The sequence below is a fragment of the Catharus ustulatus genome, chromosome Z (genome assembly GCF_009819885.2).
Source record: "Catharus ustulatus isolate bCatUst1 chromosome Z, bCatUst1.pri.v2, whole genome shotgun sequence".
Taxonomy (NCBI): Eukaryota; Metazoa; Chordata; class Aves; order Passeriformes; family Turdidae; genus Catharus; species Catharus ustulatus.
This window is the reverse complement of record NC_046262.2, coordinates 17,762,937-17,907,115: the sequence shown is the minus strand read 5'-3', so window position 1 is coordinate 17,907,115 and position 144,179 is coordinate 17,762,937. Positions and strand designations below refer to the sequence as shown.

The 144,179-nt window shown below is 42.0% G+C and overlaps 3 long non-coding RNA genes across 6 annotated transcripts; 2 read left to right on the top strand and 1 right to left on the bottom strand.

Annotated features, from left to right (window-relative positions):
- Positions 1 to 3,831: 3,831 nt before the first annotated feature.
- On the top strand, positions 3,832 to 29,376 carry LOC117010996. Of its 3 annotated transcripts, XR_004420822.1 has the most exons (4): positions 3,832 to 3,974; positions 16,923 to 17,065; positions 28,063 to 28,259; positions 28,395 to 29,376. It is a non-coding gene; the product is annotated as an uncharacterized LOC117010996 (long non-coding RNA). The 3 variants fall into 3 exon arrangements; XR_004420821.2 differs by having other exon boundaries at positions 28,063 to 29,375; XR_004420823.1 differs by lacking the exons at positions 28,063 to 28,259; positions 28,395 to 29,376 and adding an exon at positions 20,848 to 25,413.
- Positions 29,377 to 63,390: 34,014 nt separating this feature from the next.
- LOC117010998 lies at positions 63,391 to 113,347 on the bottom strand. The gene is made up of 3 exons (XR_004420826.1): positions 113,211 to 113,347; positions 80,657 to 80,761; positions 63,391 to 64,978 (listed from the first exon to the last, which is right to left on the bottom strand). It is a non-coding gene; the product is annotated as an uncharacterized LOC117010998 (long non-coding RNA).
- Positions 108,781 to 112,285, top strand: LOC117010997. 2 transcript variants are annotated; one of them, XR_004420825.1, is made up of 3 exons: positions 108,781 to 108,886; positions 111,589 to 111,689; positions 112,019 to 112,285. It is a non-coding gene; the product is annotated as an uncharacterized LOC117010997 (long non-coding RNA). The 2 variants fall into 2 exon arrangements; XR_004420824.1 differs by having other exon boundaries at positions 111,978 to 112,285.
- Positions 113,348 to 144,179: the final 30,832 nt, after the last annotated feature.

Genomic DNA, 144,179 nt, shown 5'->3' with positions numbered 1-144,179 from the left:
GCTGTGTGTGAGACACCTTGAACCCAAACTACTTAGGCACTTATTTCTGGAGTGCTGAATCAATATAGCCACAACATGAGGTAGGCTGGCATGGGAGCAGAGAGGATGCACTTTTATACTGACTTATATGACCAGGATGGAGCACAAAAATGGAGCAAAAGGAAAAAACAAGGATGAGATCTCTTTTGATTTCCCATTGAATCTATATGTGTTCTAAAATTATTTAGAGAATCTGCATTTGCTATATGACAATTCAGGGCACTAATCATTTGATTCTGGAAGAGGTTTTATTTGAATATCTGTAGAAATAGGCCTTTTTCTCATTTGTGGAGGTGAAACTATAACAAACAAGGTTAGACAAATTGCTGTTCAAGAGATGCTTGCTACAGTGTAAGGAGTCTCAAGAAAATTATAAGCTAGAAAAATCAAAGCATAACTGAATATGTGACATCAAAACCTCTCACTTCCTTCTCTCCATCTTTAATTATTTATTTTTCTAAACAATCTGGGCAGCTGGGGAGAAGATATCTGTTGTGAAGAACGAAGTAATGAAGTAAATCTGGTGAAATGGAATATCTCTAGAAGATAAAGAGTTGGAGATAGTTCTATGTAAACTGAAAGCCTGATGTAGAATACCAAAAGATTTTGTTTAAATATTGTGCAATTTAAAAGAACTTAGCTTCTTTTTGGCCTGTAAATCAGTTTTCTTCATGAAATGTGGAAAAAAAAGATCCCATTCAAATATTAAGGGGTACATATGAGCATAGAAAAAGTTTGCTCAGTAAATGCAGTATCCTGCTTGCTAAGATAATCTTGATCTAATTCTCTTGTCAGCAAAGCCAGTTTATGGCCAAACTACAACTCAGAATTTATTTACTTGAATATTTTTTCTTCCTAACAATTCCAAAATTTTGATATTTTTTGTGATTTTTTCCAGTCTCAAAGCACTAAGAAATTTGGTTTAGAGCAATGCAACCAAACAAATCATCACGTTGCTTATCTTTCTCTGTGAAGCCCTAAGCAGCTGCTGGATTTTAGTGAGGAGGGAAAACAAAGATCTGTTAGTATTCTTGCGCACATTTTTTTATTTCACTTAGCAGTTGATTTTAGAAAAAGAAAGAAGCAGGACTGATCTGATATCTTTCCTCTCAAGATCAACCCACATTCTTCCTAGGGCAGGAAGGCAGGTGAATAAAACACAGGACATTTGCTGCTTCTATGTCTTCCATTACCCAGTTCATTCCATTGCCTCCCTGAGAACAACAGAAACAGACTCCAGCAGAGCAATTAGTTCAGTGAAGTGAAGTGAAGAGAATCTGCATTCTGGCATAGGCACACTGAGTGTTGAAAAATACCTTCTGCAAAGGACTGTTTTTCTGGCTCTGCAAGCAAACTGTAGGAAAAAGTTTTCAGATGTGTGGCTTGTTCTCACATGGAAGAGAGCAAGTTGTATCAGGCTCATTAAACGAAATGCAATACAGAGGAGAAGGGGAAGCCAAGGAGAATGCTAGCAGAGCAGGAGAAGCACAGTCTGAAAAGACATCCAGGCAGCAGGCACTGTGATCCAGGATCTTCCACACCCAAAGGACATGTGAGGGAAATAGTTTTTATGTCAGGCTGATAACAGAGCCCCACCACTTTGACCCCATTTCAGTTTCCTGATGGAAACCAGTTGCAGGATAGTACAAGGGAGATTTTAGATTTTCTATCCTGTGGTCATATCATCTAAGCTGACCTGTCCCACCTGGGCCCAGCTCCCATGTATCAACAGAGGAGGGGAGACATGGTGAGGACTTGGGAACCTGCCTCTGACCCCTCAAAATGAAAACTATGGCGCAGGTTGCCTTAGGCTCATTGCACCTCAACCTCAAAGTGCACCTAGATTGGAGTGGGAGAAAGGAGCCAGGGTTTCTATAAAAGGTTACTGCAAACATAATTCCATGTAATAAATTAAGGTAGACGGCCATAAACTAGGGATAAGAAGTTGTTAAGCCTAAAAAACACCTTGAAAATGCTGACATCTGATCAATACCAGGCATATTTTAGAAGATTGAATGAGATGTGAAGGGTATAGAGGATAACTGTAAGCACATACAGAAGCTCTTCAGACTTTTCAAGTGAAGGAAGTAGTGTGGTTGACTGGCCAGCACGAAAGCAAAGTATATGAGAAACATACACGCACCAGACTCTGTTTCTGGCTCTTCCAATCTGCTATCAGCTCTTTATATATATAATCCTGCTACATTCTCGACACCTGCTAAAAAAATCCCTTTTTCATTATGATTATTATAAGGTGCTATGATGCAATAATGTTTATGTATGGACAATGACACGCTCTCATGGCATTTGTGACCCTTGCCACATGTCACAGCAGGATATGTGTATGGCCCGCTCCCTCTGGCCTGAGGTGTACGATTACTTCATTGAACTTATATTTCCAGAGTGGCCATCAACACAAGATGCCACCCACTTTTTCCCAACTTTCTTCTCACTAGTGGTGCCTGCAAACCCCACACCTGCAGGGAGAAGAGTGTACCAAGACACCTGCTTCAAGGGAAGTTATGCTTGTAAGACCAGCTAATGAAATCATCCAAGATAAGAAGCTAGGGTAAGATGATTCTGCATGATTTATGTTAGCCACAGAACAACGCTTTTTATACCATGGACAATTATTTTGAGATACATTTCTCTTTTGTTCAGCAAAAGACAGCAGAGCTGCAATAATGCAATGTTAAGAAACTTAGCATCCCTTTTTTGAGTATTCCCTGCTCTCTGGAAAGGCTCCCAGAGTCAGGACGCTTGTATTTACCTTCATAATAAATAGCAGTGATTACATTTGTATTAGTTCAAATGTTTCTGTGGTATGGTGCTGTTAATTTGCCCTGTGCACAGAAGTCAGCAGAGTCAGCTTTCATCACTTCAGAACCACACCAAGAGAGGAATGGAAGTGCTTGTTTTGGGCATTTCCCAAAATACAAAAATAGTAGTAATAAAAATGTAGAAAACATATGATAGGCTGGTGTCTGGGTGTGCAGCTGAGGCTAAGGCAATATGTACATATTTGATTTTTCTCCCAGAGTGAAATATATTTATTCTTTGAGGCTTTAAGAAACCTAGTGATTTCTTTTTCCAAGCAAGAGTTCACACAATTGTGTTTTAATGTAATATGCATTATCCAGTATCTGATAAAAGTAATAACCTAGGCATCATAAGGTTTAGAAGATAGTTAAATATTAATTGCTCATGCATTTGAAATTATCCTCAAGGGAGAAAAGGGGACACCAATTATGCTATGGAATCAAAGTTATAAAATTAATTGCTTTTCTCATCCCCTTCCAGGAGGGTTAACACCAGATATTGTTCAGATAGAGTATAAAAGGGAGGCAGTGGAATTTGAACAAGAGCAGCACGGCATTTCCTTGCAATGTATTTTTTTTTATGCATTACAGTTATGTAAGATCAAGAAAGACAGCAGAGATGGTGTGAACCAAGAGTTTGTTTTCCCTAACACACTGGAAAAGTTGTTCAATACTAGTTCATCTCAGCAAAGCTATTATTCTTCAAATGCTAGAAAGGTCAGCTGGGGTTATCTGCTGCATAAATACTGGTTGTCCAAATTCATGGGAGGGAGCTTAGCTCTTGCACTGTTCCTTCTGAAACAATGATATTTGGGTCATTGTTTATGAATCTGGCTGCTATGAGTCAATCCTCTTCTCTGTCCCCCTTTTACATGGCCTGTAAACAACTTTCCAGATGGACTGACATCTCATTGTTAATCGAGAGCTCTGTGTGAATATCCTTTTGTGTTACCCCCGTGGAAGAGGTGTGTGGTGCAGCTACTCTGCTTGCACAGTGGTGTATGGGAACTTAGAGATGGTCCTAGCTGATAGCACTGGCTGGAGTCCAAACAGAAGTGAGGATATCCTACTTTGCTCTCTCTGACACTGTAATTGAATATTTCTGGAAGACAGAAGGTGAGAAAGATACATAAAGAATAATAAATAGTTTTTGCAAGAAATTTAAAATCCACTTACTGATTACTAAGCTGAAACAAGGGCCCATTTCTGGATGTGACTCTGCTGTGAATTAATACAGTAATTTCATAAAATTTCATTTTTATTAAAGTTTGACTTTGATATTTATAAAATACTAAACTGCCTTTCTTGGCATTTTGTGTTGTGGAGACTACATTTTTAATTCTAAAAACATCCTGTTAATGGCTTTTAAATCAGGTTTTTTCTCTGATAAAAGATGCTGATCTGAACTTTTCAAGAGATTAGTCAAGTTTCAGGAATAAATAAATTTTAAATTACTATAGTTTACATGGGTAATGTCTTCAGTATTCAGTCCTCATTGTACTTAACTGCACATTGCAACAGAGGTTAATAACATGGATTGATCCTTAATGCAAATAATTCATTCAGTTTGCCTCATTGTAAGAGTGGCTTTAACATTTGAGGGTTTGATATGCAAGAAGCCGGAGGCAGACAGCACTGACCATTAAAAACAGTGTATTATTGATCGATGTAATCAATAATTTTGTAAACAAAAATGCCATTTAATCACAAGAAAATTAAGCATTGGCTGTTCATTCTGATCCTCAAGGATCATTAAAGGTCATAGTTGAAATCTGAGCTCTTCTGCAGGTTGACTAACATATAGACCAGTACACTCTATTATCTCCATTCTCGAGTGACAAACAAGTAATATTGAGGAAGACATTCACTGGAAAGCAAACATAAATGTTTCCTTATATTTAGAATTCTATCTTCGTGGCAGTATTTTTTTTTCCCTAAGCAAATAATTGCCTTAATAATACTTCTCAAGGACCTTAGATGACTCTAAAAATAGAAATTAAAAAATTCAGCATTACTGATAAAATTAGGTCTTTGCTAGTCAGATCAAATATGTGTTTTCTGGTAGATAAGAATCTATCTCCTGAACTCATGGTGCCAAGAGGCATCTCTGTTGACAGGAGCAAGAGAGCTCTTCAGATAAAGCTGGATCCTAAATTGTGAGAATTTACCTACTTGAAGTTGTTTTGAGAAAAGTAAAAACATGATGAATTTTCCTCTTCAGGCATTTCTATTCCTGCATGATGTCCCTCAGTGCCCAATGCTGATAATCGGTTTTTCAGTTCGAGATGTGCTGAAGGGTGGAAGTAAATAAAACAGAAGTGTCTAGAAATCCTTATTATAGTTTATCAGTGAATTCACACAATGCTTTTTTTTCTCATTTGAAACTGTAAACTTTTTGATAAGGAGTAAACATCTTCTAAAATATGTTTATCAACAAAACTGCTATTCAGTGAAAAAAATATTTTGGAAAAACTGATTTTGATGTTTGGGTGAACACTTCTTAATCAGTACTGAGATACAAAGAGACAGTCTTGAGATGTGTGAGCTTGTGTAAGATTATTATCAGTTCAGTGTGCAGAAAATATCCCTGTTATCAATAATACCAGTGTGTGAGAGAATTCCCTCCACTCCATTACTTGTGATCTGTACGAAAGAATCTGAGCATTTTTCCTTTATCTGCTCAGAAGTGTTTTAAATTTCAATAAGTGCTCGTGATTAGGCATTTACTGATATTTGCATTGGCACTCCTCAATGCTGCATCACTGAAGTAACAAGAGTGAGCAGCAATCTGTTAAGTTATGCTTTAAACAAAGTTAAATTTGGCTTAAACCACAGCTGCTTGTCAGTTGAAATCAACTCCATGCTTCTTACCAGATTTTTGTGCCATTGCAAGATTACTGGATCTCCAAATATAAAAGCAGGGGATGCCTGTGAGAAACTTACTTAACTGTGTTTCACAGCATGCAGAACCTTTAATACACTGACATATGCACAGCTCTTACTTCATTGCACAGGGACCTCAGAATAGACCTTCTGGGAGAACCTGAGCTGATGCCAGAATTTCAGATGTGCCCAGCTCCCCTTAAGAAACAGCACAGAATTGTCACATACTGCAAGTAGGATCACATCTTTTCATAGCATAAGAATTAGCCTCCAAAATGTCACCACCTCCTAAAATTAGCTAGATGCAGCAAAAAGTAAGTTTCTGCTCTTGCCAGGATTGCTGTCAAACACCTCTTCTGACTGCAAAAGGTATCACATCCTCTTGGAGTAGCAGCTTTCCCCCATGTCAGCAGATTAGTGACAGATCATGGGTTGAAATTATTGCAAATCTGGCATTTCCCCCCCACTTTTTTAGCCTAAATGGTTTCAACACTTTTGACTGGGATTCCAGGGCTTTGTGACAATCAATAAGATGTGATGAGATCCTCAGGATAAAGTCCCTGCAGAACTTCCCTTTAATTAAAAAGTTTCAATTTGCATCCGCGTCAGTTTAAATAAACAGTGTAATTGCCTTCCTTTTTCCTCCCCTCAGCTATTTCTGCATAGCCTAAATGATTTCTGTGGATTTGCTTTGGATTTTCAAGAATTTAGCAATCATCCAAGACTGAAAAAACTGTATGCTGTATAATTCTTTCTTTATTGTGGACTCAGAATAACCTAAAGTGTGGAACATGCACTGAAAGTTCTGTCATTTAAAAGTATCTGTCACAAAGTTTGGTCAAAATAGCCTTTGGCCCTTCCTGGCCTATATTAGAAGCATCCCACTTCCAAATTGCTCTGAGACATGGATGTTAAAAACAGAAAAAAAATTGTTGTCTTGAGAGAAAAGAGTCATAGGATGGCTTGCTTATATAAAATGCCTCTAAGCAACAAATCATGGGCTTGACCTCTTTTGGGTATGTTTCTGAAAATATATTAAACCCAAAAAAGCCTTGAAGCCAAAGAGTCCTTAATCAACAGGAGATACGTATGATTAGCCATGGCTGAAAATTTTCTGAGAGTGGTTTTTTATCTGTAAATACTATTGAAGCATCACTTAACTGAGATGTTCCACAAGAATGTGTGATTACTCAGAGTCTCAGGGGACTACAGGCATGCTTTGGTTTGAAGAAACCAGAAAATTTTATGCCAATGCCAGCATAACAGCTTCCATTTCTCCACAATATACTGTGTAATACATGTAAATAGTAAAGTCAAAGGTAGCCATTTCAATACCACTTTTACAAATAAATATTTTCTTTCATGAGCAGAGAACCAGAGAATGTAATTTTTTGTCCCAATTTGGGGACATAACAAAGCAACTGTACCTCAGCACTTCTCACTTGACATCTTTCTGCCCACCAGATGCCATGCTGGAGCTGTTCCTAACTGCAGTTAAGCTAAAGTTTGCATTACACATACTGCAGATTAGGTGCCAGAAACAATCAAAGAGACTCTATCTGTGTCTGACACACAGCCACAGGGCCAGGGTAGATGCTGCCCTTTGACATTCTGAAGTGTGCTCAGAGTGGGATGCTACTGCTGGCTGGGAGTCCCAGTGCAGATCCAGGCATGCCTGCATGGATCCCAGCGCAGATCCTCTGCCTGTGTCACAGACTGCTGCTGAGAAGTCCTAAAGGGCAGGGAGGACAGTGGGCCACTGCAGAGTCCTGAACTCAGGAAGGTGACCACACTCCTTCAGAACTAGTTTGAGCATCTCTGCAGAAGATGTTAGTTACAGCAAAATTAATCTATCCACTTGCACGTTCTTTGCTATTGGTAATAAACTACCTGGACATCTTCATTACTGTGTATTGTCTAAGGTGGGAAGCAAACAAAGAAGTATGTGTTTGACATGCAGGCATACAAGTGATAAAGATTAAGCCTCTTTGGCCTTTTCTGAAGACTGTCCACTAACCCTAATCCTAACCCTAACCCTAAAAAGGCAACTAGAACTATTACCTGTGAAGAAAATATTTCTCCTTTACTTCCTCTTTAAAAGCCCTAGACAGAAGGGAAACCTGATTTCTTACACAAAGATGATAAATCATTCTCATTTGTATTGGAAGTAAGGGCAGTTTTTCTGCTGAGGAAACTGTATCTTAGCACAATTCCTCATGGATAGTGTGTCAATGTTTCTGCATTCTGGAAATTGGATAATCTCTCTTCGTATTTAACTTCCAGATAGTATCTTTAAATAGACTATCCAGCCAGACCAATAAACAGAAATTCCTGTCTTTGACCCTCTAGAAGTTTTCTTGTGGTCTCTCTTCCTTCGATTAGCCAGGTTCTGCTCCAGTTTGGTCTAGGACATCTTGCATGTATAGTAATATCAGGGAATCTCTTACCTCGAAGCATTCGTAAGAATACAAAAGAGGAACCTCACTTATTTCAATGCTGTAGTGTAGCTTGGTGCCATGCTTATTTTCTCCAGATGACAGCAGAAGGAATGTTTTTTTTATTTTTCCTTGGATAAACTGCAGCTGCTGTCACAACTAAACCACTTAGCTACAGTGAAAAATCGTATCTGATAAAAGCTAAGTTTTTGATGAAAATAAATTGCTTACATTGAAAACAGAGTTGTTATGCATGACTAGAGTGATTCTCTTTGATGATTAAAAATATTCTGTTTCCAAGCTCCCTTCTTCCAACCACGATTTTGATGAAACAAGGACATTCACCCCTCAGCAGAAGAAAGTGAAAATGTCATCAGAATAACAAATATAAAAGAATTTTCCTCCAAGAGAACGGGAATGGCAAGAAGGACGGAGCTAATTATTTTATAGTATGTAGTGCTAGTGCATTTGCAGTTATGTTTAGATTGACTTTTGTCTGGGTAGTTGAGCATTCCTGTAAAATTGCTGACACACAAAAACACTAGTCAGTGCCAAGACTGTAAATATTTCGTTTTCTTGTATTTTTGCTTTTGTTGTTGTTACTGTTGTTCGTTTTACCAGACATTAAATACAAATGCTCTCAGGTCTGTCTCTTTTCTTTCCTTCACCTTTTTTCTTTCTCACTTTCCTGTAGAAATTGAAGGTGGCACATAACTTCACTGTTACAGGAAGTAAGTGTCCACCTTCTTCCAGAAGACCTCGAATTCCTTCATATTTGCTAAACAGCACTGTGAACTATTTTAACAGACCAGTTAACACCCAACACATTAGTATCAACCTAAGCAATCACCAGTAAAATCCCTCCTGAGGCAAAGGAATGTGGTTTGGTTTTTTTTTTTTTCTTTGTTTTGTTTTGTTTTTTGGGGTTTTTTTGTTTGTTTGTTTGGTTGGTTTTGTTTGTTTGTTGGTTTGGTTTTGCAACTCCACCAAAAACCTAGCATATGATTGAGAAATCAAAATAGAACTGAAACTTCACATTTTTGAGAAAACTTTTATCTCTTACAGCTGCATCACAAGTAGCCTAGAAGAATGACAATGAAGTATAAGGAACATTTGAGAGACTGAGTGCAAGTTTCCTCAATTGAGACCATACATGTCTTTACCTTTTTAAAGACATCACTTAGAGTGAGACTCAGTTCATTACTGAAAATCAAATTGCAAGTTCAATAGCTAGATAACTTAAGCCATAGGAAAAAAAAAAAAACTGCAACACATAAAGAAAACATGTAACATGAAGAAAATTCCTTTGGGACAAAAAGAGATTAATAGTTCAATAAATCCTTTCTATTTAAGCCAATTACAGGTAAAATAACTATTTTATCCTCCCTATTTGTCTGTTTTTAGGATACGATTATGTCTTTTCAAGGTTTGGGCAAATGAAATTCCCTATTTGTCTACTGCCACAAAAAGTGTTACAATACTTGTTCCTTTATGTATTACACAAATCTTATTCACCAAGGCACTTATCCAAACTTGTTCAAAATTGCTTCTCATAAAGACAGTATTTGTAAGTTACTTTTGAAGTTATTTTTGGGATGAAGCCATATGGAGCAGCATTAATTGTCATGTCTCCAAATTACCAGGGACATTTGGGGCTTTCTGTCAAAACACTGGAAAATGAAGCCATTGCAGGTGTCCATGCAAACATCCCTGACACCTTGCTCCACAGCTCCTGCAGGCTCCCAGGGAAGATAAGTACACATCTGGGCACAATTGCTGATGCCAGGACTTACACAGATCACACCTGAATATTCATGTTTCTGAAAGCATGTAAAGAAGTTCAATATTGTTTCCAGCTTTGCTATTCTCTCATAAATAAAGCTTTAAGAAAAGAAAAATATAGCTGGAAATGGGCCAATTACAACTGCAGAGTTAAGCATGTATCAGCAATAATCCCTTACTAGCCGTTCAAAGGCATATGGAAGCATGTATTTATATCAGTCTAATACAATCAGTGTTAAAACTGATAACAGTTTTAGTACAAGCTATTGGAAACATTTTTTTTCTGAATTTCTAGATGTAAATCTGTCTAGACTCACCATTGCTTGGATGTTCTCCCTAGAATTTAAGTGTTTTGCCCTGTGGATAGTAGCTGCTTTAAAAGCGATAGAGGGGACACCATATCTAATGGTGAATCTCAACATTTGCTTTAGTCTTCCCAGTAGTTTGAAAAATGAAATTGGGATTTGGAAACCAGCTTGAGTCTCTGGAATATAAACAATTGAGGCCTGTGGGGAAGGCAGCAAACAATCTACACATTGAATTTAGTCCAGCTTAAATGTTATAAATTATGCTACAGTGACATCAGAAATACACATGCTTGGCTTATGATGCTCAATCTAAAATGAGCTAGGAAAAACAAGAACGTAAATTCATTCTGTCTGTAGACATAAGCTTTTGTTTTTTTTAAGGGGTGTTAATAGTCAAGACCACCCAGGCATTTAGGAAGTCAGATTAAAATTCTGTTTGAAACCGGGCAGTGAAGCTTCTGCAGCTTCATTTATCTCAGCAGTTCTTCATCATGGACCCATTTTGACATTCATCCATTAGACAGAAAGGATGAATCCTGCAGAAGAAGGTGAGGTACAGCAACACACTGGGAGGATGCCCTACACTGGTTTAGTTACAGCATATCTTCAAAGTAACAATTTCATCACTTCTGGATCAAGTGTCTTCAGTCTTGATAGCTCTGAAAATTCTCAACATGTTCTTCTTCCAGTCAGGAGGGTGGCAGGTGTTTCCAGAGTGAGACAATTTCACACATTTGCAATATTAATATTTTGTAATACACCATGTTTTGCTCTTCAGATAGAAACAAATCCACATATGATGCACCCACAGGTCCAAAAAATGGCTTTCAGCAAGTACCAGATCTTGGTCTGTATGCATCACTAAGGATTTAATCAACCACCGATTTCAGCATCCACCAGGTGCAAAGAGTCAGTACTAGGAAATACAGAATAGTTTGTGTTAGAAGGGATTGCCCAGGTGTAGACGGGGTGGACACCAATTACTTGAGGCTAAAAGCTGGATGTTGAACAAGATAAGGGAAGAAGCAATAAGAGGCAAATCCTGTAAGGTACATAGTGTTTTATATCATGACAATGTTCTTGCATAAGAGGCTCAGGTGTGAAAACTTCCTTCTGAAAGAGTGAAGCAGCTGGGACATTCTCAAGTAAGCCCAAGGACATTCATCCCTTCTGATGGGCCATAATTGATTCAACCATGTTGATGTAAGAGGCAGCTATAACATCTTAGAAGATATCTAGGACTCCCTAAACCTAAACCTGCCCAATGGATCAGGGCATAACAAGATGGAAGCACTTTGCTGTCTCTATCTTTTCGTTCACTCTCTCAAGAGGTGTGGGAAGACAGGTTGCCTGTGAAGACTGAAGAGAAAACTTACTGAGTACCTCAGCCTTCTCCTTCTCTGTTGTTACCAGTTTGCCAGCATTGTTCATCAGCATAGGTAGACTTTCTTTGATCTATCTTTTCTGGATGACATATGTGTATGTCCTTGAAGTCCCTGCTAAGTTTGCTTCCAGCTTTTCCTGGGCCTTCCTCACCCCATCCCTACATAGCCAGACTGTGTCCCTACTCTATTCCCAGCATACCTGCGCCTGTTTCCATTGTCTAGGCATGCTCGCCTTTTAGTTGAGCAGAAAGTATCAGTCTCTTCCCTTCCTTTCCTGATTTCTTATATCTGTGGATCAAGAGTTTTGTGCTCTAAGGAAAGTGTCTATAAAGATCTGCCAGCTTTGTTCTGTTCCCTTGACCCTGAGGCAATTTCCTAGGGCATCCTACTGACATTCCTTGAGAAGATGGAATTTGCTTTCCTAAAATTCAGGGTCCTGACTGCGTCCTTCACTGTCCCATATTCCTCAGGACTGCAGACTCCACCAGTGATGGTCACAGCAACCCTGGCTGCCTCCATCCTTGATGTCATCCACAGGCTCACTTGCACTGGTGACCATCAGGTCTGGTAACAGATCCCCTCTGTCAGGGCTCTCCATTACCTGGCTTAGAAAGGTTTCCTCCCTGCATTCCAGCAGTCCCCTGGATTGCCTGCAGCTCACTGTGCTTCTTTTCCAGCAGATGTTGGGGGAAGTGCCCCAGCAGGATGAGATCTGGTGAGCTCAGTGCCTCCTGTGGCTGGAGCAAGGTGTTGTTGTCAACAGGCAGCCTCTGATAGACATCATCCACAAGATTCCCTTTGTTACCTCAGTCTCTGATTCTCACCCATGAACTTTTGACCTGTTTGTGGCTGTTCTTCAGAGCCAGCCCTTCTCAATCCATGCATATCTTATGTAGAGGGCAACCCACAGAGAGACCTGCCTGTCCCTTCTGAACAATTGTCATAGTTTAGGAATTCAGTATTCCCATTAAAGAGGACCACGTGCCAATCCCCCTTCCCTCCAATGGAAGGTACGTAATGCAAAGATCATGCATTGAGAACAATTTACAGGGAAGGTCCATGAACAATCTCCTGTTTCATTTGTTCAAAGTTTGTTGTTGTGCAGGACCCCACCTGAAATCATTCTCCTTTGATGTCACGTTATGGAGAGGGTTCATGATCTGAGGGTTTGTTCTGGAGTACGCGTCCTACAAACCCCACAGCACCTAGGAAAGCCTGGGTTTCCTTCTTTCTGGTTGGTGGGGACATAACTGCTATTTTATGGAACCTGCCCATTGGAATCTGATGATGCCTATCTTGCCATTTTACTTCTAAAGCCTGAATTTCCCAAAAACCTTACTTCAGTTTATGGCAAAACCAGCCTTCAGGAAGATCTGGATTATCTTCTCCAATTTCTCAAAAACTTCCTGTGCTATGTTGTTCTATATAGTGATGTCATCAACATATTGCAAACATTCCAGAGCCTCACCCTTTTCCAGTGCAACCTGGATCAGTCCATGGTAGATGGTGGGGTTGTGTTTCCACCCCTGGGGTAGTCAGTTCCAGGTGTATTGCACGCCACTCCAGGTGCAAGTGGCCTGCACTCTGCTGCCGGAGGAATGGAGAGAAACGTATTTGCAACGTCCATGGTGTCACCACTTTGGTGCCTTGGACTCCAGTTCATACTGAAGCTATAGCATGCCCAGCACAGCAGCACTCCGTGGTGATGTGGTTTCATTCAGGCTCCAGTAGTCCACAGCCAGCCTCCATTCCCCATTTGACTTACACATTGGCCATGTAGGACTACTAAAGTCTGTGTGAGTCTTTCTGACCACCCCCGGCACTCCAGTCCATCCCTGTCATGGATGGGGGTCATGGGGTCCCAGCTGGTAGAGAATTATAAATGGTGCACTGCTGTAGTAGTGATCAGTACCTGTTGGCTGGAATTCCACATCCAGAGATGTGTGCCTGTTGTACAGGAGCACTTGGAAGGTGAAACAGGCAGGGAATAGGTTTGCCTGCTGTCCTGAGTGTGGACTTGCCTCCGTTCACTTTTTCCCTTTAAGCTACTGTCTTAGGCCTGCTGGGGAAAAAACACATGATCCCCTTAATCTTGTTTTCTGCTCCTGTTTCCATCTCCAGGAGGTCAGAGAATGGTTCTGCAAGTCCGTTTCCTCCTCAGACTTCCCAGACTTTTCTACTTCCTCTTGTAATGCTGACGCCAGGCTGAGAAGGTCATCCACTTGGTCGCACTTCACACAGCTGTTGTGTCTACTGCCATGTATTACTACTGAGACACTCTGGCACTTCCTGCAGCCTCAGCCCTGAAGGGTTTCATGTTTTCTCTGGGTTGCCATATCCATTCTGGCAAGTGCAGAGGAACATGACTTTCTGCCACATGGATACCATCTGAGGTCTCTCTGATGTGGAGATGACCACCAGCAGAACCCTTCTTTTTAGGGGTAGGATAACTGTCCTTTGGTGTATTGCCACAAAAACTGCTGATGTCCCGTGTTCACTTAGCAGCATTCCAAGACACACTCCACCATTTTGGCAGACACTCTCTAGGTTACAGAAAAGGAAACGTTATCTTGAGAATCAACATGGCCTAGTGCTTCACAACAACCCCACATAGAACTAAAGGCCATCTGGAAAGCTGCCAGAGGAAAAGGACCTTGGGATGCTGGTCAACAGCAGCTGAACATGAGCCAGCATGTGCCCAGGTGGCCAAGGCTGTGATCAGCAATAGTGTGGCTAGTAGGATGAGTTTGTCCCACTGTACTTGGCCTTGGTGAGGCCACATCTCAAGTGTCCAGTTTTGGGCCTCCCATTACATGAAAGACACTGAGGTGCTGGAGCAAGTCCAGAAAAGGGCAATGGAGTTGGGAGAAGGTCTAGAAGGTAAATTATATGAGCAGCAACTGAGGGAAGTGGGGGTTGTATGTCCTGGAGAAAAGGAAGATCAGGAGTGACCTTATCACTTTCTACAATTTCCTGAAAGGAGGCTGTAGCAGTGTGGGTGTCTTTTTCTTCCAGGTAATAAGGGACAGGACAAGGTCAAAGGGTCTCAAACTGCATCAGAGGAGGTTTAGGTTGGATATTAAGAAAAATTTCCTCATGGAAAGGGTTGTCAAGCAGCGGACCAAGCTGCCCAGGGAAATAGTTGAGTCATCATCCCTAGGGGTACTTAAAAGGTGTGTAGATGTGGCCCTGGGGTACATGGTTTAGTAGTGGGTTAATGGTTGGACTCAATGATCTTGTGAATACAGACACACACACACAAAACACACTGGTTTTGATCACATAACAAATCAACACAAAATACAAGAATTGTGAAAAATGGCCAAAAAGTTTTTTGTCCTTTACAACTCCACTACTTTTTCTGTTGAATAAAGGAGAAATGAAGCTAGCAGGTACTGACTGAGCAGCAGAGTCTGGACAAGACAGCTAAACCTGAAACCTTTCTCCTCTCTTGGAGGAATAAGCAGCAGGGAGTGTAAAACACAGAGCATGCCCTCTGAAGTCCTTTCCCAGTCTGTGAAAACTTTTCCCTACTTCTTCCTGCATGCAGGAGTTACACTACTTGAACACTCCCACAGATTCACTCTGCTGATCCTGCAACTATCCACCTCCACTGTTCTCCTACAGTTTTGACCCTACCTGTCCTTTCATGAGGTCTTCTAACAAAGCTCGAGGAAAAATCTAAAATTGGTTCTTTGTTCATCGCACACGAAGGGCTTGCAAAATCAACTGGATGGGTCTTAGGCATGACCTCTGTTTAAGATTCACAAATGTTTCCTGTCTGTGTGTGAAGGGAGAAGGGGGCTTAAGAGGAAGGGCAGCACCCTAGAGGGTTCTACAGGATGAGTGGCAGATTTGAACTTCTCACTGGAGTTGAAACTTTTTATAGCATCACTTCTGCCCTCTGCCTGTTTCTAAATGTAGAATGGAACAGCATCTTTCCCACAGGCACCTGGCTTAATCGGGAACAAGGCCGAGAGAAAGCCATTGGAGACGGGGTCACAAAAGGGGCTCCAGCAGCTTTTTCACAGATCATTAAAACAGTAAATTCCCATAAAGTTGAGTTTTCTGCTCATGCCTCTCCATGCAAATTTAGAATGAAGTTTACCCTGAGGAAACACACAAGACAGGAAACCAATTGTTCTCTGTATAGTAGCTATATCATGAATGATTACTTTCTATCTTCGTCTCCTGTCAAAACAATTTGAATCGATTTAAATATCTCCCAGAAGGCTGGCTTAAGACATAAACCTAATACACATTCAAGATTCCTCACCTCTTCATTGATTTTTGGGTTCTAGGTATCATTTCTAAGGGGCTCCAGATCTTGGATCTGTCACGCCCATAGGGCAAGTAACCACTCGAACTTTCACTGAACTGCTGTTCCTCAGACCACTTACACCTGTTACTAAGGAGAAAACTAACTCATCCTGTGCAGCAATAATAATAATAATAATAATAATAATAATAATAATAATAATAATAATAATAATAATAATGATAATACATAGCTGCAGTGAATATTGCTGCAAATATTCATGTCTTGGTGTTTCTGTAATTTAGGCTTGACTACCCTAGGACAGGTGTCAACCAATCAGCCAGGACCTGAATCCTGAATTCTGGAATGAAACTCAGCATCTGCCTATGCCATCATACCCCTGGCTACTGGGGAAAAGAAAAACAACACAACCAACCATCTGAGTTTTGACATCTGACCTACTCACTCTCTGTGCAACAAACAGAACAGTGCAGTGGAGCCTACAAAGTTAGGTTTCCTGTTCATGTAGCAGGAACAAATAACTTGAAAATATGTGGCATCCAGCTAGAAACACAATGCTACTGCAGAGTTCAGAAAGATACCGAGACAGATGAAATTGAGTATATTCTATTTTTTCAGTTGTTGAGATATTTTGTCCTGAATTTTCAAATTCCAATGTACATTAATAGACCAGCATTGTTGCAACTTGTAAGTCTAATTAAAAACCTCCTGTTAAAGTTAACTTATTCCCAGCTTATCTGAATTTTCAGCACATTTATCATTCTTTTAGTATGAAGATGCTAGCAGATTACCTACATGCAGAATAAAAACAGTTTCAGGAAGTATAAAAACAAGAAGGGCAGTTGAGCAACTATAATCCATTTGATGATGCATGTGGAATCACCAGTCCAGGAAGTATAGAATTCTTTAGATGAGTTTTTGAAATTTAGCCCTATGTTCCTTAACTTTTAATCTATACCTAACATCAGTTCAATATCTATTCACTTTTGCAGCCTATGCCCAAGATCTCCAGCTATACCGACTTCGTGGCATCATGAAATAACCTGGAGGTCAGGAACTCAATACGCAACAGTATACAGTAATAACACTGAGGAACTTCTAGCAAAGGCATTCAAGTTATGGATTTAAGAAAAAGGTATTTGAAATAAGAAAATATGCCAATGTATAGCACACACTTTCTTCATGCACTGCAAAAGTCTGCTTTTAATCACAGAATATTAATGTTGGAAGAAACCTCAAAATCAACTATCCAGCCCATCTGCCATAGGCAGGGACAGATTCCTTCCATTGAACCAGGCTGAATGTGAAGTAGCTTTTCCTACTCTAAGTGAGACAGGGGTAAGGTGCTCTGCATTCACGGTGGGCTGATCTCATGCATTGTGCATCTCTGAGTTAATTTCTTAACCTGTCTTCCCCTGAGTAACTTGCCTGGGTGCCCCACCTAAGACTTGAGCATCTCTTCTGGTATTTTGAAAAGACCTCAGACCTCCTGAAGCACATTTAGTCTAGGTGTGATAGGTCTGCCCCCATTTTATCTCTGCCAAAGAGAGAAATATTTTGTAAATTTTGCTAGGCAAAAAGAAAAATTTCCTATGGCTTGGGTTTACAGTTTTCTCTCTTGCTTGAAAGTTCTTGGAAGAGGGATTTTGTATTTTCTGTTAGCATAATATATATGGAAGCCCAAATGCAGTGATGCACAATACAGCGTGTGCTTTTGCCTTGTCAAGTTAACAGATCTTGCAACAACCAAAATATACTGCAGTCCAAATCATTCATCTTGGGTTCCCACTGGTGTCAATAACTTGTGCAGCATCTGAATTTATCTCATAACCGACATGTCTTGTGACCCTGGATTAGTTATTAGTTATATTAATTATTAGTTATAAGTTTAATCCATTTAATCCTTCAAACAAAACAATCACTATGAGTTTGTTTTCCTCTTGCCAAATTTTCATAACTTAACAACTTCAGTGCAATTTAGACAAATGGATCATAAGGGGAAAATGCCCTGAGAATTTGTTTTCATGAGGTAGGAGGTTTCATCAAGACAAAATGGGACCAGAAACGTTTCAATATGTGACGGGACATAGTCTTAAAATACTCTATTGCTATGGAATACACATCTCACACCAATCAGTTATAGAGTGTAATCCCCATTTCTGAAAAAAAAAAAAAAAAAAAAATCCATGTTAAAATCAGCTTTCTCAGTTATTTGTAAAATGCAGCCACAGCACCTCTGGCTGACTACAGGCAATTTGGAGATGCTCACCATGCCATTCACTCTTCCCCAGGGAAGACAGTATTCACATTATATAAGGGTCCTGCCTCTCACCTGCTTGTGCTAACATAGCTCCACAGAGTGATGAGGCTGAAGGGAGAATCACCCTAACATAAATCCTTAGATGCTGTTTCCTATGCACTTATTTTACAGAACTTGCTTGACCTGACTGCACAGATGGGCTGGTGGGGCTTTCTAATGATGACAAGTAGAGGGGAGAGAGTATCTGAAGATGAACAGACTTTGTGCCTTTTCTTTATGCAAAAGGGTTCACTTATGGTTTGCAGAAGTGCAAAATCTGTTCAAGAAACATAAGGACCAGTTTTGAGCTGGGAGACAGAAGAGAAGGCCAGTGGTCAAACCGCCTTGTTGCCCAGAGTGTTTAGATCCACATAGATGCAGAGAATAAGAACAGCAAGTCTAATACCCTTCTCACCTACACCAAAATAACTTTGGGGAATTCTTGTTGATTTACAACAACTTTACAGAAAGCATCCCCCAGACTGGGAATGCCAACCCACATCTCAATACCATAACTTTCAGGATTTCTGACAAAATGCAGTATATCCTCACTGGAAAAGTTGAGGGCCACTGTAAAAGAATACATAAACAGATTAACTGAATTAGACATTAGCAGGAAAACCACTTTTCATTAAATAATTTGAATCATGTACAAAAACACAGCATACTTCATATTTTCCACCCAACTCTAATGCAGCTTGGAGCACCTTGCGTCCAAGGAAAATTGTGCTCTCACCAGCCAGCCTTTCGCGGATGTCATGCCCTTTAACACATGCAAACACCTTATCAAGTTATCACAGCATATCCTTTCAAGAACTCCAAAGGCAGCTGCCACCCACGATGGCTGTTGATGCCTGTAGCATTCCAGGCACTCGCACCTCACTTAATACAGTAACAAAGACAGCTTGGCTGCCACACAGCCTACAGTGTGCTATTGCAGCTGTGAAACAGCTAACTTTGGCAGCCATATATCATTAAGGCTTTGTTTCAGAAACTCTCAGAATAGATTTTTGCCACAAAACCACCAGTGTTAAGCCAGCAAACTGGCACAAATGAGCAGAGTGCCTGGTGAATAGGTGAGAGCGATGGACTGGGTTTTGGAGATGACAAAAGTGAGGTGGAAACCAAACCACCACCAGGCAGATAGTCCAACAGCAGTCGTTTAACAGAAGCTCTTCCCAGGATGTTGAAGTTTTTCAGTTCTTGTAAGTGGCTGGACAAACCTAGGCTGTCTTCTGCAATTCACTAGGCTGAAAGAAAATGGTTCTGAAAGTGGACAGATGTATGTTGAAACTAGGGTCTATTCTCACAGAAAAAAGCTCTGCAGTTCTGCCTTCAGGGTATTACAACAAGAAGAAAAAGAACAAAAAGAAAAAATATACTCTTTTTGCAGGGGGAAGGTAGATAGTAATCAGAAAAAAATAATAGGTCAGATATCACAAACCAGCCCAAACAAACAGATAAAATGCCACCTGCACTGAGTGTGCTGAAGAGGACAAGACTCAGAGAGTGCAGGTGCATCCTTGCAGGCCAGACTAATATTTCCTGTTAGCTCTTGTTCAGCAGTGAAGGCAAAAGTAAGTGGTAAAGGCATTGCCTCCCCAGGGATGTGCCTCTCCATGTAGGGACAGCGCTGTGGCTGAGGAGTGAGCCTGTAGGAGTGGCTTTCCTCGGGACTTCCCTGTCCAAGTCACAGACACACAGTCTTGAGAACCCCTCATGCCTCAACAGCTGCCAGGCTGCAAATAAGGGAGTAGAGTGAACAAAGTGAACAAGCTGTGATTGTTAGGACAAATTTAGCTGACTAATTTTTAAAATTGACTTAGCTATCTAGAGCTCTGTAGTGACTTCCAGATATGACCTAGGCCAGAGAGAACATGCACTGAAGGTGTCTATTTTTGTATATATGTGTGTGTGTGGGTTTGTGTGCACATTCAGGAGACCAGAGTGCTGTGGCACAGTACACCTGAGCCCTGCCACAGCTAGCCTGGGCAGGATACCCTCAAGTGGCAAGCCACCACTTCCCTGCCTGAGCCCCACTCTGGTTGCAGTGTTGGGCAGTGACTAGGCAGTGGTCACATCTTCCCCATCTCTCTGGATTCTGACTCACTCCACTGCATGCACGAGAAAGTTCACTTTCTCTTCTGATCTTTCCTGTACACACTTGTATGCCCCTGTGAGTCACACAGCCTCTCATAATCCAGTCCAGACATTTTTATCAATAAAATTAGCATTGATTGGAACCAAAATAACTGTCTTGTACTGGAGAATTCCTACAATTGAAGTTTCTCCTGACTCAGAAGATGGTCTTGCCTCTACAGGTCTCAGGAGAAATGGTCTTTTTTTCCTGCTTCCAGGTAAATGCTCTTTTGTGTTTGCAGTTCCTAATCCCTTACACTGTGTGTAGAAAGGACTAAAGTAGTAGGTGCTTCATATGTACTCTCTCAGTAGGTGTTTTATTAAACAGACTTGTATGAAATACAAGTGAATGCTTAAAGAAAGACGAATTTATAAAATACAACACAGATATTTTTGGAAATAAGTTTTCTTTCATGTCTTAATGTGATCCTGTTTGTTTAGTCTTTAATCAATGATGACATTTCTGTTACTTTCCACAGGATCATTTTCCTGATAATCTCTAGCTGTCACTACACTTCAGGTTGATGCTGCAAAAGGGGCTTGGGAGTGCAGAAAGGATTAAGATTGAAAAAGAAAACTGGATTTGGGTCCCAACTCCTAATGTTGGTTGTCTGACTCTTCTGTTTCAGCATCACTGATTTTTCTGGTAAACAGCTATTCCATGGAAAAATGAAGAGAAGCAGCATTCCTGGATGAGTATAGAGAATTTGGAATCTGGAGTCTGGCATCTGTAATTGATCAAACACTGGCAGGGGCATAACTATGCCTGAGTGAGTTCCAGGGATAGAGCTGAGGGTCAGAATGAGGAACTGGAGAACATGTGGTTGTGGCTCTGTCTCTTTTACCTTCAGTCTGCTCTAAAGCTGACTTCTGGTGGCAGTGGGAGCATGTGTGAGAAAAATTACAGGAGTGAATGTCTGGCAGTTCTGTATCTAGGCTCTGCTTCAAATCACGCACCAGAAATATAGCACACACCTAAAAACCGCTTACACAAAGGTCAGAACAACTTGCTTGAGTGGATTTTGAGGTTTAAAAGCAGCCCAGTTGCTAAAAAAATAATTGGGCACATCAGCCTCAAGTGCAGCTCCCTGCTACATGTATTTCATTGCAATGAGTGAAGCAGATTACTTGGTATAAGGAGTTCAAAGTTGGTTTGTGAACTCCGTGAACCTTTTGCATGTCAAACAAATTATATATACATCAAGGAGTCCATCAAATATCCACAGACCAAGATACTGTAGGGATTTATGTTATGATGTGCTCTCCGTAATTCAGCAGATTTTAAAACTATATGACTGTGTTATGAAAATCAAATCCATGCAAATACAGGAAGCAATGAGCAAATGTGTGCTTACAAAATGAAATTAGCACAAAATTACAGTCTTATCACAAAAATCTACTGAAGTTTTCATCTCCTAGACCCAACTGCTGGAGTTGTTTCACTGATGAAGAAAAGAGATACTGCCCAAGTCAAGACATTGTCCCTTCATCTTCTGCTCCTGGGAGGGAAAGTAATATGCAAAACTTCTGTAGCATGTCAGCAAGACCACTGGGCCAGAGTAGTAGCAAAACTGAGTTTGAGATGCTCTATGAAATCTGATGAAATCAGATGAATACAGGTCAAGGATTTCACCCTTCAACAGCACTTGGGTTCTAGATTTTCATGTTGGATAGCTGGGAGCTGGAAGCAACACAGAGTTATCTCCAAAGATAACCCCAATGCACATTTCCATTGAATTCTTCCTGATTTAGGAAGTCATCTGTGCGCTTCTTCTTTGAGAACAGCACCAGTGTAAACAGTGAAATCAGAAAATTAACTTTCAGGAGGAAAGAACTCTCTGGTGGACAGAGGAGAGGTTAATAACCTTCCTCTGTGATGCACTTCTCTTGAGAGCTCTGCATTAGCAGCTTGCTCTTGCAGTGCACAGTAAAGGCAAAAATTAGGAGAGGTGCCAGGCAGTAATGATCTGAGCCATTTGTGTGTCTGTTTTTCCATTCAGCAGACCCTGAGAGCAGGGCTGATCAGCAGAGCAGACCAGGAAATGCTGCATCACTGAGATTATTGAACTCATTCTCTACATAATATTGCCAGATAATCTGATATGTGCTGCTGAGTAAAAATTCAAACGACAGCTCCCTGTGGATGTAGGTATTCAGAAAGACATATGATTTTTGTTAGTTTTGATCAATGCTTTTGGACCAAATAAATTTGGTCCAAATGAATGATTTGAAATATCTGGTATCTGAAATAGTCCACAATTAAAAGAGAGATTTGGTTCCCAAATTTATCCTGAAAACATTCAACCGTCCTTTCTTCCTGAGAATTTAATTGTTTATTTGCATCTGATGCTGCACAGGTATTCATGGTCTCCTTCTGTGAAGAAGGCAACACCACTCAATTAATTTAGTTTCTTCAACTGTTAAAACATTTTCAAAATCTAAAAGCATGATATTTTACTTGCCAGCTGTGTTGCTGAAAGCTCTGTGGTTGTGCCAGGGCTTTCACTAACACAACTGGCATGTAAAATATCATGCTATGGTGACACACGAGGTAGGGACCCCCAGTCCACATTTTATTCAGTGCTGTCCTCTACCTTGGGCCTTTGACACCGAAGGGAGATTGGAGAAGGGGGCAAATTAATCTGTACCATTGCTCCATTGTGCAAGGAAGTACTAAAGTTTGCAAAACATTTGTCCCTGTATATTACAAGAATAGCACTGCAATTATTGAGTTCCCTTATCTGCCAGTTAGTATTACACACATAATTGTGTGCCTTCTCTGATCAGGCACTTCTCCCTTTAGATTTACATGTTGGTCATGGTTGAAGCCCAGGTCACGCTTTTGCCTAATTCCTTGACTTCACTTTGTTTATCCCCCTTTCTCAGTGTTGTAGTGGCAGGGATGTATACAAAGTAACCAAAAAAGATGACTGCCTCATCAAAGGAGGCATATTTCTACCACATTTAGATTTGATAAATGTTCCATTTTATCAAGTCTTAGAGGCCAAATAAGACTACAGAATCCACGTCCAAAGAGTTGCAGCTAGTATTCATCCCCTGGTACCTTCTCTTTTTGGGTAAACTCTGCCTATGGAAGTGGAATGTCATTTTGTAAAATAAAGTATGAATTTCTAGAAATACCAGTAGCGTATCAGTGGAGGGGAGAGGTCACACTGCAAGTCTCTGCACTGTCAGGGTGTGGGTCTCATACCTCCTGGCTCTAAAGGACTGAGGAGCGGAATGTTGGTTCTTGGACTTCATGAAAGCAAAAGGTTGATGAGCATTCACCGACATGGAGGGGAACATCTGCTTTTGCAGGTTTTTATCACATCTGAATCCAAATACTCTGCAGCTACGGTTGTCCAAAAGGTTTAAAAATATCTGGTGAAGAAAATCATAGGCCTGACTCTCAGAGGTTGCAGCACTTGGCAGAACAGCAACATTGATGTTGTCAAAACTTTCTGCTTGAAGAAGCCAGATACCCATAGCACACCCAGCAGCAAAGGCTGCTCTGTGGGGGGAAAAGGGAGGGGAGGCACTGGAGAATAAAGCCCCTGTTCCCTTCCTGGCACAAGCAGGTGCAGGAGGGGAAGCAGAAGGGATGCATCCCAGTGCCAAACTAAAACTTGAACTGAGGTTTATTCCATGTAATTCAACAACAGTGTTTGAGTGTTGCCCACATGTGTGTTGCTAAGAAAGAGTGGAGACACATTCAGGGGACCACGGAAGGAAGAGAGCTTGTCTGCCTTTACAAAACACAACCCCTTTTTCCTCTGCTGTTTTGCAGCCAGGGGGAAAGATGAGGAGGTTGGACAATGCCAAAGGGATCTGTAATTTGCAGGTCTTCTACTGAATGGCACACAAAGTGGAGCACATCCTGACACAGATTTTCTTTTTTCTGTCCCGCAGTTTGTTTTCCTTCCCTGAATGTTAAAGCTATGCAATCAATAGCTGATGACAAGTGGGTTTAATGTGTAAAGTAAGAGGAATGTAAGTAGTAGTTAAAAATTAACAGTTACAGACTGAATTTTATTCATTTCAGAAACCACCTGGGACCATTTGTTTTGCACTAATATATACAAAGATCTGGAACGTACCATGTTATTATCCTGATGATGATCAGTACATGTACAAATGTTCATATTTAGAGTAAATCCAGTTATGTCTGAAAGCCTTTCTGCTCTGTTTTATGCAATTATTCAGTTTAGTCACGAATCACAGACCTTCTAATTAAGGCTCAAGGTCAGGCAAACTGAGATAGAAGGTGAACAGACTTCTAGCTAAAAGCCTTTAAAGCCATCAGTTGTTTACAGGAATTCCCGTGCACTTTAACCAAAGAACTAGATTGACAGATCTAGTATTAACAGACCAAAGTTAATTCCCCTAATTTCTCCTGCATTCTTGCAGGCAGTTTCCTCTAACTGAGGAATTAAAGGTCATGCACCACCTACCTCCTGTGCTAGCCAGCCATGCCTCACAAGCCCCAGGCTCCTGGGTGGGGGAAGTGACCAGATGTAGCACAGTCAGTGTCTCCCAGAGCCAGCAGCTCTCTAGCACCTTGATATGCCCTTCAAAGTGACACAGTATGTTTTCCTCATTTCATGTGACAGCACCGGTAAAAGTACACAAGCAAAAAGGGGATATTGCTGAGAAATTCTGTGTTTCTTTATTCAGTTTCATGTTTGAATTCCCAGTGAATTTCAAAGGTCTGAGCTCCACCATTTCTCGTAACTGGTGATGTCCCATAATTCCTGCGCCTCCTTGGACTCTGCTATGGCAGATCTTCGGAGGAACCTTTTTCATCCCATCATCTCCTGCATTTGAGCAGAGCCCAGGGTCCCTTTGCCCTATTCTGCAATCTTCAAGAGCAGAACCTTCCTCTTCTGTTCACAGGTCTTTGGGCAAAGCATCTTAAGCAACATCATTTTGCCCATGGTGAGGCCTAAGGACTTTACCCTACAAAAGGCAGGAGCAACCACACAACGACCTCGTCCTGTCACAGTGGAAGAGCATGTAGGAAAATGTAGTAATACCCTGATAGATGTTAGCAGGTAGGAGTCTCCATCAGAATTGCCCTAAGGGGCTTCAACAACTTCTTCCTAGGTCATATACATCACCGGGTCCTGCTTACTGATGCAAGATAATCTCAGTAACCCAATAAACAGTTCATGTAGAGAAATCTTTTGTTCCTATTCTGTCATCTAGCAAGTCTCTCCTTTAATGGATCTCATGAGAAGAAGTTAAGATAATTTCAGTGAGTTAAGATAATTTCAGTGAGCAGGATGTGCTACATCCTGTCATCTGCCTTGAAGCCATTTTCTTTTGTAGGCACAGACTTCAGGTACCAGGGCATTCCCTGCTCCATCCTTCCAGGCAAGGAGCAGTGAAATCTGAGTGAAAGGTCCCATCTCTGTGTCTGCTGGAACACAGGGGTTTTGCCACAAGTGGATCTGGGATGACAGCTGACCAAAGGACTAGGCAGACCTCTCCTGTTTGTCCCCACCCAGTCCTTTTGAATAACACCGGTATGGGCAGGGAAGAAAGGTTAACACCAGTGATTTAACCAATTACGAACTGTAGAGGAAAAGAGGATACAGGTAAACACAAGCTTTGGTTGTAGTGAGGAGATGGGTGTGGAAAGGAGGTAGCAAGAAAAGTCTAGGTTTAGAAATGCTAGGTCTCCCCAGTCCAATGCCCTACCATTTTTTCCTTTTTTTTTTTTCAGAAGTCATTTATATAATAACAAAAAGGGAATAGAATTGGACTCAGCTGTGTTCCATGTCTAGTCATATGTCTTGTCATGTCTAAATAAACTGGCAGCTGACATTTTAGGTGTTCTTAGCCACAGGGTTTCCAGAAAGCAAAACATTATTTTTTCCACTTTGTGCGTGTCTGTGTGCTAGCGTCCCTTTTGGAAAAACTGTGAAGGGACTACAGAAACAAACAAAATGGAGCAAAACAAACTAAACTTGAGAATAACAAACCCATGGCTGAGGGCAGCATGTTTCCAAAGGGGAATATGTGATCAGGGGCTTAATGGTTTATTTGCTGAGAAAACAATCTCCTCAGTGTCGCTGCTATATCTAAGTTTCATGACACATGCATTGTCTTTCACTGTCCCAGCTTTTCTTCATGACTTTGCTTGTGGCTTAGCACAGATGAGTTATTCTTTGGAATGATGGTGCTGTATTTCTTCTTTCAAGTGAGGTTGTCACAAGGAGAGGCTGGTGCGCCAAAGCAAAGGGCATTCTTCGTTTTTCACTCATCTTCCTCTATGTGAAGTTAAAGCTTGCTCTCTGATGAGTGATACCATTAGCACAGCTGCACCCCAGCCTGATGAGCAGGAGACCTCAGCTAACACCTCATCCAACACACTGTTGTCCCCACAGCTGGATGTGTTCCACCCACGGGGAAGCCAGAGAACCGCTGAGCCACCAGTGGATCATCAGCTTCTGGAGGCTGCATGGGCCTCAGCTGATCAGCCAGCTTCCCAGCCCCACTGGCACTGGTGTCCAAGATGTCACAGTCCTTCTAGCAAGTGCAGTGAGTTTCAGAGTCAAGCCTGCACCAGATCAACATGGCCTCTGGTGTTCTACTGCCTATGAACTGATTTGGAGCTGCTACTTATAATGCCCAGAACACTTAAATCAGTGCAGCTTTGGTCTTTGCAAAGTTTGGAAGATATTCGAGCATGAGTTAATCTTTTCTTCCACAGGTGTTCTCAGGAATCTAAAGACAGTATTCCTCCGTACACAGGGGAAGAAAAAAAAAAAAAAGGTGTATCAGTCTGTCTGTAGGATTTTTTTTGCTAAGTAAATCTACATTTGGGGTTTTATATCTTTGTCACTGAAAAAATATTCTTATTCATCAAAAAAGGAAAATGCAAAAGCAAAGAATATTTTAAATGTGATTCATGGAATAGTCATTTGATGTAATGCCAAAATCTAGATTCCTCAGAACAAAATTTGGTGGCAAAAATAAATCTTGAATTACTCCCTTTGTCTCTCCCTTGCCTGTGATTACACTATATTGAAAGCAAGCTGTAGCTATCACCAGTCTGAATTTCTCCAACCTTTAAAACAGTCGTATTTTTTGTTGCCAGTTCCTGTGTCTAGAAAAATATGTGTTCTTGCATTGTTAGAGCTGTGAGGTGTGTTCTGCTTGGTCAAAGAAAAATGCTTATTTCTAAACTTTGTTACTGTTTTCTGATTCCCATCTTGCATGTTGATATTTAAATTAATTTTTCTTTAGAGGAAATAATTTTTTCCTGCTTTTTTTCCACGGATGAATTATAATAAGAGTGACCTGATGAAAAGCAGTAGAATGGAACAAGGGAAAACAGGTCTGGCAAGCAGAGTGTATGGAAAATAAACCTGACCTCTTGCTTAGTGGGGCCAAAGTTAATGGTTATAGACAGTCTTTGTTCATGGAACATGTTCTCCTTCTCCGAAGAAAGCAAGCAATTGTTCTGCTAAATTAAAACTTAATGTGAAATGAACAGCCTTTTTTACGGGAAGAGAGTTCTCCATCCTGGAGAGGCCCTCCCACCAGTTAGAAAACACTTCATGCTGAAGTCTAACTCCTACAGACCTTGTGTACTGATGGAGCATGAAATAAGGCTGTCTAGGACACCTGCTGTGAGAAGAGGTGCTCATGATAGAAAGTGAGAATTTATTTTCTTTTTTTTTTTCTAGAAGAGAGGAATGAATCCTACAGAGAAAGGAATCCCACAGTACCCTGATTCCCTACTGCTTTGTCCATATTGTGTGTCAAAATTCGGGTCACAGAGAGAAAAATCCTGGGCACAATGACAGGACCTGTCACTTCATCTCTCATCTGTTCTGGGACAATGTTGTAAAACGCTAATACAAGTCACTGAGCACTCCAGCTGGTAAGGAAGATCTTTGGTCTTTCTTAGGTGTTTTCTGGGAATGCTCACTTCTAAACCACACTAAAAGTGGGGGCAGCGCTGAGACCCCTCTTCCTGAAGCATATTAACATATTGACCTCAGCCTCTTTGTCCCAGATTCAGGAGCATGATATGGCTAATGAGTGGGATCAGCAATAAAAATACTGGCCATGGACTGGAATAAAGGACGAATGTCATATTGCCAGTCTGATATTCCATGACATTGATGCTGGCAATGCACTGAGGAGGACCGGCTGTCATTTCAAAGCAATTCTGAGCTTGTATTCCTGCTTTCTACACCTCATTTTGCTGGGAATTTCAGCCTGGAAAAAATCTTCTTGAGAGTCTAAGAGGTATAATGTGATAGAGCATTTAACACACATCTTAGTAAATTAATCTGAGAACATGTCAATCCTGGCATTAAAAATATGCATTTTTTTTTCCTAGTGTAAATTTGTCTAGCCTCAACACCTGACATTAAATTTTAAGACTCACTCTGATTAAATACCTATCTCCATGGTATCTGATATCCTCTCTTTATACAGTGCCTTACAAACTGATCCACACACTTGCAAAGGTTCTTTTCCATAAAGCGCACTAATTTTATTAGCTCTTCATAACCCTCTCTCACAGAGGTACTCTCAGTTCTCTTTCTGCTTTTTCTGATTTTGTCTATTGTCCTTTAGAAGCAGACACAGGTACTGAATACAACTCGTGCAACTGGGTGGCCCTTTCCTGCACAGGGAGAGCAGCTCTGCTCAGTCGTGATCTGCTCAGGTATTAACATCCTGCACAAAAATACAGAGCTGCCTCATGCTGGCAGGTGGATCCTGTTGGCTCCAGCTAGGATGGGAGAAGAGTTTCTTTCTTTGAAAGGCATAAACAAGGGGCTGGGACAGAGGGGATTCATGCAGAGGAGCCTTAGCCAAGTTTGGAGAAAGAACTTTGGCTGAAGTTTGCTTTATTATTGTTTCTGTTTGAATTGCAAATAAAGGCCAGGAAGGAGGCATGTTTGGACTATGTACAGCATGTGAGTATTTTCTTAGAGCCAGCAGGAACTTTGCCTGCTCACCCACACACACAAATGAATGCACTCAAATCTCAGACTCCTCTGTCCCTTGAAGAGACGAGTTTGAAGCACTTGCAAGGTAAAAGAGAAAACCCCAGCTGCAGATAGAGAAATGCTGATGACTAAATTACAGTCTTTAAATACAAAGGCACGATTTGGGTATAAGTATGGGTTGTACTAAAACCAGAATCAAATGAGACACCTGAAGATGTCAGACTGGAATGTACAAATAGCATATAATGAGTGCTACTTTTGCAAAACTCAGAGAACTACAGGACAAATACCGTGCATGAAATGGTGATGGCCAGACAGTGCAGTTCCCACATTATGGGGATTCCCTTCTTCTACTGATATATACAATACCTATCTGTTGAGCTGAGTTGTCATGATCTTGATATCATTGAGCAGCTACACTGCATTAAACACAGGATCATAAATAAGCAACAAGAGCAGGATTAAGGAGAAAAGAAATCATGTGTTATCTTAATACAGAATGACTGCTACCCAAATGCACACATACATACACACACAGGTATACACAAGCTTCTTAGTTTGCCTGTGCAGCCAGGAGCTGGATAGTCCTATTCCAGAGCAACCCCTACATAAGAAGTCATATGATGCAATATCAAGAACAAGATCTTCAGATGTGTTTCAAAATAAACAAGGATAAATGAACCCTGTGAGGAAAGCTAATACAATATGAAAGAGTCAGAGGAATGGGGGGGTGTTTAAAGTCCCAGGGCTTTGATGAGTGAATTTTCCACTCACCACACCAGGTCAGAAACCCATGTCCATTCCAAAGTTAATGCTATTGTTTTCTGGTCTTTGAACCCTAACACCTGTCACTGTCACATTCCCAGAGGAATACTGAGTCTGGCATTTCTTTTTAACAAAGAAAATATTAACAGGCTTATCACTCCCTTAACAACATCCATCCTGTTTGACTACTAGTATTCATACAAATACTCTCAGACTGTGAGTATGAGTGTCATCAGACATGACTTTTCCAGTGTCACATTAGAGATATCTGAAATGACTGATTACAGCGGCTAGTCATCCTGGCTTTATGGGAGTAACTGAGAGAAGGATTTGGTCCCAATAATTGGAAATGCAATCCAGTTCTTATCCAAGTTTCCAGAATCCATCTGTCAAAAACAAGTTTCCACAACACCTTGTACTCTCTCTCCCAATTCTATGTTTGTACAGAAGAAGGGCAAAATAGGAGCCTTTTATAAACAAGGAAGTGGTCTAGCTCACTCCCTTGTGCAGGAAAACCCAGAAAAGGACAACTCTGAAGTCAGTTGTTCCCTAGGCTGTGCCAAATATCCACCCCCTTTGCAAAGCAAAACAGAGCCTTTGGCTCCCCTCTCCTGCAGATCTGCACGTATTGTGGGAGAACCCCTAAGGGCAGAGGGAAGTCCCGTGCCGATGTTCTGGCTCCCACTCCTTCCTAGCCTCCCCCAGCACCTTCCAGGCCTAAGTTTCCCCTCTTGAGAGCCCCTGCTCCAAACGGTGTCACATGGGAGAGCCCTTTCCAGCAGCTGGGGAGCATGGTGCTGCAGCAAAAGTGGACCAGAGCTTCTCCTATCAGGCTCTCACAAAGCCTGCCCTCAGGTTTCCACTCCATGCAGGATGAAGTCTCTCATCCTCCTGCACTGGAACTAGGCTGTTCAAAAGTTGTCAGTGACCTGAGTGTCTCCTCAGGTTAAACAGCAGATTGCCACAGCTCCTACTGAACAACGCTTTCCCCTGGGCAGCAGCTAATGCCACCAGATCAGTGTGCTCAAGGACAATGAAAGCTTTTCTCTGATTACACTGTGGTAACACTTTCTGGCCATATCTGAGTGAGATTCAGGTTTCTCTGAGCCATGTATTAGATACTTGATCTTGGACTTTGACTTAAATAAAAGTCACATCTCAGAGAGGCTGAAGTTGAATGAGGAATTTGGCTGCCTAGCAGTCGGGCCAAGAAAGATTCACAACGACCTTTCACAAGCTAATGAAACACTACCTCTGCTACATAATTTCTGATGCTTCCTCATGTGCTGCCAGAACAAGAACTCAATTAATAAAGAGCAGTAGCAATTTTCAATGCGGAGGTGCTATCGTCGGCTTGCTATCAGGAGACTAGGGCTAAGACACAAGTGCTGAGTAATACCCACAGATCTGTTTTGCTGGTGATGCTCCAGCCTGGGTTAGGTTTAGTCTGGCTGATGCTACACCTCAAGGTCAACTTGGAATTAGAGAGCTAGCCTGAAGGGAAAAGATAACTGCAGTAGTTCAATAAGAGAGATTAGCACAGGTCAAATAACTAGTAGGAAATTATTAATCTTGCAAATGTTACCTTTCTGCACAGGTAGTGATTTTCACTAATTCAATTGGTATTTAAATTACTGGCTAAGCAGTTTGTGGCAAATAGCTGTGAAGTCATAGCTATTTCTGTAACGAGTGCTCTCTGGGAGCACTGAAAGCAAGCTGTTTGGATCGCATGACCCTGCTGATGGGATAAACCCTTCCTGATTGGATAAACAGCAGTCTGACGACTGGGTTTCTGCAGCACATTACTGAGACTCTTAGCCTGAAGTCTCATTTCTGCAAATTATCTGACATGTCCTCAGAAGGTGGGTTATAGACCAGAAATTTTAGCATTCTTTTAACATAAAACATTTAGAGGATGGATGTATAACAGTAACAGCCTCTTGCCTAGAAGAGGCCAGCACAGTAGCCTTGTTTAATGCAGTCTGCAGCAGGCATACAGGTTTCTCCACAGAACACCTTTCTGCCTTCCCTGTTTTTGTGGGACCACCCTGATGACTGGAGAGAGTTCAGTCTCCAAGTCTGTTCAGTCTTTGGTTTCTCAAACAGGCCAGTCACAAAGATGGCTAATTGATACGAGCTATGGTGTGAGATTCCTCTGTGGAATGGTTGCCTCTGTGAAGAATTCATACGAGGCAGACAGAATCAGATGCTCGGTAGACAGTATGTTCACTAGATATTGTAGCTTTGATGTAGGAACAACTGTGCTATCACCATCCAGGTTGGTCTGCTGGGCATCCTATCTCTTTCATTTAGTCTCATTTCATATTCACTTTTCACAAGCAATGACCCAGGCTGTAAGGCAAAGCAGAATAAGGGGATATTTCTGAAGATTTTTTAAATCTGTTGATTAAACTAGACACCTTTCTATGCATACAATTATAAATGTACATCTCTTCTTCAGCAATTATGCTCATGAGAGCATTAAAAATTTTGGAATGGATAGTAAGATATGACATTTTAAATTAAGATATTTCAATTATTTGTTTGTTTTTTAATTTGTTTGTTTTCATATTGTCTTGAAACTAAAAATTAGTAAAAAATGTTAAAAAACAGTAGATTGGATTAAATACATTTTTAAGGCTAAGGTAGATAGAAAAACGAAACTTTATTGAATTTCTCTCTTTGCCAAAATCCTGGTGACTTTATATTTTGATATGACATTATCTTAACATTTTTTTTTACCCTTGCAACTAACTCTATAGCTCAGTAACTGCCCTACTCTATAACATGTGTAGAACCTCACTCTTTTGGATTTGCAAGAGCAGCTTGCCAAAATAGCATCCTTTTAGGGAATAACTGAAAATTGCTATAATTTAAGGTTTTTTTCTGTAGACTCACAGTCTAGTATTAAGTTCAGCAATGTTGTATATGTCTGTAGTAAAGACATTCTGATATGAAAATCTGTTGGACAAAGTTGATAAGTCCTATTTCGGAAGGAGGATTTGGAAGTCCTGTTTTGGAACAGGAGAACAAGGAGGGGGAGATTCTTTGGAAATCTGAATTTTATTTTCCAGAAAACAGTCCATCACGATGAGAACCATTCAAATTTGATGCTTTGACTGATTTAAAGATTAAAACCTAACCATGTGAATTTGAAGACCTAAAAGACTCTATAATGAGAAAAAAAAAATAGCCACTGTCTAACAGTAGGTGCTCTCACCTGAGATGACATGACTTCAGACAAAAACATCCAAATACAAGGAAACCACAAGTGCAAAAGTGAGAGGTGCAGTGAGGTAGGAGTGTTGTATGTCTATTATGAGAAAATATAATAAAAGAGAGAGGTATCTTTTTATTTGTGTAATTGCCAAACATTACACATGCGCTATCTATTTACTTCCTATAGAGTGCACAATAAAAGATTATGAAATTGTCCTCAAACTAGAGAGAAGTAGCTGAAGACCCCAGGGGATAGACAGAGTTAGGAGAAATGCTGGAGTCAGTTTGGGTTTTACTGAATGGAAAAACAATTTTTTGTAGGTCGTTCTGTAGGCTGTCAACATAAACAAGGCAAGGATGGGGAACTGGGAAATTTCTTTTCCAAAATATCTTCTTAATTCAAACCTAATATATTACCTAACCAGGCCTTCCTCCCCTGATTGCCCCAGTCTGATGCCCAGAACTGGATGTCTAGCACTTAGGGAGGGGTGCTCAGACATGGTTGTGGTGCCAACACCCAGGGAGGGCCCTAACTCTGACTCCAGACCCCAAGCACAGGTACCAACAGCCAACATAACAATGGAAAACCATTACTAGCAGTGTGAGGTGCCTCTGAGCTTAGAACAAGTTTATGTTAATGGGCGTAGGTTGGGGTCACCGAGACTGTGACTATGAGAGAGAGATTATTTCTGGCAAACTGAATGACCCAGGGGACATGTTCCTGAAACACAATTCTAAAGAGAGTTATTTATGCACTGTATTTTGCCTTTCACAATGTTTTTCTCAGACCCACATGTAATAGGAGATGTGCCATGCTCTGCAGAGGCTGGTGCCCCAGTATATGGACAGAATGACAGAACTACCACACAACCCTCATTTTCTGGGACAGACAAGGATACCAATTGTTTTCTGGAGACACAGTTTGTGTGACAAACTGCTTATTTGCAGCCCTGCCCAGGAACAGCAAGAGCAGGGCTGCTCCAAGACAAGGGCTGAGTGAGGAGCTGAGTGTGATTCCTGTGCCCTCCCTGATGCATGCTTCAATATCTAAACATTTTGGGCAGAGCTTGCTGCTGGTCACAGGGTCCATCCACAGTCCCGGGTGTAGCAAAGAGACCAGGTCCAGAGTCTGATGCTTAAAGTGAGGTTAATAACATTTCGTATCTCTCCTGAAATGCTGTAACTTTAATTAATGTTTCCTGAATGCTTTGTAAAAAGCTCTTATGTGAAAGATTCTGTGCCAGCACAAGATAATAGCATTCCCAAAGAGAGAGCCTAAAGGTTAGCTGAATCCATTCTAAGAGGTTGGAGATCCCTTTGCGACTTTTCCAAATAAGTTAGCCAATTTTTCCTTGCATCAAAACAATACGACGTCAGAGGGATGGCATTTTTTTGCCGTTATAGACTAGCCAAGGTCACATTCCACTGTAAAGTGATTGCATTTCAATGCATACCATTCATTGGGATAGATAAATAATGAGTTAATGTTTACAGGGAACACTGTCAAGAGAAAATAATCTAAAAAGATATAATGTTTGCATTTATTTCACTTCATAGGAAAAGAAGTACAGGGAAAACAGTAAATTTAATTTAGATTTCCAGTCATAGGAAGACATAAGTCAGAATTACCATCAGTATAGTTATGGCAACATCACTAACATTTTCTTTTAATGTCAAGTTGATCTTCCTTTAAGGAAATTCACACACAAAAGTATTACTTAACATTTTTTAAAGTGACAGAAGATATCCTACATCTTTAAAGTGCATGGGAATGCATGATATTCTAAAATCAGTACAAGACTTCATAGTTTATGTTGTGACTAATGTCACAACCTAATGCTTTCATTAATAGCAGATGTTGCTTTCATCACTGAACTACAAAACAAGGATTGACAAAGGTTGCACTCTTCCCATAGGAATACTTGTACACCCCATGCAGCCTTTCCATTCTCATAATGAGACCTCAGTGCAGTGTTGATCACCTACATGCTGATCTAGCAAAAAGCCTGTGCCTGGGTCTACACAAATGAATTTAAGATTTCAAACAATGTTTGGTCCAAACATGGTCAATTCTATACATATCACCATACCTGCAGTTTGCATAACCTAATCCTCTAAGTGCTCTCAAAATAACATATTGTGCCTTCCAATTAGTAAGGATTACAAGACAAGACCTAGCAGGCCACTCAAACATCTGCACATTCATACTTATCCTTAGAATGCCTTATTAAAAGCTATTGAAGTTCCTGTCTTCTTAAAACTAGAGAAAAAGCTCTCTAATTCAGAAGAAACAGGTATGGTTTTTCAGGTTGGTTGGTCAGATCATTCAAACAGCAGTCATAGTGTGACTCAGAGCTTGCACTTATACCCAGAAACTACTGTTTGGACTGTCTTGGGAATGTACATTGCAACCCTTGCACTATTCATTGCTCTTGGTATGTGCCCTGCAGTTAGTCTCTCCATGGAACCCCTCCAGGAGGAAATATTTTCTGTTTCAGCCATGTTCCCTTTGCTGGGAGCAAATCAAGTCCAGTAGCCCAAACTTTGAGTAATTTACTGTCTTGATTTGATCCAAGATCTCTAAGTCTGTGGATGGACAAAACAGAGAATTTCATATATGCATTTCACCTTATCTTCCCTAAGTATTCTAGTCACAAGAAGCAGCCCACTATGATGAACTTGCCTGTGGAAAGTAACATTGTAATATAAACTAAAGAAATCAAAAGTGAAACCTATAAATATTTTTTTTAGAATTCTGTTCCGTGAAGTCTGTGATTTCTTTTCTTTGTTGCCTTTATTTTCCTCACTTCTCTAGAAGATACTGTTTTTCCCCCATTGCCTTTCCTCTTGCAGGTCAGTAACACTCTGCGTTAGTGAAGTCCTGGAGTGACTGTGAAGCTGGTCCCTCTCTGATGCTGATCAGGGTCACTGCTGAGTTGCACCTAAAAGTTCTTCACGCATGATGACTAAACCACTCTTCTCTACTCCTACAAATACTTCCTTTGCCCGTGGGTTTAACATTTTCCTTCTTACCAGTGGTCTGTAGTTTTCTCAGTTTTTTTTTTTTTTTAATTTTTTTTTTTTTTTTTTGAAATTGGTTTTATCAACCACACACTCCACACACTTGGGAAGACTCTGCTGCAATTTGCTCATTTTAATTTAAAATCGTTTGCACATTTGATGCAATCCAGTTTGGCTGACAACACATCAGGTTGCACTGAAATGAACGATGCCAAGGGTAGGAGTGTGCTTCTAGATGGGGGCAGAGGCACTGGCTGTGCCAGGGTTTGAGATGTCCCCCTCCTCCTGGAAGGTGCTGCAAAGAGTACAAACCAAACAAACCAAAGGAAATACTCTCTACCTTTTCATCTGAGACTGCCTCGGGCACAGGAGCAAAAATGGGTTAATGACAGAAAGGCTTTTAGACTAATCCAAGGCAAAAATGATCGCCCTTTCAAATGTGATTACCAGGGAAGTGATTTGGAAGCCAGTGGGACAGAGGCGTGGAGTAAGCTGTCTCTCTGATACATATCAACAGAGACCTTCACACTGACTGATTATAATGAATACAAAGTTGACATTAGCAGAGACAAAAAGTTACATGAGCAACACATTGCCTTTAACAGTTCCTTTTGTCCTTGAAAATTTTCTCAGGAGCAAAAGGCATTAGTTCGGCTCCTCCAGAGGGCTGCACAGGTAGAGGTTTCTCTGGAAGTCAGAAGCATTTCACTCTCCAGAAAGATCGTAAAACATCTCTGAGTCATGTACGACTATTTTTGCAGCTCTGTGGAAGTGCAAAGGGGACTTTACATAAAGCTTGTGCAGCAATGCGGGGCCAGGTTCAGCCCTGGCACGGGCAGAGCTGGCTCTGCCAAGCCCGGTGGAGAGGCTGCAGGGAGAAGTCACCTCACACTGCTAAGGGTGATTAGAGCATTTAATTTATTCAGGACTCCCATTTTTTTAGTCCACTCCCTCGGAGACAAGGCACAGGGTACTTCAGTAGAAGCAGCCCATCCTGTGGAGGGCAGGAGAGCTGTGTCACATAACACTCTCCTCTGATGCTCCCCTGTCCCCCCTGCTCGCTTCCACTCCACTCTGCTGCAGTGAGGGCAGCAGGGTCTGCCTTTCTACTCGGGCCAGTGCTAGCCGATGTCAGCCAGATATTTAGGTGTAAAGCATTGCGCTAGAAAAGCAGAGCACTTTATAAACACTTTCCAAATCTCGTGTTTGCTGTGGATAGGTATGGCACCAGCAACAGCAGAGCATAATATCAGTCATGCAGGTTTCTCCTGCTGCTAAAGCAACTTGCTAGAGAAACTTATATAAAAAGTAGGTGGTCTTCTTGAGGGCAACAAACATGTTTAAATGCTTGTAAATGAGTATCGATCTTTGCTGTAGTTGTTTAGGTTTTTTTTTGGGGGGGGGGTGGTTTTGTTTGTTTGTTTGTTTGTTTGTTTTTTTGTTCTAGTCAGTATCCACAGTCCTTGTTCCACATTTATACAGCCTTATTTCCAGCACATATAAACTAGAAGTCTTTCTTTGGGAATTTTATTTGTATAAAGTTAAAAAAAAAAAAAAAAAAAAAAAAAAAAAAAAAAGTAAGTTGGTTCACAGGACTCTGATGTTTTCTGTTACAGCAAGCCTGTGAAATGGGCAACAACAGCAAAGCAGTTGGGATAGCTAAGTGAATTAGCAACATCAATTAGAGTAGATTATGGGATATGCTAGATATGTTACTCTCATAGGAATTGAGATTTCACAAACGCAAAAATGATTAATTCTTCAAAAGTAAGAAGACCAAGAAGATTCATTGAGTTGCATATAAAGTTGATGTATGCTTTGAGAACACATCAGTTTTGCTTATTTTGCAAGATACCAAGTGCCTCAAGTCTCTTATTCTCTACTACATAAGCTTGTCTCTCTCTCTGCAAAACACAACTGTAAAGACAATTTGATCAGAACACACTCTCAGACAATTTGTTTCCAGGTGAGCTTGCAATTATCTTCTCAAGTTGGCATCTACCTTTCTCACTTGTCTAAAGCAAAAGAGAGAGAGAGAGAGAGAGAGAGAGAGAGAGAGAGAGAGAGAGAGAGAGAGAGAAAAAAGCAAGAATTATTAACACAGCATCTGCAAAATAGAATGAAAAAACTCCTGGGGAGTACTCACCTGATTTTAAGAGTACTAGGATGGAAAGCACAGCAATACTGTATGTACTGACCATTATACACTTAAATGTACCACCCCTCTCATATCTACAACTTGAAAAACAGTATTTATCCCTTAGCCTTGAGGCACAAATTCTTAAAGCCCCTGTGCAAAAGTAAGTGATGACACACGAGTGGAAGTTGCCTTAGAAACAAAAGCAAATAGGGCTTTTATTTTCTCTCTGGTGGACCAACCCCACCCTTAACATGCCCATGAACACACTAGCAGTGGATAGTGCAATTTTCTGATCCATCTGTTTTCTTGGGGACAATTTATCCACAGCAGTCACTAAGTCTGTAAATGCTTTTGATTGCAGAGTAAGGTGGAAAATTAATAAAGATAATTTGTCAGACTTTTTTTGGTTGGTCCTAGTGATATTCCCAGTGATACATTTCAGAGAAAACATGAGTCATCCTTTGCTTCCCTTAGTTTTTGTGTCTGTTTTTTTTCCAGCAAGCTGTTATCTGTTACTAAATGCCGCATTATACGAGTCTAAGAGCTTTGTTCTTTTGACCTAATTTCAATGATTTACTTTAAAACCTTATCAGGTACAGAAAACCAAATTATGCAAAGCAGAAACTAGAAATACTAGAAACCTCAGAGAAATATGAAGACTGATTTTTGGCAGAGGATGAACTACAGTAGTTTCACGAATACAAGCCGCACGGATTATAAGCCGCACTTCCGGTGCCTCGACAATGTTGCTGTCTTTGTCAATAGATAAGCCGCACCCCGAATATTAGCCGCACTTTCGTTCGTAGCGAGAATCCGTGCGCAGCTTTCACAAATTGGCCAATTAGTAACAGGATCGCGGCAGAGCGGGCTTTACTGGCTCGGGGCGGGGCCAGGAAGGCTCGGCCCGCTCATGGTTGCCGACGGGGCCGGGTAGCCCAGCTCAGCGCCACGGCTCGGCGGGGCTGGCCGGGTGGTGCTGCCGCCGCCGCCGGGCTCGCTGGCCCCCCTCTCCCGTCAGCACCGCCCCGCCGCCGCGTTCCCTAGCCCTGCCGGCGGCCTGCCGCCACCCGGCTCGCTGGCCGCGCCGCGTTCCCTAGCCCTGCCGGCGGGCTGCCGCCGCCCGGCTCGGCGGCCGCGCCGCGCCGCGTTCCCTAGCCCTGTCGGCGGCCTGCCGCCGCCGCCGCTGGCAGGCATGCCGGCCGCCTCGCTGCTGCGTTCACGTACTCGCCCTGCCGGCGGGCCAACCGCTGCCGCCCCTGCCAGGCTCGCTGGCCGCCCCCTCCCGTCTGCACCGCCGCCGCGTTTCCTCGCCCTGGCCGGCACTGCAGGCCCCCGCACCGCCGGGCTCCCCCACGCTGCTGGCCCCGATTCTGCTGGGCTCCCCCCGCTGCCAGGCAGCCCCACCCGCCGGCCTTCCTGCTTCTGCCATGCTCCCCTGCACTGCTAGCCCCAGTTCTCCCGGGCTCCCCCGCCCTGCTGGCCCGGGCTCTGCCGCCCCCCCTGCCCCGCCCTGCTGGCTCAGGCTCTGCCGCCCGCCCCCACACTGCTGGCCCCGCCTCTGCCAGGCTTTCCCACCTCTGCCGGGGCCGGCCGGGCTCCAGCTTGGCTTGGGGCTGCCGCGGGCTCTCACTTCCGTGTTGGCAGCTTTTAGAATTTTGTTAATAGATTAGCCGCCCCGGAATATTAGCCGCACTTCCGGGTTTCCACCAAAATTTTGGTCAAATTGGTGCGGCTTGTATTCGTGAAATTACTGTACTTAGCTTGGACAGAGTAACATCTAGCATCAGCCTGATGCCATCCATAACGTGAAACATTGGAGTAAGATTCAGGCAAAATTTTCTGAGTGGGTAGACACTGATCCTGTGTTTGAGATACCTAGGTCATACCTAGGTCTTGAACTTGCCTTTTTTCTTCCACTGACAAATTATATTCCTTGAATGTGGTCTTTTATCGCAAGCTTGTCTCCTTTCTGTTCTTGACGTCTGTTGTGAAGGACCCAGCCTAGATGTTATATCATCCCTGTTACTCAGGGGAAAAGTAAAATGAATTTTAGAAGGAAGCCTAATGAAGTAAAGGGCTTGACAGCCATCATTAGAAGCCCTATGTCCACCTTTCCTATTCTATACAACTAAGAGTTCACTTTTACTTATAAGGCATGTAATATATTAATAATCCCACAAACAGCAAGCAGACAATGGATGTTCAGCAACTCTTTCCAAGTTAGAGATCATCTTCTGAGCTGTTTTAGAGTAAATGAAGAGCTTTCCAGGCGATTTGAAGTTTCTTGGCACACATACCTAAAGGTATAAATAATATGAACAGCACCAAGGTGTAATTACCACCTGACATGGCACACCTTGTCCTTTGGCCAGAATTCTATTGATTCCAGGCTGATTCAAATGAATGTAAGTGGAAAAAAGGCTTCAGGCTCAGTTTTCCCTCATGTCATCCCTCTCCTTTTATAGTAATTTCTACGAACACACTGCAACTAATTACCAATCTTTCTACTTCGTGACTCATACCTAACTAGCCTTGTTTCTGCCTACAATACATGGTGCATGTGGCTAATCAGGACTCTAGTGTGTTATTGATTTCACTTGAAGGTCCTTGGGTTTTGGATATTGTAATTGTACTTGATATATTGCAGAGATTGAAGGAATCTGAGCCCCTGGATTCAGGCAGCAAAAGTTCAAGGAAATGTAGGTGTCATGCATATATCTATTAGTACTGTTAAATTAATTGGCAAAAATTTATTTCAAAAAATAAAAGCTTTTTCATCTATTTAATGCTACTTTTTAATTTTAAAAAATCCTCTAGAGCAGTGTGAAACAGGTTTATAGCATGAAAGTTCTCATCAAACATTTTAAAGATGAAGGGCTGATACATGTCCTATCTCGCCTTGACAGTTACTGCACAGCGTAATCTAGTGTTGCCAATCAGATCCAAACAAAGGAAACAGCAGTTGCCTGACTGTGAATCACTTCTCACCTCAATTAATATAAATATTGAGTTTGCACAAGTAGACTTGACAGTTTGAGACATGCCCAAATTTTCTGTTTAACTAGTATTTAATGACTGATACTCAATACTTGGACCTAGCACTGGGGGTGAAGTCAACAGTTAAGAACTTTGTTTTGTGGAAGTGACTGAAGGTTCAGCGGAAGGATTTGAAAAAGTTTTGGAAATAACATGTAGCAGTAGATAGAAAAGTTCCTGTGGTGGATGCCTTTCTTGCATTTCTGAAGTAAATTCTCTTCTCTTCAACACCATCTCACTCATGTTTGCCTCATACAAATACTCCAATGAATACATCAACTCTAGTGAATGTTCCCTGAAGCAAAAGCTGCCTAGGCTACATCTACAGAGTATGTGAGTAAAGCAAAATCTGAGTACACAGTTGAGTGTGTTTATAGAAGTAGGAATTGATTGTAAGAGTTACAGTAATTTCACTATTATAAGCCGCACTGAGTATAAGCCGCACTTCCAGGTGTCAGCAACTTTTGATTCTTTGTCCATATATAAGCCCCACCTGATTATAAGCCGCACATTACAATACAGAGTGTGATAAAAGGTATCTATTCTATCACCATCTGTTGAGGGTGGGGGCAGTGATCCCTATCTCCACGGCAGATGTTCTGCTAATGGGCCATCCATTGAAACCAGGCAGGGCATTGTTCTTTATCTTTTCACAACCCATCCTTCCTCCAACGAGGCATTTTCTGCTAATGGCCCATTGAGTCCCACTGTGTGACTGATAAAATTACTGCATCCCAGGGGGAAGAGCCCAACATTTTTCACCAAAATAAAAACAGAGGTTTTGGGACACTAAGGGAGCCCCTTTCTCCACTGGACTCCAGAGGAAAACCGGATTTCTCCACATCACCACTGGACCTTTAGAAGGAAACTGCACCTTGTACAGGAGCACTGCTCCAACTGAATCACATCTGTCACTGCAGGAGGATGCAGCCCCCATTGAATGGGACTGCTACCAACACCTTGCCTGACAGGGTGTCAGGTTGTACTCTGACTTTGTCAGGGTTTGGAGTTTGTTCCTTTGTAGTACTGTATTTCTATTTTAATTTCCCTAGAGAAGAACTGTTATTCTTAATTCCCATATTTTTGCCTGAAAGCCCCTTGATTCCAAAATTATAATAATTTGGAGGGAGGGGGTTTACATTCTCCATTTCAAAGAGAAGTTCCTGCCTTTCTTAGCAGACACCTGTCCTCCAAACTAAACCAGCAACTTTTTGTTCTTTGTCCATATATAAGCCGCACCTGATTATAAGCCGCACTTCGGGTTCGGACCAAAATTTTAGTCAAAATGGTGCGGCTTATAATCGTGAAATTACTGTACATTTATCCAGTAAAAGAGAACAAACTTATTGCATTAATAATACATGCAACAAAACTTTTCCTTTTCCATGGTCGCAGACTATCTGCCATTCAGTTAGAACTAGGTAACTCAGATGAGAAACCAGGGACCAGGTCAAAAAAGCACACTCTGACAAAACCCATTCCAAATAAAGTATCTGCCCAAGTCTGACTCCAGATAATTCGTTCAAATCTGGCAAAGGCTGATCCTAGATACTGAAAGGCATGATTGTCTAATAGCATCTTATCAGACTTCCTAAAATGCTGTGGTGGTCTCATTTAATTTCCTAGTCAGTGGACAAGTCAGCAGGAAAATTACTCCCAGCAACAGCCCTAGTTAGTCACCTCACCTTCTGTCCAGGGTCTTAATCAGCGAAGACACTAAAGTGCCTTGTGATCCTTATTAAAGGGGTTCCTCTGCGTTAGCACTTGTTGACAAGAACAGGAAAGAAAGCTTTTAGTTTGGGTATCTGAATGTACAAGAGAAAAACAGCTTCTGAGCAAAACAGACTGGTTAGGACTGTTACATTGCCCTGAAAGGATGTATATATATAATAGAACTTCAGTGTCTTAAAAAAGCTGATAAACTTAATTGAGTAGTTAGATTTTAAGTAATCCCAAATATCTGTTTTTGTTTTACTTAGAGGAGCAAACGCTCAGCAAGTCTGCAAATTGGACCACTTAATAATGGGTATAAACAAGTGTTGCATTTGTCTTCAGCGTGGTCTGAGTAGGGGAAAACACCTTTTCAACCTAATGAAAATGGATCTATACGTGTATATGTATAAGAAAAAAACAGCAAGAGACCATTTATGTGGTTGGTAAGATTTTACTAGCAAGCTCCTTACTTCGGGTATTTTGCTTTTACATTTCAGTTTGTGGTCATGGCACACACAGGTATAAATGCCTGTATGATGACATAGTGATCATATAATCATATAGTGCCTATATGGTAACACACCAACCCACTTTGCTTGCTCCATTTTTGTGGTTGTGGCTTTATGCACATAGGTGTGCAAACTTTCGTGGTCACATATGAACACTGAGAGTCTTTAGAGAAACAGGAAAACAGGGTTACTATGACATAAGAGTTGCACAAATTTTATTCAGCTTATTGATCAGTAGGCCATGTGGTAGCCTAACCTTCTTTAAGTGTCTAAATACGAGTAACATCTGCTGGCAGAAGCAACCTTAATGAGGTTGAGTAGAGGTCAGATAAAGCTGGATATATAGGAATAAAATGCAGATTTCTGACCATTAACACAATCAGCCTTTTGAGAAGCACAGAAAACAATGCAGTGGAAATTTCTTTTTTTGCTAGAAAAAGAAAAAAAAAAGTATTTTGGAGATAGTCTGGACATATTTCTAATATGTGAGTTTAATAATTCACAAATGATGGGGCTCAGTGAGATACTCAAGAAGGGTTTCTTAGCCTTTTCAGTAGCCTTTGCTACGTTTGAGGTCCAAGTTAAGGGTCACATGCCATTCAGAGTATTTTACAGCTGGGGGATTCTACCATGATTCTCACAGAGCTGAAGGTTCCACACACAAAGCCGAGGCATGGAGATGAACAGCTGTGTTGTAGACCCTTTTTCTTTTCATTTCTTTTCTTTTCTTTTCTTTTCTTTTCTTTTCTTTTCTTTCCTTTCCTTTCCTTTCCTTTCCTTTCCTTTCCTTTCCTTTCCTTTCCTTCCTTTCCTTTCCTTTCCTTTCCTTTCCTTTCCTTTCCTTTCCTTTCCTTTCCTTTCCTTTCCTTTCCTTTCCTTTCCTTTCCTTTCCTTTCCTTTCCTTTCCTTTCCTTTCCTTTCCTTTCCTTTCCTTTCCTTTCCTTTCCTTTCCTTTCCTTTCCTTTCCTTTCCTTTCCTTTCCTTTCCTTTCCTTTCCTTTCCTTTCCTGCACTTGCCTTTCCTTTCCTTTCCTTTCCTTTCCTTTCCTTTCCTTTCCTTTCCTTTCCTTTCCTTTCCTTTCCTTTCCTTTCCTTTCCTTTCCTGCACTTTCCTTTCCTTTCCTTTCCTTTCCTTTCCTTTCCTTTCCTTTCCTTTCCTTTCCTTTCCTTTCCTTTCCTTTCCTTTCCTTTCCTTTCCTTTCCTTTCCTTTCCTTTCCTTTCCTTTCCTTTCCTTTCCTTTCCTTTCCTTTCCTTTCCTTTCCTTTCCTTTCCTTTCCTTTCCTTTCCTTTCCTTTCCTTTCCTTTCCTTTCCTTTCCTTTCCTTTCCTTTCCTTTCCTTTCCTTTCCTTTCCTTTCCTTTCCTTTCCTTTCCTTTCCTTTCCTTTCCTTTCCTTTCCTTTCCTTTCCTTTCCTTTCCTTTCCTTTCCTTTCCTTTCCTTTCCTTTCCTTTCCTTTCCTTTCCTTTCCTTTCCTTTCCTTTCCTTTCCTTTCCTTTCCTTTCCTTTCCTTTCCTTTCCTTTCCTTTCCTTTCCTTTCCTATCCTTTCCTTTCCTTTCCTTTCCTTTCCTTTCCTTTCCTTTCCTTTCCTTTCCTTTCCTTTCCTTTCCTTTCCTTTCCTTTCCTTTCCTTTCCTTTCCTTTCCTTTCCTTTCCTTTCCTTTCCTTTCCTTTCCTTTCCTTTCCTTTCCTTTCCTTTCCTTTCCTTTCCTTTCCTTTCCTTTCCTTTCCTTTCCTTTCCTTTCCTTTCCTTTCCTTTCCTTTCCTTTCCTTTCCTTTCCTTTCCTTTCCTTTCCTTTCCTTTCCTTTCCTTTCCTTTCCTTTCCTTTCCTTTCCTTTCCTTTCCTTTCCTTTCCTTTCCTTTCCTTTCCTTTCCTTTCCTTTCCTTTCCTTTCCTTTCCTTTCCTTTCCTTTCCTTTCCTTTCCTTTCCTTTCCTTTCCTTTCCTTTCCTTTCCTTTCCTTTCCTTTCCTTTCCTTTCCTTTCCTTTCCTTTCCTTTCCTTTCCTTTCCTTTCCTTTCCTTTCCTTTCCTTTCCTTTCCTTTCCTTTCCTTTCCTTTCCTTTCCTTTCCTTTCCTTTCCTTTCCTTTCCTTTCCTTTCCTTTCCTTTCCTTTCCTTTCCTTTCCTTTCCTTTCCTTTCCTTTCCTTTCCTTTCCTTTCCTTTCCTTTCCTTTCCTTTCCTTTCCTTTCCTTTCCTTTCCTTTCCTTTCCTTTCCTTTCCTTTCCTTTCCTTTCCTTTCCTTTCCTTTCCTTTCCTTTCCTTTCCTTTCCTTTCCTTTCCTTTCCTTTCCTTTCCTTTCCTTTCCTTTCCTTTCCTTTCCTTTCCTTTCCTTTCCTTTCCTTTCCTTTCCTTTCCTTTCCTTTCCTTTCCTTTCCTTTCCTTTCCTTTCCTTTCCTTTCCTTTCCTTTCCTTTCCTTTCCTTTCCTTTCCTTTCCTTTCCTTTCCTTTCCTTTCCTTTCCTTTCCTTTCCTTTCCTTTCCTTTCCTTTCCTTTCCTTTCCTTTCCTTTCCTTTCCTTTCCTTTCCTTTCCTTTCCTTTCCTTTCCTTTCCTTTCCTTTCCTTTCCTTTCCTTTCCTTTCCTTTCCTTTCCTTTCCTTTCCTTTCCTTTCCTTTCCTTTCCTTTCCTTTCCTTTCCTTTCCTTTCCTTTCCTTTCCTTTCCTTTCCTTTCCTTTCCTTTCCTTTCCTTTCCTTTCCTTTCCTTTCCTTTCCTTTCCTTTCCTTTCCTTTCCTTTCCTTTCCTTTCCTTTCCTTTCCTTTCCTTTCCTTTCCTTTCCTTTCCTTTCCTTTCCTTTCCTTTCCTTTCCTTTCCTTTCCTTTCCTTTCCTTTCCTTTCCTTTCCTTTCCTTTCCTTTCCTTTCCTTTCCTTTCCTTTCCTTTCCTTTCCTTTCCTTTCCTTTCCTTTCCTTTCCTTTCCTTTCCTTTCCTTTCCTTTCCTTTCCTTTCCTTTCCTTTCCTTTCCTTTCCTTTCCTTTCCTTTCCTTTCCTTTCCTTTCCTTTCCTTTCCTTTCCTTTCCTTTCCTTTCCTTTCCTTTCCTTTCCTTTCCTTTCCTTTCCTTTCCTTTCCTTTCCTTTCCTTTCCTTTCCTTTCCTTTCCTTTCCTTTCCTTTCCTTTCCTTTCCTTTCCTTTCCTTTCCTTTCCTTTCCTTTCCTTTCCTTTCCTTTCCTTTCCTTTCCTTTCCTTTCCTTTCCTTTCCTTTCCTTTCCTTTCCTTTCCTTTCCTTTCCTTTCCTTTCCTTTCCTTTCCTTTCCTTTCCTTTCCTTTCCTTTCCTTTCCTTTCCTTTCCTTTCCTTTCCTTTCCTTTCCTTTCCTTTCCTTTCCTTTCCTTTCCTTTCCTTCCTTTCCTTTCCTTTCCTTTCCTTTCCTTTCCTTTCCTTTCCTTTCCTTTCCTTTCCTTTCCTTTCCTTTCCTTTCCTTTCCTTTCCTTTCCTTTCCTTTCCTTTCCTTTCCTTTCCTTTCCTTTCCTTTCCTTTCCTTTCCTTTCCTTTCCTTTCCTTTCCTTTCCTTTCCTTTCCTTTCCTTTCCTTTCCTTTCCTTTCCTTTCCTTTCCTTTCCTTTCCTTTCCTTTCCTTTCCTTTCCTTTCCTTTCCTTTCCTTTCCTTTCCTTTCCTTTCCTTTCCTTTCCTTTCCTTTCCTTTCCTTTCCTTTCCTTTCCTTTCCTTTCCTTTCCTTTCCTTTCCTTTCCTTTCCTTTCCTTTCCTTTCCTTTCCTTTCCTTTCCTTCACTTTCCTTTCCTTTCCTTTCCTTTCCTTTCCTTTCCTTTCCTTTCCTTTCCTTTCCTTTCCTTTCCTTTCCTTTCCTTTCCTTTCCTTTCCTTTCCTTTCCTTTCCTTTCCTTTCCTTTCCTTTCCTTTCCTTTCCTTTCCTTTCCTTTCCTTTCCTTTCCTTTCCTTTCCTTTCCTTTCCTTTCCTTTCCTTTCCTTTCCTTTCCTTTCCTTTCCTTTCCTTTCCTTTCCTTTCCTTTCCTTTCCTTTCCTTTCCTTTCCTTTCCTTTCCTTTCCTTTCCTTTCCTTTCCTTTCCTTTCCTTTCCTTTCCTTTCCTTTCCTTTCCTTTCCTTTCCTTTCCTTTCCTTTCCTTTCCTTTCCTTTCCTTTCCTTTCCTTTCCTTTCCTTTCCTTTCCTTTCCTTTCCTTTCCTTTCCTTTCCTTTCCTTTCCTTTCCTTTCCTTTCCTTTCCTTTCCTTTCCTTTCCTTTCCTTTCCTTTCCTTTCCTTTCCTTTCCTTTCCTTTCCTTTCCTTTCCTTTCCTTTCCTTTCCTTTCCTTTCCTTTCCTTTCCTTTCCTTTCCTTTCCTTTCCTTTCCTTTCCTTTCCTTTCCTTTCCTTTCCTTTCCTTTCCTTTCCTTTCCTTTCCTTTCCTTTCCTTTCCTTTCCTTTCCTTTCCTTTCCTTTCCTTTCCTTTCCTTTCCTTTCCTTTCCTTTCCTTTCCTTTCCTTTCCTTTCCTTTCCTTTCCTTTCCTTTCCTTTCCTTTCCTTTCCTTTCCTTTCCTTTCCTTTCCTTTCCTTTCCTTTCCTTTCCTTTCCTTTCCTTTCCTTTCCTTTCCTTTCCTTTCCTTTCCTTTCCTTTCCTTTCCTTTCCTTTCCTTTCCTTTCCTTTCCTTTCCTTTCCTTTCCTTTCCTTTCCTTTCCTTTCCTTTCCTTTCCTTTCCTTTCCTTTCCTTTCCTTTCCTTTCCTTTCCTTTCCTTTCCTTTCCTTTCCTTTCCTTTCCTTTCCTTTCCTTTCCTTTCCTTTCCTTTCCTTTCCTTTCCTTTCCTTTCCTTTCCTTTCCTTTCCTTTCCTTTCCTTTCCTTTCCTTTCCTTTCCTTTCCTTTCCTTTCCTTTCCTTTCCTTTCCTTTCCTTTCCTTTCCTTTCCTTTCCTTTCCTTTCCTTTCCTTTCCTTTCCTTTCCTTTCCTTTCCTTTCCTTTCCTTTCCTTTCCTTTCCTTTCCTTTCCTTTCCTTTCCTTTCCTTTCCTGCACTTTCCTTTCCTTTCCTTTCCTTTCCTTTCCTGCACTTTCCTTTCCTTTCCTTTCCTTTCCTTTCCTTTCCTTTCCTTTCCTTTCCTTTCCTTTCCTTTCCTTTCCTTTCCTTTCCTTTCCTTTCCTTTCCTTTCCTTTCCTTTCCTTTCCTTTCCTTTCCTTTCCTTTCCTTTCCTTTCCTTTCCTTTCCTTTCCTTTCCTTTCCTTTCCTTTCCTTTCCTTTCCTTTCCTTTCCTTTCCTTTCCTTTCCTTTCCTTTCCTTTCCTTTCCTTTCCTTTCCTTTCCTTTCCTTTCCTTTCCTTTCCTTTCCTTTCCTTTCCTTTCCTTTCCTTTCCTTTCCTTTCCTTTCCTTTCCTTTCCTTTCCTTTCCTTTCCTTTCCTTTCCTTTCCTTTCCTTTCCTTTCCTTTCCTTTCCTTTCCTTTCCTTTCCTTTCCTTTCCTTTCCTTTCCTTTCCTTTCCTTTCCTTTCCTTTCCTTTCCTTTCCTTTCCTTTCCTTTCCTTTCCTTTCCTTTCCTTTCCTTTCCTTTCCTTTCCTTTCCTTTCCTTTCCTTTCCTTTCCTTTCCTTTCCTTTCCTTTCCTTTCCTTTCCTTTCCTTTCCTTTCCTTTCCTTTCCTTTCCTTTCCTTTCCTTTCCTTTCCTTTCCTTTCCTTTCCTTTCCTTTCCTTTCCTTTCCTTTCCTTTCCTTTCCTTTCCTTTCCTTTCCTTTCCTTTCCTTTCCTTTCCTTTCCTTTCCTTTCCTTTCCTTTCCTTTCCTTTCCTTTCCTTTCCTTTCCTTTCCTTTCCTTTCCTTTCCTTTCCTTTCCTTTCCTTTCCTTTCCTTTCCTTTCCTTTCCTTTCCTTTCCTTTCCTTTCCTTTCCTTTCCTTTCCTTTCCTTTCCTTTCCTTTCCTTTCCTTTCCTTTCCTTTCCTTTCCTTTCCTTTCCTTTCCTTTCCTTTCCTTTCCTTTCCTTTCCTTTCCTTTCCTTTCCTTTCCTTTCCTTTCCTTTCCTTTCCTTTCCTTTCCTTTCCTTTCCTTTCCTTTCCTTTCCTTTCCTTTCCTTTCCTTTCCTTTCCTTTCCTTTCCTTTCCTTTCCTTTCCTTTCCTTTCCTTTCCTTTCCTTTCCTTTCCTTTCCTTTCCTTTCCTTTCCTTTCCTTTCCTTTCCTTTCCTTTCCTTTCCTTTCCTTTCCTTTCCTTTCCTTTCCTTTCCTTTCCTTTCCTTTCCTTTCCTTTCCTTTCCTTTCCTTTCCTTTCCTTTCCTTTCCTTTCCTTTCCTTTCCTTTCCTTTCCTTTCCTTTCCTTTCCTTTCCTTTCCTTTCCTTTCCTTTCCTTTCCTTTCCTTTCCTTTCCTTTCCTTTCCTTTCCTTTCCTTTCCTTTCCTTTCCTTTCCTTTCCTTTCCTTTCCTTTCCTTTCCTTTCCTTTCCTTTCCTTTCCTTTCCTTTCCTTTCCTTTCCTTTCCTTTCCTTTCCTTTCCTTTCCTTTCCTTTCCTTTCCTTTCCTTTCCTTTCCTTTCCTTTCCTTTCCTTTCCTTTCCTTTCCTTTCCTTTCCTTTCCTTTCCTTTCCTTTCCTTTCCTTTCCTTTCCTTTCCTTTCCTTTCCTTTCCTTTCCTTTCCTTTCCTTTCCTTTCCTTTCCTTTCCTTTCCTTTCCTTTCCTTTCCTTTCCTTTCCTTTCCTTTCCTTTCCTTTCCTTTCCTTTCCTTTCCTTTCCTTTCCTTTCCTTTCCTTTCCTTTCCTTTCCTTTCCTTTCCTTTCCTTTCCTTTCCTTTCCTTTCCTTTCCTTTCCTTTCCTTTCCTTTCCTTTCCTTTCCTTTCCTTTCCTTTCCTTTCCTTTCCTTTCCTTTCCTTTCCTTTCCTTTCCTTTCCTTTCCTTTCCTTTCCTTTCCTTTCCTTTCCTTTCCTTTCCTTTCCTTTCCTTTCCTTTCCTTTCCTTTCCTTTCCTTTCCTTTCCTTTCCTTTCCTTTCCTTTCCTTTCCTTTCCTTTCCTTTCCTTTCCTGACCTTCCTTTCCTTTCCTTTCCTTTCCTTTCCTTTCCTTTCCTTTCCTTTCCTTTCCTTTCCTTTCCTTTCCTTTCCTTTCCTTTCCTTTCCTTTCCTTTCCTTTCCTTTCCTTTCCTTTCCTTTCCTTTCCTTTCCTTTCCTTTCCTTTCCTTTCCTTTCCTTTCCTTTCCTTTCCTTTCCTTTCCTTTCCTTTCCTTTCCTTTCCTTTCCTTTCCTTTCCTTTCCTTTCCTTTCCTTTCCTTTCCTTTCCTTTCCTTTCCTTTCCTTTCCTTTCCTTTCCTTTCCTTTCCTTTCCTTTCCTTTCCTTTCCTTTCCTTTCCTTTCCTTTCCTTTCCTTTCCTTTCCTTTCCTTTCCTTTCCTTTCCTTTCCTTTCCTTTCCTTTCCTTTCCTTTCCTTTCCTTTCCTTTCCTTTCCTTTCCTTTCCTTTCCTTTCCTTTCCTTTCCTTTCCTTTCCTTTCCTTTCCTTTCCTTTCCTTTCCTTTCCTTTCCTTTCCTTTCCTTTCCTTTCCTTTCCTTTCCTTTCCTTTCCTTTCCTTTCCTTTCCTTTCCTTTCCTTTCCTTTCCTTTCCTTTCCTTTCCTTTCCTTTCCTTTCCTTTCCTTTCCTTTCCTTTCCTTTCCTTTCCTTTCCTTTCCTTTCCTTTCCTTTCCTTTCCTTTCCTTTCCTTTCCTTTCCTTTCCTTCCTTTCCTTTCCTTTCCTTTCCTTTCCTTTCCTTTCCTTTCCTTTCCTTTCCTTTCCTTTCCTTTCCTTTCCTTTCCTTTCCTTTCCTTTCCTTTCCTTTCCTTTCCTTTCCTTTCCTTTCCTTTCCTTTCCTTTCCTTTCCTTTCCTTTCCTTTCCTTTCCTTTCCTTTCCTTTCCTTTCCTTTCCTTTCCTTTCCTTTCCTTTCCTTTCCTTTCCTTTCCTTTCCTTTCCTTTCCTTTCCTTTCCTTTCCTTTCCTTTCCTTTCCTTTCCTTTCCTTTCCTTTCCTTTCCTTTCCTTTCCTTTCCTTTCCTTTCCTTTCCTTTCCTTTCCTTTCCTTTCCTTTCCTTTCCTTTCCTTTCCTTTCCTTTCCTGCACTTTCCTTTCCTTTCCTTTCCTTTCCTTTCCTTTCCTTTCCTTTCCTTTCCTTTCCTTTCCTTTCCTTTCCTTTCCTTTCCTTTCCTTTCCTTTCCTTTCCTTTCCTTTCCTTTCCTTTCCTTTCCTTTCCTTTCCTTTCCTTTCCTTTCCTTTCCTTTCCTTTCCTTTCCTTTCCTTTCCTTTCCTTTCCTTTCCTTTCCTTTCCTTTCCTTTCCTTTCCTTTCCTTTCCTTTCCTTTCCTTTCCTTTCCTTTCCTTTCCTTTCCTTTCCTTTCCTTTCCTTTCCTTTCCTTTCCTTTCCTTTCCTTTCCTTTCCTTTCCTTTCCTTTCCTTTCCTTTCCTTTCCTTTCCTTTCCTTTCCTTTCCTTTCCTTTCCTTTCCTTTCCTTTCCTTTCCTTTCCTTTCCTTTCCTTTCCTTTCCTTTCCTTTCCTTTCCTTTCCTTTCCTTTCCTTTCCTTTCCTTTCCTTTCCTTTCCTTTCCTTTCCTTTCCTTTCCTTTCCTTTCCTTTCCTTTCCTTTCCTTTCCTTTCCTTTCCTTTCCTTTCCTTTCCTTTCCTTTCCTTTCCTTTCCTTTCCTTTCCTTTCCTTTCCTTTCCTTTCCTTTCCTTTCCTTTCCTTTCCTTGCACTTTCCTTTCCTTTCCTTTCCTTTCCTTTCCTTTCCTTTCCTTTCCTTTCCTTTCCTTTCCTTTCCTTTCCTTTCCTTTCCTTTCCTTTCCTTTCCTTTCCTTTCCTTTCCTTTCCTTTCCTTTCCTTTCCTTTCCTTTCCTTTCCTTTCCTTTCCTTTCCTTTCCTTTCCTTTCCTTTCCTTTCCTTTCCTTTCCTTTCCTTTCCTTTCCTTTCCTTTCCTTTCCTTTCCTTTCCTTTCCTTTCCTTTCCTTTCCTTTCCTTTCCTTTCCTTTCCTTTCCTTTCCTTTCCTTTCCTTTCCTTTCCTTTCCTTTCCTTTCCTTTCCTTTCCTTTCCTTTCCTTTCCTTTCCTTTCCTTTCCTTTCCTTTCCTTTCCTTTCCTTTCCTGCACTTTCCTTTCCTTTCCTTTCCTTTCCTTTCCTTTCCTTTCCTTTCCTTTCCTTTCCTTTCCTTTCCTTTCCTTTCCTTTCCTTACTTTCCTTTCCTTTCCTTTCCTTTCCTTTCCTTTCCTTTCCTTTCCTTTCCTTTCCTTTCCTTTCCTTTCCTTTCCTTTCCTTTCCTTTCCTTTCCTTTCCTTTCCTTTCCTTTCCTTTCCTTTCCTTTCCTTTCCTTTCCTTTCCTTTCCTTTCCTTTCCTTTCCTTTCCTTTCCTTTCCTTTCCTTTCCTTTCCTTTCCTTTCCTTTCCTTTCCTTTCCTTTCCTTTCCTTTCCTTTCCTTTCCTTTCCTTTCCTTTCCTTTCCTTTCCTTTCCTTTCCTTTCCTTTCCTTTCCTTTCCTTTCCTTTCCTTTCCTTTCCTTTCCTTTCCTTTCCTTTCCTTTCCTTTCCTTTCCTTTCCTTTCCTTTCCTTTCCTTTCCTTTCCTTTCCTTTCCTTTCCTTTCCTTTCCTTTCCTTTCCTTTCCTTTCCTTTCCTTTCCTTTCCTTTCCTTTCCTTTCCTTTCCTTTCCTTTCCTTTCCTTTCCTTTCCTTTCCTTTCCTTTCCTTTCCTTTCCTTTCCTTTCCTTTCCTTCCTTTCCTTTCCTTTCCTTTCCTTTCCTTTCCTTTCCTTTCCTTTCCTTTCCTTTCCTTTCCTTTCCTTTCCTTTCCTTTCCTTTCCTTTCCTTTCCTTTCCTTTCCTTTCCTTTCCTTTCCTTTCCTTTCCTTTCCTTTCCTTTCCTTTCCTTTCCTTTCCTTTCCTTTCCTTTCCTTTCCTTTCCTTTCCTTTCCTTTCCTTTCCTTTCCTTTCCTTTCCTTTCCTTTCCTTTCCTTTCCTTTCCTTTCCTTTCCTTTCCTTTCCTTTCCTTTCCTTTCCTTTCCTTTCCTTTCCTTTCCTTTCCTTTCCTTTCCTTTCCTTTCCTTTCCTTTCCTTTCCTTTCCTTTCCTTTCCTTTCCTTTCCTTTCCTTTCCTTTCCTTTCCTTTCCTTTCCTTTCCTTTCCTTTCCTTTCCTTTCCTTTCCTTTCCTTTCCTTTCCTTTCCTTTCCTTTCCTTTCCTTTCCTTTCCTTTCCTTTCCTTTCCTTTCCTTTCCTTTCCTTTCCTTTCCTTTCCTTTCCTTTCCTTTCCTTTCCTTTCCTTTCCTTTCCTTTCCTTTCCTTTCCTTTCCTTTCCTTTCCTTTCCTTTCCTTTCCTTTCCTTTCCTTTCCTTTCCTTTCCTTTCCTTTCCTTTCCTTTCCTTTCCTTTCCTTTCCTTTCCTTTCCTTTCCTTTCCTTTCCTTTCCTTTCCTTTCCTTTCCTTTTCTTTCCTTTCCTTTCCTTTCCTTTCCTTTCCTTTCCTTTCCTTTCCTTTCCTTTCCTTTCCTTTCCTTTCCTTTCCTTTCCTTTCCTTTCCTTTCCTTTCCTTTCCTTTCCTTTCCTTTCCTTTCCTTTCCTTTCCTTTCCTTTCCTTTCCTTTCCTTTCCTTTCCTTTCCTTTCCTGCACTTGCCTTTCCTTTCCTTTCCTTTCCTTTCCTTTCCTTTCCTTTCCTTTCCTTTCCTTTCCTTTCCTTTCCTTTCCTTTCCTTTCCTTTCCTTTCCTTTCCTTTCCTTTCCTTTCCTTTCCTTTCCTTTCCTTTCCTTTCCTTTCCTTTCCTTTCCTTTCCTTTCCTTTCCTTTCCTTTCCTTTCCTTTCCTTTCCTTTCCTTTCCTTTCCTTTCCTTTCCTTTCCTTTCCTTTCCTTTCCTTTCCTTTCCTTTCCTTTCCTTTCCTTTCCTTTCCTTTCCTTTCCTTTCCTTTCCTTTCCTTTCCTTTCCTTTCCTTTCCTTTCCTTTCCTTTCCTATCCTTTCCTTTCCTTTCCTTTCCTTTCCTTTCCTTTCCTTTCCTTTCCTTTCCTTTCCTTTCCTTTCCTTTCCTTTCCTTTCCTTTCCTTTCCTTTCCTTTCCTTTCCTTTCCTTTCCTTTCCTTTCCTTTCCTTTCCTTTCCTTTCCTTTCCTTTCCTTTCCTTTCCTTTCCTTTCCTTTCCTTTCCTTTCCTTTCCTTTCCTTTCCTTTCCTTTCCTTTCCTTTCCTTTCCTTTCCTTTCCTTTCCTTTCCTTTCCTTTCCTTTCCTTTCCTTTCCTTTCCTTTCCTTTCCTTTCCTTTCCTTTCCTTTCCTGCACTTTCCTTTCCTTTCCTTTCCTTTCCTTTCCTTTCCTTTCCTTTCCTTTCCTTTCCTTTCCTTTCCTTTCCTTTCCTTTCCTTTCCTTTCCTTTCCTTTCCTTTCCTTTCCTTTCCTTTCCTTTCCTTTCCTTTCCTTTCCTTTCCTTTCCTTTCCTTTCCTTTCCTTTCCTTTCCTTTCCTTTCCTTTCCTTTCCTTTCCTTTCCTTTCCTTTCCTGCACTTGCCTTTCCTGAACTTGCCTTTCCTGAACTTGCCTTTCCTTTCCTTTCCACTCTTAGAACCACCACATTCTGGAAATGGGAAGAAACATCAGCAGGTTATTCCCACAGGTCAGGGTAGCAGGATTACATCACAAACTGCTTGATGTGTACCAAAAGTTTGTCCGATGTGTTCTTAAAAATTTCATTTGCAGGGGAACACCATGCTTCTGAAAAGTTGGCTTCACTGTTGCACTGCATTTGCAATCAGACTGTTTTTCCTAAGATTTACTCTAAATTTCAGTGGTGAATTAGGCAATTACTTGAAGAGGCTGATGAAATATTCTGTAAACAGTTGCAAGAAGGCTTACAATGACTGGCCCTTGTTCTTGTGACATGTTCAACTCAGCACATATCTGCTGGAAATTCAGCATAGTGGAGAGGAAATGACCAAGGAAGTTTCTGGAGTGTGTGGAGGACAACTTCCTCACACAGCTGGTGTGAACCAGTGAGGCAAGATGCTGGTTGACAGCAGCTGAACATGAGCTAGGGTGTGCCCAGGTGGCCAAGGAGGCCAATGGCATCCTGGCCTGCATCAGCAATAGTGTGGCCAGCAGGAGCAGGGCAGGGATTGTCCCCCTGTCCTGGGCACTGCTGAGGCCACACCTCGAGTGCTGTGTCCAGTTCTGGGCCCTCAGTGCAAGAAAGACACTGAGGGGCTGGAGTGAGTCCAGAGAAGGGCAACAGAGCTGGGGCAGGGTCTGGAGCACCAGTCCTGAGAGCAGCAGCTGAGGGAGCTGGGGGTGTTTGTCCTGTAAAAAAGGGGGCTCAGGGTTGACCTCATCACTCTCTAGAGCTGCCTGGAAGGAGGCTGTGCCCAGGTGAGGGTTGGCCTCTTCTCCCAGGTAACAAAGATAGGGGAAGAGGAAACGGCCTCAAGCTGCACCAGGAGATGTTTAGGTCGGATATTCAGAAAGACCTCCTCGTCAAAAGGGTTGTCAAACATTGGACCAGGCTTTCCAGTAGTGTGGTGGAGTCACAGTCCCTGGAGGCATTTAGAAGACATGTAGATCTGACACTTGCCACGTGCTTTAGTGGTGGACTTGACAGTGTTGGGTTAATGGCGGGAGTCAATGGTCCTAGAGGTCTTTCACAATATAAAAAATACTATAATTCTATGGCTTCACATCCTATCCTACATGGAAAAGGGTAAAACTAATTTCTGCCTTTTTCTGAACATATTTTTTCTACCTGCAAAGTGTTAATATCTTCCTTCTGTCTACTTCCTAGACTAATCAATCCCAGTTCTCTTAACCTTTCTCAGAGGTTCATGTTTTCTAAACCCCTTATCATCTTGTTGCAGTTATCATAAAATGCAGCATCCAAATCTAGATGCAATACTTCAGCTGTGGTTGCACCAGTGCCAAGTAGAGCAGAATAATTATCTCCCTTGTCTTATACTCAGCACTCCTGCTAACATATCTCAGAATAACATTTGTCTTATCTGCAAGAGCATCACATTGTTGTGACGGGGGGCTTGAAAACATGACCCCAGAAGTTTCAGAATCCAAAAGGCACCCAAAAAGAAGCAGGAGGGTGGGGTGAGGTTGGGGATGGGTGGGTGGGGGGATCCTGTTATATTTCAGTCACAAAAAATGGACTAAATATCCTCAAAAATCTTGCATTGGCAATTCTGACTAAAAATCAATTAACCTCTACAGACAAATCTAATTTAATTTCCTCCAGTGAGTGGGAAACCTCTAGTAAACTTTTTGCAAATTGATAAATGAGCAAACACTGGAAAAGAAATTGTATAGCACAACAAACAACAATAATTTACCTGCAAGACATTATCAGCTTTGTAAAGCTCTTGAAGTAGATGAACCCTTGCAGAAGAAGCTCTGTGCAAGATATGACAAGACTGGGGTAACCTTTTAGAAGTGGGTCCTGGAAGGAGGCACAATGTACAATTTAAATGCCATGCCAATTAATACCCTGCAAAATGGAAAGGTAACTAGTTAACGTAACCATCTTTATAGGGTTACTAGCAGCCTTTTAATCTGTGGTCCAGTTAACCACAGGTTTCCACAAACTGTGAGAGCTTTTTCTGATTTCCCAGCACCCCCCAAAGCATGACGCTTAATTATATCAGTCATCTCATACACATTCTAACAATGACTTGTCACCTCAGCAAAATCAGAAAGGTCTGACTTAAGAAAATGCAGGATGTGAAATACAGCCAGGAGGGTAAGGACTATTTACAAATATTTCTCTCCATTTGAAGATTTATAATTCCAGTGTAACCTACTTTCTTTGAACAATAAACAACAAGCAGAAAGAACCTTCTCAGCTCCTCTTCCCAGGACCCTGACAGTCTGGGAAAATTTCTCTTTTAGGCTGCTTCCCTATTTAAAGTGTAAGTCTGACTGATTTTACAAGAGAGAAAGAAAGAGTGAGGGTGTCATTGTGTTTCAGAACCTTCATCAGGAACTTGGCCAGGACCGTCATGGGTAATTTGCTTGTTAGCTTGATGAGAGACCTCATGAGTGCTGTGATACAGGGGCTGTATAAGATATCCAGAGTGTCTAATGATCTGCAGCAGAGAGAGAGGATACATGTTAGAAAGAGAAGCAGGAAGACTTGATATAATTGCTCCAATTCATTCCTTTTCAGAGGGCATCTGAAGGAGGAACTTACACCTGCACACCCCATTACTGAGGTGGAAGAGCTGCTGTTCTCACCAGAGTGTTGGTATTAAAGTACCATCTCAAGGTAGTGCAGCTGAGGTAGAGACTTAGAGCCGGGTCCCAGAGAATGTGCGGCAAGCAGCTGCACAGTCCCTCTCAAGGAACAAATGCACTCTCAATAAAGACTCAGGAAGAGGAAGTGCCATCTTTCCTTACAGCTGAGGCTATCAGATGCACTGAAGTGACATGTGCTCCCCTACACCACACAGTCTGTGGCAGAGCCCATCTCAGACCTGTTCAGAGTTTGTGGCTACTCTACACTGTAGTACTGACCAGCATTGCACAAACTGACATTTCATCCTAAAGGCCAGCCTTGACCAACTAACAAACAGCTCACAAAATGTGTGTACTGTGAAATAACATTCCCTATTTCATTTATTATTCCATAAAACATTCCTATGCACCTGGCCCAGATGAGTAAGTGGGAGCCCCAGAGTGAGTTTAGAGTTATCGTCCACCCATAGAGGGGCATACTGCTCTAATGAATGACAAGTCTACACAAACATTACCCACCAATATGTTTATGCTTTTCCCTCAAAACATGTGTTCTTGGGCTGTGTTAGTAATTTTATTACTGCTAAGGAATACAAACAGGAAGATGGAACTATCTTAAATTATTGGGGTTTTTTCACATTGAAATTTTATGGAGGTTAAAGATCCAGGCTTTAACCTTCCCAACTCTGCTCTATTAAGAAGGTGGGGAGAAGACTTCCCTCTTCTCCATCTCTTTTTCCTCTTTTGGGGTATTAATAAACAGCCTTTTCTTGTTCTTCTTGTGTTCTTTCTGTGCATCTTTACCTTATAGATAATATTATTGTCTCAAATTGACATGTATTCAGAAAAACCTTTTGAATTATCATTTGTCTACTCTCCACTCTATATAGAACCACAATATTCAAATAAATTCTCCATGTTCAAAGGTCAGAAAATGTGGATTAATTCAGAGCTAATTGCATTTGCACCAGGTGAATTGAGTTTTTGAGCAAAGTTCGGGTGATTTTTTGCAACTTTTATTTTTTTTAATCAGCAATGTATTCATTTAGATTATGCTCTAGCACACCCAAGTACAGGATCAGGCAGAGCCCTGCAGACATTTTTACAGATTGGTTGTTAGCACGTTCTTTGCTACCCATTTGACCCACATCGGACACATCAGGTGGTTCTCAGACATGTAAAAATCCACACTGAGCTCTGCTCAAATAACCCTTTGGTTGCACAGACACTTCCTGGGGTCAGCCATGCTGGGTCTGTGTTTGCATGAGTTAAACTGCACTGCAGAAGAGGGAGGGGGTGCCTTCCTCCTCCTGAGAAATGCTCTGACGAGGCCACATGTGAGATATTCATCCTTCCAGATGGGCAAACAGAAAGAGAGGAAAATGGCAAAACTTCCTTAATGAGCACTCATTTGGCATTAGATTTTTCTTTCTGTTCATTAAGCCTGTTTTAGGAGACAGAATTTTGAACCTCAACTTCCCCTGCTGCAAGGCATGCTGCTCGAGAGCCAGCAATGTTTGTTGAATTTGTAATATGTTTATTTCTCCATTTAAAGCTGTACTCCAGATCTAGAACAGTTTCCAAGTCATGAACAGCATTTGCAGGTGGACCAGTGACTGCTGATTGGCCATAAAATGTAGATTGCGTCTAGTACCTCAGGTGAAAAAGCAGGAGGGGATGAGAATTAACTGCCTCTTAATGCATCTGACTTGGACAATTCTATGTGGGCATCAAATGCCAGGTAATGGGGTGCCAAGTCAGCCCAGGGAACCAGGAAAGGAGGGGTTTGGGTATCAGCTCATCAGCAAGTAGATCATATGCCCATGTCCCTCTCAAGCAGATCACCCTCAAACAGGATATCCAAAAAAGAGGTGTCATTAGCTATGATCAAAAATGTTTAATACAAATCAGTTTAAAAATCACAACTCTGCCTAAGTTCCACAAACCTCTGCCACCAAATGCATCCCTTGGCAGTGGGACCCAGTACCATTTTTGGAGGCAGTAGCTCTGAGTTCCCTGCAAAGCCACAGTCTTACTGGGGTTTAGATGTCATTGTTTTATCATATATATTGTGTATATATATATAATCCAACCACAGACCTCACAGATCTGCTTTCAAAAGTTCTGATCCTGTTTTCAATCACTGCACAGGCATAATGACACCTCTCACACTGTGCTTCCCTTGGTAAATAACTCCACCACTTTAGTTTGAATCTTGTTTTCCTCAGCATAACAATAAGGACAATTATAGACCAACTCAAGACATTATACTGACTCAAGACATGTATGCACAGTATTTAGAGTTCATGAATCCTACCTGTACCCAATCCTGACTTGCTTGTCTCCTCTAGTTCTTTTTGGCTTGTAAGCTCCTGAATCAGGATCCACATACAGCACCTCATAAAATTAGGTCGTGCCCTAGGCGCTTGGTTCTGTACCAGCACGAACTTTAACAGCTTTAAATGCTGAAAGGACTAAGTGGAAGCATTCTTGGATAGTTTAGGGAAGGGTATGCAGCTTTTAGATGGTTATGCAGTACCCACAGCAGAGACAGGAGTGTTTTACACTATGCAGCAAATGTGGAAAGGGCCTGGCCTGACTCTGGCTTACTACTGTCAACCTGTACAGTAGGAGTGAGCTGTAACAATCTGGGTGCTACAAAGCAAACATAATTCGAGTGGAGGAAAAGCGAGTACAGATGCAGTATGATTCAAAGCAGGCCAGTGAGCTGCTGCATTAACTCTTCTGAATGGAGCTTCCTGGAAGGACCCCTGAGCATGACCCTCAAGCTTAAGACTCTAGGTTTTTGCCAAATTTATTTGAGGAGGGAGGAGTGCAGGAGGCATGTTTTCTCGAGGGGAAAAAACCTCACCCCGCTGAAGCTTTCTGTTGCCAGGGAAGGTCAGGGAAAATTCAGGAAAACTCTTTTTTTATGTTCTTTATGATGTTTACTCTGTTGCGCAGAGCCAAGAGGGGGATGAGAAAGGCTGCAGCATGATGGAGGGCTGCAAAAGCTGTGTGTGTTTAATAGGGTGACATAAATGGTGTGTTTCTTTTTGCCGTCTGCCGAGTGCTGCGGGGAAAATCTGTCCTAAATAGACAAACGAGAAGCCCTGAGAGTGTCTGCTGGCTCTCGTCAGCCGGCCGTCCCCGGGCCAGCCCGCGGCTCCGACGGGAAGTACACAGCGGATGTTTAATGAAAGGGCTGCTGCGGCTTATCTCCGCGAGCAGGGGACTTCTTTGTGAACCCGCTGGCTTTGAAAGATATGTGGCCCACTATGCTGGTATTGTTGGCTCTCGCTTTAAGCACAGCCACATGATTCACATAGGAGCTGCGCGCTGCGCCTGCCAAGGAAAGCTTCCCCCGCGCCCTCCCTGGCTAGGAGCAAACTCGGCTGAAGGTCATCGAGGTCACAAGATCTGCCTGTTATTGCATTTTACAGGAAGGAAGATACGTTGTCTTTAGATCAGTTTATCAGCTGACTTTCCTGTGAAGAAGACTGAGGCTATTTTCCTGTGTACCACCACCCCCGTAATTCCCAAACGAGTGTGCTCTGTTTGGATCTCCTGTCAGCTCAGCTGTGTGCGTCTCTGAAACAGCCCAGTATTAAGCAAACAAATAAAAAAGCCATTGTGAGACATCGCAGAGTCCACATCCCTTATCAAACTGCCTGACAGGCCGGGATAAATCTCTTCCTCGGGGCTGCCTGTCATCTCCCTCCCTCCCTCCCAGCGTCAATGCACAATTAAATCCGTTGTGGTGGAATAGACTCAGCTGATAATTGTGGAGAGAGTTACTTACACGGATGCTGAGAGCAGCAAAGAGCCTGGCAGTCTCCTCTGCTTTTGAGGTGGTTTCTTTTGAGCCTGCACCTTTGAAGAGCCACAACTATTTGGTTTTGTTGGATTTGGAGTTTTTTTTGGTTTTGTCCTTTAAAGTACAAGGTTTCCAAGGTGGGGTTTTATTTGGGGTTTTTTTGGTTGTTTTTTTTTTTTTTTTTAAGTAAGCTCTTCTTTTTCTGTGCAAGGGGGCAAGCAGCAGTGTGCATAGTTGTCTCCCTCCCTGCCCAGCCTCCTTTGCGAGGTCCCTGCTTTCATAAGGTTTTCAGCTGGGGAATGATTGCCTGTTTCCTCCCCGTGCTTGCTGTGACAAATGCATTTCTGTGACCAGAAAACTGCAGATGTTACAGATGCACTAAGGCAGACCTTATTAGCTAATTGTTCTTAGTCTCCGAAGGATTACACTTATTGAATAATGCCATTCATTGAGTATCAGTTGAAGGGAAACATCCTGGCTCCAAAGTATATATGGTGGCAGCTTTAATTGTGTTCTCTTTTTCCACATGTGTAAAGCTAAAATAAGTCTCCAATGCTCCCCTCATCTAAAGAGTGCTGGTTAACCTAGCAGGAAACAGCATGTGACAAAATAAATTTGATGGTTTTCAAATGACCCTGTTTGCTTGGCTGCAAAACTGCATTGGTCAGGAATACAGCTACTAATATTTAATAATATCCACAGTTGGTTTTTGGTTTTTTTTGTTTTTTGTTTGGTTTGTTGGGTTTTTTGGGGGAGGTTGTTGGTTTTGGGGGGTTTTGTTTGTTGGTTGGTTTATTGTTTTGGTTTGGGTTTTTTTTTTAATTTTCTTTTTTTGCAACATTGATCTGGTTAGACTTTTCATTTAGTTTTGGATGCCTTTACATGGAAAACCTTGTCCTCTAGTACCAAAGGTCTTCACACTCTTATAATGATCCAGAGGGGAGAAGGATCTGAAGAAAATGTCAGTGAAGATCCAATCTCATTTACAAGCCTGAAGAAGTTATAGTTTTAAGCCAGGACCATGACTCACATCACTATTCCCATGGAATTTTCACAACCTGTGAGGTGAATCCACCTTCCCTAGTTTTTCAAGGCCAATGTCTCTCTGAAAATACTTCATATCCTGATCTTAAATCCTACATCCAGGACCACATCTGCAATTCACAGTTATGGAAGGCTGAAACAATAAGCTTCATGTGCAAGCTTTGGAATATTTTTATACATTAAGTGCTCTTACATATTTTAATCATCGTGCTTGTAATATAAAACAGGTAAATATAATATATTGAGAGAGCTATGTGGAAGTATTACAGATACACCATGTTTAGTCTCAAACAATGTTGCTTTATTGAATTCTGGCAGCTGAATCTGTACTGGACCTTTTCAGTAGCTATCTGGATATTCCCCACACTAGTTCAGAAACAACTCTTACAATTTTTAGTGAGTGACTAATCACGACTGCCAGAGTATAGCCCTAAAACATGAAGAGGGCATTTTACAATACAAAGGGTATGTGATTGTTCTTGCAGTACAAAAAAAACCACCAAAAAACAAAAACAAAACCAACCCGAAATAAAAACAAAGACAACAACAACAACAAAAAAAAAAAGGATTTTACTACTCTGTTTATTCTACATTATTTGGAAAAACCACAGTCATATAAAAGCTAAATTTGAGTATTTAAGAGACAAGACAATTATAACAAAGCTGAAATGAGAGGCAAAAGAAGAGGCAGAATCCTTCTGAGGTTTGCTATTACACAAATAGGGTTTGGTTTGAACTCCTTAATTTGCCACTTGCCAGCCTACATCTAAGAAGCAATCTTGTTTGTATTTCAACAAAGAATCTCATTCTTTTTTTCAATAAAAAGACCTGGCAATAATTCTGTTGGCACTAGATGAAGAGTTTGCTTATTCCGCTGGTGATGGTTTCTTTTGTTGTTATCTAGTTTAATGAAAACTTCATAAAAAAGGCTTTGGAAGTTTATAGATAAAGCTTATGTACATTTGTACAGGTCATATGCCAAGGGGTCACTTCTTATTGCAGAAGTCATTGCACCAGGGAGAAATGTGGTTAATAATAGCACTTTTTGCAAGTAACAGTCTTTATTCGGAAGCTGGAACAAGTGAAGCAAACCGCAGGGCCTGAGGCAGACATGTGAACAACACAATTTTGACTTTACAGTAATTCACTGCTACTATTATCTTAGCAACCTTTCAGTAAAGTCCTACAAAATCCAACAGGGAGGGGATGCCTTTGCTCTTTAAAGTCAAGAAAGTCCTAAACAACTGTGTCTTTGTACAGGTTTGGGGTTTTTTAAAATTCATTCCAAATCCTGTAAAACTGAAATTGTTATCTAATTAACTCCATATTTCTTTAGGAATATGGGAGGTTTTTTTCAGTTAGTAGTGGCCAAAGGTTTTTGAATTTTGCAACACTTAGAAAATGTAGTGCCATTTTTCTAGCATGTCTGCCCCTTGTCAGGTTCTATGGTTTGCCACTGCTTCTTAACAAACAGCTTTAAATCCAAGGCTTTTAAAAGAGCACATAGAGCACAATGGCAAGAAGAGTGGCTGTTTGCAGCAAAGGTTATTGCTGAATGTGTTTGTCAGCTGCCAGTTGTCAGTGCATCCCACCCACACCCACAGAGGCACAGATGGAGGGAATGTCCTTGCTGGGATCTGTGCTGACCTTTGAGCAGGCTGGCTGGAGAGGCAGAGAATGGGGTTGCTGCTGGCCCCGGAGGCACAGGGCAGTGGGGAGAGCCAGCTCCTCTGTGTGCTGTGGGGCACTGCCAGCTGCGAGCTAAGCCCTGTCTGACCCAGCTGTGAGCAGGGCTCGGTCACATCCCTGCAGTTTGCCAAGCCAGGGGTGCTCAGGCTGCAGGGGAACAGCCATGGGTCTGCACACACAGGCAGAGCAGGGCTGCTCATGTGGCATTTTATCTTTTATCTGTTATGAAAACTGGATTTATGGCTCCTGGGTAAGCCTTTACTTTCACATGTTTCTCTGAGGAAGAACAAGCTTCCCACTTTCCTGCTATGTAACGCTAGGCTAAAGCCCTTTCTGGCAGCACTTCAGAGAAGCTGATGAAGCAGCACCAGTAACAAATTTGGCCTTACATTTGAAATTTTGTCATAAGGTCATTCTGTAAGTCCTACAAATTAGAGCTAAATGTTCTTCCTCTCCACAGTCTTCCCCTCCTTTATCTTGCTTCTCCTCCCTTTTTCTGATCTCCTTTCCTCTGCACAAGCAACAGCCAGGAAAACATCTCAATGGAAGGGTAGAATTTGTTTGTTTATTTATTTTGTCATCCTCTGCAAAAAAAAAAAAATAGATAACTGTATTTTTTTCAGTAGTGAACATAGTCTAGTAGTCTGATTAAATCATAAAACAGATTAGTCTCTGATAGTCTCCAGATCAATACATGAGCAAATTCATATTGAATTGAAAGAAAAAAAATCTTAAGGTCCCACAATATATTTTGCTAGAGTTAATTAATTTCTGATAAATAGTGATGAATTAAGTTAATGTTAATTGTGTGAAGTGAAGTGAAGTGAAGTGAAGTGAAGTGAAGTGAAGTGAAGTGAAGTGAAGTGAAGTGAAGTGAAGTGAAGTGAAAACCTGCCCACCAGGCAGCTGAAAGCTCAGTGGGTTGTCAGATCACAGGAGATCCTATTTTTAAGACCAATTCCTGGGTATGCTGTTGCAGTTACGCATACTGGAAGCTTACTTTTTAGGAGAGGGATAGTTTTCCAATATAAATGTTTTGCACTTACTAAGATTCAGAAAAGAGGTGGATCTTTAAACACAAGCAAGAATGTGAAATATTCTAATAAAAATACTTTACAGAAGAGCTGTGTCTACTCACATCTCAGATCTGACCACCCTCTGCTAAGATCAGAGGACTTCCAGGAATTACTTTTCCCCATCTGCCCTGGGGGGTTTCTACACCTTCTTCTCAGAACTTCTTTGGAGATAGGGCAAGATGAGGCCATGTATGTATTTGGTGGCACTCAGTGTTGTCCAGTTCTCAACAACCCAGCTCTTGCTTTGCTATAGTGTTGAAAAGCTCCTCTTTCAGGACTGCACACGTTGGTCTGCTGGGCCTCTCAGCTGCGCAGGCAACGTCCTCAGGTTCAGCAGGAAGGCAAGATGCTCTGTGCTAATCCCTCAGCTGATAGAAAATTGGATGAAGCTTCAGAATTTGGCAGCTATCACTCTGTCCTCACATCCTGAAGAACTGTGTATGTACACAGGGATTTAAAGTAATATCATTTTTTTTAATGACTTCTACAAACAGGGTTTGATAGGTAGAAAGGGCTCCGAGACTGGAATGTTAAAGATCATTATCTCTACTTTATACATCTATATTTATCAGCTTATATAAAATATATAATTAAATTTTAGAGATTGATGTTCTACAGATGTATTTGTCAGTCAATGCAAAAGCAAGCCAAACAGCAAGATAGCAAAACCAAAAGCATAGCTTGAAGTCTTGATTTTCCTTATCTTTGTCTCCAGGAACATTCTTTCATCCCCTGCATGTGTATGAGCTGTGTGAATCATGTCAGGATGACATCTCAAGGATGCATAGGGGAAGGACCCAGCAGAAAGAGCAGAAAAATGCTGGGAGAATTAGGGTGGTCTGTGTGGGAGGCTGGGAAAGTTGAAAGAGCTGGGAGATAAGTGAGCAGCTGCAGTCCACCAGGCAGTTGAGGCTCCCAAGAAGTCAGAACATGGACTTTGTCTTTCTCTGTCTTCACAGAACCTCTACATTGGGCCATAAATTTTGTTGAAGGATCAGTTTTTAGGATGAGGACTTTAATGAAAAGAACCACAGTTACATAATATTATTAACTATTTTGATTATTCATAAGTGCAAGAAAGTACTTAGGAAGTTTGCTGGGTCCTAAGCAAAACAAAAAAGTGATCTGATGGAAGTAAAAACACCACCTCTAAATTTGTTTGTGTCTGCATGCATATCAATTCTCAACATCACTGCACAGCCATGTTTCTCCTTCTAAGATAATATTTAAATTTTCGCATTGATTCAGTTCACTGCGGTCTTAATGTTATGTCACTATAAATGAGCGTTCATCAGAGTCTTGGGTACATCTGGCATCTAATAAGCCTTTAGCATGAATACTCTTTTACAAAAGGAACAAGGCTCAAGGCAAAGATACTATTTTCATTCCACCCTCTTACTCACCCTTGACTTATTACTGGGTTCATCACTGTTTTCAGATGGAGGAAACAGAGCCATGAGAGACATAAAACACCACCCTCTCCAGGATGACAATGCTTTTCATCCTACAATCCACGTGCCAAAACCTTTGAATAGTTAGAACATAAGGATGTCCAGAACTTTGCCCAGGGAGCTTGGGGTTTTCTACAGAAACCAGATGGCCCTGGATGGGCCCAGCCAGGTTGGTCTGATCAGCACTGATGGCTTTGGTTCCCTTAGTCCTGGGGTTAATCCAGATACACTGGGCTAACTGGGCTTCCTCGTGGTTGATCATGCGAAGTGGCAGGGCAGTCCTGCTTGAATTTTTAGCAGCAACTTAAGCACAGGTGCTGAGGCTGGTAACCCCTTATATTCCTGCTTTCTCAAGGGCACCCTTGCCACGTGTATGTCCTCAATGGCCATGCTGGTTTCATCCTAAATGACTTGAGCAAAAAGGGCTTCCCCAGGGAATCCTGGAGATCCAAGAGATATCTCTGGACTTGGATTAACTTCTGGTTTGAATGCTTCAATTTTTGTGTCTAGCCTTTCAGTTCCTGAACAGAATTATTCTTCTAAAACAACACTCTTTATTGCTTTCAAAATCTCCTTGAAACCCACAGAATTCATTCCTCTTACCCTGTTTATCCCAGAAAGAGAGCATGCCTACAGTCTTCTTCTCTTGATCTCTCATGTCTGAAAGAGGAAATGGCCTCAAGTTGCAACAGTAAAAGTTTAGATCAGTTATTATGAAAAATTTCTTCAGAAGAGTTGTCAAGTGATGGATGAGGTTTCCAAGGTTGAGGATCCAGTAACAGGTTGAGCCACCATCCCTGGAGATACTTAATTCAAGTGTGGGTGAGGCACTTGAGGGCATGGTGTAGTGGTGGACTTGGCATTGCTACGTTAAAAGTTGGCCTCAATGACCCTAGAGGCCTTTTCCAACCAAAATGTTTTATGATTGTTGTGTATCATCACTTCCAACTTCCTTGCTTCTGATTTCTGTGTTTCTTTTCTCTGATTTGCCTCCAATTTATAAACACAGCATTTCAGGCCCAGCCAAACCTGCGTATAAAGCAGCAAACTCCAACCTTGCCTATTTACAGCAGGGACACTCTAGCCTGAAAACACTTGAAGTCACTTCCAACATCTCATGCTCTGGGTTGTTATTGCATCTAATCTGCACGTGGCTCGTGGCAGATACGTCCTGGCCATGGATTGCCTGTATGGGAGCAGGGAATGGCTGATGCCAGCCCTGCTCCCGCAGGTTGCTGCAGGGATGTGCCATCAGCCTCCAGGCTGACACCTGGTGCCGTGCAGATCCCTGCCAGACCACGGGCTGGCACGACACCCTTGCCAGACCTTACTGCAAACAGCAAGGGAAACTCAGCCTGAGACTTCTTAAAGCGTTTTCCCTTACCCACCTCCAAACTCAAGGCTGAAAAAAAATCAATTTTTCTGCGAAAAGCTAGTGTTGGCAGTACCATAGTAGTCTAAAATAAGGCAATCATACACTCCCATCTTTACATCCTTCTTCTGAGAAATATTTATTCCTTTATAGCTGTACTGATCCAGGTATGTATTTATGTGAGCAGAGGAAAGGGAGAAGACGAAATGGCTCACACTTGCAATTGTGAGCATAGAATTTGCCACCATTTGTGTGGCACCACAACTGCCTCAACCTACGCTGTTTTGTCAGACCAGAATCTGACACAATCGCAATAGCTCTGGCTGCTCCTTTTTCATCTACAGGCAGAGCTCAGAAAAAGGGAAACAAGGGAAGGGTGCAATTCTCTTGCTTCTTTTCCTTTGCATCCATTCGTTATTTCTGCTACTCTGCTGGTGCTCTCCTGGTCTCTTTGTAACACACGCAAATGCTTTGACAATGACTTTTTAATAAAAAATCAGCAGATTTTCAGGGCAGCTGGGAGGTTTTCTTAGGGGTAGAACGACAGACTTTGCAGTATAATAACATACAGATGTTGTGACACAGCTTGCTAAGGGCATAACCCAAAGTAGGAGAATTCCCCCATACACACACTAGTCTAATTCTCTGCCAGCATTTCTTCTTTCCCAGCTGCAGAGAGAGTGTGGAAATGCCTTGAAGCTTCATTGGAAGAGGGAAGATAATGAACAGTGAGGAGTGAAAGGCAAGAATGGAGATAAAGGTCTGCGTACTGAAATAGCAGTAACACACTGGAGTACATCCTGTTGTGATGTATATACTTTTTGCTCTAATTCCTCCCTTGGGCAGTTTGAGAATGGAAATGTTTTTCTCAGAGGAAGTATTCTTGCTACTGGTTTTATGGAGGAGCAGCAATTTCCGTAAATGGGATAACACTGCAGAGTAGTTAGAGATCCCTTTGTCAGATATGAACCCACACTGTTAAATGCTAGCACTAACTAGAGCAAAGCATTGGTAGAAGCAAAAAGATTATAAGAAATGCCATGTTCACTATTACAGAAAAAAAAAATAAAAAATTAAGTGCTAAATACTAATTCCTGTAATGTCAAGATGAGTCTTCATTAGGTCAGAACCAAAGGATGCAGATGTTTTCACAACTTCAGATTACCCCTGTATTTAAAATCTTTTTAATAATGTATTACATTATTTTCCAGGGGGTCATTAACCTACAACTTCAGGTGCAGATTATAGTATGCTTGTCAGTGGTGCACTATGCAGCTCTAGTGTTTCTGTCCAATTTAACATGAATGCCCTGCAGAGGTACTGAGTCAGCCCTAGAAGCCCTGGCGGGGACTAAAAGAAGTAGTAGCATACTGTATCTGCTGAATAGCATCTCAGCATCTCCACTAGGAGCCTGAAATTCACTAGAAAGCCCAAACAAGCAGCAATCTTCCTTAAAATCCTATCAGGCTTTTACTGGCAAGGTAGGAGTCTCACAATTGTATTAATGCTATACTTAAAAAAATTGAAACTGCATATGAGTTTCATATGAAAAAGCATATGCTGAGGAACAACTGCCAATTGAACAGTTTCATTTTTATTTACCATTAGCATGACTGATGAGAAAAGGGATATTTTGATCCAGCTGCACGGGATAAGGAGCTAATATGTCTAGCAAGAGCTGTGAGGAAGAGGGTGTACTGCTAATGTCATGAATTTCTACAGTGCTATGGGCAGTGTGAAGGGGCTATAATATCTTTAGATGAAAGTGAGTAGCAACTTCACAAGCTGCAGTACATTTTCTCATTTATGCCACTAGAGATTTCGCCCTATCAGTACACAGAAAAGAATGGTAGGATTTTAAAAAATATGTATTTTTAAAGAGCTTGTGCACAACTCCCAAACTTTCTTTATAAATTTATTTGATTAAAATTTCTTGTATCTAAATATTCCAGGGCAAAAAAAAAAAAAAAAAAAAAAAAAGGCTCTATGTCAAATATAATAGTTTGGGGTTTTTGTCTTCCCAGAAAAAATTTGGCATCCTGCAAGTTAAGAATGTCTCCAGATTCTGGGTGTTTATGTAGCATTTTCATCAGGGTGCTTGTTTATTCTGGATTCAGTCCAGGACACAAGGCTGGTCCTAGATGGCTGCTGTTGACAAGAGAACAATGTATGACTGATCATGTGAGATTATTTGATCACAAAGCACCTACACTGTTTATTTGTGCACTGGGGCAACACAGAAGCACATATAAAAAGTCCTCTAGATTGAAACATCTTGCTTTTTCCATAGAGAGGAATATAAACAGCTACCAAGGGGACAAACATTAGGCTGTGAGGCAATACTTGACTTTCTCAGAGAGTTCAAAAGGTTACAGAGAGTTGTTCTCTTTCTCAACCTGTCTGTGTGACGGCAATTTAGCTTTCAGTCCTTGGTGCCACCCACAGAGTTTGATAAGCCTCTCTGGATTTCATACTTACTTTTTCTGGCTAAAAAAATCTTATAGTGGGAAATGTGGCATCAGATCCAAGCAGAAGGTGCACAAAGCACACATCAGCCTTCATCAGGAAGGGGCAGGGTTTTAGGGGAGGTGGAGCGGGGGACTGCTGACGTGATGATGATAGTCAGGATATTACTCATGAGATTGCTACTGGTGGACATCAGAACTGTGTCTGCTCAGTACTTGCAAAGGATTTGATCTTGTAACTTTTGCTCACATTTCAGTGCCAGTTTCTCAGAAGCACTTCAAGGATTTAAATGTCTAATTTCTATTATGGTCAGTCTATTGTGGCACTGAAGCATGTAACCCCTCTATGTAGTCATATAAATTTCACCATCAGTAATCAATTTTTGCAGCATTCCAAGGGATTATCCCTGATACAAAAATCTGAGATGGAGAAAATCCTAGCAGCACAGCTCAGAATTGTGTTTTTCTCCTTCTGCATCTGCCACTTAGATAGCTCTTTCTCTGTGAGTGGATCTTAGAGATGCCAGTCCAGAATTCCCACTGCTTTATCTTCTCCTTGTAAAAAGTCCTCCGGGTTGGAATTTAGTTTCAGGTATGTCTAAAATTAGTAGAAACAAAATTTTAATTTTGTTTAATTTTTAATTAATTTTAAAGTAAATTAACAATGTAGAAATTAAATGAAACCTCTGAATTCTTTGAGCTTGGACTTTGCTTTGTACTCTTCTTGCCCTGAACTGGAACTATTTATAATGTTCTTTCTCTAAGTTAGCCTCAACCATCTGATCATGATTAAAAATAAAAATATTTCAATATATCTACATTTAAAATATGATTGTGCTTGGAAAGCAACTTTTCCCTCCCAAGAGACTCCAGCATATACACACATGCCTTTCACAGGAATGAAGATTAAGAAAGATCTATTTTCCAATGTCATACTCAAAGTATCACAAATATATGTAAGCACTTCAGAGGAGGAAAAGGCCTGGTCTACTTGTTAATCTTTGGGGTGAGAGAAAGTCACTGTACTGTGGGGTTTTGTGCTCAACTATTTCAATGCCAAAGGACTCTGGCTTTTCTTGTGAGTTACAGTGAATCACAAGGTGTAAAATGTAGTAGATTTTTATGCACTCACTAATGGTTACATTTTTCTAAAAACAAGCAAGCCCAAAAACCCCAACCAAACAAAAACTCCCCACCAGAATCATCAGCTGAGCAGGTTTATAGCTAGGTATAGACAACTCATGGGGGAGATTTTTCCAGAGCTTTTCTTTTCCTATCAGACTCTCCACTTTTGCATCTTATTTTATGCAGCATGGATATAGCTATAAGCTGCAATGAGAATTCTTCTGAGAGAAGTTTACTTTAACTTCACTATGAATGAAATATGGTACAAGTGATTGCCAAAATTCGCCATCTGACATCAAAGATTACTTTAAACATCTGTCCAAGTGCTTTTAGAGAAGTTCATCACAACTCAAATTCTTACGGACTACACAACACAAAATTATGTAAAATAAGTAAAATTAAGTGAATTAATTAAATTAAATTAAGTACATTTTTTATTAAGTAAATTAGGTTTAAAAATTAAAGTAGCAAAAAATTCTGATAAATCATTTACTGCCAGAATCAGTCTACATCTGTGATCGGGAGACCTCAATACAGAGACTATCTGAGCTCACATGCACTCATTTCAGAAGGGTGGGACTATGATACCTTTAATGGGCCCAAATACAAACTCTTTATTTGGAGAATGGGAATAGAAAAGTATTCAATTAACAATAAAGATGAGAATGTGTAAATGGAATAATAAATGTGTTTAATCAGTCTGGGTCATATGTGATAAAGCATATACCTTGGAGTGTAATATCAACAGGAAAATGTTTTGCTGCCAGATAATTGCGAATGTGTTGATAAAAACTAATTTGAGAGAGATGTAACAGAAATTATCCAGTCTTTCAGCATCTGGGTACACAAGGAGGTTTTGCAGCCATTTTCCTTTCTTCTGGGTCCTGCCTATGTGTATTACAAGGCCATTCTTCTTACATGAACGCAAAAGGCAGCAAAATTGGTATCTTTAGCATGCAAAAATTAATTTCTGATTCACTAATCTAGACCTCAAACACTTCAATTCAATTAGTTGGTCACAAAAAGGTTCTTTCTTTCTTTCTTTCTTTCTTTGTGACTTTTGCAGGTTTAAGATTAAGCCAATTGCTGGAAGAAAAGCTCTGGGGTCAGACACATTGCAAGGTTCTAAAGTGTCCCAGGTCGAGAGAAAAGGAAATAGTTAAAAAAAGGAAAAGGGTTTTACAGAGTTCATATCATAGTGGGCATCAACCTCTCCAACTCCAGGGGTTTTCCTGCAACAGGACCAATGATGGCAGCAATGAAACCAGCTGCTGAACCCAGGAGGTTTGTCACCTTGTGCCTGCAGGCAACAAGCTTGAGGGATGCAAAAATCTGGGTCCAAAATCAACACAGCCTTCAAGCCCTGCATCACAGGAAGCAGAGTGCAGAAATGTTTATGCTTCTCCCAATTCTCTGCTATCTGGCAGCTCTGCACACATTTCCGCCAAGAGCTTCCAACGTGTCAGTAACATGGTGGGCTCTGAATACATTTTATGCCTCACAGTGTCATATTAAATTCTATTATTAATCATGACAGCTCACTATGTTTCATCCTTGCCAGGAGTCTTGGCTGGCATATCCTTGTCTCCCTGTAACCAGCCCAGTATAACCTCTTTTTGTGCGTGTGTGGGCAAGGCCCCCCAACAGTGCCTGTGTCATCAGTTTTGCTGGTCCCCTTTCCTTCCCACCGCCTGAGTGTGGGGGCACCCCAGAGTGCTTTGCCTTCTCCACCACACCACCCCCAAGGCACATTCCCAGTGAATAAACAATCCTTCTCACTGAACCAAGCACAGAACAATTTTTGCAGATCACCCAGAGTGCATCAATACAAATGCAGTTGCTCAAAATCAGGGGGAGATGTGAAGGTAAAAGTACATTTTTGTCAGTGGAAAAATCTTATTGCAAAGGAGTACACTGACACTTGTTTTTTCTTTAAAACTATTTGTGATTCTCTCACCTATCGAGTGAAAAAATTATTGTTGTGATTCAGCCTGTCCTGATCATGCACATCTGAGATGCTCAGCCTGTCATTATTAAGACCTGCAAAATCTGTCAAGGCACTGTAAAATTATTTTGTTTCACTTCACAAGTCTCACTTCCCATATTTAATTTTAAGAGACTGTTGGTAATTTCCTTCATCTAAATAGCACAGGGTAACACCCATGCTTGCTGAATTGACACAATAGCTGCTTATCCTGCAGCTGCGTGATACCAGACATGGGACTCCCAGAAAAAACCTGCTCTGTCCCATAGAACATCCTGCAGAGATTTCTGGAGCTCAAGGGACTGGGAGGCAAGGGATGGCAAACCTCTGTATGGTGTGTCAGCTCAAGCTGGAAGCGTTATTGTAGCATCTATGCAGCACTGTGCTGTCTGTCCATGGGACATGTTAGTGATAGCAGCCTTCAGTGGGGACTGCCCTGCTCCAGGCTTGAACTGGCTCACCCAAAGGCATCTCACCAGACTCTGCCCCTGCCCACATGCTCTGTCCACTTGGCTGCCTCTTCCACTAGGAGCTTCCCAGTGAAGCAGAGATGAAACTGTGCAGAGCATCAGCTCAGCACCAACCTGTTCCTACTTAATATGCCTTGGCTGCTGGTTATCACTTCCTCCTCAAATGTTATTTCTTATGGCACTGGTGACATTGCCTATTTGTCATTGGCCTGAGAAATACCAATAGCACCCAGTACTGTTATGTCTTTTCTCCTAAGGAACACACATTTTATGCTTGCAAGGACAGTGATAAACCTGTAGCAAAGCTCTTGTGCCCAACATGTCTGGGGAAAAATTTATGTTAAAACTACCACATGAAAAAAAGAAAATACCAGGCAAGATCACTGTTTTCACCATCCTGAATAATAGAAACAACATCATCTCTAACCCATCCAGACTAGAGCTACTTTGTGCAGCTCTGGACAATATGGAGAGAAGAAAAACCTGCTAGCAGCAGCAGTGACACCTCAAACAGCCCAACACAGCTCTAAGCTCAGACACTGAGCCCCCAAAACATGATGAAAGACCCAGTTGTACCAGCAGGGTAACCTAAAACAAGCAAACACTGCGTGGCAGTGTTTCCATGACACTGAAGTCATGTCATATTGGTTGCACTCCTGTGTTGCACAAGCAAAGTTTGTCATGAACCCAATGACCAGTGCTCATCAGATTGCCTTCCCCTGGTTAAAATGCCCCCCAGTCCCTCCTTCAAGTAATAAAATGGAGCTGCCAACGGAGCTTGCAGTGCAACTTGCTTCATTTGGCACAAGCAGTGCTGCAGGTCTCCCCACAGCCAGTTCTCCCATGGTAATGTTGGCATCACCACGGCAGCAGAGACTAACTTCTTGGCCACGCAGCACAGACTGGACATATGGACATCCACAAAATGCTCCTCATTTTGTCAGAGACTTCCATTTGATACAAACAAAAGCTTCCATCTTTTTCGGCTGAGTCTATGCCATGCATCTGGCATGAAACTGAATTTGGATTTGAATCCACATTTCCTTATCCATTTGTCTCCTGGTCAAAGAAGGAGCCCTGAAGAATGTATCTCTTATTCAGTGTTTCTAAAACACTTAACAAAACAGCTGAGGATTTCAGACTGTATTATCATAACAATGCAATGCAGTATGTTCTTCCTAGTGTCTGAGGTTTTCCTTCTCCACACTTTCCTTCTGGTATTGCTAAAATAGGAACGGTTTTCTTCCCAGGGGAGATTCTGAGCTGTCCACTCAAAAGTGGAAGAAATTGTTAATTTTGTACCTTTGCCTCCACAAGCCTCTGGAGCAACAGCATCCAGATTAAATGCATTGACTTGCCTATTGCAAGAGGAAATTCCAGTGAGGAACCTGTTTCTACTGGTTCCAGGTGGCTAGCACAGGCATAGATCTTCATGCAGTCTGGTTTTTTTTTGGAGCAAACACTCTTTCTTATGAAATCAAGAGAGGTTGATTCAAAATTATAGAAATCAGAAGAAGTCAAAAGATAAAGAACATTAGGTAAAGCTGGTAAAGCATCCAGAAATTTAGCTTCTTGCCATCAAAATTTAAGGGGCACTAAATTGAGTTCATGCAACCACACAAATCTGATCTTTACCCAAAAACACATCTAACACATAATAGGGGCACTTCCCCCATTTAATCATATGATGCAAGCCAAATCCAGCTTAAAAGATCCCCTATCACTTCATTAAATTTGACAGATGGCTGAACAAAGAACATTGTACCATTCTCAGCTCCCAGTTATATCATTGCCACTGCAACAAAAAATGCAGTAGTGTGTAGCTGGGAGATGCCTTTCCCATGTCATTTGTGTGAAGGAAAGAGGTGTGCCCTGCTCCTGAAGAGAAGTGAGTGAAAAGTTTGTCTCTATATTTCCACACATAACTTACCTATGCATCACTTCCCCATCGTTTCTGTGAATGTAAAAGACTAGACTCCTGTCTCAGAATTATGATCAATGCAGTCATTGTCAGGCTTACAGAATTTGTTCCAAAAGTTTCCATTTACAACTTGAGTGTTGCTGTATGGGCTTTCTGTACTCATAAAGACAGCATCAAAAAGAATTGGCACAGTAAGCTGTCTTGAAAATAGAGAGATGCTGTGTATGTATTAGGCAGCTGAATAATGCACAACAAGAATGTTAAATCACCTATTTAACTCTTTCAGCAAAAATAAGTAATTACATGCAGCTTCCTTTCCTCAGAAAGCAGTCTAAGAGGAAATTATTAATAGTAAATTCTGCTTTTGTGCCTGTGGCCCACACATCTGTTGGAATACTCCAAAATAAGGGAGAGTCCAATCGGCAGCAAAGAGTTCAGGATTGGAGACGGAAGGCCATCTTTTAAAAATCAGTTCTTATATTAGTTACCCCTAGCTTATTACATAGCTGTCTTATGCTCTCTGATCCTTCTTATTTCCCAACTCCAAACTTTTGGTAGGAAAGGCATCATCCACCACAGTAAAAAAAAAAAAAAAAAAAAAAAAAAAAAAAAAAAAATTCTTTTGGTGTCATTTAAATAAAGTCTTACATTTTGATGAATCAGTGGAGAGTGGTTATTTCCGCTGCATATGGAAGTTTAGCTCTCCAGCCCCAGATCACTGAATGCTATGATACAGCTGTGTGCCAATCTGTTGCCCACACCATTAGAGATGCTGGCCTAGCTGGATGCAATTTGACCAGAGGTGAGCAGCCTTACACTGCCTATATGAAGAGACTTATTAAGTGTTCTCCTGGAATTCAAGAAAATACTTCAGTTCATCTCCCAAATGCTTAAATTGTGGTTTCTTTGAAGGACAAGTTCAAAGTTATTTTTATTTTGTATATGTGCCATTTTAGCGAATTCATTACACACAATGGTAGTTTCTGTCATGTCATTTCCCTGCCCAAACATAAATTTCCTTTTAAAAATATAAGTGTATGAAAGAGATATGGAAAGTATTTTCTAGGATATTGCTCAGTATGTTCAGTGTTGTGGCCTGAAATACTCTTTGACCTGAAGGAAGGAGAATTAACAGTATGTCACAGTGATTTTGATTTAAAAATATGTCCAGATTTATGAGAATGGCATGGCTGAATTGCTCAGAGCTCCGTGGTAGATCATGGTGAGTTTAGAAGATGAAGAAACAAACCCGATTTTTATGAGTTCCCGGTGATGCTGTCAAACAATTTAATGGGAACGAGTCAAGACAATAGTTAATATTTCAAAATGAGCCTTAGAACTGATTCTTTTTAGCATAGCATCATAGTGCAGTATTTGACAAATAGATCAGGTAACTTAGCACCATTACTATATTGGGGAGGAGGGAGAAAGAAGGGAGGAGGAGGGAAGAAAAGAAAAATAAAAACCATATCAAGATTCTTACACACTCTAACACTTTCAAGCCAACAGGGTAATTGCAAGTCATCATACTGATCCTGGGCTGCCTTTACCTCATCCCCAGAAAATGTAAGATTCACTCACCTCCTGAGCTAACAAAATCCTAGCTTGCAGCAGCTTCTCACTAGAGTTAGGAGGGCAAGGAAAAAATACCCCGAAGTTAGCAAAAAAATGTGTCAGCTCCCACTGGACAAAAGAAAAATCAGACCTTGTCTGCACACACAGCAACAGGCAGTGACCTGTGTTTCCTGTCTCACCCCACACTGTCTGCTCATAGATGAGGTGACTTTGCAGTGACTTTTCATTTCCCAGCCTCCAAAGAAGCTGCAGAAATTTGTGTGTTAGAGAATGTAATTAAGAGGGAGATAGGCAAACTGAAGATTGGGTACAAGTAAATGGTGAAAGGGAATGAAGCATATCTAGATAAGGCCACTACATGGTGAAACTATGTTTATCTGTCACATCATTTACAGTGCTCAGGCACATAAAAGGAAATAAATTATGACAGAGTACTTAATCCTTAATGTTAACCTCTGAATAGCCAACACAAAAAGTTTTATCAAGTAAGATATCAAGTATTTCACCACAATCACATCTTCACAGTGACCTGGTCTTGGAGAAGTGTAATTACATATTCTTTCTGCGGTTTGGTACCTTAGGGAGTTATCTATAGGAAATAATCTAATTGCTAATTGGAAAAACAAATTATGCAAAGCTGCTCAGAACTGCTGTTCCCTCAGAGCAGAATGCAGTTTAAAAGAAAAGTACTTTTCCAAAATAAAAGGAGTAAGTCTATTAAATAATCCTACATGAGATCAGATGTGCAAGAGATAAAAGATATAATTAAAACTGGTTATTTTAGTTTTACTATTAATGGAACTAGAATAAATAGACAGATGGAAGGAAAGTGGAATAGGCATAGAGTGCAGGATTCTCCCACCACTGTACATCACAGTAATATTCCCACTAATACAGAAGGGATGGAAACGAACCTTGTCTTCCTGTGAGAGTTCCTCACTTACAAAAAGTACCTGTGGTTTCAAGGAGTCTTAAAGTATGAAGAGGGCCTAGTGAGAGTTTTTTTCCAAAAGCAAAGAGCTGCAAACAGTTCCAAATAACGATTTCCAGCTTCACGGCGTCAACAGACACAAAAATGTTGGAAAAAGTTGTAGAATAACTTCTTAAAAACTTGAAATTGACTTATGGATGGAATGTTAGCCAGAAGATGAAAGCAGTGGGACATATTTCATTCCAGTTTAGCAGAAAAAATCCCATGGGGATTAAATCTGACAATGCCAGATGCATTTTCCATGGCAGGGTTATGCAAATGGGAGCACACAGACAGCACTTTCCTGGGGAAGCTGGTCACAGCCTTCACTGGGAAGAGGCCTTGTGGAAATGGAAAAGGCATTCCAAGGTGGAAGCAGGGTAGGCTGTTCCCCTTGCTACAGAGCTGCATATTTCCACCCCCAGAGATGATGTTTAGGCTTGGCTCTGACTCCAGCTGCTCAGTGTGTTTTGGGGAATGCCTCAGGAGAGTAAGAGAGCTCCTAGCACAGCAGCAGCCACGCAGATTCCCAGCTCACTCCCAGGTACATGCTGCACACATACCTCCAAAGGACCTGTGTGCAAAGAGACAAGGGCCTGGCAAGGACTACGGGACCAGGTAACACATCCATGAGAAAAATGATCATTTAAAAGGAAATACCAATTTGGTGTGTAATCAGGCTAAGATCCCTTTTTTTTGTCCTCAAAAGGACTAATCACCATCATCATAAATGAAGCAGAGAGCACACTTTCAGTGGCAACTGCATGGAAGAAGAGTGCCACCTTCCTGTTTCTAAACCAGACCCTCCCAAATCCACTTCATCAGCAGCCTGCCCTCCTTTTGTAGTTTTTAGTACAACCAATTCACAATCCTACTCTTTTAAAGTTTTAATAGACAAATTATCATTGAGATACAAATGAAAAGCAGGAGAAAACTACAGAAAAAAGTGTGGATATGACTCCAGTAAAAGAGAAGGGCTGTGTTAATTTGCCGGAAATTCCATTTTCTCCCCTCTCTCTCAAAACCGTGTACAAATTAGACATTTACATGATAGATGAGTATGTTCCTTTCTTAGGGAAAGTACTCTACTGGAACTCAGAGCTGGGGTAAGTTCCATGTAATGTGGCCGTTGCCAAGGAAACTACTTGTTCTTAATTGAATAGTAGAGAAAATATTTGTGTAACTTATTGGCACATAAATTAAGGTTGCCCTTGAGCAGCCTTAAACTCACACAATCTTTTTTTTTTTCTTCTAAACAAATTGTCCTAGTTTCTTAGATTTTCTTCTAATGTGCAAATATCATGGAAGTGTCACACCATATAGGTGGTCTCTTCTCTGACTCTAACCACTGTTAAAGTTGCACAATGCTTAACTTCAGGACCTAAAAGAGAAAAGTGTTGATTATTACTGAGGCAATGACAATACAATCCAAAGCAAATATGGGCTAGGCAGGAAAAAGGTAATTTAAAAAATCTCTTACAAATAAATCTTCCCCCAAAAAGACTGCCATGTACTCAGTGATAAGAGTGATGATAAACTCAGATTGCCCACACTGGTGTAGCTGCACTAAAGTCAATAGATTCATATTGATTTAGATCTGCTGAACTTTTTACTTATAGTTTGTCTTTGCTCTGCCACCGGTTTTTACTGCGTAATCATATTACTGTTGGTTTCTAAAGGACAAAATAAGTGGGTTTCCAAAACAAGGGTTTACTTTCACACAAGATCTGAGAGTCAGAACAGGCTAGTTAAGTTAAGCCATATTCTGCTGCTATCGATGTGAAGGATCCACAGACTTTGCACAGCCTCTTAGCAAAAGAAAATTGGGACAGACAAGGACCACAACACTTTACCCTTAGCTTTCATTCCCTGAATGCTGCTGGTAAACAGTGAAGCATCATGGACTGGCTGTACCAAATTGTAAATTCTCCGTTAAGTAATCGTTTTTCAGTTATTTCCTGGAAGAAAAAAAAAAAAAAAAGTCTTAATATCATGCTTTTTAACAGAATTTTCAGGAGACAGGTATCTGGTAATCAAGTAAATTATACTGCTCGAAAAATACGCATTTTTACTTTCTCTCTCCCATACATAGGATGCTCATCAAGTACCATTTATAATATTTTGAAACATTGATGTCTCATTTAATTCAATTCTCTGAAATGGCCTCATTAAGTACATCACAAAAAGGAGGCAATAAAATAAGGGTAGTTAGATTTGGATCTTGTTAAGAAACCAATTAACAACAGCAAACACTAAACTAAACTATTCAGCTTTCTCTTGGTGAATTGCCTTTTCTTCAACCATGGTCCTACTATTTCAGAGATGAGGAGTGGTTCTTCCATCCATCAGGTTCTTCAGAACACTAATCATCACCCTGGATTTCAGGATCCCTATGAAAAAACTGCTATATTAAAAGTCTGCAAAAATGCCTTCAAATAATAGACCACTATAGTATTTCTAGTATTTAGTCCTTTGCCACTCATTTATTTTATTTGCTGAATAAAATATGACTTTTAAAGTTCAAACAAAAAGCAGATGCTTTTTAAAGTGATTCCTCTTTCTGCTAAAGATGAGGAAGGATAATGATTAGTGTGGTATCCTTTCACTCAGTGATAAGTCACTGCAGAGTCCATAAAATCAGGTAACTGAGAATCAAGTTTGCTTAGTTCAAGATTATGTGCCTGTCAGAAAAACCCACTGAATAAAATGCAGCAAAATGGTATCTGACCAGGGCAGGGAGCCCAAACAGCATCATATAGGTGACCCTGTCATTTATGTTGAACTTGTATTAATAATGGCCCTTAACAAGCTGTCAATCTCTAAGGAGAGCCTTTTGTGCCTTTTCCCTGATGCTTTTGTGTTCGCTTACTTGATGGCCACAAATCAACCCTAGCTGAGTTGCGGTCAGTCCTAGGGCAGCTTGGGAAAAACGAAGCTTCTTTCTCCTTGTCTTCCCTGTGCTCTTGCTTTTTTCCCCTTTCTTTGCCTTTCACTGACACACAAATCATAAAAATTGCAGGCTGGGGTCAAGCTGCGTAAAACAAGCAGATACGAGTTTCCTCTTTGTTTCAGTGCAGAGCACAGATGGGAGGGGGGAAACTGCTGTTCCATTGAGATAACTGCTGGACAGAAAATCTGAGAGTATCCTGATGACACTGGGAAACGGCATTTTTCAGTCAGTAGGAAACCCAAATGGATTTATTAATACCTGCTGAACAGTAATAGCAAACAACTCACTGAGTACTTAAGCTGTGCTCCACTTCTACCTTTTCCTGTAAAATATTAAAAAGAAAAAAATTTCAAAAATACAAATCAAACTAAGACTAACCAAAAACTGCTACACTAAAGATCAGAAAATAATCTAAAGGTTTGGACAGGCTACAGGAAAGCCCAGGACTCTCAAAATCTTGCAGCAATCAGTGATCTTCCATTCTACATTGCTCATTCATGTCTGCTGGTGGCCTGTTCCTGGACTCCAAGCAACTGAAGTGCAGAGTGAAAAATGCAAAGCTTAACCTAAATAAAGACACTGGTATCAGCTGCATTTTCAGAGATGTGTTCTCAGTTACCTCAAGACACAGTGACACAGAGCAAACTTCTCACTTGGCGCATTTAGAGTGCTGTGAGGCTTGTCTTGTCTCAACACTGGGCTTGTTCACTCTGTGTGATCCATCTCTTCAGACACAATATAGGAGTTCACCATGGTGTAAACTCCAGCAGGCTCTGGAGACAGTGAACCACAGCATCTTCTGCATCTCATAGGCTCCAGCCTGCCTCTGCATGCAATCTGGGTGGATGCAAGGCACAGTCAAGCAAACCCCATTCCTGCAGGCTTTGAGCCCTGCCTGCACCCTGACTGTACACAGTAATGTGCACAGACAGCATGAGAGTTAGGGACGGCAGGATCTCTGGCCTGGGGATGCCCCTTCCCACCCCAGCTCACAGCGTGACATGTGCTGCCTGATTGTTCTTGCTGGGCTTGGTTGCACCCTGTGCTCTAGCATCACGATCAAAGCAGCACACAATAATGAGGGTGTTTGCAGAAAGGCTTCTGCTCAGTCTACCCAGTCTCACTAGATTAAGTCCTTTAGGGTACGTCCAGTTTACCTTGCTTTGCATTGAAAGACACAGTTTATGCAATGACTGCAATACCAGTTAGGACTGTGACAACTCTTTTGTCATTTCACTAGTCTAAAATCACAGATGTAGAGGATTTTAAGTACTTGGACAGCTGGCAGTTCTCATGAGAGGTAAAGGTGGGTGGAAGAGAAGGAGGAGAGAGCAAATATGCCTTTTCTTCAAGTAGCTTCTCACCCACCTTGCATGAAGCTATGCCAAATGACCAGGAGCATGGCTGTCCCCACTTATTAGAAAAGATGCACTTATCTCTTTGATATGGAAGTTCAGATTATTTTTGTCAACCATCAGTATTTTTGTTTTTCCCCCACCCTTGAGTATGCATGTTTGCTGTTTGGAAAGGAAACACTTCTTAGGAAAATTGTATTTGTCCTTGAATATTCAACATCACAAAAATAACTTAAAAACCACAGTGTAATGGTTGAGACAGGAAAAAAGCTAAGTATCATCTCAGCACTGACACACAGAGGACAGCAGATTTGCAAGTGAACCACATTTGGTTTGTGCAGCAACTTGTGCCCAGATTATGTTTCCTTTTTTTTGCCACCAGCATGAGCAAACCATTTTCTCACTCTGATCCAATGTTCTGATTTTGCTGCCACTGGGGTAATAATCCATGCCTTCATTTTGGTACAGTGAGAAGCATTCAATTTGTGCAAAGTGCTGTGGCATCTCAGATGAAAGGGCATTTAGAAGAGAAAAGTATTTTATTACCATTGTTATTGACTTGTCTGAAAGGCAAACCCCAGCCTCACAAGACTCTGCTAAACAAACACCATCCAGTGCTTGAGAGGCAGCAAAGCCCAATTCAATTACAGAAACCATGTCTACAAACTGTGTGAACTGAACAAATTACTAAGATCCAAATTCCACATTTCATTGTCAACAAGCTTAGTGAAGTGATCAAAGTCTTCCCTTGCTTGCTTTAGCGATATGTAGGTTTTTTTCATAGTCATGCTTGTTCCCTTTTCAGCTCATTTCTTTTGTGTATTTCTTATTACATGATTTTTGAACCGGAAGTGGAAGCAGCTAATTGTAGTCATCTTCTTGCATAGCAATGTAACCAAAATAAAAAGCTGACAGAGGAATCTTCTCAGAACTTTGTGTTGCCCAGTGATGTGCATTATCATTCTTGTTCCTTGAGCCACACTTTGCCACACGCAAGGCACCTTCTGTTTGAAAAGATGCATGGGAAAGACTTGTTCCCTATTTCTAGCTCTCATTCCTCTACCGCTTTACACACATACACAAATAATCATGTTGTGCTTCTTTTCCTTATTCTAGCAGCTCACAGATTGAAGAAAACTAGTGACTATTTATTAATTACAGTCACACCTCAGACTAGCCAAGGAGCAGCTGGCCGATCTAACTGCAGTAGCAGACACCTGCATGGCAGCAGAGCAAGGCTCTGCTTCCCACCCTGGCTTCACGGGACTGAGCCACTGCTCATCCTGAGGAGGGCAAGCACAAGCATTGCACAAAATAGAAGAAGAGCATTGATGCAAAACATTTGAGAACTACTGGCTTGAGAAAATCACTCAATTTGTGACCTATATTACATCTGACACCAGATATTCAAGGTTAAAAAAAAAAAATGGCTTGTGAGTCATCAGTTCATATTCACCTTAGAGAAAGCTGGATAAATGTTTTCACAGACACCACTACCTAATGAAATGAGAGTAATAGTTCTCTTGATTTCTTTTATCTATGAATAAGGCATTAGGCATTTATTACAGAAGAGGAATAAAAACTCAAGCAGGTTCATCCTGCTATGTAGTGAACTGGATAATTTGATGTATTATCTGTTTTTGTCTTTCATGTATTGATGAGTGTGTTCCACTTACTAATGGGGTTAAATGGAAGCACAATTAGGTTTCTCAGACCAAGATGGTTATTACGGCTTTTTGCATGCCATCAACATATCAGTATTTACAGTCTCGTCTTTATTTTCCAAACTGAGATTGAAAATATTTTAAACCGAGGAAGGGAAGCATATCATGTATGGAACTTTCATATACAGAAAGCATCCATTATAATTAATCTCTTTTCACATGCTAAATTATACTCAGAAAAAATGCAGGGCTTGTAGCTTTGCAGCAAATTACACTGCTATTTCTCAAAAGTAAGTCGTAGACTTTAATTTGCTGATGGTAAAATGGGAAATAGCCTGTAGGTAGGATGCCGAAAAATGCAGATTATATTATTGAGATGCAGGACATTGACTTAATTTATAAAGAAGGTGCAGTTCATGGATTTTAGCAGCTGAAGTAAAAGACTTTCTTATTCACTATTCTTGAGTATGCCAAAAGAAACATCAGAGAAACACAGTATTTCAACAGCAGGTCTTAGCAGGAATTTAAAGGCTAACTAACTGTGGCTTGGAAGTGGGGCTTTTATCAGCAATGCAGGTAAATACCACTCTTAGCAAATTACATGAAGAAATTTGCCAAGGCTGCAGGTCATCTGGAGGAGATATTTGAAGCATTATCTATTTAATTTTTTTAGGAATCAGAATGCTCTTTTCATATACTAAAGTCTAGTGAAAGGGCACTATCACAAGCAGATTTTCTGATAATGGATAGGCACAGGTGGCTTCCAGTAGTCAAAAGCAGTTTGAAAATATTAAGAAAGAAAAATCAATGGGCATACAGGTTTTATTTTTGGGAGTATTTTAGAATGACGTTGCCCTTTTGTGCATTCATCATGCACCAATATCATATTAATCATAGAGCAGGTGGAACAAGGACTCTGCAACATTTTCCTGCATCAAGACCCACTCACATAAAACTTCTCCCATCTGCTTCAGACAGGTTGAAAATAGCTACACCTGCAGCCAGCAGCTATCATCTAACCTGATCACATGAAGTTCATACTTGGTTTGAAAAGCCAAGCCTGAAATAGGAACTAAGAGAAATAAGCTGCTTATTTCCACTACTCAAGCATGTGTAAGAGACCTAGCCAAGAGAAAACTTTGTAGGCAGCAAATTCTGCATGCAGCTGATGACTGTCACCAAACTGATTTTGACCTGAAGTTAATCACAGACCCTATCTGGTACACTGTCAAATGAATATCAGATGGTGCTGATCCAGTGGAGGAAAAAGGGGACACTCCTACAAACAGAGGAAGGGAAGCCCAGAGACTTCTCCCATATGTGTGCATGGATAAATGGACTTTTGCCTCCAAACCTATTCAGGTTAGTGAAGGAATCAACCATGGAAAAGTCAGTCAGACCTGTGAGAGTCTGATCTTCGTCTCAAAGAGGCCTATCACCAGCATCAGGTCAACTGCAGCTTTATCTAGCAAGGTTGAGGAAACCTTCAAGGGTGGTGATTGAAAACCTTCCCAGGTAACCTGCTCCAGTGTGGCAAAACCTCCTGATGAAAATGCTTTTCTTTATGCTCATCCTGGACAATCTGTGTTACAGGTTGTTGCCCTTACACTTTGTCTTTTCACCTGTAATAGCTAGGAATAATTTGGATTTACAGTCTTATTAACTCCCTTGGATTCATCATCTTATGAACTGTCTTTTAAGAACTCATAAGCTGCTAGAAGTTCTTCACCTCCTTTTCATCAGATTAAACAAGCCCAATTCCCTCAGCCTCTCTTTACAGGTTCTGCACTTTAGGTTCCAAGATCTTGGAGCCATCCACTCAGATTTCTCTAATTTTTCTACATCCCCCTTGAACAAAATGCCCAACATGTTTTATCTATGAGAGGAGTGCACCTGGCCACTGTTGACTCTGGCCTTCACCCTAACATCTTATTCCTTTTCCATCCTGGGGTTGTTCAGCCTGTCACAGCCCAGCCTCTACTGACCCATCAGATTATTCCACTTCAGCTCCAGAACTTCGTGCTTCTCCTTGCTGAATTCACAAGGCTGCAGTGTACCCAGAGAAATATTTATCCATGTGCCTCTGAGGTGAAGTTCTGTCTCTCAGAATTTCAGCCATACTCCAGGACTGATGTCATCTGCAGTTTGCAGAGGACATGCTCAGTATCACTTCCCAGGTCCCTGATAAAGCCATTGAACAGTAATGGTCCCAGTATCAACCCTCAGGGTACTCTGCTTGCAACAAGTTGCCAAGGCATTATTTGTCACCCTTTGCAAGGAGGAACAGCCACCGGATGTACTGACTTAGATAACACATCTCAGAGAGCTGGAAGCAATACTGCCATAGGTGGTCACCTAAGTGGCTTTTAGCAGCAGGTTTGGGAAACAGTTGCTTCAACAGCTTTCAACAGCTGCTCTGTAGAGACAAACCAAAACCCTACAACAGAGCACATCTGAAATGTGTGCTGAGGCAGATTAAACCACATTAAATATATTGAGCTACAGGTAAACAACAGACATCATGAGCCTCAACAATATCTTCATTTCAGCAAAATCAGTGGAGAGAAGTTGAATAGCGTGTTCTCAAACTGAGAGAGATGGGTGGTGGACAGGACTGACATGGATTCCTCTCAGACCTGTGGGCATCAGTTTCAGTCTGTTTGCTCTTGTGTTAGAGACTGGTAGCAAAGGAGCAGGAAATGGAAATGAGGCAGTGCAGACTGTAGCAACAGGAAGAATCTATATGTTTTCCACTTTACCAAAATTCTTCCTAATCTTACACATCCCAGAGCATTAGCTATTTTACCCCAAGTATTTACTAACCTAGTGAAGAAATTCAAAGTAACTTGCTTTCCCAGCTGCTTTCACAAACGGAAACAGGACCCATGGGATTAATTACATTAGCTATAAATTTCTGTGTCCTTTTGGAGATATATTTTAATGGAGAAGGGCTTTGATCAAATATACTTCTACCAAGGAAAATGTCTGTTATATCATAGATCATCTCCTATCTCCCTTGCAACTCTGACTCCATCACACCAACTCGTTTCCCATCAGGAACAGGGTGTAAGGCAGGACAGGAAATACAGTGTGGCAAGAGAGGCCAGGCTGTGAATGCAAAGGGCAATATAAGATTATTTTCCAAGACAAATAGTTTTGTGTCAGCCAAAAAATGTATTCAATATTCACATCCAGAGACAGAGACAACAGCAAAATACTTATCTAGACCTGTTAGCATGCAAAGTGAAAAAACCCTAAAAAAATATATCATCTACTTAATAAAGGCCTTCCTTCAGGCAGGAATCATTAGGACAATGTGAGAATGTGAGCCGGAGGTTACCAAACGTGCTTTGAAACCTTCTGGATATTTTGTCCTGGATTACAGAGGACTTGGACATACCTTCCATGAATGGCAGAAACAGGCACCTCACACATCTGAGTTCTGTTGTCTAGGGGTATTTACACTGGCAAGTTACTCTTAATTTGAGTGGAGGGGAAGAAATTTTGACAAAGCATTTGGGATTGTCAGACTGAGGACTTTCACAGCAGTGTGATTGAAACTGTTTCTGAAGGCAGTGTCAGGATGGGTGCCTTGATGAGAGGATTGAGAGAAAACCTGTGAGAGATGGAGTGCGTGCTGGAAGATCAGAGAGTTTCCCAGGGACAAGGAGGGGGAAAAACGTAGTAGTGAGTTGGAACGTGTGAGGACATGAGAAAAGCTACAATGGGTCAGTGACTGTGTCAAATAAAGGCTCTTTGCTGGACAGGGGACTGTCTCAGAGTGGTCATCATGACTCAGAGAAAACAGGGGAAATGGTATGTCCCTCTTCCTCCCTTTAGCATCCTATTTACCCCAGGCTAAGAAAACTCCAAGGAATGGAAGCCCTCTACTCTCAGAACATACTGCTCTGAGAAACAGAAACAAATGCCCCATGAGCTGTGCTGAACAATTTCCCTGCTCACATGGAAACAACAAGCAGTGTGAAAAATTCAGACAAGGGTTCATGACTTTGTTTTGATAAATAAATCATTCAGAGAGAAGGGAAAAAAACAACAGATCCCCAAAGCATGTATGTCATAGAAAAGACTGTATTTAGTCAAATGTTGAAAAGAAGCATGGGCTTGGGCTGCCAACACATCTGAAAATATTGCAACCCATTCCTGGAGCAGATGTGCCAGAAGGGAGCGGCACATTTACTGAATAGCTATGTGATGGGATTTGAGTTGAGAGGTTTCTCCACCACATATTCACTCATGCAGCTTTTCTCAGTGCAGGGAAGCAACCTGTGCCATGACAGGGCACAATGCTCTGTTTGTTTCTGAGTCTTTCTCAAAGCACCATGCAAAGCTGAATTAATTCCTCTATGCAACTGTTTCTGAGACATCATGGCCAAAGATATTTTCCTTGTTCAACAAGAGAAGGAAGTGATTCTGGCTGCTGAATTTCTGTGTAATATTTTCCATAATATCACCAAGAAACAGCCAAGTCCCTCAGCACATGCCCACGTTACTGAGAAACCCAAACAGAGCAGGTCAGGCAGCATCAGGGGCCCTGTCCCAGAGGTGTGGTGGCCCTGGCACCATGGTCCATTACCACAGTGCTCCAGACTGCTGCAAAGCTTCAGCTCAAGGCCATAGAACGATTTTCAAGGGGTCACCTGGGCAGACCACCAAACTCCCTGGCTAGTGCACTTACTCCCCCCAGTCTTTGCCTCAAAGCAGAGTTGGCAGGGGGCCACCAAGAAGCTCAGCACTGCTCCCAAGGGATGACGGGCTCTCAGTGAGGTGTGAAGCAAGAAGAGCCTCCAATCTGACTGTAAAGAATGCAAAGCACTTTTGGATTCTTCTGGATGAATGACAAATAAATGACAACAGTGAAGTTATTAACTGGCTGACATAACTGGCTCATTCAGACTCCCAGCTCTGCTCAGTATCTGCATGACCTCACCTCTGCTTGGGAGACAAAGTTTTTACTTATTGGTTGGCCAAATCTGAAAATTAAAAATAATTTTAAAAAAAAATCTGGCAAGAGGAATGAGCAGTGACAGCAGTCTGGGCAGGGCAGTTCACTGGCCAGCTTTGTCAGCTCAGGAGGTGACTTCAGCTGGAATTAGCAGAGGGAATGCCGCCCAGAGACCAAGCTAAGCAAACAAGAGCGACCAGCAGGGAGGGCACCAGCCTTCCCTCCTGAAAGAGGGGAGACAGGCCTGGGCAAGATTTCTGTGCATGGAAGTGGCTGACTGAACACCATACTGCCACCTTCCACCCTGGAAAGAAGCAATTGCATACGGTCTCCCAAGCAAAGCCTTGCTCATTGCAGGCTGGATTTCAAGTGAAGCATGGTGTAAGAGAGAACTAGTTTCTCACTAATTTCCCTAATTTACAGCTACAGCTGCATTGTTGTGCTTGCATTTCATACAACAAGCTGTTATATCACAGGGCCTAGGAGATGACCAAAACAAGCTGTACACAAAGAGCAAATAACTAGGCTTCACAATGACAAAATAAAAGTAACTTAATAATTTGAGGAAAGAATGTTCCCTTTAAAACCTGTACCATGAGTGCTCAGGCAACTGCCTCGTGATCAGCAAGCATCAAGCACTGCTGCAAATCCTTCATCACGCATAACAGGCAGAGGTGCTCACTGGCAGACACACTGGAGGCACCCAGGTGTCCAGGTACAGGGTCCCCTCCAGGCAGAGCCCTCCTGGGGCAGCAGACAGTGGCTCTGGAGGATTGTGGATGAGACACCTGCTGTGCCCACAAGGTCAGTCCATCTGGAATGAGCCAAAAGTCCTTGACATCCTGTCCAAACCCCTTTTTTGCTGGTACACAAGGAAATTGCCTGGCGTAGCTAGGGAAGAGACTGTGAAAACAGCAAGAGAAAACTTCGGGATCTGATAAGAGGCATCCAGGCACCTCACTCCATCAATGTCAGAAGGAGTTAGGGACCTAAGCAACTTCACAAAGTTTGCACATACCCACTGGGTGAAGATTTTTGTTATTTCATGTTGTTACTACCAGCAACAAAACCCAGTTTTAAAATAGGAAGCAGTTGCAGAGAGGCAAAGAGAATAGGATGAGTTTTCTGTTTGCTTTATACAGCCACTTGGTAGTCTTGTCTCTGAAACTGCAGAGCTGCGCATCATTCCTGAATCCCCAACAGTTCCTTTCAACATTGAACAAGTCTGTACCACCACCTGCCTCAGAGCCATCACTTGGGTGTGACCTGCAAAGAAGAATTTTTTTCTGATATGCAGAGTCATATTCAGAAGACTGACTGGAATCCCAGCAGGACAACCCCCTTTTCCCTTCTATTACCTAATTTTGAAAGTATTGATGGCTTCATCGTTGGTACTGTCTTGCCAATACAGTTGTATCATATTCATGCTGAAATTTGATTTATTTTCCCCATGCTACAAAACTCATGGCTCAACAAAGAAAAAATCCTTGTTTGGATAGATGCTGGATCTCTTATTTGCCCTTCCTTGCTTACAGAGGTATTTTAACAGACAGTTGGAATAATTTGTTACTGAGAGTTAGACCTGGTAATTTTGATTCAAATATAATACTCAACTTTCCCCAGATAAAAGATTTTTCCCTTCAAATCAATTTTTCTGTTACTAAAAACTTTAAAATACACCACTCAACTAGATATTTGCACATTCTCAAAGATCTATAACGTGAACAAAGCCTGTCAATTGTTTCCTAAATGGTCTCCTGGATTTATGCCTGGGATTAAATGCATCAGATGACGTTGGACCATCTGTGCTGTGCTTTGCTATTATTTTATTCTGAAAAATAAATGAACAGAAGACAGCATTATGGTAGTTGCATCCGCCCATTAAAGGGCATGTGTTAAGCCAAAACCCAATATATTTCAACTATTAGCATCATTTCATAAGATCTTCTTTCTCTGAAGAAAATACATAATGTGCATTAATATTTCATTACTTTTATGTGATTTCTTAGCTTCTGTTTAGGCTTGGAAGATTTACAGTGGAGCACTTAAAATCTAAAATATGCTGATTCTCAGAGGCCTGACTTGACTCGACAGGCTTGAAAGGACAGTTACTTCTCTGGCCAACCTCTGTGCTCCGTGCTCATTTAGAATGAGAATGAGACAATCTCTGAATATATATATAACACCACTGTAATAAACAGAACACTGCACTCCGGGTTATCCAGGTTATGTCTGTATGGAGAAATGATTTCTATGCAATCATGCTCCAAATAATATGTTTTTTTAATTCTAAAAAACATTTTCTTTGTGACTAATAGCAAATGCCACCTGGCAGCATTCAGCTGCGTAAAACAGTGTACATTAGCAGTCACATCTTGGCAGAGCCTGGAGGCAGACCTCAGAGCAAATCCCTCTAAATCTGGGTGCTGAACCCAGACTGACATGTGAGCACTCTCACAGCTCAGGGCTGTGTAATGCACAGCGTATGCTGGGATTCTGAGCTGGGCTCAGCTGCACTGGAGTGTGCCTAACATCACTGCCTCTGCACGCTACAGGGGCTTGGGCTGCTCTGGGGACCAGAACTCCAGGAAACTCTGACTTCAGTTCTCCCCTTAACTGCAGCCGCATCTGCAAAATATTTCCACCCAGCTTATGATTTTGGGCACAAATTTAATCTCAAGCAACTTCTGCAGTGTCTTACTCTTCTATCATAGGTAATTTTTCAAACACCCATCAGGAGTGGACATCCCTTTATTCTGTGCATTTCTGCTTTGTTCTGTGGGTTTTCTTCTGGACTGTCAAGAGTGTTTTGCCCATAAAGATTTACCACTTGGCAATGAGTGTCTTTGACATGATCAGTGTTCCTCCACTGAGGCAGAAAGCTCCTTGAGAAAGGCAAAGCATTTTAGGGGGCTTTTAGGAAAAGACTTCTTGCTTGTCTGCAACTCAGCAGCCAGTATGGCTCTCTGTGGTCTGCCCTCCCTGGAGACATTCCTCGTGTTTGAGAAACTGGCCTATCTCCAACAGTACCAACAACTGTGTTTCCTTGGTCTTGTTTGACTAGGGCTCCAACTGATCAGTGTTTAGTTTTGACTTTTCAGCAGACATGAATGCAAATACCACAGGCTTTTTGCAAATATGGTTCTGTTTCTGTGTTATTTCTTGTGTCAAATTAAATAAAGGAATCTCTCCCTGGCTGCAACCTTAACACTGCAAGATGCTCTCTCATGTTTCAGGATCAAGAAGTTCCTGTCTCTCGACTTGTTATGCCCTTGAGACAAAGCAACATGCCACATATGACAAGAGAGCAACTTCAGAGATTCCTGCTCTGCCCAGAAGTGACAGTGTAGAGGTGGAATCTTATCTGTGCTAATAGCTCTTTCCCATATGCGTCAAGTCCTGCTGTGTTCTTTGTTCGTGACAAACTTCAAATCACAGACTTTTCACAGATTTCTCTCTATGCTTATCCTCATTTTATATTTTGTTCAGCAAACCTGCTCTGCTGCAAACATTGCTTGGGGCCCCAGAGAGATGTTTTTACTGCCACACAGAATCTCTTATCTCTTGGGTCTCCAGATGCTGAAAGTACCATAACTTAATTGTTAGTACCTTTCACATATTTTTGTTTTCCATTTTCATCAATTAGTCATGTCCCCTGCTAACAGAAGGGTAAGCAGAATTCAAAATGAACTTAAAAATTAAAACCTTCTCATGTGTAATATACAAATCATAGAATCTCAGAAACATTAAGTTTGGAAAAGACCCCAAAGATCATTGAGTCCAATGTGACTCAAAGGTGACTGATAGTCACCTTGTCAACTAGACCACAGCACTAAGTGCCCTATGTCCTGTCATTTCTTGAACACTTCAAGATGTGGGATGGTGACTTCAGAACTTCTCCAGACAAACCATTCCAATGCCTCAGCACTCTTTTAGTGAAAAAAGTCTTTCTGATTCTGTCCAGTCCAAACCTCCCTCAGCACAGCGCTTCCTCTTATCCTGTCACTTTCTGCCTGAGAGAAGAGGCCAGTCTTCCCCTTGCTACAACATCCTTTCAGGCTGTTGTAGAGATCAAGGTGTCACTTGAAACTGTCCCCTGAAATCCGTGGATATGATTTATATGTACATAATATAGGGACGTATTGCATATTATATGCCTTATACATATGTGTGTGTGTGTGTGTGTGTGTGTATAGTTTACATATAATTCTTACAAATAAATAATGCATTATGGTGAAACTACTCCAGGTAAAAAAGAGTTTTCATTCCTGCTCTGTTTCTTAGTAAAGAAGGGCAAGAGCCATGCTTTGCCTGACGTTTATACTTCCTATTGATCGAGGCTGAGCTATGAGACAGCAGAAAGTGGGTTCAAAACATGTACTACTGTAAACAGCATTTTCCAGAGGTCAGCAACAATTACATATCACAGTATTGCAGCCTGACTGAGAGTTATTTCATGTTACCAAGTCCCATAAAGGAAAGGTCCTTCATGTGGAAGAGGCTGAACAACTGGCTGAGCAGCTCTGCAATTTGCTCCCAAGTGCCATTGCCTTTCCCTGAGATGAAATGAGCCATTTGGAGGTTAGATGTTTGATCTGTGATAGCTGCCTAGACCTCCCCTGTAGCAGGAGGGGGGTTTCCTGTATTTTCCAAGAGACTTTGGAAAACAGGTAACTGAAAGCAGGGAACATGAAAATGGGGATGTGAATCCTATATCTGAGCCAGAGAACTTTTTTTTTCCCAGTGATCCTTAATGGTGTTTCATGTTTTCCACACATATTTGGCTCTGTCCCCATATTTGTCCTCTTCTTCCATATTGCACGTTCTCATTTATGTTCCTCTTGACACCTTCTGTTTCACTTTATTCATACAGTTGCCTTGTGAGCCCTCTCCCAGAAACCACCATCTTGACTTTCTACACTCTTTGTCACCAAGGTGAACTTCAATAGTTGCCCTGGCTGGCACCACTAAAGCTCCACTACAGCTTGTCTTCTCTGTACATGCCTGCACAATTTTCTCACTTAGAAATACCCATGGACTTTCTAAAGACAAATTGCACACTATATTAGCTCCGAGTGTAATAAGAAAAATGGAGCGACACAGCCAAGATTTAATGAGTTCTGTAATATTGCTGATATTTTTGCTTCAAAGAGACAAACACTGTCAGCAAACTTCCTCTGCCACAGCTCAGAAGAGCTCCAAAACTGTCTCAAAATCTCAGTAAATGAAGGCAGCATACATCTCTCTGCAAGGAATGCAGAGGAAAGCACTTAAAACCTGTAGCTTCACACCCCAGGGACCTGAGCAAGACACGCAACCCTTCCATTTGACTGAGGCGTAGTACAAAGTGCTGATGCATAAACATTTCCAGATGAGTGGCAATGCCTAAGTCTCAGAAGGAAGCAGATTGCAAGCCACAGTAGTGTGAGCTGCAGACTTGGTTAGTCTGCTAACCCTACCAAGTCTGCTGTGACTTGTACCTTTTCCTAATCTGTGGATTTCTACAGCAGTGCTGCATCCCTGCTGCATGACCCTTTTTAGTGCTTCATGGTTCCAGTAAAATCATGCATTGTTTGGGTATGTGCACAGACTCTTCTTCATTGTCTTCAGCCCTTGAGAAGAGGGCAACCCCACTGGCTGAGCTCAGCAAAAGTTATGATGGAATTGTGAGTCCTACGGTGTTCTCTGTCATCACACCCATGCAAAACACTGGTCACATCCTACAGTGCACTTCCATTAGCAGGAAAGTCAAAGACCTGAGGTGATCAGAGTGCTACAGAGAGTTTCCTCATTATGCACCGCCCCTCCAAGCAAGCAGACTCAAGGAAGGAGCCATAGGTCCCTGGGAAACCCACTGAGTACACCAGCCCTTCTGCAGAAATTACAGACACGTTCCCTCACACACTGGAGACCCTGACACCAGAGGCACACCAGAGGGGATAGGGGCTGATAATGCAGCCAACTCTCATGACTTTATCATGAATCTTGTAATGGTCAATGTTTATTTTAAAGTTCCTGGAGTCATAGTTTCATAGAGCTAGGAATAACATCATCCTAGGAGCTGATGCTTAGTTATTATCCACTTCCCTGAATCTATTCCAGTGGTGTGCCTCTCCTTCTATGTTCTTCAGCTTTCCCACAGCAATTCTGCCTTTTGTCAGATTATCAAGTACTGCAACAGGCTGCCTAGGGAAGGGGATGAGTCACTATCCCTAGAGGTATTTAAAAGACATGTAGATGTGGGGATATGGGATGTGATTTAGTGGTGGACTTCACAGGGCTGGGTTAAAGATCGTCCTTGAAGATCTTTTCCAATTTAAAGAATTCTGCGACTCCATGACTAAAGCACATATTGCCCAGACAGACCCACATTGCTAGTCAGTTCATCTCATCTGCATATGTGATCTGTATCTCTCTCTATATTACCAACTACAGCCTCACCAACACGATAATTGTTACAGGAAATGGACCCTGCTGGCTGACACTCATTGCACTGCCCTCAATTTCTGGCTGTTCCCACATCTGCTTTCTGGTGCCTGGCCTGTGTTTGTGTATGATTATGTGAGAACCATAGTATATATTTAAGATAAAATAAATATTTGGTCCTTGCAGTTTCAAGGCAAAAGCAAAAACTCCAAAACCTTATGGCTTTTAAGCTGTTTTCATGAATTTCTGGAGCCTGCTTTGATGAACCAGGAATAAAGTTCTGGGGCTGAACAGTGGGAGTGGCCAGCAAATGTCTGGAGAATGGTCCCAAAAAGGCAACCTGGGGAACAATTCTGCACTGTCCTCAGCCCTAGCTGAGGTGTCTCCCAGTCTGCCTGGTAGGGTCAAAGCTGAGGAAACAGCTAAGAATATAGTTAAATAATATCTAAACCTCTGAAGGAGCACAAACACAGCTTGCAGGACTGGATGTGCAGCTGTATGGCACTACAGCAGCGATGAGGGACCACAACTGTTGGAGTCAGTGAATCAAGGGCCTGCCTGAATACTCCAGGCAGAAGCCAGAGTGCAGGAATTGAGTTAAAGCCTTTGAATGGATTGAAACATGTTAAACCACACACGCATAGAATGGGAGTCTAAGTAAAAGAATAAGTATAAGTTTGAGTATAAGTTTAGATGTAGATTTGAGTTTAGGATGAATGAATAAGTAGTAAGAAAGTCAGTAAGTCACCAAGTAAGTAAGTTTCAGTAAGAGTTGCAGTGGTTTTAGTAAGTAAAAGGTTTCAGATGTTAGAATACAAGAACAGGTTCTAGTGAAGGTTAAAAAACACACTGATGTTTTTAGTAAAGGCTCCAGAAGCTCTTTCTCAGATACTACATAGTCAAAATAGAACTTCAGTGAGAATATTGCTTACATTTTTTAGATAGAACAAGACAGATCATATACGTAGTTTATACGTATCCCACCATGTTAAGAAATTAGGATTTTCCTAGGTTGAGAGAAGGTGGTTTGAATGTATGTGTTAGCTTGTTAGAAAAATCCTTTATAAGATTATGTACTGGGGAGAGTTTGTGCCTTTGCTATTGCTGTTGCTTTTGCTTTTGCTTTTCTGCCTTTTGCCATTTTTTGCCACCACTTTGCCGAGCCTGTCAGTGTCTCTAGCACCCAAGAAGAAGATAGGAGCTCTGGTAGCATCACCAGCCCTCTCCAGGACCCCCGGGGACGGTTCCTGCTTTTGTTTGGGACTTTATGCCAAAACTTAGCATGGACGTTAATGTCTATGACTGTGCCTTAGAAGACTGATGTACTTTTACAATAAATAACCTTTTTAGCAACTACTAGTTGCTTTAATCATTTAGAGATAACCCGGCACGAAGGCTGTGACAAGAGCACAGAGAGATCCTAACCCCACACACAACAGCTCAGCCCTGCTGCTGCCCCATCCTCATCACTGTGGGCAGCACCAGCCAGGAGCCACACTCCTCTGAACCTCTCCTCACAAACTCCTGCTGGCCAGCTTCTCTTAGTTAACTGCACTCACACTGTGTGCAAATTCCCAGATTAGTGAAAAAAAAATACAAGCCTTCTGCCGATTACCAAGGGGTGGGAATGTGCATTAAAGTAAGTGAACTGAAATTCTGTGCTACAGTAAGAATGGCTGCCACTTCTGCAGTGGTGACCAAATGGTGACCAGGATCTGGACACCAATAACAACTGGGATCATGTCTTAGTGTAGGACCTTTTTCAGCCTCCAGACCCCTCATGTCTTATGGACCCACTGTACACCTCCAACAAAAGCAGAGTTAGGAGAAATTAACATATCTGAGACTGATCCTTGCTTTGTGAACATACAGACTCCTCAAGTTAGATGTCATCAACTTCGGGAGTGAAATTTGTAATACCTCACATACTATTGCTGCATATGGAAACCCCAAAAAAGAAGCAACCATCAGGGGAAAGCACTTTCCCTGGGGATGCTCCTGGCATACAGGAATGCAGCATAAGGGAGAATTCACAGGAAACTTGGCCAGAACCGGGATCTCCTGTTAAACTTAAATGTGTGTCAGTTCCTGTTTAAACAAAATGTATAGTCTCCAACTAGCCACAGTGGTTAGTTAATCTCTGTGTTTTGTTACTACTCAAAACCCTGAGCAAGCCTGGACTTCTGTGGTATCTGTGGTATAGGGACAGGACAAGGCTAAAATAATCTAAAGACAAACAGAAGATAAGATGAGAAAAGGAGGCAAAAATGAAAGGTTACAAATTTTGCAACAGGTCATTGAGCCACAGTGCAATCAAGTGCAGACATCATTGCATCTAATATCCGGTCCAGTGTCTGTTTCCCATTAGTTTAGCAAGCTCCTGAAAGAGAGCACAACTATTGTATTACCCACAAAGAAGCTAGATTAAATAAATATACGCATCTGTACAACCTATAGGATTTTTATGTTATACAAAAAGACCAACTTGAGTAACCATTCAAAAAGCTTGGATATTCCCAAAGAGGTCACCTTTCTTTCAGGTATTTTGGGATTTCCTGGAATTCATCAGAAAGTTGTTCAGCGGCAGAAGCTGGTCAATGAGAACAGTGGTATTGTTCTGGTAGTCAGTTTCTAGAGTCAACCAAATAACTAGGAAACAGACACACAGACAATTCAAGAAGACAGTTCTTCCTTTATCAAATTGCTTTTAGAGACAAACCTTCAGATTTTTAAAACTAGCTTAGACTAATCACCTCTAACATGAGTCTAATCCAAACCAAAACATCTGAGAAATGCAAAAAACATTTGTACAGTGACAATCCCATGAAACTGCAGATTTATGGGAAGATCACAGCAAGACAACATTCATTTTCCTTCTCAGATGCCATCTCTTCTTCCATTCGTCATCTGTCTTCAGTATACAATGATTCCATACGTTTTCTTTCTTGCTTGCTTTTCTACTTATCAATTAACAAAAACCTTTCCTGCAATTTTATTCTCCTTTTATATCAATAGTGCCTGTAGGAAATCTTCCCCCTTTTATAAGCTGTAGAGTTAAAAAATTAAAAATTAGTTTGAAGTGAATTAATGTGTGTAAAGTTTCCCATTGTAAAAGACAGCTAGGTCTGGTTGCTCTTGAGTACAAAATTTGCAAACTGTCTTACTCATGTAATATTCCAGATGGTTCGTGTTGCAAAATAAGTAGGGACAACTCCATCTCTAGCTACATACAGAAATGCAAGCACAAAGGAAAGAAATATCAGAAGTCTGTACAGGAAATGATTGATTAAAATTCAACTTCTTTGCTTGCAGGATTTGGATAATGCTAAGCTCCCTACACTCTCTGCGCTTTTGCAGATGGCACTGACGCCCTGAGCAGAAATGCCGTCAGTGGGAGACCAGATTACACTTGGGGTGTGTGTAAGACTGCCACACTGATTAAAGGGGAGACAGAGGACACACCCCTGCCCGAAGTGAAGAGGGAAAAGAAAACCAACAGCCATCATCAGAACACTTCACAAAATAGATCTTTCCATTCTGTCAGCAGAAGCAAAGCAGATCCATTCCACACCCCTGGCTAGTTTTGCTCTCCTCACTTGTCATACAGTGTCATTTTTTTGGCTCCTGACCAGCCCATTCAGGGCTTTGAAGGTGCTTAAACTCACAAGAAAAATCAACAGCTATTTGCCTAACATTGTTCTTACCCACATTGCTGTATAACGTTTTCATGAAATTAAGTTTCTTTATTACTGTTCATGACATTCCTAATTTTTTTAGTATTTAGACAAACTTTTCAATGCAAGAGTCTTAGGTGGAAAACAAAAAAGCAAAACCAACTTTTACATTTTCTAGTTCCACTTGTTCTGGCCTGAATTAGCTATAAGCCTTCTTTATCCCAGCTGCACAGTACTACCTGCTTGGACTGTGTCTTGAATAGATTAGGCCACTCTGAGCTTCTAGGGTTTTTGCAGTGTTCCATCACTATAGATCTCCTTTCAGCTTCTTCAACCGGCTATGGAAATCCAATCTGGTCGAGTCCATTGGGACATGAGCAGGAATTGACAGGTATTTTAATACATGTAATTAAAACAGACTCTGCAACCACAAACCAAGTAATTTCAAGACCATTACAATGCTTTCCATTTGGGAAAGCAGATGTAGAGAGAGGTGGTAGAGAAATACTCTGACCACAGAAATGCAAGCAAGAGCCTGCACTCTGCATGGGACTAAGGCACTTCTTTACACTGCATGACCCTAAAATGTCCCTGAATCAGCAATAATTCTCATACCAGAAAATGAGTTTGAATTTTATTATGGACAAGGTTATTAATAACCAAACGGCAAAGAAAACACCCAGAAGGCAGAGCCATTAGTCTCTGTGCCAGACACATGTTACAAGAACACTGAAGTGACTGATCCCACCGGGTCCCTGTGCCCATTCAGTGCCTGTGGAATGAATGGCTGTATTACATCTCACTGCTGGCACTGTGTGGCTCTGTGGTACAGAGGTGTCCCCAGCACAGTGTCCAACGGCTGCTTTGACAACAGGCTCACTCACTCACTGCTGTGGTGCCCACACCTTCATCTCAACACACAAGTGTTGAGTCATTCACCCCTGCCACACCATGAGAAAGGGGCTGCTCATGGCTGGGTACCAGGGCACAGTGAGATGGGGACAGGGAGATGGGGACAGGGAGGTGGGGACAGGGAGGTGGGGACAGTGAGGTGGGGACAGGGAGATGGGGACAGGGAGGTGGGGACAGTGAGGTGGGGACAGGGAGATGGGGACAGGGAGATGGGGACAGGGAGGTGGGGACAGTGAGGCGGGGAAAGTGAGGTGCAGATAAAGTGGCAGCTCCACTGCCTTGAGTTGCCACAGCATCTTCTATGGCCTCCTCCAGGAAACAGAGGAAGAGGATTCTAGAGAGTTTCCACATTTTAAGTGGTTTTCCTAGCAATTAAAATGCTGCAGCATGATCATGGATAAAATCCAGTTCTCCAGAGCAATATTTAAATCACACTTACCATGAGGCCATTTCTTCTCTCCTGCACCTCTTGTCCTGCCCACTGTAAGCTTTCAGAAGTGATGGTGGGTGTTAGGGGATAGTGGAACCAGGCCCTTTTGGTTCTGTCTTGTAAATTTACCCACTGGGCATCTCCAGCTCATTACTCAGAGTGCATTACTTTCCTTCACATCCAGCACTGCCTTTCCCTTCATGCTACACTTTTTATAGAAGACTTTTCCAAAATAATCACAATTGCTAGGTCTGTGTCCCTTTCCCTAAACCTCCTAAAGGCTTAAAGGCCTTTATTTCTGAACTACAGTAGGCTTGAACCTAGCACAGACCAGCAGTAAATGCACTCTTTCCAAAGCCTTTCCCATGGCAGCAGCTGTAATTAGCACTATTTAACCACTATCCAACATCTGCACTGAACGAGGGAGGGAGCACCACAAAATAGTGGTGCTCAGACACTATCATAGCAAACAGGACAGGGCTGAATTACAGTCCTGCTGATGTTTCTTGGCATTTGGGTGTTCAACTGAAAATTCAACAACTCTCACAGATTTTCTGTCATAATGCATGCACACACTGAGGTTTTAAGAACCATGTATAGGAATTTGAAGTCTTTCATCCATCAGAATGGATGCAGCAGCCCTGCCAATGCCCATAAGCAGTGGGATTTCTAAAGCCATCTTTAGCTTTGAAATTAATCAGACTATGTACACTGCTCACCCATCATCACTCTGTAATTACTCAGTCAGAAAGGTTTAGTCTGAGGTGATCTTGCCTAACCATATTTTCCTGCTGTCTTTAAATGCTGCACTTTCTGCTTCATTCTTACTACTGCTGTCACAGCATCGCTGGGCTTTGCCAGAGATTAGGGTTTCATTGTGCCGGACACTGCTCTGCCACTGAGGAGAGAGTGTCTGCCATTAAGCACTTAAGTCTAAATTGACTGGACAGATAAAGGGGTCCAGAAAGGGTGTGCTGCTGTCTCCCTTCAGTAGAAGAAGAAAGAAATGTAAGCACAGACATTACCATAAAATCACTTTAGAGATCTCTAACAGAAAGAGATTTGTACCCCCAGCTTTTCTCTCAGCATTTTAGCATGAGACCATCCTTTTTCTTGTTAGTTCTCAGCCTAGAAACAATGCTTTGGGGAATTTTTTTTTGTGGTGTAGAGTTTCCTTTTTTTTTTTTTTTTTCCCCTCAGGTTTCCAAATATAGAGTTTCTACATGTGATTTAATACTGAGTTTTGAAAACAGGTTTGCACTGCTGTCCTGTTAAGACACCTTTCTGGCATGCTTTGGATTCTTGCATGCTTGTGCTTGTCACCTTTAACATAAAACATGCACGGCTCTCAAACATATGTGAAGAGTTCAGCTACAGCCTCTGCAGAGATCTCTGCAGGGATCAGGCTAACCCTGAGACAGTGCTCTGATTACTTTGATTGCCTAGAGGTCCATCAACCTATAGCGAACAGGCCACAGTGGTTTTGGCTTATTTCACTCAAAATAGCTGTTTGAACTGCAGACAACCAAAATAATTAGGTTGGAAATAACTATTAATAAAGAAGCATAATTTTCACTTGGAAAAGAAAAATGCTGAAGAAAAGCTCATAAAATGCTGGTTGCTGCATTTATTCGAAGAGATACTAGCCCATCTCCCCTATCCAAATAAAAGTTATCTTCATAAAGGCATGATATGGCTCCCAAAAAAGGAAGTACATGTTTTCATTTGTGTGGTTACAGCACAGCTGTGGGCTTTGCTCTACTTTGTGAACCAAAAAACAGATCTGGTGAGTGGCTTGAAATATCATGAAGAGATTCACTTTCAAACTTTGCAGTCTTTGATGATCAGGATGTAAAAGCATTATCAGATTATGCATGGATTGGCAGATCTTGGTATTTTATCATGAGTCCAATGGTACTTCATGATTTTTTTTCTGAAAATCTCTGATCTTGTAAACAGAAAAAGATCTAAGCTTTCATTGCAAACAAAAAGAGATTTCTCTCCTATTTCTGTTGAGGGAAAACATGACCTTAACTGCTTCTAATGATACCTACAAGACAACTAAAAAATCCCACCTTTTAATTTTCTTTATAAGACAATCTACTGACACTGGATACTTGCTCCTTTAAATTGACTGTGGCTAGCAACCATTTATGATACAAACGCACAAAAACAACGACAGAACAGAAAAACCTGGAGAAAATGTTTAGCTTTCAACAGCTGGTGTGCTGAAAAGCAGCAATTCTTGTTGAAGTGTCATGTTTTTATAGACCAGACAGTGGCATTGCATTTGAACTTGAGTTAGAAACAACTTCCCTTTCTCCCCTGACAAAGTATGGTCTTACTGGCTGAGCATGCACACAGTCCTCCTTCCTCTTCCTGCCTAGTGAGCCAGGTGCATGGGGAGGCATAAAAGATTTGCAGAGTTCACTAGGGGCTGAGAAAGCTGAGGACAACTGCACTGGAGATGCTCATGGTCACTCATCAATCTGATCTATGTGATATTCTGTGTCCAGGGTCATGAGACATGGCCTGGTTTTCTTTCTGCCTCCTGTTTACCACAGGTAGGAATAAGCTCTGTAGTATGCACTTGCTATTTGTCTTCTCCTTAGCCTTCCATGGAGGAACCCATCACAACCTTTACCAGGTCCTTACGGGGAACAGTTGTCCCCTTTAACCCTTCCACTGGTGAGAGCAGGTTGCTCTCAAATGAGCTATCCCAATGCTGTCAAAATCCTCATGGTTCACACTGTTTACACTGATGGAAAGGTTGTGCTGGAGACCATTGTCCCATTTGTGTACACTGTTTACATGGCAGCAACTTGCAAAACACAATTGCACTGTTTAAGTGTGTTATATAATTAGGGCAAACAGGGATCTGGCCCTGCATGCTGTTACAGTGCTGCTCATCATTTCTGAGATCTATAGCACCAGGGAACATGATACCACCAGTCTCTAGTTTTCAAACTTAAACAAAGTATTTTGTTGGATTGGTGACCAAACTAATTTTTATGACATGTCATTTCTGTAAGGACATTGCTTTATATCGCAGAAGGGTTTCCCATAGATAATGGTTGTTAGCTGGCTGAGTTTGAATCTGGCAGGATTAAGGAAATCTAAACTGACAGCTGGTTTTGTGCAAGGAAGCATAATGTGGCTGTTGTTACAGGAGGCAATGTGGGATGCTTGTGCACAAATGCATGACAAGAGGGCTTGCTCTTAGCTGTATATGTAAGTGCAGCTTAGCAGCTAAAGCAGCACATAAGGACTAAATGCCTTGCAGAGAAAACTTCATGTGACTTTTCCACCACACAGTTTGTGGTTGTAAATATGATTATGTTTTTACTTTTGCTGTAGCTGTCAGAAACAGATGTTTGAACTCTGGTCAAAATAAAAATGAGCCACATTGCCAATTACCTTAAAGAGAAGCCAAGTCAGTTCACCCCTTAAGAGCTAAAGAAACAGATTGCCTCTCCAGAAAACAGCCCAGCTCATAGGACTGCATAACTGATACACCAGAACTAACGTGTCCTATCAGAAACAGCACCTCAGATGCTGACATTTCATTCGCCAGCTCCTAGGTTTTATTTTCTCCAAGCAAACTGCCCCATAACTGCTAAGCACAGATATTTGAAAACAAACACAATTTCAATGGGTCTGCACAGCTCAGTGCTCAGAGGCAGCACTGCCGCTTCTGCTGAGCTCTACAGGCACTGAGGCAGCTACTGGTGCTGAAGGTGCCTATCTGGAAACACAAAGCATTTCTCTATGTTTTTTTTTCAGTCAGAACAGATTTTACCATAGAAGGTGAGCTCACAGAAGAAAAATATTAGAAATTGCTTTATTAAAGGTCTGTGTAAAATCACAGGCCATGCTTTGACACGTTTTGCACAAATCTGACACTAATGTAGCTATGATGGATACCCCAAAGTAACATTTCCATCAGTCTCAGTGAGCCCTTTACAGGTATTTACAAAGTTCTCAGTACAGTGCTAATGATGTTTTGGTGACATTGATATAATTGAGGCATAAATGTTCTCACATGGGACTGATACTTGCCAGTACTGGCTAAAATAGAAGTGGGGAAAGTTGGAAGCCATGAAAGCAGAGAGACATGAAAAAGTCATGATAGTAATATGTACTGAAGCTGCCAGAGTTGGTGTCTGCCATTAAACAGAGTGAAGCAGAGCAGGGTAGAGAAAGAATCAGGTGCTCATTTGCCCATGAATGCTACAAATCTGGAGTGCACCTTTCCCCTACACTGGCACATGGAACAAGTCTGAAAGGCATCCAGAGCATGCAGGGGAGACCGAAGCCTAAGCAGACTTAGGACTCCTATGGCTCCCAGGACCCAGAGCAGACTGTCCTGAAATAAGACCATTCCACAGAGCATAAAGTGTCAGGTAGACCCTGCTGGGCTTGTGCAAATGAAGGACAGAATGCTGGTATCATGAAATACAAGATTTTCCTTCCCACACAACTGAGAAGAAATTGCTGCAGGATTCCCCCAACATACCCTTGTAAACCAAAGTCAGATATGCCTACAAAGCTGCTGACCCAGGTGGTGTAACCTCAGGACTTCCACATTTGGCCATTCTGGGAAAATGGTTCATTTACAGAATAGGAACATGGGAACAATTACCTCCCACCTCATCCTGCAGCCTCAGCATTAGAGGCAACAAGATCCTTTCCCTTTATAATTCTATATTTCAATGATATATGAGATACCTTGGCTGTGTAGTTTCAGGTTTGCTGAAACAAGTTTGCTGAAACAGCTACTGCTGTTTGGAATATAAATACAGCACAGATTACTTCCAGATTAGCCTAACATAAATTTACAAGAAAAGATAGTAATAAACAAGAAAAATAAGTATAAAAAACATGATTCAAATCTGTTTGCAACATATCTCTTAGTATCATACAGATCCTTCAAAGTCATGTTTTCTTCCTTAACACTTTGTGGATTCCTTATTTACTTCATGTGTAGCACTTGTTGGAAAAAAAGTTCTGGTCTTCTGTGGAAAGTCTCCTTCTGAACTGCTGTGTTTTATTGGTTCACTTCCACTAACTCAAGTCACCATCTGACCACAATTCATCCAGCTATTTTGCACACACACAGTTTATCTTGTTTTCTTTACTGATTTTGATAGCAAGATGTGTGTGGATTAATAACACACAACTATGTTCTCTTTTCACTGAAGTAAGAGTCAAACCAGCAAATCTCTGACCTGGATATTTTACTTATGAATGCAGAAAGTGTGCTAAAAGCTTATTTGAGAATAAGCTGCTGGAAAATATAATTGGAGAGAATAACTTGCTACTTTCAACACAAAATCTTACAGATATTTTCACAACTAAGCTTTTGCAAAGCATATTTGAGCATGGGTCACTGAATAGGTAGAGCTACTTCTTGCTTTCTAATGAACTCAAGAAACCATCCTGACTTGCCACAAATGTAAACAAGCACCAGGAATTCATGTGGAAGCTGGGAGGATACATCATCCAGTTTTATTTCCTGAATAAACTGGCTGTGTGAGAACCAGGATATAACTTTAGGGAGGGCAGCAATTCTCCGCTTCAAGGGCCTGACTGAACACATTTTAATGAGAAAATGCCAGTTCACTGGAACTGATTAATTCCACATGTTTTCTTGTTTCCTGTTCATTATGTTTACCTTTGGGCATTCCCACCCAGGCTTCAGTTGGAAAAAGAGACAAAGAGACACAGCCTGTGCTCATGTGGCATCCAAAAGCCCATGCTGAGCCAACATGTTGGGTGTCACAGCACCCTCCGTGAGGACCTGCAGGGTCCAGACAGTGCACGCTGATCATCAGCTCCAGTGCTGTCCCCTGCACTCCCAGCAGAGACAGACACTTTGAGAACTGCCTGCTTTCCACCTACACCCCTTGATATGCTGTTCTAACAGGTAGACATTTCCAATTGTACAAGCATCCTTTAGTTTCTAGTTTCTCCAGATTGACCTCTGAATCCTTAGGCTCAATTTGGCACTTTATTTGATTACTGAACCTGCTGGATTCAAGTATTTTCTCCCACTGCAGTCAATTATAGACCAGGATCATGTTTCTTTTCTATTTTCTCTCCTATATGCAAAAGATCTACAAGACTTTTGAAACTTATATGGCTGGATCTCATCCTGAGTGTGAAAAGCCTGCATTTAAATAATTTTGCTTTTGGTATCTTAAATTAGGGATATATAATATGAAAAACACATAAAATATTAAAAACTAACACACTACTTCTTTTTAAGACTCCTATTGCAGCTTATGTCAGTGTATTCTGTAAATATGTAGCAAGAGAGCCCCAGCTATGATAGGGTACAATTTATGTAATTTGGTATCAATTTCATGATCTGTTTTATGAGTGCCTCTACATGAACACCCCATCAAACTCCAAAAGAAGAGTAAGTTCTACATATTACTTTTTATTTACCTAGGAACCAGCAATCAAAAATTAGGAACAAAGAATCTTCTAACAGGGAAAATGCTGTACAAATTGGCTAACTTAAAATTCAAAGCACAAAACTTGTCTCAAATCAGAACAAAGACAGGTAAGCAATAACCTGAAATTTAACAGGTATTGGAAGGAATACCCTACAGTGTAAGCAACTTGGGGAGAGGGTGTTCCTCTCATGTTGAAAACAGCTTCCCAAAATATTCTTCTGTATCTTTTAACTGAATTGTCTTAGGAATCATGGTGTCCCTCTGCTTTTGTACACAGCATAGCTAAATGAGGTGAGATATTTTACAGCAAACTGTCCAATTTAAGGAAGGTAGCAATAAGGGAACATTCCTGAACAGCAAGAGAATGGTGGGAAAGAGGGAAAGAACCATTGCATTGGAATTGTGACAGCTTTATGCTTGAAGAAGAGGCCTGTCATCCTAAAAATGCTGAAGATGTACCATCAGCCCAATGTTGCACAATTGGAAAATTAGCCTTGAAGCTTTTTGAACCCCTCAGACACACACAAAAGGTTGGTTTCCTAAAAGTGGGATCAGAAAAAGCTACGTTCTTCCACTAGCCTGCTGGATAACACCGGAAAAGTTATTTCACCTGCTTCCGTTCCCTGGAAAGATTTTGGAGGCTCCCCGTGGCAGAGATTGCTACTGTTTGCAGGGGCTCAGCTGAGACCCTTGTACGGGAGGCAGAGCCGTGACCCCTCCCCGGGCCCCAGAGGGACAGGGGCCCCTGTGCCGGCCCGCGGGGCGCGGTGTTCGGCCAGCCGGAGCCGCTCGGTCCCGGTGCCGCCCGGTACCGGTACCGGTACCGGTACCGCTCCGGTCCCGGTGCCACTCCGGTCCCGGTGCCGCTCCTGAGCCGGTACCGCTCCTGAGCCGGTACCGCTCCGGTCCTGATGCCGCTCCTGGCCCGGTAGCGCTCCGGTGCCGGTGCCGCCCAGTGCCGGTGCCGCCGCCGGGCGCTCGGCGGGGCTGCGCTGGGGCGCGCTGACCTCTGCTGGTCACAGCGGAGCCGCCGGTCCCGCGGGAGCGAGGGAGGAAACAGGAAAGGGTGTGCTAAGCCTGGTGCGCTTTTTGCCTCGGTTCTGGCTGCTCGCCTAATCTCTCCGTCCTTTCCTAGGGGAGCAGCGTGCTGGGTACTGAAACGGCCGTGTGGTGCTTCCGTGGGCATCCAGCAGCTCCTGCGGTTGTTTTTCCGTGGATTAATTACTTCAAATGCATGACTTGGCAGAGGTATCCCTTTCTGTTGCAGAGAGTTTTGTCAAACTTTAAATGTAGAGCTGAAATTTTCCATGCTATGGACTATACCTCACCCCGAGCCATTTTTACTCCTAGAAATCTCGGTCTGAGAGAAAGGGTTTTGAGTCTATCCAAACGTAATTGTGCTGTTTCTGACATGTTCTCTCTAAGTATTTAAACTCTGGAAACTGAAAGAGCATTACTTGAGTTTTTTATGAGGTGAGACAGAAATGCTTTGTGTGAAGCCTGTGACCTTTTGGCAAAGGAACAGCCCTTTCAAATCTACAATTTCCTTGTGCATGGTAGCTCCTAGCACATCTTGGCACATTTTACTGAAGATTTTGCTTACTACATGTATGATCTAGCTTGAAGCTCTCACTCTTTTTCTTGTAGTCTTAACCCAGATTATATGAGGTCTCCAAGTCCTACCTTGGGAACTGGGTGACAGAATTAAAGGCTGGACACAGAAACTGGCAAGGTGAGGAGCAAGGTTGGAGACAAGAGTAACAGCACAGAAAGGGTCATGCTGAGAAGGAACAGCATGTGCTCTTGTCTTTCTGTGTCAGGGCAGGAGCTAGATCAGCTCTCTGCACACATCCTTGGCTTGCAGTCAGCTCTGGTCAAGGCATCCCTGGTCAGTGTCTTTCCTGCAGAACCTGCTCTACACTGAGCCAGCTAGGATGAAAGACTGTCTTTAGAGTTTGGGAAGGCCTAGCTGCGGTGGAAATACGCTGTGTACCAAAAATATACACTGAGGCAGAGAGTGATAGCCTGTATGGCAGAGTAATCACAGCTATACTGACACTGCTGCTCCTTTTAGCTCTGTAGAAAGATGCACGCAAGGGGATAGCGCATCCTTAGTGCCCCAAGACTGGGACTCCTATTTGGTCAAGCTTTGTTCCAGCTCATGAGTGATATGCCTGCAATTCTCTTCCTCTTTCAAAACTTGGAAAAGACAATTCATGACTTGAGAGGGATATGGAGCTGTTAAGCAAAAATCTCCTTGCATTTTATTTAAAAATGGAGATCCATCAAAGATATCAGCTTGGCTTTTATGTCTGCTGCAATATATTTTGGATTGGAGATTAACAAAAAATTATTTGTGGTTAAGATTTCAGTTGTGATATGCAAAGGAAAGCACAGTTAGTCCTGACCTCCTTTAGGATGAAAGGATTCATATCCATCTGAACAACTCATTTTCTTTGGTGGTAAACAGAATGAATAGCCCACAATATATACGTGATTTATGGAGAGAGTTCATATTTAAGGAAAGTGTAGTGTAATGAGAATTGCCCATACATAGAGATCAAAGTTAATATACTGGACAAAAGAATAAAGGAAATGATCCCTATCTTCTGCTCAGTCAAGTCACTAAATTCAAATGTGTCATTGTGTCAGTAGTGTTTGATTTGAAGACTTCATTATCAAGAAGTGAATGCTCAACATCAGTAGATACTGCTATAATGAATCCTGCTGCTTTCTGAAGTCTACATCCTACAAATCTTCTGTACATTGCCTGTATTCCTAAATTGTCCTTTAGCGGTGAAGCCAGCAAAATGAAACCAGATGAAAACCGAGCTCACAAGAAGAAACTCTTTCTAGTTAAAATGAGCACCTTTCTTTACAGTCGTGCTAGGCAATGTATATGCATCTCTGTGCCTTGTAGTGTGCAGTGCACGCTCAAGAGGTGTGCCGAGGAAGGTCTGTACTAAAACACCATGATGGAATGACCTGTTGCATATCCCCAAAGGGATAATCTGGCTGAATTTTATTTCCAGAAAGGCACCTAAACTTGGAAAGGTGAATATGTTTTCATTGTCTAAAAGGCACAAACCGACATCCTGAGGAATTAATGCTTGCTTTGTGTTGATTACTGAACAGAAGAACTAGTATTTCTATAAGGCCTATACAAAACTACATTTTCAAGAAATTCTCAACTTGTGGAAGTCAAGTTACTATGTTTGCATATACGAATAAGCACATTGTTCACTAAACACTTGCATGTCTCAAAAATTTAATTAACAAATCTTCACTCAAAATTATAACCCATTCAAAGTTGTCATGAGGATGTTTGCCATGTCCTTCATGAGTCTCTGCCTTTCATGTTGAAAATGTACTAAATAAAGTCCTTAAAATATGGTGCTTAAACTCTACATAAGGAAGCACAATTGTCCCCTTAACATTATTTAGATCATAAGAGGGTTTCAATGCTGGGAGAATTCTTTATATTTTACTGCATATGGAAAATGCTTGCAGCCCAGTGAGGGCTGTGTGTGACATGATTCCCAGAAATTAAATACCCCAGAGAGAAAGTTATACAATTTATCATCAACTTTTGTGTTACCACTCAGCAAGATTTTTATTTTTTCATGCTGAGAGACTGAAGGGAGAGAAAACAGATCTTGAAGAGACTATATCCAGCCATGCTTGCTTTATTTGGCTTTGAATTTTCCTGCGCTTCAATAACTATTGAACATCTGGTTTCTTTGTTAATCAGAGAAAGCATGTTTTATTCCCTTGACTTTTTAATAAGAAAAATTAATTTATTGCAGTTGGCCATATGAGAATCCACTGGTTCTCAACAGTAACAGCAACAGTAACAGTTTGCAGGAATTGAACATGACATCATGCTGTTTGTGATAGGCCTGTGCATGCGTGTGTGTGGGATGCTCACAATAGTTATTATTTTCCCATAGGATTGAAACCACATGCAGGAACTCCACTGCCAAGGACTGCCAGGACTGCAGCATCTGCTTATCACTGTGATGGTCAACTCAACACAGCCAGGGACTTACAGGTAGGGAGAGGGATTCACCCAGGTGAATAGTTCATAAATAGTTCATCTCTTCAGCGATCTTCAAAAGAACTTAAAGATCAGAGATGACCAAGACTTTGCTTCTTGAGATGTTAACTTCTGCTTCTCCATTCCTATCCAAACACTAATCCTCAGGTTTGATTTCCACCCCAGGGTATATATATAGCCATTTTTTACAACAAAGGGACACGTTTCAAGTCCCATAGACATTTTAAGCCTGTTCAACTGACTGACAACTGTTCACCTCCTGTCCTCCTTTGTCCTCCTCAGAGACGTCTTCATCACCACACTTTGGTTTTGTCTGCATTTAGGAAGAAGGAGAAGAAAATGCAGCTGCTTCCTGTGACATCCAGCAGGAGCAATGGCAAGTGATGAAAGGCAGCAAGAAATAGAGCAGAGTCAGGATCTTTTACTTCATATTAGCAGCTCCATGTCAGATTGGGGACCTACCACTTTACCAGACCACAGACCACCACTGCTGTGAGGAAAGCAAACTGTGATGCAAGAGCTATTTTTTCATTGGGCAGTTGATCTGCAGATAATGACTTGGGGTTTGGTTTGTAAAGTGTTTTATTAAATACATATTAAAGTGCAGCAGCAGAAGATATTATACATTTGTGGTTTAATCTAAAAGATGGGTATGGATTTTCATCAAAAAACCTTCTCACTTGTTGCTTTCTCAGAGAATCTAAGAAAATTCTAATAGCCGGTAAGGTAGCTAGTTTAAAATAGAGCCTAAAATGGTTTCTGGAACAGCACTTCCAAAATGCCTCTATTTTATGATCAGTAAAACCTAAAGGAAAATACTTCAAAGTGGGCTGTTTGGATGTTATGCCACACATATAAATGCAGTACTGCCTCAAACTCTCAGAACAGTATGAATTATGAATGCATTAAGGATGCAATAAGAGATCTTTAATGATTACCCTCATTGCACAAGGTCCTTCACTGCAGAGGAGAACAGAAGTGCCATGCTCCTGTCAGAGCACTGCTGATTTCTGCTGACTTCCACCATGGAGCAGATTTCCCCTCTGACAGGCTCCAGGTCTCCCAGTCCTCCCAGGCTACATTGGCCAGCACATTCCTTACCTGCTGGCAGGACCCAGTGCACACCATGCTGCTAAGCATGATCAGGGCCATGGGGACTGGGAGATCATCCTCAGCAGCCTTTGCACCAGGGCATTCTGGCAGCAGCCCCCAGGCTGTGCTTGCCTGCTGTCCTGTGGGCTAAAGAGCTGGATATCTAAAATGGACAAGTGGAATCATCAGTGCCATGATGGCATAGTCTGCAAAAGGCTGTGAGATACAGAAAACTCCCTCCTGGCTCTCATTGCAATGGCTATCATTGCAATGTTCTTGTCTCTTCCCCACTCCCCACATTTAATTTCAACTTTCTGGATTTTTATGTTTTAAATCCCTGATTTCACAGACTTCATGGCCTTTTCCATGCAATTTAGCTTTCATATGGATGCATGGATGCACACAAGCACATGTGGTTCCTACCTTGCTGGTCCTGTGTGAGTCCCAGATGAGGATAATCCAGGTGTTCTAAGGTGAACTAAGGCATGGACCATAATGCCTGTAAGTAACTGTGGGGGTGAGGGAATTTCCTCTGACAGGACACATGAGTTTGCCCAGCTAAAGTGACTCCCTCTGAAGCACGCTGGCTTTCCAAATGCACTCTGGCTGAAAGAGGCACTGACACAAACAGAGGCTACACTGTCACTGCATGCCAAGTGTGCTGGCAAGGCTGGGGCCAAGCTGGGCTGTGTGAATGGCAGTGCTTCCTCTCAATTCCTGGCACTTGGGCAGGGCTCCCTTCACCCCCACCCACAGCTACTCCATGGCCCAGCTGTCTGGGAGGAGCTGGTGCCGCTACAGCAGCGCTGGAGACCACGCATGGCACAGGGGATGTGCCCTGCCAGGGAATATGTTCTGCAGGGCAAGGGCTGTGCTGGTCTCCAGGATCCCCCAGAGGAGCCGTGTACGACTGTGCCTTTCCCACTGTAAGCTTGGGCTGCTGGGCAGTCCGGCAGCTGAGTGCGTGGTGCATCTCAGTGGGCCTGAGCAGCTTCCTCCAGCAGTCAGTGCTAACAAAAGGCCTCTGTCAAGCCATGCAGAGCAGGGAACTGCTGTTGAGCGTGCCATACTACTATTAAGGAATAAGCACAATGGGAAAATCATTTTGAAAACAAACTTGAGAAATGTCTGGAACAACAAGACAGTCCTTCCCTTCTACACCTTCTTCTGATGTCCACAAGCTATCTCTGCCACCATCTATTTTTCTATTCAAAAGCTGGTCAGGGGAGGCAGGGAGTAAGTGCAGATAATACAAGCAAAATTAAGTATATTTCCTAATATTCTTTAAGCTTCAGCACTTCAAATAGCCCTGAAGGTAAAAACTTAACCTTACCAGATTTAGAACGCAGTAAAATTTTAAAATGGACACATGCTCTTCAGTGAATTGTTTTAAAGAGGTTACATGGGTTTTTATCAGTTGAGATTCGTTCTCAATTTTACTCTTCCATGTTTTTCCAAGTGATAAAATCAGATGAAATTTTGAGTGCTGCTGTGACACCAGACATGAAAGGACACTGTTGATCTTACAATCTTGTCAAAACTCTGACCAAGTTGTCAGATTTTAGTCAAAAAATTAGTTGTGAGCTATTCACAATGGTAAGTCAGAGGCTGCGTCTATTTTAAAATAGTCTTATTAAAAATTTCACTCTGTTTCTAAATCAAAGAGAAGACCTAATCTATTTCCAGACATTTCTCTGATTATCTTCTCAGAAACATCATCTAACTGTATTAACATAGCTGTCAGAACGGGTTTCCTTAATAAAATGTAGCCTTTATCAAAGGGAAAGAAAAGAAAATTTTATTACTTTGTTGACTAGATCATTTCTACAGATGGCATCTGGTTTACTGGTTTATGTCCTTGGACAGATCTGACTCTTGTCATTGTACCATTTGTATAGTTTAATTTTGCTAATGTGAGCCTCTGAACTGATTATGGAGAGATACTAAACGGGAAGCATATATGAAAGATCTTATTAAACAACATTCCTGCATTATCTAAAACAGATGTAGTATTGTAAAACAGAAAAGCCTTTATTAAGCCTCCAAAGCTGTCTTTGTCCATCTGCATAAATTGGCAGGTTGCATGAAGACCTTTTTGTTATTTATAAATAGAATCATGCCTGAAATACAACCACACATCCAAACAATCTCTAATTTAGGAACAGTTAAAGTCCTTGGTCTTAAAATCCATTTTGCAGCTGAAGCATGTCATTATTATCTGAGGTTTTACTGCTTACTTCCGCTGGTTCTTCTTGGTTTTTTGCTTTTTTTACAAGTCCACCTCCAGTTAAACCTCACTCTTTTATTCATGTCGTTGGCATCTTGTATGTGTTATACTAGATAAATGTAGACATCCTCATAAGATTATAAAACACATATGCTCAAAAGCTCCCTGGGCAATTCTATTAGCCTTTATCTCCTCAGCATACGATTTGCCCTACATTGTCTTTCTCTTACAATTACAATATAATCTATCTCTTATAAATACAATTCTCTTATAAATGCTGCTCATTATGCATTGTTTGCTTCAGCAATTACCTTCTAAATCCAGAGCAGGAAGGCATCAAATGACCCTATCCTGTCTCCTGCTTGAGCGTTCAATACATCCAGAATACCACAAGCTTCTCTCTGAAACTACCATTTGCAAGACCAAGCCCCGCTGGGTGAATTCTGCACCCGAATACTCCTGGATTGTGTGGATGCTCTGGCTGCAGAGGTCTGATAAAGCAGCAGTCCTACACAGAAGCCTACAAAGAAGCACACAAAACCCACATCCAAAGCTCACAGGGTGCAGCAGGTCTGCAGGCACTTGTCCGTTTGTGCTGTGCAGGCTGGGGCTGGATGACTGGCCTTGGGTATCCACACCAACTAGTTCCAGCCTTCACCCACTGCACCAGCTCTGCTCATATCACTTCTCCAGGCCACCCTGTTCAAGAAAGCCATGACTTTTTCATGCAGATGTCACAAAACAAGAATTTAAGAGTTCAGTATAGGGCCAAAAAGAAGTGGTTTTACAAGTTTTCACAAGTTGTAAAACTAAGAGGTGTAACTCAGTTCAGTCAAAATTTCCTATAGTTCTAGATGAAATATAATTTCTTTTTTCTCCCCTCCTGCTGAGTGATGTGTAAAAACTGAGCCCTTAAACTGAGTTAGGACATCATATTCAGTGGCTGTGATTCAGCCCTTTCCCCTCAGTAGTTTCAGGGGGTCTCCCTGTTCCATCATAAAACACAGACATCACAGCTCCCCACACTTGCAGTAGGATGAGGCCATGCACATCCAGTCTGTTGTTGAGGAGAGAATAACCATGATCCTGTGGTAATTTATTTTACATTGAAACCTGGAAGAAGTTTTCTTTATAAAGTATTTTCTGTTTATAAAATACTGTGCGAGGTAGCCACTAGTTCAGTTTTAGCATGTGAAATGTAACACAGTTCTACATATGAAAATCTCTAGGAAGAAAAGATATTTTAAAATAAAATTGCAATGCCTCCTATTTTTGGTTCAGTAGTATGGACATTTCTGTCTCCCTTAAGCTAAATAGCATTGAAAGGAAGGTAAATAGCCATGTTCTCTTTCTAACCTGATTTGAGGGCATTACTGTGACTTGGAGATTTAGTCTCTGTTCATTTCTGAATTACTTTAGTTGTAAAGCAGAGGCTCCACAATTGTTTCTGCATTTATCAGTAGAGTAGAGGAGGTAGGTGTGCTGTGGGGCCCAGCGATGAGCACTGCATGGCAAAGGAAGGGCTTGGATAAAATTATCAGAACCTGTGATCTTCATCTTTAGATCCTCAGCTAAATCACTTGTATTCACCATAGTTAGAGACCAGAGCATTATATTGTGATGTTTAGATAATTTTTACCTTTCTCCTGTAGGGAAAAAAATAATAATAAAAAGCTGCAGTGAAGTTTCCTCAAAAACTGGCATTTAAGAGCTGCCAGTGGGCAGGCAGCATTACTTACTGTGCTGGCCAGAGAAGCCTCTACTTAACATAAAACAGCACCAGCAATCCTTACCGTGAGGAATCACTGCTTCTAATCACCAAATTTATTAAACTGTAGAAGCTGCTGATACACATCAACTGTTCCTGCTGGTGGGAAAGGGTTTGGCTCTGGCACTTCTCGAGATGGATATAATTCGCGAGTTGCTTTCAGCATCTGGTGCCAACAGCACAGAAGATTTATGCAGTGTCAGTTAAAAATGAGGATGTTATCACTGCCATGTTCATGAAATGTTCTCAGCTTTACAGTGAATATATTTTCTTAAGCAAACATTTGGGTGTTATCCCTTCTTCCGCAATTTCAAAATCAATCCATACAGACTTTTTAACAGTATATTTCTCTGACTGAGCAGGTAGAATGGGAAAGTGTTTAGTTCCACAAATATAGGTTGATCATGTTTCTTGGAGGTTATTTTCTGGCTTACATAATCTTGCATGACTTTTTTTGATGTATCCATGCATGAAGAAAAATGTGCTGCTCTTTTAAAAAACCCATACAACTGAATTCTTTAAATTTAATTTTAATGCTGTGTAGTAACCAAAAAGACTTTCTTGTACCTCAAAAAACAGTGCCTTAGTCCTGGAACTCCAGGTTTCTGTTCATTCTTTGTCCTCAGATCTGTTGTTACTCATACTCCTTTCTACAAAAAGTGACCATTACTTTTCTCTCCATCTTTTAATTTCTACTCTCTGTCTATCATTACAACTGCCTTTTTTGGGGTGTCTATACTGCTTTTTTGAGACATTGGACTTTTTATCAGGCCACTCCACATGTTTTCTTACATAAACTGATCTACTCATATTTCCAAACCCCCTCTTAATGTAAGTTCCAAACATTGTCTTGCGTATGTATTTTCCCACCCTTCTGTTCCACCTTATTTTCCTCTTTTCCCTGATCTTTCTAGGAGATTTTGTGGCATGAACATGGTTTAAGCATGATCCCCTACACAGTCACCAGTGGATGGAGTTGTAAGAGGTGGCAAAGTATCTTCCTCCTCTAATACAAATAAATATTTACCTATCATCTCCCTAAAACTTCCTAGTATTTCAACACACCCTCAGAAAGCCTCCCCTACTATCTTGATAATTCCTCTAATACCTACCATATTAAAACTTAGAAGTTTTCTAATTCCACCATACTCTTTCCTGCCGACAATGTCAGGTGATCTCTTTCTGTGCACTTCCACCTACCATGCTGGAAGGGTTTACCAAGAGGATCCTCTCTTCCTCCACAGCCTTCTCTTGGTTTTGAACTAAGAAAATCCTATTCTGGTCCTAGCAAGTGTGTTTTCCAGACATTAATTTTTTTTCTCTTTTCGTTGGTCTCCTGCAAATGTATTTACAGTAATTTCACAACTATAAGGCGCGCCCTTTTGACTAAAATTTCAGCCCGAACCCGGAAGTGCACCTTATAGCCCGGTGCGCCGTATATGATCTACAAAGTTGCGACATTTGCCAACCCGGAAGTAGGAGCCGCAGTGGGGGGGTGGTGCCGCGGGAGCACTGAGTTGCGAGGGGAGCAGGCAGGCGCGGCCGGCAGGAATCACGCGGGGAGGGATGGAGCTGGCCCCGGCCTCTGCACGGGGAAGGAGGGAGCGCTGCCGCCGGCCCGGCGCAGGCAGTGCAGAGGAGGAGGCAGGGAGCAGCCACCGTCGCCAGCACGGCACAGGCAGTACGGAGGAGGAGGCAGAGAGCAGCCACCGCTGCCAGCACAGCAGGGGCGGTACGGAGAAGGCAGAAGAGAGAAGCCACCACCATCAACATGGCACGGGCGGTGTGGAGGAGGAGCTGCGCCAGCCGGCACTGGGCGGGAGTGCCTGGGCCTGCGGCAGCTGCGGCCACCAGGCAGGGGAAGCCAGGACCCGCGGCCATGTGGTGGTAGCCAGGAGCTGCAAGCCGCGCCAGCCAGTGCCAGGCAGGAATGCGGGGGCCCGCGGCTTGGGGAGGGCACCTGGTGCTGCATTTAAAGGTTACGCCAGTCTGTGAAAAATGTTTGCAAACTGCCAGTAATTCGTTACTTTGTTGCAGGCGGCTCAGTTCCTCGCTGAAAAAAAAAAAAAGTGCGAACCACGAGCCCAGCCGCGAGGGGGGACAGGAGTGGCCAGCCCCTGACCAGCGGTGGCCGCACAAGCTGGGTGGCACCACCCAGCCCCCCGTACCAGTCCCTGCCGGTCGCACGGGCTGAGAGGGACCGCCCAACCCCTGGCCAATGGCAGCCGCACAGGGAGAGAGGGGGCAGGCAGCGCTGCATCGCCCTGAGTTGCGGACGGTCCTGAGCTGCCCTGATCCTCAGCAACCCTGAGGTGTGAGCCGTGGCTGCCCTGAACTGCGGTAGCCGTGAGCCCCACCTCGCCAGCCAGGGGTGGGCGGAAGTGCCAGGCCCCATGCACGGGGAGGGCGCCTGGGGCTGCGTTTAAAGGCTGCACCAATCTGTTAAAATATTTCCAATTTGAGCACATGCCAGTAAACTCCACGATCGTGGGATTCCGTTACTAAGTAGTTACTTTGTTGCATGCAGCACGGATCTTCGTGGCAAAAAAAAATGTGCGCCTTATAGTTCGGTGTGCCTTATGGTCATGAAATTACTGTATATCTAAAAATACAAATCATGAAAATCAAACATCCTAAGGGCCTTCTCTGCAATGATCAGAGAGACCAGATTTTCTACCCTTACATATAGATCTCCTCAACTTGTTTCTTTCAGTTTCCCATGTCATGCTACTAACCATGCTATAACTTATCACCCTGGTGCATGGCATGTACTGACAAATCCAAAACTACAAGAATACACAATATGGCTCCTCATACCTTTGTTGGGAGGATGAGAAAATATACACAATTCTTCCTGTGCTGCAGGCTGTCCCTGTGAAAAGAGTGAAGTTTTCCCAGGTTACCCCAAGGCTACAGTTCAGCTTGCAGCCTATAAATCTGATTTATAAACTTATTGACTATCTCAATTCTCATTACTTTTGGTGCAAAACAGAATAAACCCCCACTGAACACAATATTCTCCTCCTCTTAGCATTATTCATAAATGAGGTTGCCTGAAGGGAAGTGTTAAATCACTGCCTGTTATGGATTCCCTCCTAGGTTGTTAATACTTCCAAACTCCAGCGCTTCTCCTTGAATCTTGCCTTTCTTGTATCATCATTTAAACAACTGACAGTTCTAATTATTGTACTCATAGACAAGGATTTAATTAACCTAATCAGCCTGCCATGGAGCTGACAGGTATGCTTTTCTGTCAGAGTTAGGTCAAAACATGTAATCTGCAATGAATAGGAGCTCTTTTTCAGCTGCTCTGGCAGTGGTTCAGTGCATCCATATCTTTCCTCAGGCCACAGAATCGTGTGACCTTGCAGCTCACAATGAAGAGTGATGATTATAAAGTGTATGTCAAAAAGCTAGTCTTCTCTGACCCAGTTTCCAGACACAACATGATGGATAAATGCCAGGGAGGCAGCAGCCTGTGTTATCAGACAGAAAGAGAGCCAAGGCAGAGGGGAGCATTGCTTCAGTACTGCCCAGAAACAGCCACTGTCAGCACAGAGCAGTGCAGAGAGCTCTGTTTTTCAGGGCAGGATTAGGACACACAAGGTGAGGTGGCAGAGAGACACCATTCTAAGCATTCTTGTGTACCTGTGCCTGTACTGACTCAGTACCCTGACAATTTTCTGGCCACCACTAAGGGAAACAAAGACACAAGTCCTTCTACAGGCTATGGCTGCTGTTTATCACCAGGAATGGGCTGCTACCACACACCTTGTGGACTCCCTCCCTGCTCCACTAGCAAAGGTCAGAGAGGGAGATAATGGCTGGAGGAAATAGTGAGAAACAGCTCACATCTCTTTCTCTCCCTAGCCCTCTGAAGCTGCAGTTGCTGCATGCCAGAGTGGGAAGCCCAGATTCTTATACAGTAATTTCACGAATACAAGCCGCACCAATTTGACCAAAATTTTGGTGGAAACCCGGAAGTGCGGCCAATATTCCGGGGCGGCTAATACATTAACAAAATTCTAAAAGCTGCCAACACGGAAGTGAGAGCCCGCGGCAGCCCCAAGCCAAGCTGGAGCCCGGCCGGCCCCGGCTGAGGTGGGAAAGCCTGGCAGAGGCGGGGCCAGCAGTGTGGGGGGCGGGCGGCAGAGCCTGAGCCAGCAGGGCGGGGCAGGGGGGCGGCAGAGCCCGGGCCAGCAGGGCGCGGGAGCCGGGGAGAACTGGGGCTAGCAGTGCAGGGGAGTATGGCAGAAGCAGGAAGGCCGGTGGGTGGGGCTGCCTGGCAGCAGGGGAAGCCCAGCAGATTTGGGGCCAGCAGCGTAGGGGAGCCCGGCGGTGCGTGGGCATGCAGTGCCGGCCAGGGCGAGGAAACGCGGCGGCGGTGCAGATGGGAGGGGGCGGCCGGCGAGCCTGGCAGCGGCGGCAGTGCCTGGCCCGCCGGCAGGGCGAGTACGTAAACAACGCAGCGGCAAGGCGGCCGGCATGCCTGCCAGCGGCGGCGGTGCCTGGCCCGCCGGCAGGGCGACTACGTAAACAACGCAGCGGCGAGGCGGCCGGCATGCCTGCCAGCGGCGGCGGTGCCTGGCCCGCCGGCAGGGCGACTACGTAAACAACGCAGCAGCGAGGCGGCCGGCATGCCTGCCAGCGGCGGCGGTGCCTGGCCCGCCAGCAGGGCGACTACGTAAACAACGCAGCGGCGAGGCGGCCGGCATGCCTGCCAGCGGCGGCGGTGCCTGGCCCGCCGGCAGGGCGACTGCGTAAACAACGCAGCGGCGAGGCGGCCGGCATGCCTGCCAGCGGCGGCAGTGCCTGGCCCGCCGGCAGGGCAAGTACGTGAACGCAGCGGCGACGCGGCCGGCATGCCTGCCAGCGGCGGCAGTGGCTGGCCCGCCGGCAGGGCGAGTACGTAAACGCAGCGGCGGGGCGGTGCTGACGGGAGAGGGGGGCCAGTGAGCCCGGCGGCGGCTGCAGCACCACCCAGCCGGCCCCGTCGGCAACCATGAGCGGGCCGAGCCTGCCTGGCCCCGCCCCGAGCCAGTAAAGCCCGCTATGCCGCGATCCTGTTACTAATTGGCCAGTTTGTGAAAGCTGCGCACGGATTCTCGCGACGAACGAAAGTGCGGCTAATATTCAGGGTGCGGCTTATCTATTGACAAAGACAGCAACATTGTCGAGGCACTGGGGGTGCGGCTTATAATCCGTGCGGCTTGTATTCGTGAAACTACTGTAAATTTGCTAGTTTACCCTGGACTAAAAATAATTTGATGTACAGTAATTTCACGAATACAAGCCGCACCAATTTTACTAAGATTTTGCTCCTAAACCGGAAATGCGGCTAATAATCAGGAGCGGCTAATACAACCTCAGAAGTGCCTGCCAGAGTGCTGAGCCGAGTAGCTGCAAAGTCGGCATTTTGCGATTGTTACAAATCACTACTCTGTTGCACCGCGGGTGGAGCCTGGCTCCCTGTAGGCAGCACGGGGGGCGGGGAGAGAGGCAGGAGAGCTCTCTTTCCTCCTCTGCCACAGCCCAGGGGAGAGACAGGGGGGACCCGGGCCGCCATTGCTGCGGCCCGGGGAGGAGAGGGGGGACCCGGGCCGCCCCTACCGCGGCCCGGGGAGGGGGGGGGAAGCCCGCGCCGCCATTGCCGCGGCCCGGGGAGGGGGGGGGAAGCGCGCGCCGCCATTGCTGCGGCCCGGGGAGGGGGGGGAAGCGCGCGCCGCCATTGCTGTGGCCCGGGGAGCCGACAGGAGCCCCGCGCAGCCATTGCCGCGGCTCGGGAAGCCGACGGGGTGCTTTGTCCCCGCCCGCCGCCGCCGCGGCAGGAGCGGGGAAACTCCGTCCCTGCCCGCCGCCGGCGCCACGGGCGCGGGAAAGCTCCGTCCCCGCCCGCCGCCGCTGCCGTAGGAGCGGGGGAAGCTCCGTCCCTGCCTGCCACCGCGGGGCAGCACCGACCCGGGGTGACCGAGCCTAGTGGCAGCGGCGGGTGGCCCCGAGCGGCAGCACCGGGCTGGGCCACCTGGCCCCGTCAGCGGCCCCTAGCGGGCCGAGCCTGCACAGCCTTAGCTCAGCCAGTAAACCCCGCCCTCCCGCGGTTCTGTTACTAATTGCACGCGGGTCCTCGCTGCGAACGACAGAGCGGCTTATATTCGTGTGCGGCTTATCTATGGACAAAAACCAAAATGTTTGCCAACACCCAGAGATGCGGCTTATATTCAGTGCGGCTTGTATTCGTGAATTTACTGTACTTCACATCCTGACAAATTATCTAAAATTATCTCAGCTAGGCAGTTACCTATAAATCAAAATACATTTAAAAAACACATTTATAAGTCCTTTCATGCTGGCTATTTTTTGTGCAAGGGCTGGAGCAGCTGCAGGACTCCCTATTCCTTCATTTCCTCCCATACTCCTAACATATTTACTTCCTTTGAGAGTTTCATATCATAGGAAATATCCTCTTGATGAAAAATGAACCAACAGAGAGAAAGGTGTTTCCCCATTAGCAGCTTCCTGCCTCCCATCAAGGAAGTCAGCTGCTGGCAGCAGTGACAAATCTGTACCAGAAAAGAATCAAAGACGAATTGGAAACTAAGCTTCCAACTATGCCACAGACTGGAAGAACACTATAAAGAGCTGGTGTTTGTCACTGTATTTATGTGAAATCTATCTGTCCTTGGACCCTTTTCTTAACAAGGAAAGCACTTAACTTGTATAGACATTACTCATTAATGTGACTGCATCCTTAACCATCATGTCTCAGATAACCTACTGCAAGTGTCAGCCACACAGTTCTTAGTCCTGGACTTCAGCCTGTGCAGTTGAATAACAAGCAGAGTTTCCAACCACTGGGCTTCCCTCTTGCAGTGTTGCACAACCAGGAGCGAAGGCAGACTGACACACCAGCCCTGCTCAGATGATAATGTTTGTTTCACTCACCCACTGAGTTTATTCGAATCCAGACTTACTTCCCTTAGTCCTGTTCCTTTAAAAATATAAAGGGAAATATGGAATTTATAATTGCCTAGACGATATCAGAGTCTGTCACGTTGTAAGCTAAATGTTTTCACCAAGGAAAAATAAATATATCCTTAAAAGGCAAGTCAGATTAGGTTAAGCATCATAAACTGCAGGGGACTATAGCTCTCATAGTTAAAGCCTATAATGTGCAGAAAAGCAAACAGCTAGGAACATAAGTCCAAGTTCAAATAGTCCTGTTAGGAGAATGAACAAAGGCAAAACACTGATGTTTATAATAAAGAATATGAAATCCTAGGAAATCTTAATCTTGTCCTTGGAAATGGCAAATGCACCTTGAATGAAGAAAAATTATGTAGAACACCAAAATTCTGAGAAGGACTTGGAAACTTTCATTCAGAACCCCAAAAGTGTAGTCATGGCGTGCAGGACATCAATGTCTTGGGTCCCTATGACTCATCAGACCATTGGCCTGTTATGCAACTCAAAACACCGCAAGTAAGACATTTGTGATTATGTGTTTTAGTTTATCAGAAAACAGACACTTCATGTTTTAGAAACTATGACGCCAAAGACAGTTGATTTATGCAAACCTTTGTATTTTCAAGTGACATTTTGGCTGAAAGGAGATCAAGAGCCTAAAATAATAGAGATTAGAAGATATTTAGCATTACATTCAAACGAAATGTGGGACCACTGGAGGCTGAGAAAGCGGAGCTGAGACAAGAAGCTGAAACTGCAAACTGGACTATGTTGCCCAGAGCATTTTGTAAAATCACATCGAAGGGCAGCTACCTCTAAAGAGACAGCAATGTCCAGGGAACCATGGAAACTTCCAAAGTCATTGGACCCCCATTGATTTTAACACATGGGAACATATGGATTAAAATCAGAAATTGGGCCTCTAGAAGTAGTATGGAATCCTAGGAGGTGCTCAAATTTATTTTGAATTTATTTAGGAACAGGAGGATGAATTCTAACTCTATCTTAAGCACACATCCTCACACATCAGGATTATTCAACACTTCGTAGTTAAACTGTTCTTTACTTGTGTTTGTAGCCTCAATAACATATTGGTTGCAATGTAGTTACACAGATTCATGCATCTGAGGAGAACTGAATCTTTCTTGTCTTAACCCTTAAAATCTTCTTGAAACATCATGTATAAGATACATAACATGCTAACATTACTGCCTAATGCCTAAGCTAGTAGGGTAGATAAGTAAGGTTTCTGCAGTAGAGACTGTTCCCATGTGCCTGTTTGCACTGCACCCAGGGGGTAGAAAAGAACATCCTGATGGATTCAACAGTGTGAATCCCAAAACCAGTTCTCACTGAACAACAGCTTTCCATTAGCCTGCTGAAAGGATGCCTCTGATCACAGATATTGCAGAGACAGTCTTTTCAGGACTCTTTCTGCTCAGACTTTTCTCACGCAGGGTAAGTAGAGCAGGGAGAAAGCTTTCAGTGGAAAAGCAAGCAAACAACAAAACAAAACAAACCCCTCTAAGTAAGGGTAGATTAAGAGTCTGGGAATCTTTTGATCTTTTGGATTCAGCTGTCCTCCAGCAGAACAGAGAACAGCTGACTGAGGAAAAATAATGCCAAATAACTGGATTTCTGGAAAAGAAAACTAAAAGGAGGCTAGGAGTGAATGGAGAAATGTGCTTGTCAGTGAAACTGGCTGCATGAAATCCTAGTATTGCCACAATCAATCAGGAGCTTTCCTTTTGGCTGCAGGGGAGCCAGGCTTGAACTACTGAGTTCAGTGAGGACACACACCTTCTAAACAGCATTCATTTTGGGAGTTAAAAAACTTATTATAAAAACATTTTGAAAATTCATTCAAATAACAAATTTTCAAAATGTGTAAGTATAAAGAAAGTGTTACAAAAAAAGAAACTTTATTTCCATTTCAAGTGAATAACTATAATGGACATTACTGAGAGACACATTAAGATTGTTCCTGCTAAAGATCAGCTTCAGTTGCAAAATTGTTGACAAGGTAAACGTTTCCTTTAAAAAAAAGAAAAAAATCCCAAAAAATCCAAACCTGTCCATGTGGGCTTCATAAATCTTATATTAATCAAAATAGACTTCAAAATACAAGACTTCAAAAGTCTTGTATTTATTAATATCATAGCAACTTATGGAGTGTGTATATATTTTATACATCTATGGGCATAAATAGAAACAAACTCATTGAGTAAGACTATTTTTGTCTAAGAATCAGAATACCTAGGTGCATGAAACTTTATGCTGGTTTACAATCCTTGAATAATGAGCACTGTATTCTAGGCTACACCTATCTCGGCTCTACTCAAATCAAGACTGCTGGAAAACTTTTGAAGATAACTTGTTTCATTTGAAATTTCCAACTTGTATAAAAATGTAAAAGTTCTAGCTGAATGGTGGGTTTTCTGTATAGTGTTTTCCTGGTTTCTCCTCACCTGTCTACCTAGGCCAAAGAGTTACCAAGGACCCACGTGTTCTGGTTTCCCAGAAAATGAGCGCTTGGCACTTCTCAGGATTTTTTAAGCCTTTAAGTTTCAGATCAGATGTCTTCAAATTAAGATTATGGGGCTCCTATGGGCTACAGTTTAGAAACTATATGCACTGTAAATCAGTATCTTCCCTCTTCTCTGGGGGTACTTTTAAACTCTGGGTTAGAAATAGAGACATAGAAATTAGATAGAGAGATAGACAGAGATAGAGACAGAGACAGAGATAGAGATAGAGATAGAGATAGAGATAGAGATAGAGATAGAGATAGAGATAGATAAATAGATAGATAGATAGATAGATAGATAGATAGATAGATAGATAGATAGATAGATAGATATTATATAGATTTATTTTTTCTTTTTAATATTGGTATTTTCCAAAAAATGGAAGCAGTTTTTTCCACCTAGTTCTGATTCTATTTTCAAGCATGAAATATCTATTTTATTTCACCAGGAAGCTGAAAGTTTTTGTCATCTCAACTGGCACTATTCCACATACTAACCACAGGCCAGTCTGTGCCTTATAAACTGGAATGGCCAAGTGGGTTACTTCATGCTCTAGAGCTACTTCTCAGTGTAGGATATGAACATTTGTATCTTGAGAAGAACCTTTGAAGAAGCATCTCATTAAGTGTCTTGGGTTACCTGGGTATCACCTAATGCAAGATGCATAAGCATATAGAAACTGAAGCACATAGAAACCCATTCCACTCTGGGATCCATGGTTGTCCAAAGATCAGATTTTCAGTGTGAAAGAGGCACTTGGGCATGGGCAGAAACACAAAGGTACTTCCCCTACAGGGAGTTGAACTCAATTTCTGTGTTGTGGAAGAAATACTTTGAATCATACAAACTTGTGAAGCTCATTGCAATTACTACAATTCATTTAAATACAGACATACATATATATATGTATGTATTTAAATTACTTGCAGTATAGATGTATGTAGTTCTGTGGCAATAACAGCAGTGAAGTAATATGAAACTTATGCAAATAATGGCATTACATTCAAATGAAACAAAAAAAAAGATAGTAAGAAAAAATAAATCAGATTTTTAACAGATTTATTTTCACACTGACTTCAGGTCTTCATTTACTAGCAACAAGTTTTTTGCATAAGCAAGCCAATATTGATCCACAGGGCAAGGGAGAAGACATAAAATATTTACTCACTCATACAATAACAATAAGCAAAAATTTTGCTAGGTAGCCAGACATCTGTGCAGGATGCTGGGAATGCATGAGGAGTAGTTTATTAGCAGAGCTGTTCTGCATATTTTGTGTAGCTTACTCCTCTTGTTTTGAGCTTCTTCTGAAAGATCAAGATTTACCGCCTGGAACAGAGGCGGGTGTTCATTCATCCAAAATAAATTAGTCTCCGGTGCAGGTTTAAGGCAACTGGCAGTGCAGGCCTTAACTCGATGAACCTGGAAAGACCCACACCTCCCACACTACTGCTTTTCAAATGAGAAATTCCTCGGCACAAAAGACTCAGCCCACGGGACTTCTCCAGACAAACAATCAGCCTGCAGTGCTTCACTGGGCATGAGGGTCTTGGCAAGGTGCCATTCACTATCATTAAAAGTGTTTATAAAAAATTGTTCATTTTTGGCCAGCTTTTTTTTTCCAAGGCCAGGCCTCCACCCCCACATCTTCAGTGGAATGTGTTAATAATTTGCTTTGTAGAGATGAAAGGCTCTTTGATAGGAGCAGCATAAACACATCTCACTGTGCTCAAAGGTCTTTGTCCCACAATAGAAGCATAGTTTCTGTACAGTGGCTTGAACGGCAAGAACAGACACATTTCTGAATCATTTTTCACTCTTTTTTTCTGCCTTTCCTCTTTACACACACGCACACCATTTGTCTCTTCCTTTATTTCTTATAGTCTGTGGTAGATCTTTGTGTGGAATAGAAGAATTCCTCACTGATATTTGCAGCAGGTGGATTAAAAATACCAGCCATTCCCCACAGTCTGTGGTGTCATAAACTAAAGATCACAGCAAAACATGGGTCTGTCCCAGAGTATATGACTGAGCATAGCTTGGAGCAATGTGCAGCATGGGAGGGGGAAGAGTCCAGTTGCTATTATCTTCTGATCCTCTCTTTAACAGCAGGTTACAGAGCCTACTCAGTAAATACAAATGAGAGTTTATAATTCATCTGGAGGGAAAAAACAGTTACAACTACCTGAAAATGCACTGTATACTAGCCTAACTGCTGTCTCCTGGCTATAGTGCCTCCTCTTCCCTGCCATAGTTTGAGCCATTGTGCGCATCTCATCTATACCAACATTACCGCTTCGAAAGCACAACCTATTGATGCTGAACCATAGCATCAGTCTTCAGTGATCCTGAATGGATAAAGACATAAATGAGATGTGGCCTGGTTGACATGTCAACACAAGCCATAATCACCAATATTGTCTTGAGGTGGTAGCATTTTAGGACATATTTCAGGATAAGATTTTTGTAGCCTTGTTTTCTCTCATTTTTTGCCTGTTCTTTTGATGGAGAAGATAGTATACCATCCTGGATTTTCCTGTGTTTTTGTTTTCCTAAAGTGTTCGCTGCCCTCATGTTATGTCTCTATTTACTCAACAGATTATTTGTTTTTCTATTCATGTCAGCCCTCTCTAAAGAAAAAATTAAATTATTTTACAGATGTGTCACATTACATTTCTGAAGCATTACCACTCAGCAACTACAATAAAGTGGTCAGATAGGCTGAAGTGACTTGAGCACTTACACTACATTTCTTAAGGTAATTTAGACATTAAAGGCATTTAACCACTGCTTCCTGCAGTGTGACTTTTATATGTTGTAGACTACAGGAAGACATATTTGGGAATGGACATCTATCCAAGAGCTCAGATTGCACTCTGCAGCAAAGCAGCTTTGGTGTAGACATGCACAGTCACCAATTACCTTCTGGGAGAGACAGTACTCCTGATAGCCAGTGCTCTACCAGTGCTTTTCACATATATATTCTGTTTTCAAAAGGATTTTAAATCCTTCATGAACTCTACTCTCTACAGAGAGTCACTGCTGAAAAGAGGGATTGAGGTTTGTTAGCAAAAAATGTAAGGATTTAGGAAAAATATAAACATTGTAATTTAAATGTAGGTTTGCCCCAGTACAAGAACAGCACGTGGTCTCTGAGCTCACCTGAGGTGACAGGAGTGGTAAATCAAGTCACCAGCCGTGAAGTTTGTGTTGTGGTTGGAGGAAAGACTTAGCATCTTTAAGCTACAGCAGCCTAGCATGTGCTAATCTGGTCACTATGTGTTGCTAATTTTATTCTTTTCTGCAATTATCCTTTACAGCCCCAGTGCCTCAGCGACATAATTGTGGCTTGTTAGCTGCAACACTTCCTCCCATAAAATACTCTCTGAAAACATTAATGTCAAGCCTGAGTTTCAGCTATGCCCTTGTCCTTCCCAGGAAGAGAGGGTGGCTGACACCATGGTCAGGTATTAGGACTGAGTCAGGACCTCATCCAATGCTTTCACATCTTAAATGGTGTGGGATGAAAGATCATGTGTTGGAAATACTGCTGAATGAATATGGACAGCATGAATTTTAGCTCAACATGTGAGAGCTCTGGATTCACCGTTCTGTGTAAAGTAACTCTTAAAACCAGCTTGCTGAAGCGTCACTGCCCTTTTAAATCTTTTCTAAATATAGCTTTCCACAACACTTGGTGAAATAGTAATCATGTATCTTGATGTGGTTTCAGTGCAAAACCACCTGAAGAATGGCAGTTTCACTTGGTCTCAATTTAAGCATTTTGGCCCCATTCAGAGCTGAAACTTAGGGAGTGCCATGATACTGTGGAACAAAGCAAATATTTGCACAGCCCATGGAGACCAAACAGCATGCACTTTAAAGCAGACCTATTGTGTGCTGCTGCCTCCAGCCAGCATCTCTGTTTGAGGTGGGAGTAAGCAGGTTGGACCTGCCATGAGCCTCTTCTGTGCTAGTGGCAACCTCTGTCAGACAAGTGGAGCAGACAGCTTTGGGGGGCCACGGAGAAGGACAGCGTTTTAAAGTGTGTCTGAAAATTCATCCGAGCTTCTTTGCATGCATTGCAATTCAAAATATATCTGATTCAGAGTGACTTTTAAGTGAAAGTTGTTTTCCTGCTTAGGGGTATGGTGCCAATGGGAGATTCCTGAAAGACAGGACCTTCTGCTTGGGTGCTTGAATTTTGCGGCATTTTTTGGGATAATTATATATCTAATCTATACTGAAAACCAGCCAGGTTTTTCTTAGCTGATTTTTCATTCACTTGCAGGCTAATTTGCAAGCCCAGCTACACCTGTAGCTACCTACAAGACAAGGACAGGCTGTTGGTAAAAGAGGCTAATGTCCCGAACAAGATTTGCTTTACCTACATGTGATGTCTTGACCTGGTTCACAAACATCCTGCTTAGCAAACACTTTGGATTCCCCAGCATGCTCTGAGTTAATGTGACACAGAGATGGCTGGCTGCTGCCTAGGAGGAGTATGCCCTGCTCTGACCAGCCTCCTTGCCTCAGAAAGAGCCTGACACCCAAGAGCAGAGCTAATCTGAGCTTTGTAGCACGACCAATCCTGACCAGTAATAGTGAAAATGTGTCTGCCCACACAGAAGAGGTTACAGAACTGAACAGGAGGATCTGGCTGAAGAGCTGGTGCAGAGAGTGTAGAGGAAGATAAATAGGTATGATAGAGTGGGCCCAGCCCTGCTCCTGCCTCAGTCTGGAGCAAACCTGGATAAAGAAGGAACTTGACATATGACTGGGATGCCTGAAATATAAAGCTAGGCATTTTTTATTTGTTTCCAGAAAAAGGGCAAAACTGTGGTTGCAATTTTTGCCCTGTTCTTTTTCTTATGTAAAAACATAGGGCATATAGCCAAGCTTCTGATCATTTTCCTGTTTCCTTACAAAAAAATCTGTTTCCACATTCCCAAGGAGTCTGAGGACATATAAGCATAGAAGGGCTGGATCACAGCTAGAAGTAGGAACATGCCTTCGGGCTGAAAGTTCCAGCCACAGTTTTCTGTATTTTAGAAAGAAAAAACATAACAAATAAGCAGTCATGACAGCCTTGGAGAAAACTCTTTCATTGTTTGTCTTCCATTTCACTGGGACAATACTATGAGTGCCTAATAAAAAGCCACGGCTGGAAGGTAAAAATATAATGCAAAGTCTATTTTTGTCAATATGAAACATCTCTGCTCATTAAAAGACCAGTTTCTGCAGCCTCTTCTCATGTGAAAGGTGTTTATGCACAACTGGGTTTGCAAGGACTAAACCATTAAGCACACAAAAACAAGGGTGATTGTCTGTGTGCTCAGAGGAAGAAAGTTGAGGCACCTTGTTTTTTCAGCACAGGGTGAAATTAATACTTTTTCAGAATTGTGAAATGTTAGAGAAACATGGTATTTGCAGGCAGGAGAACAGTGGGAACCCCCATCCCTGTCCAGGCCTGGGTGCTGAGATTGGAGCTCTGCTTTTGCTGCAGTACACTCCCTGTGCTCCTGCAAAAATAACACTCCAACGCTAATTTTAGCATCAACTATAATACAAAGCAATTCAAGGCATCCACAGCGTATTTCATGAGGACAGTATTTCTCTTTTGCTTGTGTAGTTCCCAGGCTGCAGTGCCATTCTGTTCACCAATCTTTAACAAACACCGCCCTTGAGATTTCCTAAATAGTTCAAAGTGGTGTCTAGGGAAACATTAGAAACATAGATATGGAAAGCCAGAATATGTTTCAGATGAAACCACTTTGAATATCCATTTTTGTGCAAGTTCTGGGCCAGAAGATAGTATAAAGCAGGAGTTTTTTAAGATAAACTTGTCAGGAATAATGCTATGATAACAAAGTTTTCTGAATACTTATTCCTGATAAGCTTTTCATAAGCCCTTTGCTCATAATTTCATTCAATTTTTAATACAAGAAATGTTTGATGAGGAAGAATTAATGGTGAATTTTCAATCCCCTTGAACTTCTGACTGCAATGTTTTTTAATGTTTTTTCCCTGCTTATTTGTTATAGGGAGCATGTACAAATACATTCACTGCAGAAGCCAATGTACAAGAGGCAGTACTCCAAAAGTCAGTGTTTAACAGCAGAGGCCACAGTCACCATAGTTATTTTTGATTCTAAATACAGGGAGGAGCTGCAGTAACTGGGACGTGTTAGTTAGCAACACTAACACTGTCTCATCAGTGGATAATCGCTGTCTACATGTGCTGGATATCAGCACCTATAAACTCCTGTAACACCTGAACCTTAACTCTGAGGAAACATAAGAAGGAAGTTCATATTTTCAAAAGCAGCAGTAGAAGTCACTAGCATGAAAAGATCATACATAGGACAATACCTCCTGATTCCCACTCCTAATTTTTCTCTTTAAAAAGTCTTGGGACATTCTCTGGCCTTTATTCATCACTGTCACCATCCCTCCCTAGTTTCAGGAATGTCACAGGTCATGATTAAAATAGTTGCCACTTTCCCTTCCCTTTTGTGATATTTTTACAATGTGGGATAAAACTGTGTCTTGTGTATCCACATGGCATAAATCCAAACTTTTCTCTCTGCATTAATGCACTCCCCCAGCTGCTATACAATATTCTGGAAGCTGAACGAATATTCTGAGGAATTACTACCACAAGTCTGACTTTACTCTTGTTCTTTTTGTCAATGTGGTCCACTTTTGTAGACAGGGCCTTTGGCCAGCAGGAGTTCTGAACTGACCTGGTTTGGTTAGTCTTGGCTTTTTATGGCAATGTCATTACATAGCACCAAGACAGTCACTCCTGTGCTCAGAGCCCTGAAGGTCAATCCTTCTGTGGCCTTTTCTGTGATTCTTATAGCTAGATCCAGAGGCAGAGATCAACCTTGCCTCTCTTCAATGTGTTCAGAGCTACAAAACCTTGTCTAGTCCTTAACCAGCAAAAGCCTACTGGTACCCACTGGAACATCCACCAGCCCCAGTAAAGTTTACCCCAGAGACAGAATTATGGACCACATATGGAGAGTGCAACCCTTTTGCATGCAGGGTATTAAGCTCACAATAGGTCACACACACATTAGATATGGCACAAGTGTAGCCTACTAGCTGCCTCAAGACACTCTGCCTACCAGGAAATCTTGTCCAGAATAAGGATGGTCAGGATGCTGGGGAGAAGGACAGTCTGAGGAAGCTGCTGATCAGCCACCAGTACACAGTCAGCACATGGACAAGATGAAAATGTGGCCAGAGAAGATCAAGAAAGCGCAGTCTGCTGTACCTGGGGGATGGAGGTTAGGACAAGAAGCAGGTGGCCAATCTGTCCTACCATTGCCTCCCAACTCTGTCCTCTGTTCTCTCTCATTCCTGGTCCCAGATCCTAGTTGACTTTCAGTCACATTCCAGGCCTGCCTGCTTGCTTAACCATCCCCAATCTACTATTACTAATGTTTTTATTGGCCAAAGACCTAAACACTGGCTCCTGGCCACACTGCTGTTGCCTTGGCTTGTGGTCTGCCCTTTCCTTCCTGGTTCCGCTTGCTAGGATCCTTTGCTGGAGCAGCAGCAGAGGCAGAGGGCTGCCTGCCCTGGGGAGTTGTGTTGGGTGAGGGACAGGGGGACAGCTCCCAACCAGCATCCCCAGGCCAGGGCAGGCAGCCTGGCAGACAGCATGTGATGGTCTCTCAGGCAGAAGGACACAGGCTGCAGCCAAGAGGCAAAATGCCAAATTTCAGTGGTGGCAGGAGGAAAGGACTTCCTGAGCATCCAGGTGGGAGCTGCTGCTATCCAGAAAAACAGCAAAACTGGACCTGAGGAGGTGTTTCACCCCATTATCCTCTATTTTTTTTCTGACTCATTCAGTCTTCTCCAGTGAAAGCAGCTAATCATCCTAGCAAGTTGACCCTATTATAGGGGGTTTGACAAACCCCTAATCATAAATGTGGTGGCACAAGAAAAAAATCATACAAATGTTTTGAAATAACTCCATCAACTGAGGGAATCTGCTAAACAGAAAACATAAGAGGTCTACACACTTCATTTAGTGTTTGTTGTGTGCTTTCCACAGGTTAAAACTGATTTGAACACATCTTTCAGAGAAAGAACCATCCCTCTGCCCTCTATAACCACCAATTACAGGGCTTACTGGCATTTAGAATTAATTTAGAGTTCTTTTGGCCCCAAAACCTTCTGGATGTCAGTGAGAAAACTGACAGGCCCAGCCATGCAGCTTCCTGCAAGTGTACTGCTTGTCCCTCGGAGGAGTGTGTATGTTTTGGAAGATGGTACGTAAACTGAGAATTGTCCCAATGTAAATGTTCTTACTTAGCAGTAGAAGAAAAACTTGCAAGAAGCTAGCTATTTTACACAAGGAAGTTCTCTAGACTCCGCCAGTATTAATAACATTTAATTATAATGTTTATACAGGCATATAAATCTAAATTGTGTACACTAAACATTTACAGGACACAAATCAGTCTCTAGTGCATCTGACTCCATTTCATAAATGTAACTGCTAGATTGGTGACTGTGCTGTAGCTTCTCCTGTGTTTTTATTTTAAATAAAAGCAGGTTTTGCCAGTGTGTTTTATGTAGAGCCTAATCTTGTGGACATGCATCACGTGTGCTCTGATGCTTCTTTCCAATAACAGCAGATGAACTCTTGTTTGTATGAGCCAATGGCATATTAGTGGTATATTGGGATTAAGCTATTTAGACTTCCCATGGCTGAGGTATTTTGACACTGATGCAGAATGGGGACCTGAGGATCCCTGGAAGTAAGATTTTTTCATCTTGAATGTAAGGCCCCATAAATTTAGGCGGGTACTGAAGCAAGGCTTCTGAAACTAACAGGTCTCAGATGCATGATGTCCAGTGGTACACACAGTTTGGTGTCTGTGGCCTTACCAACTGCTTGCCTCACACCCCTGCAGCTTATATAGTCTGCAACACAAATGTGCAAATGGTAGGATTTGGCAAAGAGTCAGAATAAAAAAGAAGGTGAAAAAAATTTTAATGTGAAAGTATGTTAAAAGACAAAGCAGAAGTTTTGAAATCAAAGCAAATGCACTTATCTTCTTGTTTCTGCTTTCCAAGAAGAAGTGAAAGTGTTACAACATAAAGAAATTTGGTGCCATTGGTGTACTTAGCATCAGAAAATAATGAAACTCTTTTATCATTAAAGCCTGTCATGAAGCACCTGAAGCCAGGGGCTGCAGAAAGGAATTCAGGGTGGCTTACTGGAGAAGGACCCGTATCATTAGTAGTGAACCTACTGTCATGCAGTACTCAGATATGATACAAAAATAGCACACACAGCATGCTTGCATATCAATTGCATGTGAAAGATTGTTTTTGAACAGGAAACTTTCCCACTACAAGCAGCATCTGGAACTAGGTCTGTGTTTCAGTCTAAAAGATTATTACTTAAAACACTACACAGAATAATGAATGCAAAAGCTTTTGCAAGTAGGCTGGGAGAAATCTAGAGCTCCACAACCAACCAAGCGGGAAAAGATATAGGTCTTAAATGTATCTGAAGATTTCAGTCATTTGGCAGCTATGTTGATTGATCAAATTAAAAATGGATCTAGAGTATACAGCAGAATGATTTGTGTCCCCCTGCCCCACAAGAGGGCACAAGAAATCAAGGGGGTAGGACCAGGGGAAGTTAAGATCAGCCAGTAGGATCTCTGTACTGTTTGTGCACTCGTGGACACTGGGACAGAGGCACAGACCTGCCCCACTGCTGCTCCACGACTAGGAGAACTGGCTCGTGTGACATTGTGCACAATGCTGATGTACTCATCATTTGCCTATCCTCCTCTATCCCAGCTGAGTCAAAGGAATGTTCTTTAACTAACACTTGTTCAGATGTTGAAAAAGAAAATTAAAGTATCCACCAATTTAGTTTGTAGTACATTACTGAATGCATGACTAAGAATGTAATGCAGCTAACAGTACCAAAGCCTTACATATTTCATATACAGAACTACATACTAAGAAGGACTTTTTCCAGTGCAACTAACCGTTTTACTTATAGTAAAAATAAAAATGGGAGACTTGCAACAGAATCTTTTTAATCTGTGATGCTTCTATGGGATGTGTTATCTAAAATATTCACACAGAGAAGGGTAGCCAAGAGATGTGAATGTCTCTTGCCACATTGTGAAGGCTCTGAGTAATCACTTGTCAAATGTTAGCATTACATAGAATACTTTAAAAATCAGTGAAGAAGCCAGAACATGTTAGACCCATTTACCACAGCCTAATCAACCAAGTAAGCTCAGATCATTAAACTAATTATGAGTCGCTGAAATAATTAGGGATTCCCTTCTCACGTGATATTGTTGGAATTCTCTGTTACAGAACAATTGCATAGTAAACACTTACGCATGTGTTCAGACAGTTGCTGGATTTGATAAACAGCCCTTGTTTCTGAGAAACTTTGGTAGCCTTTGTGAGCAATGTTAATGACAAATAATACAAACAAACAGCATATATTCAGAGAGGTTTTCATAGAAAGATCACTTGAGTGGGAAGGGGGAGATAAAAGAGAACCTGATAACTGGCACTTGAGAGAGGCTCTGTGGGATTCATTTCCAGACAAATGTTCTCTCTATCCTGTTTGTACAGAGCAAAAGTAACCCCTGATGACTGATTGCATTAACTGGATGTTATATTAACTGGATGTCTGCATTCCACAGATCTTTCCTGAGGATTTATACCATACCAGGTCATTTCTCATATTCATGGTTAATCTAGAATGAAGTCAGAAAACAACTTGACTTTTTCTGACAAATATCCAACAAATGTAATAGTAGTACCAGTTGCAGCTTTCTGGGTAAGTTGATCCTCATTCATCATAGCTCTGTACACAGATACAGATACACATATTTTTGTGTTCACAATCAACTCAAACATTAATATATGTTCTTAGTCCAGACTGAAATTAGACATATTAAATTATTCATCATAAACACTGCATTTGCTGCTTATATTTAAAATGCAGTTCTCATTTAATCTCATTACTTCTTTTCTGATGCTAATTTTTACCCATTATTTATTACACATTCCATTTTTTTCCTAGAGCACAGCATCAAACTTCAGAATTAAAAGCTGGTGCAGGTGCAAGACTGGCCAGGGCCTAGTCTCAAAGCAGTAAGTGTCTGCTAACATTCATGACATATTAATTGAGGTCAAATTTCTGGGAAAGCCACAGGAATCTCTGACCTGAACTCAAATTCTTTCCAAAACAATCCATTCTATTATCTATGCAAATCTGCCCTAACAGTACTGAGAACAGTGTAAACTATCAGTCCAATATCAGAGTCACTGTATGGTGCTTCAACCATAGAAAATATGTTTTTGCTGAGGAAAATGTTGTTAGCTTAATATGACTGAGAAGAGAGTGTTTCAGCTGCAGGCAAAGCCTTCTCCCAGTCTCTCCTAGCCTCCTCTCCCTACACTTCCAAGTGTGGGGCCACCCAGACAGACAATTGGGTTACACACCTGATCCAGGAGCACGCCCCATGCCAAGCAGGGCTAGTACAGGAGCCAACAACATTATATCATCAAAGCCTGAGTCTTCCGTGAAAATTGTGCCTGACCATCACTTTCGCAACCAGTAACCTCTGTGGGAATGATGGAAGTTAATCTTTTCCCTCCCTTTTCCCGATTACTGTCCTGTGAATCTACAGCCATTTTCTGCGTGGTGCTGCTTTGGATGGAATTAAAATGGTGGATTTTCAGGAGAAAGCATAAAGCTCATTTTGGTTTTGATACTGCTTTTTGATTAACTGCACATGACAAACTAAGACAGAATTATTTTAAAGCCAGAAAGCACTCAAATAACAATGTTTTTCAACCTCTTTTCTCTAGGGTTGGCAGTTCTTGAGACAGCACAGTTCACTGGATGTCAAACATCCTAGATGTCATGATCAGAGAAACACTGAATTCAGGAATTAAGATGTTAAACAGCATTCAGTGTTTGTATACCAGTGAAAGGATGACATTTTATAGTTTATTTCAGGGTGGGGGTTTTGTTGGGTCCCTGGAGTTTAGTTTTGTTTTCTTTTGAAAAATGACCCAACAGGAAACATAAACAGGCTTTTGCAGAAACTGCATTAAAATTACTCTTTATCTTCCATTATATTTTCTAGCAGCTATGTTTTATTATAAACAGTATAAGTGAAACTCAGGAAATAACACAGATGAGCATGGACCCATGAAAGAATTATGCAAATTATTATGAGGAGCTCTTACTGAAGACTGAGTTTTCTTCCTTTTGCTTTCTTCTGCATGCATGTGCACTTTCCCTCAGAAAAAGGGCATTTCATTCCAATTTTGCTATGACAAGTAAACCTTAGCTTATTTTAGAGAACATTAGTGTCTTCATTTTTAAAAAAATTCAATGTTTATATTTTACATATTTGCTGATAATGGAATTCTTACCACTTTAGGCCAACATACATCCTTCATACATTCTTAGCAATTTTTCACATTCACACAAATCCTGTAAAGCTAAATATCTATCTTAGGACGATGTGTGAAGTGGGAAGAAATGGGAAAAACTGGAAAAAGAGAACAAGTGGATTGCCATTGAGTTTCTTGTGATTCCTGGCTTTCCAGTGTAAAATGGTATCTAATTCCACATATGAGCATGCACACATATGTAAATGTAGGTTGTATAAAGAGAGAGAGATGCATTTATTCCTTGTGCACTTCTTGCTGGCAGGCCTATTTCTGCAGAATAAGCAGATGTGTGTGTGAGGCTTTGTCTCTTAATCAAAACAAACCTCAGCTGAAGGTTATTCAACAGAGATGTCACGGACACTTGTCAGTTACATTTCATTTAAAACCAATCAATTTCTTTTCCCTTGGTCTCTCTTCACCTGTCATCTCTGATCATCTGCCAAATCTCTTTTATTGACACCAGTTCAGCTTGGATGATGATCTACTTCAGATAGTTTTTTAAATTCCTTATATATAAAGCTTTCATATACAGTAATTTCACGACCATAAGGCGCACCCGCTGGGAGTCGGCAAATTTCGCAACTTTGTAGATCATATAAGGCACATCGGACTATAAGGTGCACTTTTTTTTTGCAGCAAGGATCTACCCCCAGCTCCTCCCACGTCGTTGCTGGCCGAGGCCCCGCCTCAACCTGGCAGCCATTGGCCCCCGGGCCCGCCTGTACCCGGCGGGGCCGGGCTATGCCTGCCACCGCTGTGTGCAGCGTCCCTGGGGCCGGGGCATGCCCGCCACTGCTCCATGCAGTGTCCCCAGGGCCCTGCTGCTCCAAGAGTCCCCTGGCGCTCCGGATGACCCAATGCCAGCAGGCTCGCCCAGTGCCTCCACTGCCCCGATGCTGGCAAGCTTGCCCTGCGCCGCCACTGCCCCGATGCCAGGGGCTTTCCCCCACCTCACACGGAGGATGCCCCAATGCCAGTGGCTTTGCCCCCCCGCCCGAGCTGCGCCACCGCTCTTTCCCACCCCCCACCGCGGCCGCCGCCCCGATGCCGCCGGGCTCACCCCGGCCCGGCGCTGGCCTGATGCCACCGCCGAGTGGGCTCTGCTTGGCTGGGGACTGTTGCAGGCTTGCACTTCCGGGATGGCAAATGTCGCAACTTTGTACATCATATAAGGTGGACTGGACTATAAGGCGCACTTCTGGGTTTGGGGGGAAATTTTAGTCAAAAGGGTGCACCTTATAGTCATGAAATTACTGTATTTTCTTCTTGTTTGGGAAATTAAGAGATATTTTATATTTTTTGATATCTCACAAACGGGTTTGATTATTTTTATGACTTTACCCTATGGACAACTCAAACAAAACATCTATGCAGGCCCCTTAATAAAGTGAAATATTTTGAATGTGAAGTTCATACCTGTGATATTGGGGTAGATTTCTTGACCTACATAGACCTAGCCCAGAACTGACAGTAAAAGAATTTAAAACAATTCAAAACTAAAGTTTTAGATTCTGCTCTATTATTATTGTTTCAGACAGGAAAACAGATTCTGCTCTGATTTTAAGTGCATATATCTTTGATGCCATATGATAGCAATGATATCCTGTCCCATAAGCACAAATAGCTCAACGTGTAAGAAGAGAAAGCCACAAGTAAAAGCATTAAATACTTCAGCATTTTTCATTTAGAGGTCAGTTGAAAGAACTTTGAAGATGTGATCATTAAAGTCTGACTGTCTTCACTTTGCATGCAGATAATTTATAGCACTGATGCTAGTTGTACAATAGATTAAGGAATGCGTTTCACATAGTTTTCTTAAACATTTATTTGTTGACATGTGCTGTTAGGTCAGAGAGGCAGCTGTGGGGTGATCTGTCACAGATCTCACTTTAGTTAAATAGTCCTGGAGCAGAGATGCTCTCAGACAGAGAATGGAATTAGCGCATGGCAGTGAGAATTTGCAACTCTCAGGACTGGTTGCACAGGCCAGAAATATTGTCTGTTCAGCCATGAGAAGAGGAGATGAAGGGGAGCCTTCATAGCAGTTACACCACCTTTGGGAGGGGAAGAGGAGGGGCAGGCACTGATCTCTGCTCCACAGTGATAGTGGCAGAACCTGAGGGAATGTCCTCAGGTTGTCAAAGGAGGCTTAGGTTGGATATTAGGAAAATGTTCTCCACCCAAATGGTTCCAGTTGGGCACTGGAGCAGCCTCTCCAGGGAATGGTCACAGCACCAAGCCTGACAGAGTTCAAGGAGTGTTTAGACAATGCTCTCAAGCACAGGGCCTGATGCTTGGAGTTGGTGCTGTTCAGGGCCAAGAGCTGGACTCAGTGATTGCTGGAGGTCCCTTCCAACTCAGCAGATTCTGTAATTCTACGAAAAAGAACCAACTAATAACAGTGCATTCCTTACAACATAAAGCTCTGTTCTGGGGCTGAACCTGCCAAGACAGAAGGAAAAGTACAGTAATTTCACGAATATAAGCCGCACCATTTTGACCAAAATTTTGGTGGAAACCCGGAAGTGCGGCTAGTACTCCAGGGTGGCTAATATATTAACAATATTCTAAAAGCTGCCAACACGGAAGTGAGAGCCCGCAGCAGCCCCAAGCCAAACTGGAGCCCAGCCAGCCCCGGCAGAGGTGGGAAAGCCTGGCAGAGGTGGGGCCAGCGGTGCAGGGGGCGGGCGGCTGAGCCCGGGCCAGTGGCGGGGGGGCGGGGGGTGCGGCAGAGCGGGGAAGCCCGGCGGCGTGGGGAAGCATGGCAGGAGCGGGAAGCCTGGCGGCGCGGGGAAGCCCAACAGAACCGGGGCTAGCAGTGCAGGGGAGCCCAGCAGAACCATGGCCAGCAGTGCAGGGGAGCCCGGCAGGGCAGGGGAGCATGGCAGAAGCGGGAAGCCCGGTGGCATGGGGGCAGCAGTGCCGGCCAGGGCGAGCAAACGCAGCAGCGGCGGTGCAGACGGGAGTGGGGGACAAGCGAGCCTGGCAACCATGAGCGGGCCGAGCCTGCCTGGCCCCGCCCCGAGCCAGTAAACCCCGCTATGCCACGATTCTGTTACTAATGGGCAAATTTGTGAAAGTTGCACACGGATCCTCGCTACAAACGAAAGTGTGGTTAATATTCGGGTGCGGCTTTTTTATTGACAAAGACATCAACGTTGTCGACGCACCGGAAGTGCGGCTTATACTCCATGCAGCTCGTATTCGTGAAATTACTGTAATATATTGTTCTTTTTCTGAATTAAATCAATATTTGTGAGGTGATGAAGAGCTAAACTATTATTATTTTAGGGCCAGTACAATTCTTGTACTCACAAAGCCTCCAGAAAAAAAGAGCATAGAATGAGTCAACATCCACTGTTCTGTAGCATTAAGTAGCATGGTAAGCACTGTATAAATCTGGCTTTCTTCACCCTACATTGCCCAGTCCTATATCCTTTACACCTTTGCAGCTGCACCTCATTTTCATACCAGACATGCTGCTGGTACTTGGTAAAACAGTGGTCACTTTATTTCAGATGCCAAGAAATTAAAGTGAAAAAAGAACAGAATAATAGTCCTGTGGACTAGAACTGCGTGGGGAACAGAGGACACAGGGAAGAAAAGTGGTGTAGCACAAACATGGCCAGCTGGGACCTGGCTTAGAGCATTACTGAGCTCTGCTTTATTCACAGACATAACCACAGACTGGCAAGAGGCCACGCTAAAGCAGACCTGCTAGGTCACTGACACCAACTCCAGGCAAGTGTTGGGGAAATTATTCATGGATAACAAAGGACATCAGGCACAAACTGGGAAGAGTTACAATGATGATCACAATGACAACGATGATGCAATGTGGAAGTGACAGAAAAATAAATTATACACCAGTATATCCAGTATTTTCTTTACATTTAGTCTATTGTTGTTTACAAAAACTGAAAATGAGGCAAGTGACTGATTGGGAACTATGATTTTTTTGTCTATTTGTCTATTTACTATGCTGCTTTCCAGCTATGTCAAATACAGAGTATAGTTCAGTCAGCAAAAGTCACAGCCATTTTGTTTTTCTTGGCTCTGACATGCCGTGTCTTTATCAGTAGAACTATTAAGATAGTGAACCTGTATCAAATGGAACCTTAGCTGCCCTCTGTTTTATGTCAAAGTTGGCTGATTGAATGTTTTTGATCTTTCAGCTAAGATATCAAGGCCAGCATTCTTAATAACTCTCATTAGACAGAATAAAGCCTGTGTCTGAAAAAACAGGCAGGATATCATTAATTTGTTTCTAAACAAACAGGGAGTTATAACAGCTCTTTAATCTGAAGATGATAGATCCTGAGATGGAATGAAGCACCTGAGTGCCAGGCAAGTTCGGTGAAAAGTGAACAGAGAGCATGTCATAATTCATTGAGACTTTGCTACTTTGTGATCTACAAGAAGGCATTCATTGTGATGGAAGCACTTGACAGAGACAGCTATTTGTGATCAACTGGTGTATTTGCTATATGTTCTTCTCTTTTGAAAGATTGACTCTTTTTCTCTGTTTATAAGATTTTTTTTTTTTTTAATCTATTCAGTTATTTCATTATATTTCCAGGAACTTCAGTCTATTAATTAAAAGCAAATGGGTAAACCACTAGAGTACTGTAGGTTACTTACTGGAGCACACATACCACCAGACTGTATTTATGAATGCAAAAGGGAAAACTGTAATGCCTTAATCAGTGAATTCAGAACTTATTGTGGTTGAGGAGGATATCTGGTGGTGAAGGCTAAAAAATAGTTTTACAGATGTGGGAGGTATTTCTGGATTTGCCCAACCATGATTAGATAAACTAAATATTCTCTTTCATGATGACATTCATGGAATACTTTGAGGACAGTAAATGAGCAGAAACTCATGATAATCAGAAGAGGATTAGAGAAAGACATGTCAGAAAACTACAATAAACATATTGTTTAAAAGTTGAAGAATTACATATATGAGATTCCAATGCTTTGTTACCAACATTACAATAAGATGAAAAAACTTTGCAATAGAAATATTCATAAAGAAATTTTAAGAAACTAACAAGCAAGAAGTCTTCTTATACCAAAGGAGAATGAAAATATTCTGGTGCTGTGTTAGACCGAGGTGTGTCAGTCACTACGGCCAATGGTGAAATTAAGCATAACTTCTAGACCAGCGTACTTTTTAATATTCTGCAAGCAGCATGCTTCATATCTCAGTTGTAACACAGTAGACACTTTAAATCCAAGTAAAAGCAGATTTCAAGGGACATAATCACGATACATTCCAATTTACGGAATGCCTTAGCGCAAAAAAAACCAAACCCAAAGAAAACACCCAAAGACCAGAAGTCACCTTCAGACCCAGCATATCTAATGAACTAAAGGCATCACTACAGCTTAGCCTTATTGGACCTTTCAGAGCTGATGACTGCAGCTTC